The following is a 104,452-nucleotide window of genomic DNA, read 5'->3' as shown; positions in this document are numbered from 1 at the left end:
TCTCGGTAAAAGCAAATCATATAATCATGTCCAGGTTGTAACATTCAGTTCAATCAGCTGCTGTTTAAAAAGAAGCAACAACAAAATGGTCAAATAAATGAACCAACGAGGTTTTCTTTCTGTTTTGTGTTATTTTAAACACCATGAGAATCGCTCTTTTTCCTACCTTTGTCTCAAGCCTGACAAATGAAAGTCAGTCACTAAACACAGTTTTCCAACACGTTGTGTGAATTTATCATTTTTCATTGCTGATATAAGAAGATGGAAGTTGCTAACAGGACATGTAGACTAGACTTCCTGAAAAGATGAGAGTATTTCTGGAAAACCTCTTCTAATGTTAAAGATTACTGAATAAAATAAATTTATAGTTGCTAATTTTTAGTGGTTCAAACATATTATCACACGTTACAATCACTGAGAATTTGGAAACGGTTGTAATGAGGGAACCGATGGGATTATTCCAGCTACCTGAAATAATCTGTTCCCCTCCATAAAATGGGAATAAATTAATTTACCAACAAGTCTTTAACTGTGTTTATTCCTCTCATAATCAACAATAAATCCTGCAAGTTTGAAAACATTTGCTCAACTTTTGCCAGAATTATGAGGAGGGAACCAAATATTTTAGCCGTCTGAAATAAGCTGTTCTTTGTAGGGGAAGCAGATTATTTCAGGCGGCTAAAATATTTGGTTCCCCCTCATAACTCTGGGAAATAAACAGCAAATTTTACAAAAATAACAGGATTTATTGTTGATGAAGAGAGGAATGAACTCAGTTAAAGCTTAAAGGGAAATTAATTTTTTCCCATGTTATGGAGGATAAACAGATTTTTTCAGTCAGCTACAATAAAAAGTGGTAATAATATTTTCAAAATCAGCGACTCCTCTAATTTTATAAAATATAAGACAGAAGAGATTAAAAATTGTTTTGAAAATTATAAAAAGTTATATTCGCAAGCAGAAATTAATAATAATAATCAAATGCATGCATTACTGGAATCTTTGAGTTTACCAAGAATAACAGAAGATCAAAGTCGTAGATTAACAAAGGAGATTAGAGAAGAAATGGACTCAGAAATGTCAAGACTGAAAACCAACGAGGCTCCCGGCACAGATGGATACTGAATTTTATAAACTGCTAAGAAAACCATTGATCTGATCCCCTTGTTAAAAAATACTTTCAAATGGGTATTAAAAGAGGGAGAAACGCCAAAGTCCTGGAGGGAAGCGTTGGTTTCGCTTATTCCAAAGGAAGGAAAAGATATAGAGCAGTTAGTGCCCTAAATTTAGACCATAGACTATTTACAGCAGTTATTACTAGACGTCTAGAGGTAATTCTGCAGGACATAATCGATTTGGACCAAACAGGATTCCTAAAGAAATGACAGACAACAGATAATATCAGCTGCACATTGCTGGAAATGCAAAATATTAAAACAAGAACAGAAGCTGTAATATTGGGAATGGACGTGGAAAAAGCTTTTGACTGTCAGGTGGAATTTCTTTTATAAGGTCCCAGAACAATTAGTTTTTAACAAAACATTTATCAAAACTATTCAATCATTATATTACCAACCCACAGCTCGGATCGAATTTAATGGGAACCTTTGAAAAGCATTTACATCCCAACGAGGACGCTCCATTAGCCCAGCTGTTTGTGATACATCTGGAGCAGAAGGAAAATATAAAAGGTATATTTATATGGAAGGAGGGGAACAAACGATAGTATTACTGATGATGTTTTGATTTACTTATCTCAACCAGGCAGGTGGCTTCCAGCACTAACCAATACAATGGATGAGTTTGGTCTGATGTCAGGCTACAAATTAAACACAAAGAAAACCCAAGTTCTCTCTTTCAGCTATTCACCACATCAATTTATTTTAACAAATTAATTGGGACTGATAGGCATTCAAAATCTCTGAAATACCTCGGTGTACTTCTGTCTCATGACTGATCTGAACTAAAATCTTTAACTTTAGCTCCTTGGTGTCTAGAATAAAGTCAGATGTAGGAAGGTGGAGTTTAATCCCTTTTGCAAGCTTAGCATCAAGAGTAGAAATGATTCAAACAGATGTTTTACCAAGGTTCCTGTAGTTATTTACAACTGTCCCAGTCGAGGAGGCAGATAAAGACTTTGCAGAATGGGAATAAATCATATCGAGATTCATATGGCAAGGAAGAAGATCAGGAATTAGATTCAGAACTTTGCAGTTATGGAAGGACGAAGGACGGTTAGCCGTACCGTCTTCACAGTTACTATGTTGCAGCACAGCTTGGTACTCTAATGAACATAAGCAAAATGGAAAGATATAGAATGTGCCATGTCACCCAGGGTACCTCTACAAGCCATAGTACCTTAGAGAGGAGTCAAATCCATGGCTAGGATTATTTCTTGATTTATGGAACGACAATATTTTAAATATGGGTTGACAGAGCAGAGTAGAGTACCAAGGTGGATGATTCAGATTTTAAACCTAATGCAACAGACAAAACATTCAGTCAATGGGAAAAGGGTCCAAAGATATTTATTTCAGCAAATGAATCAAACTTGGGGAAGAAAATAATTTCTAAATTGTACACAGGATTGGAAAATTTGAAGAAAAGCAAAACAACATGCATAAAAGTAAGATGGGAAAAAGAAGCTAACTGGGGGCTAACTGGAGGCTAACTGGGGGCTAACTGGAGGCTAACTGGGGGCTAACTGGAGGCTAACTGGAGGCTAACTGGGGGGTTTCGCAGGAGAACTGGGAGGAGAAAACATCTGGTTCCTTTTCCTGGAGAAAGTTTGACTGGAAGAATATTGTAAGATATTTCATTACATCAGCACAAAGAAAATACCAAGATACAAGATGTTGGAGGCAATGTGGGTCAGACAGAACCGGTCACTGCGGGTCAGACAGAACCGGTCACTGCCAGATGTTCTGGGATTGTGCCTACATGGAGCCTTATGGAACCGTGTGGATCAGGTACTGGGGGTGAATATTCCACTAAGTTTTGACGTCCCGTACAGGAAGAAGGACGGAAAGGTTAAGAAGAGCAGCTGATAAATAAATGTACAGGATTCTGTTGGTAGGAAGCAAAACGAACATCATTAGGAAACGGCTGGAGCTGCTAAAAGGGAAGATCGGATCAAACTGATGAATAATATTCAGATTATGGAAAGGCTGACTTTCCATCAGCTTAGAATCTGGAAAATGTAAGAATTATTGGAAAAACTGTCGGGGTTTTATTTCAGCATGGAGATCAGACTTTGTTGATTAATATTCTGGCTTTGGGTATAGAGCTACAGACTGTAGATGGTTTGCTTGCAGTTCATTTCCGATGAGAAGAGATTTAAAATTGTGACGACTTGGAAGAAAAGAACGAACAAGAAAAGCTCATTTTGATTATTTTTTGTTCTTTGTTCTCTTTTTAGTTTTTAAGTGTAGATTGGGTAAAATGGAGATTAGCAGAGTTGTTGTGTCCAATGCAGGTACAGAATCTATGTGCAGCTTCTCTGGGACGATACGTATGGAACATTTAAAAAAGAAAAAACTGTAAAGTCTGTATGGAAAAAGAATTTTCAATAAAAAATATTGTTTAAATTTAAACAATATTTTTTATTGAAAATTCTTTTTTATTCTGGATTTTTCCAAGGCTGGGGGACCCGGACCCCCCGAGGCCCCCGGGATTTACACCCAGGCCTGCAGGCGGTTCTGCAGCAAAACTCTGGAAATTAAAATGTTTTCTGGAGGTTTATGACAACATTTGACTTTTAATAGTAAATATAAAACAATGATGAAAATGACAGAGATGTTTTACATGAATGATCATCCAAAGAACTGGAGATGTGGCCCAGTCAAAGTTTTCCAAGGTTCTGGGACCCAAACTCTCCAAGTCTGGGTCAGAACCAGAACAAAAGGTCAGAAAGGGTCAAACACTCCAGCCAATCAGATTCCATCTGCACGGCTCATGATGACATCACAATGACATCACGTTTTCTACAGTAGACGCTCATGATGTTTCTTCCTCCAGCTGGAGCCACAGGTTCTGGAGGTTCTGCTGTTCTGGTTCTATGGATCAGAACCAGACCTTTACTCATCAGGTTCTACTGCAGACCCGGAACCGGTCCGACGGGCCTGAGCTCTGAGCCAATCAAAGGTCAGCCATAAGGTTCTGCTGCTCACACAGACAGCCTGGTCGTCTAGAGCAGTGGTTCTCAAACTTTTTTCAGTGATGTACCCCCTTAAAAATATATTTTTAGTCAAGTACCCCCTGACACGGGCAAAACATTTTTGGAATAAAAGAGGTACGGAGATCGTGGACATAAATCCCATTAAAACATACTTTTCCATGTACATTATGTACTTCGTCGGCTCTGGTTTTGCCTTCTTTTTCACTTTATCTGTACTTTCAGCAGCATTGCTGCTACGCTTTAGCCACGTCTCCATAGTTACAGTGTAGTCATGATAACGACGAGTGCCCTGGGTCCGTGGGTCAAACTAACTTGGTGGGGGGTCCGTTTTATTTTAAAGGATATTGAAACTAAATACTGAATATAAAATTCAGTGCATGAACACACATTTATATTTTATCGAACTTTTTACAAAATAATTTTTCCCAAGACTTATTATGAGGAGCCTACTGATTTTTAAAGATATTTTGAAAAGCTTCACGTACCCCCTGCAGTACCTCCACGTACCCCCAGGGGTACACGTACCCCCATTTGAGAACCACTGGTCTAGAGCCGGACCGGACCGGACCGAGCCACAACCCCCCAGCAGAGGACAGTCTTAACAGAAACCCAGGAAAACTTTTATTTTATTGGCCCTCCAGGCTCCCGTAGCATCTGGTGTGGAAAAAGCTATTTTACCAAGCAGTCAGATAAAATCAGGTTTATTCATAAATTGAGCACAACACAGAGATGATGTAGGATAATCAATAATGGAGCAGGTCTGGATGAAAAGCTCTGCCAGGCAGAACCAACACTTGGGTTTTATACAAAGAGATAAAAGATCCAAAGCCTGGAAACAGTTTGGTTCCCATGCAGCTGGAAAACCAACGAGCAACATCGTAAACGTGACCAGAATAGTTTGACCTTGGTGGGAATATAAAGAACTTATAGCAATACAGCCAGAACGTCATGTCACATGACAGGAAACAGCTGGATGAGCAACAGCGCCCCCCGCTGACCGCAACTAGAACAGCACCAGAACCTGAACACAACGGTTCTGATTCATTCAGCCCCGAAATGAAGAAACACTCCGTCACACTGGCAACCGACCGACCGACCAAAGGTCCGAGTGTCCAGAGGTCCGACCGACCAAAGGTCCGAGTGTCCAGAAGTCCGAGTGTCCAGAGGTTCTTCTGTCTCCTCTGCAGCAGTTTCCTTCGTCTCCCGTTTGATGTTTGGCTAACAGCAGAACTTTGTGAAGCTAAAATAAGTAAAACTCTTTATGTTAAACCATTTTCTGATCAGTTCTGATCAATAGTGATCAATAGTGATCGGTTCAGCTGGCTCTGACGGAAGTAATGAGGAAAATATCCAATGAGCTTCCATCCCATTCCTCTGCTCCGACTGGCTGCAGGGGGAGTGGGCAGGAGCAGATGCCGATCAGCGTCCAATCAGGATCGTTCAGCCGGTTCCGGTCCGACTGACCCGGGCCCTGAGCAGAAGCGGTCGTGGTTCCGGTCCAGAGGCATCTTGACGAAGGCGATGGCCGCCAGCTCCTTGCAGAACTCCTCCAGGACGATGACGCCCTGGAGCAGAGCCGGGTGCTCCGGTCTGAGGACACGCCCACAAAACCAGAGAGGTGAGTGACATCATCAGTCAGCTGATCAGCTGGTACCAGGAGAACCTAATGTTTATAAAAATGTTGGTTCTGTTGGACCTCAGCAGCATTCAGCTTCTATGCTCCTCTAATCTGGAACAAACTTCCAGAAAAGTGAAAACCTGCTGAAACAGAGTTCCTTTAAATCCAGGCTGATGGATCAACATGTTTCATGAACATCTGCCTGAGTTGGATCATGGACAGTACATGTTCATAGTTGCTGTGTTTTTGTGACGTAAAGCACTTTGAACTGGCGAGTTGCTAATGAAACATGTTGCCTCTGACCAACAGCTGGTCCTCAGTCTGGCTGGCAAAGAGCGATCCAGTCAGTAGCCGCAGAGCAACATGGCTCCTGCAGCTTCCTGGGAACCAGAACTGCTGTAAGAACCCAGGCAGCTGCTGGACATTAATATTTCATGATGCTATAAGGTACTGAGGCTATTTGTTGGGACAGCTAGCGATTGCAGCTGGCGCCGACGTTTCCTTTGTTCGTTGGCTTAAGGAAGTTTCATCGTCTGGTTGTTATTAGCATGCTACACATTGCTAGCTTGCCACCTGTTAGCATATACAGAGAAATATTTTGGTTATAGATTGCTGTTTATTTGCTCTTAGTATGTTTTTTCCTTCGATACGATAAGTCATGTAACTTTAGTAAAAGTTTCCAGTTATCCGTCTGTTTCGGTTCCTAAGCAGGTCAGGTCAGCGTCTGTCCAGCAGGTGTCGCTGCTGCAATCATATCAGTACAAGGAGAATTAATATGGGCTTCTTTCTGTTGTACTTTGGAGCTCACCTCCGAAGCCCGACAGCGCTACGTCACCTTCTACGTCACCTTGTGTATCAACATCTACGTCACCTCTATCACCACTAGGTGACCGTCCAGGTGGGGTCAGGTGGCTGGTTCTGCAGACACAGTTACCTGGCGTCCAGGTGGAGTCCCAGCAGGCGTCTCCTGGTGTCCAGCAGGCGCTGCGGCAGGTCAACTACCTGCTGGATGCGCTCCATCAGCTCTCCCACCACCTGAGACAGACACAGGTGAGTCAGAGCGGCCAGTCGGGGCGGCTCTGGTTGCTCCAGCTCTACGGTCCACTCACCCTGACCAGGACGGCGAACAGCGAGCGGCTGCCGGCGGACAGGTGGACGAACGGGTCCAGCAGGTACTCGTCCAGCAGCGGGTGGCTGAAGGCGCACAGACGGGACAGGACAGCCGTCAGCTGCAGGTTCACCTCGTACGGCTGCTGACACACAACACCTGCACAGGTGAGTCGGGGCTCAGGTGAGGATCAGCACAGAGGAGATCTCAGGTGATCCCACCTGCTGCAGCATGCGTCCCAGACGTTCAAACAGAACTCTCAGTAGGTGGCCTTCGAAGAAGTGTGCCTCCTCACCTGAGGAGCAGGTGGGAGGCGGAGGAGGAGTCTGTGGCCACGCCCACTGGAGAGATAGAGCCTGGCACTGGCTCACCTGGCAGAGGGAGGAGCCACAGGTGAGCTGAGCCTCACAGGTAACCAGGTTTTTGATTTATGATCAAACTCTAGGTCGTCCAATCAGGGCGACACACCTGAAGGGGCGGAGCCTCCACCTGGACAGGTTTACCTGGTTCTGACTGCAGAGCAGAACCAGAACACCTGTGTTCAGTCAGAAGGTTCTGCTTGGTGTTTGTTACCTGATCTGGGTCAGAACCTCCCCGACCTCTACAGATCCCAGGTAAACAGGTAACCATGGCGACCCCACCTGGACGGCGCCCGGAGCAGCAGGCGAGTCTCTTACCAAGGAGCGCGCCTCGAGGACGTACGACTCGTAGCCTCCGTCCTGCAGCAGGTGGGCCGACCGCACCTGGACCGGAACCAGGCCCAGGAAACTGGGCACAGACAGAGAGTTCAGTCCGGTCCCGGTCGGTTCAGTCCGGTCGGTCTGAAGCCGGTCTGCTACCTGTTGATGATGTCAGCGGCAGAGCCCGGAGCAGCAGGCTGACGAAGACGAGGAGGGGGAAGGTGGTCGTCAGGGAAACCGTCTGAGAAGAACGGGTCATCCTCCAGGTCCCTGAGGGACAGGAGACAGTCGTCAGAGGGAGGACGGCCCTACGCCCGGGGCGCGTCCCGCGGCCGGACATACCGGCCGTCGTCGCTGCCGTCACTGTCGGGCTCCCGGTCCTCGGCGCCCCCCGCGGGTGAGGACAGGTAACGGCGGCTCTGCAGGAAGCCGAGCACCAGCGTGTCCAGGACGTCCCTGTGAGGCTTCTGCAGCAGTTCGTCCACCAGAGACAGAGACGCCACGCTGATCTGAGGACACAGACACTGGGTGGGCCGCCGTGGCCAGGTGAGGGGCTTGGTGGGCGCGTCCTGCGGCCTCACCTGGTCGGAGGCGTGGTCGCAGCGCTGCAGCAGCGGCCGCAGCACGGACGGCGTCCTCAGCAGGAAGTCCAGAAGCTGGTCCAGCAGAGACGGAGACCGGACCAGTCTGACGACGCAGCAGAGGACGGAGGTGGACGCCAAGACGCTCCAATTGCACCTGGACAACACGCACCTGGACATTAGGCTCCGCCCCCTCAGGTGAAAACAAGCAGAAAGAGGAGAAAAGCGTACGCATTCAGCAGCTGAGGACGAAGAGTCTCAATGAGCCACCGCTGGAGGACACACTGGGACAGCGCCTGGACGTCCAATAAGAGACGTGAGTGGTACTACTATAGTAGACTACAGTAGAACTACGTTAGACTATAGTAGTACTATAGTACCTGACTATCTTGTAGCACACAACGTTAGCATACCTGAGGAGCGTCGGCCGTCAGCTCATCCAGGAAGTCGAACCAGGTGAGAAAACGGGTCATGTGATCTGCTTGAGACTCTGACCTGAGGACACACAGGGGTCAGGAGACCATGTTTCCATGGCAACCAGGGAGCCAACCAGGTGGTGTCTACCTCCACGAGGGGCGGGGCCAGCTCCTGAGCTCAGCAGCCTGCAGCTCCTCCAGAGGCAGCAGGGAGTAGAGCTCCTGCAGCCGCCCAGCCAGCAGCTGCCCCAGCTGGGCTGCAGCGGCCTGCAGCTCCCCTGGAGGACCTGGAGAACCTGGAGGACACGGAGGACCTGGAGGACATGGAGGACCAACATCCAGGAGGGACGCCAGCTGCAGCAGACCCTCACAGGCCTTGAGACGCACCGCAGGCCTCTGGAGGACACAGAGGACAGACGGAGGACGTTAGCACAGCGTCTGCATGTCCCTGATTGGTAACCATGGTGATTAAAGACAGCAGGTCCATCAGAACCAGAGAAGCTCTGAGAGCATGAAGGGCATCATAAATAAAATCTGCTGTTATTACAGTTAATATTTTTATCCATCCATTTTCTTCCATCCCATCGGGGTCTGGAGGGGTTCTGGTGCTAGAGGCAGGGTCACCTGGATGGGTCACCTGGCCAGGTGACCCGTCCATCGCAGTGCAACACAGAAACAGACAGGACAAACAACCATGCACACACACCTAGGGAAAATTTATACAGACGAATCAACTTGACAGTCATGTTTCTGGACTGTGGGAGGAACCCAAAGAGAACCCAGAAAGAATCCATCATGCACAGGGAGAACATGCAGTGGACCTGGGCGGTTCTGCTGGGTCCAACAGAACCACTAACCCACCTGGCTGCTGCTGAGCTGCAGCAGAACCCACAGCAGCCCACGCTCTGATTGGACAGCGCTGGAGGCAGAGGCTTCTGATTGGCTGCTGGCTGCATCTGGGCTCTGATTGGACGCCACCAGTCTGTCTGGGGGCTGGAAACAGCAACAGCAGGATGTGATGTAATAACCCATTAACAGGAAGTGATGTAAAGAGCTGCTCACCTGCAGGATGTATCTGAGCATGTGCGGATCCTGTGACACTCTGGAGCAAACAGCCAATAAAAACTGAGCTTCCTCCTTCTCAGTGCAGGAACCAGGAAGAGCACAGAGGCCAATCAGCTTCTGTGGGCAGAGCACAAAACAGGAAGTCACGTGACACAACTCCTCCAGGTAGCTGGCCCCGCCCACCGGCTCCTGCCCCAGGAATGAGACTGTTCACAGGTAGATCACCTGCTCACCTGTACAGGTGTGCGGATGGGGACCAGCTGCAGCAGAGGCTTCTGCATCCGAGACAGCAGCCTGGAGAAGAAGAGCAGCACCTGCTGGCTCATCCCTGGAGGGTACTGAGGAAGAGGAGGAGGAGGAAGAGCGTGAGACCCGGCTGTAGGTTCTGGTTCTGGTCTGAACCCGGCAGCACCAGGTGAGCCTACCTGAGCCTTCCCCAAGGTGCAGAGCGTCTCCAGCAGCCGGTTCTGCAGCAGGAACTCCAGGCAGCGACCCGGTTCCTCCTGGACAAGCAGACAGGCAGTAAGACCGGACCGGGAGGGACCGGGCCTGGACCGCGGCGGCACCGGGCCTGGTCCCCTACTCTAACCCGAGACGTGACTGAAGGAAATCAAGGCGACGCCCAGTGAGGTTGGACAGCTTCGTTGTCATGGTTACAGGTGTGTGGGCGGAGCTAGTCACCTGCTGCTTCTCCTCATACACCAGGATGTCGGTCATCTGCCTGAGACGCCACGGGATGTCGGTCTGAGAGGCGGGGCGGCTGTCATCTGCGCACACACACAATGTCAGGAGACCAGGTGAGGCTGCAGGTGAGGCTGCAGGTGAGGCTGCAGGTGAGGCTGCTCACCTGTGGTCTGAATGTAGTAGTTGGTGATGGACCTCCAGTGGTCGATGAAGGAGTCCAGCAGGTCGGCGGTCGGCTCTCTCTGGAAAACATCAGCTCTAGATTCATGAAGTTAGAAGAAATATCAACTGATTTAATAATAATTACTGTCAACTTAAATGATCTCCCTTTCTGTTCTGACTGGTCATAATTCTAATTAAAGATATCTTAAGTGTATTTTAAGACAGGAGAACTGAGGCGAATTAAACTGCAGATAGCTTCAAAGTAAATAATGACTCAGCACAACTTTGTAGAACTGAAATTCTGATTTATCATGATTCATTTCAAGCTTCTCCAGATGATTTACAGACATCTTGAACATTTTTTAATCCAAACGCTTTTTAGCCTCAGATATCTCATTATCCACCTTATTCCAAGCCCCCATGAGGTTTTGTGTGATTTATTGCTGCGACTTCCGCCGCAAACCGGAACCGCCATTTGTTTACATGTTAGCAACTCCATAACCGGCTTTCGTCAGAGCTTTTAGGCTACAAAATATGTGGGAACTCCAGCTATCAAAGCTTAAATGTGACAATATTGTTTTACCGCTACCTACAGCTAATGGCGACTTGAAGAAATGGCCGCAAATAACCTGCACTAGCATAGTTAGCTACCCACACTAGCATAGTTAGCTACTAGCATAGTTAGCTACTAGCATAGTTAGCTACCCGCACTAGCATAGTTAGCTACTAGCATAGTTAGCTACTAGCATAGTTAGCTATCAGCACTAGCATAGTTAGCTCCTTCTCTGACTCAGTTGCTTCGGATGCAGACGCGGGTTTTCTTCCCTTGGTTTTCTGTCCACACAATGAAATGATCACATAAAGCATTTTGGGTTCTATGTTCAGGTTTAGAACTTTTAGCCAAGTTCTAACCCTACCCTTACCCCATCGGGGCCCCCCTTCCTTCCATCCAGGACATTTCATCCCAGCGCTGCGTGTCCCGAGGCCGAAACATCGTCAGTGACCCCTCACACCCCCACCATGGACTGTTCTCCCTGCTGCCCTCTGGAAAGAGGTTCTGCAGCATCCGGTGCAGGTCCATCAGGTTCTGAAACAGCTTTTTCCCACTTGCCATCAGACTGCTGAACTCTTAACTGGACTGCACTCAAAAACTGGTCTCCACTTTATACCTTGCACATGTACAGAGCTAAATAACTTCTATTTTACTGTCAGTCCTGCACTTTATATTTTATATTTAGATTTATATTCATATTTTATACTCTATTTTATTCTGGAGTAACCTCACAATTGAAAGCTCAAAACATTGTCCTGAGCCGTATGCAACGAAATCTCGTTCTGTATTCACCCTGTGCATGCAAAATGACAATAAAGTCAGTCTAAGTCTAAGTTTTTGTTTCCTTACCTGTCGGTGGGCGATGAAAACCACCGCTTTTGTTCTGGGAGCCTGTTAAAGACTCACCTGTTGCTGCCACTGATTAAACCTGGTCTGATTATTAAAGTACAGCCACGAACAGCACAACAGTTACTGAGCTCCACAAGGGCAGACACTTTCCAGTGGCAACTTGCTCTCTATAACAGGTTAATGTGTGGTTCGGTCCGGTTCGGTCCGGTTCTGGTCCAGTGGGGAGATTCTCTGTATTACGGTCTGGAGCGCAGCAGCTGCGGTCATTTCTCGGCTGATTTGCAGCGACACTCAGCAACAGAGAAGCTCGAGGTTCCGGTTCTGATGGACTAATCCCAGATATTTTATTTTGTTTTATGAATAAATTTTGCTGGCCCAAACATAATGATAAAGACTCAGATCATGAACTTTATTTTTTTAATTCAAATGAAAAATCTAATTCACCCCAAGCTAATATTATGTAGTTCTGGTGTTTTATTCTGTCGGCACAAACCTGCAGCTCAGATCTCTGAGCAGCTTCTCTGCTTTTCTCTTTATTACTGTCAGTCCTAACGAGCTGCTGATTAGACCCGAGCAGCAAAGCGCTGCGAAGGCCTACTTTTTGTGTACTTTCTTCTTATTCTTACGATTCTGCCCCCCTTTTTGGGGCTTTATCATATTCAAAACCTCACCAAACTTGGCTCAAGCCTGTTTAAAAATTTCGTATTTTAAGGTCGTCGCAAAAATCGCAAAAAAAAAAAAAAATGGCTCAACGGCGCCATCTAGCAATTTTCAAAAGCCCCTCTGCTATTCCCTTACTTCATCGTAGAGACATGAAATTCGGTACACATGTAGAGCTCACCAAGACGCTCAGAATTTACTATTAATATCATAGCGCAAGTATCACAGGAAGTCGGCCATTTTGGATTGAAGGTCCGATTTTGACCCCATTTTTGACGTTTACAGCCGTCGTATTTGATCGAACTCCTCCTAGGGATTTCGATTGATCGGCTTCAAACTCGGTCAGTCTGATCATAAGGCATGTCTGATTTAAAGTTATCTTAGCCCTTTGACCTAATCAAGCTTCTAGATTCCACGTTTTGACCTAGCTGCACCAAACTTGGCATGAGTAATCCTGGTGGGATGCCTGACGATCCTCTATCGTCATTGTCTAACGTCATCTAAGCCCCGCCCCCTCAGAACAGGAAGTGCTATTTTTTTCCTTGGAAAGTTCCATCTATGGCTCTCTTGACCTAATCAAGATGATTCGGATGATGAGCTCCGTCAATGCTCGCTGCTGGCTGAACCGTGTGGGCGTGGCCAAATGGCGAATATCAGTCCCTCGCCATAGTCATACGATTGAATAGGTCGGACAACAACAGCACCAGCAGCAGTGTGTTTGGGGCTGGTTACTGGTTAACTGGTTAATTGGGTCCCGAGTTAGTTTACTGGGAGTTTAACCGGAAGCTGCTCGGTCAGTTTGTGCTTTCCAGGCCGGAAACAGTTTGGAGCTAACAGGCTAATGTTAGCATGCAGGGAGCTAACTTGCTGAAAAGGAAGGGGGCGGAGCCTTGGATCTGCCAGCAGAAGCAGGTGTGTTTGGAGGCGGAGCTCCAGATAGAGTATCCAATGGAAATGTCCCATGGTGTGCCTGTGACCAATCAGCAGCAGGAGCAGCAGGTGGGATTGACCTGGACCGGATCGGATCTCAGTGCCGCTGCCCCCGCTGTCTGGGAGGAGAACCGGGTCACATCAGCCACATGCTGGGTCAGTGAGAGGAAGAGGAGGAGGAGCTCAGAAACCGTCCAATGACATGCCTGTCCATCCAGTGGAAGAACTAATCAGGTGCCTTTCTGTCGGTTTCCCAGGATGTTTTATCTGGAAACTCGACGTTCCCTCAAAGACTCAGTGAGCGATCACCCAGCGTCGCCATGGAGACGGGTCAGTCAGCACCATGTGACGGTGTGTTCAGGGACTCTGATCTAACGTGTCTTTGAACACACCTGATTCCTGATTCCACAGCCTGGAATCAGCTGCAGTCTGAACTTAAGATGTCGGAAATGATTTGACTGGACTTATTTCGATCAGTTCTTAAAGATAGGCAACAAGATTCTATGAAACAGTGTCATTGTTTTGGTTTTATTGTTTTATACTTGTGCATATGTATTCATTGTTTTTATCTTGTAACCAGGCTGTTATGTATCGCAAATTTTTGCTCAGGTCCCTCTTGAAAATGAGATCTAGATCTGAACAGGGTTTACCTGGTTAAATAAAGGAATATGATTGTCTTTAAATCACACAGGGATCATCCGACTGGCACCAAACTCGACATGTATGACCTTTGTTCACCTCTGAAGAGCCCAACAGGTTTGAAATGTAAATGGACTCCGTTCCGCCCCCTAAGTTGATACATCGGCTGCATCTCCTCGATGCATCAACCCAGCTGCACCAGATTTTTTGTGAGTCGTCGGGGAGCGCTGCCGAACGCATTCATGTGTATCGCCTGGTGGACGGGCGGGGAAAATGCGTGACGGCTTCTGCGGCGGTGCGGGAACCCCCGCGGTGCTCGCAGCTTTAATTCACGTTCATTCCGTAACAAAACATATTGATCGTGTTCCTGTCGTAACTGTGATTAAACTCACAATTACGATGCTCTGTACTGAGCAGCTCTGTAAACCGGTTTTATTAAATACTGTATTATAACCGAAAAGAGAAATGTAACTTCTATTATGAATATATATTAGCAAAAACCCTACAAATTACAATGAAATAGTGCTACTTCTACTATATACCCGGGATGACATCTGTTCATTAATCCCTTTAGAAATCAACGGATAAACTAATTTCAGATGTACTTATAAACTTTAAACAGCTTCAGCAACTGCGCATGCTCAGTTCCAGGTAAACAGTTAGCATTAGCAGCAGTTACCTTCCAGCTACATTCCTGACATTCCCAGAAGAAAATTGCAGCTGGTATCTTCTGCGAAGACCGGGGAGGACAGACAGAGACTGGGACAGGTTGTCTCCACGTCCTCCTGTCCCTGTCCTCCGTCTCTGTTCGAGAATTTTACTTTTTACTGACCACCGGAAGCACATAATGCCAACTTCCGCTGACTCACCGTCTCCAGCGCGTTCAGCAGCATGCCGCTCAGCTTGCTGAACATCTCCATCCTCCCAGAACCAGGTCAGGTCCGGTTCGGTGGGGTTTACTGCCTCACCAAGACCCGAACCCTGACCCGCAACCACGGCCACCTCACAACTTCCGGTCTGAGCATTCTTCTTCTTCTTCTTCTTCTTCTTCTTGTTTTTTTTATGGCGGTTGGCAAACAACTTTTAGGTGCATTACCGCCACCTTCTAGACTGGAGTATGGATCAGATGTAAAGTCACTATAATCTTCCCATAATACCTGTTCTCCTTAGAAAATTAAAAATACTATTAAAAACTACGTCCCCCGATGATCTTTGAAGCAAACTTCTAATATCTAATTTATTTTTATTCCTATTTAAATTTCTAATTAACTCCTCCCTTTCTCGAACATACTTACGACATTCTAAAAAAAAATGTTGTATTGTTTCTAATTTCCCACAATAACTACAGAAACCTGTATCATGTTTATTTATTATTTTAAGAGTACTGTTTAAACCTGTATGTCCAAACCTTAATCTAGATATAATATCTTCTTCTTTTTTATTCCTGCTACATTTCCTATATTCTCCAACTTTTCTTTGGATGCTATAATAAAATCTGGCATTGCTTCCTTTATCCCACTGTTCCTGCCATTTATCCTTAATATACATTTTACTAATATTTTTAACCTCATTTTTACTCATTTTAATTTTTAAATCAACAATACACTTTTTTGCTGCATTCTTAGCAAAACTATCTGCCAGCTCATTCCCTATTACTCCAATGTGAGCAGGAACCCAAACTAATTTGACCAGAGATCCATAACTTTTAATCCTAAACATTAACTGATTAATATCAACTATAATATCTTGCCTCGATTCTGAATTTTGTTCTACAATACTTACTAATGCACTACTTGAATCTGAACAGATTACAACCGCTCTCTCTCTCTTGTTTCCTCAACCCATTCTAGAGCCATTAAAATAGCCATTAGTTCACCTGTGTATACTGACAATTTGTCTGTTAGTCTTTTATTTCTCATAATATCTAAGTCCGGAATTATAAAAGCTATTCCTATATTATTATTTGACATTTTAGAGGCATCTGTATATATTTGTATATATTCCGCATATTCATTTCCAATATAATTTTCCACCTCTTTCTTTTCTAATTGTTTTCCTTTTTCCAGTAAACTTAAATCAACTTCCGCTATCTCAATTATCCATGGTGGGATAACAGGAAGAACAATCACAGGACTAATTAAACTATGATTTATTCCTATATCTCTTATTTCATTTTTTATAAACCATCCAAAACTATTAATTTGCTTTTTTTCTTTTTCTTGACAAGATTGTAACATAATATATGGAGGATGACTTTCTGTATGTCCTTTAATATTTGCCCAGTAAGTTATTGCTAATTGTTTCCTTCTGAGCTCCAACGGCATCTCACCCATCTCAACTTGTAGAGCTGAAATTGGGGTACTTTTCATCGCTCCACAACAAAGTCTTAATGCTTAATATTGTATTCTATCTATGGTTTTTAGTAAACTATTTGAAGCTGAATTATATAAAATACACCCATAATCAAAAACTGACCTGATTAGACCAATGTAAATTGTTTTTAAAGCTTTCCTATCAGCTCCCCATTCTTTTCCTCTTAAACACCTCATTATATTTAAGATTTTTTTACTTTTTCCAACTATTTTATTAACATGAGTCTTCCATGTAAGTTTTTTATCAAACCAGAATCCTAAATATTTTATTTGATCTATCCTTTCAATAACATTCTCATATAATTTCAGACTTGTAATAATATTTAACTTTCTATTTGTAAAAACAACAACTTTAGATTTAGATATTGAGATTCTAAATCCCCATTCTAAAGCCCAAGCTTCTACACTATGTAATGCCTCTTGTAGTTTCCTATTTACAAATTCAATATTTCTTCCCCTCTTCCAGATAAGGCCATCATCTGCAAATAATGAAACACCAAAAGATTTATCTATATTATTAAAAATATCATTAATCATTATAATAAATAACATAGGACTTATTATACTACCTTGGGGAGTGCCATTTTCGATTTGATGCCTTGAACTTAAAACGCCACCTACCTTTACTTTTATATTTCTTTCCGTTAAAATTTTTTTAATCCATCTATATATTCTGCCCCTTATCCCCATTTGTTTTATTTTAATTAACAATCCTTCTTTCCATAACATATCATAAGCTTTTTCTATATCTAAAAAAATTGCTATTAGACTCTCCTTATTAATCTGAGCCCGTCTAATTTCATATTCCAGACATAATGCAGAATCTATTGTACTTCTACCTTTTCTAAAACCAAATTGATAAGATTTAATCTTTTCTTTCAACTCTAAATAATAAATTAATCTATTATTTACCATTTTTTCCATAATCTTACCAATACATGATGTTAAAGCTATTGGCCTGTAACTCTCAGCTGAGTGAGGATCTTTACCAGGTTTACAAATAGGTATAACAATTGCTTCTTTCCACTTGTCAGGTAATATTCCTTCCTTCCATACCTTATTATATAATTCTAATAATATTTTTTTACTCATTTCACTAAGATTACTTATCATACTGTAACTAATTTGATCATTCCCAGGAGTTGATTTACTGGAATTCTTCAATGCTTTATTCAACTCTATTAAAGAAAAATTTATATTAATAAGGTCCTCATTATCTTCATCATTATACAGTAATTCATTTTGATTCTGCAATGTAATTTCACGTCCTTTTTTTTCTTTACTATTTAGATTTTCCGTGCTATGTATCTTTGTAAATACTCTTGCTAATAATTCTGCTTTACTTTTACTATCTACTATAATTTTATCATCCTCTTTTAATACTGGAAAGAAATATTCTCTTGATTTACCGGACATTTTTTTTATAGTATTCCAAACCTTATCTAATGCAGTATTTCTCCCTAAGGATTCACAATATTTCCTCCAATAATCCCTTTTAGCATTTCTTATAATTTTCCTGACTTCTGCCTGTCTCCTTTTGTAATTTATTAAATTTTGGAAACAAATAATTTTTTAAAGAATTTTAAAAGCCTTATTCCGCATTTTAATTGCTCCTGAACATTCTGACGTCCACCAAGGAACTATTCTCTTTTTTTTTGTACCATTACTTCTAGGAATGGCTATTTTTGCTGCGTTAATAATGCTTTTACTAATTTCTAAATTCAATTCATTTATTGGTTTACTTGTATCTATATTTACCATATTAATCTCATTTATTATTCTAAATTTTTCCCAATTTGCATCCCCAAATCTCCATTTTCCCTCACTTTTTATCTGGTTTTCCTCTATATCAATTTCTACCTCAACAAAAATTGGATAATGATCACTTCCTATTGTACTTTTTTTGCATATTCTCCAGCTGCAATTTTCCGCAAAAGATTGCGACACCAAAGTCAGATCAATAACTGATTCTTTCCCTCTGATCAAATCCACCCGAGTGCCTACACCATTATTTAACACTACCAATTCTTTTTCTTCAATCACTTCTTCTAAAACTCCTCCATTATAATCATCTTTCTCTCCCCATAAAGTACTGTGTGCATTAAAATCCCCACACCAAATTATCTTCCCTCTCCAATGTCTTAGGATTGTTTCAAGTTTTAATTTTTTACAAGGATTATAATAATTTATTATTTTTGATATTTCCATTATTTGTCCAAATTTCTACAGCAATAATTTCTAGGTCTGTTATTATTTGAAGCTGAATGAATTTAATATTTTCTTTTATAAATATGGCACATCCTCCTCCATTCCCATTTATTCTATCTTTACGTAAAACTGAGTAACCATGAATATTAAATTGCAGTGATGATTTAAGCCATGTTTCTTGAATACATATTATGTCTGGTTTTGTATTTAAATTGTTTATGAAACCTTTAAATTCCTGTCCATTAGCTATTAAACTTCGAGCGTTCCATTGTAGAATTTGAATTATGCAACAATTTGAGAAGCCTCATTTTCAGATGATCCTTCCCCATGTCTAAGTTCATCATGAATTTTTTCCCATGACAGATCTTTGACATTAAAAAACTTTGTAGCTGCCTTTACTATAATTTTTATTTTTTCAGTCTTAGTTCTTGCTTGTTCTGAGCAATTAATGATATACGCAAGAAAAGGAATTAATTTTTCTAACGTGACATTACCCTGATTTTTATTAATCCCTTCTTCCTTTCCATAATTTGTTTTTGGATCATTTCCAATATTTTTCACCTCTTTCACTGCTTCAGCATATGTAATTCTCCTATCAATTTTAACTTTTTGAATTTCGGCTGCTTCTTTTCTAACCATACATCCTGCATATGCTGCAGTATGATTTCCTCCACAATTACAACATTTAACTGGGTTACTTCCACACTCACCATACGAATGTTCACCTCCACATCTACCACATCTCTGTTTCCCTTTACAAACATTCGCAGTATGACCATATCTTTGACACTTATAGCATCTGAGAGGCGGTGGAACATAGGCTCTTACATTAAAACTCATGTAACCAACCATCACCTCATCAGGCAGAACTTTATCTTTGAAATCTAATAGAATAGATGTACTGTCCATTTTCTCCCCATTCCTAAAAGCTTGCAATCGTTTGATGCCTATAATCTCTCCTCCTTTCATTACTTTCTTAAGCTCTTCCAAATTTTCTCCAACAGGGATCCCTGATATTACCCCTTTCACCCCTCTTTCTTCCCCCACTACCTTTCTTTCTAACACTTCTTTTTTGCATACCATTTGTAGTTTTACTGCCTTATTCTTTTGTTCAGCATTCTTACAAATAATAAGCAGGCTCCCATCTCTTAAAACTTTAGCTAGTTCTACATCTCCGATGACTTTCTTTAATCCATTTGATAGATTGATAGGACTTACCCCAATCATATCTTGTCCAGCCTTAAACTTTAAAATAACTTTAAAGTCTTCCATCATTATTTTCTTTTTTATTTCCACTCTTTCTTCCTCATCTTCAAGAGACCTTTTACCGGCATTTATTCCCTTTTTACCTTTATCCTTTCCCCCTCCCCCTCTTCTATTTTCTACCATAGACCATCCTGTATCCATATTTTCATCTTCTGAACACCCTCCACTACAACTAGCCATCTAGATCCACTCACAGCCCAGATTATGCCAAAAACCACCTTAATACTCACCAAAATAACACCTAAACGCTTCCTGTCTCCAAGCTTCCTGCGATCCGTGTGCTCACGTGACCTCTCGGCCGGTCTGAGCATTCAAATTACAGCCTCAGGTTTTCACTTCCGGATGTGACGTTTAAGGGACCAGGTCCGGTTGGAAAAGAAATGACCCGAGACTGAGATTCAGTGAGAAAGGTCTGAACCTGGCCAGAACCGAGTCGAAACGGGTGTACTGGGTCAGAACTGGGTTGAAGGGTTTAGATGTTGATGCAGGTTCACTGCTTTTTCTGCTTTCCCTGACCCGGTTCCGGAGCCGGTGTTATGCCGAGAAATGCATGCCTGCCGGAAATTGCATGCCCTGTCGCGGGAGCGCGCATCGCTCTAAACTCTCCATATTGATGAGAAAACGGACTGAAATATGACCGAAGAGGAAATTTTTGAAGATATTTGTAACATTATCACGTTTCTTAACTATGTAAGACATAAAACGGTGGGTTTTATTTCGCAGATTAATTGAAATAAATACGGTTTTTATAGCTTTATTGAAACATATGAGTCGAACGTTTTTCAGTGTCTGATGAAAATGTTCTCCGCAGATGGTTTGAAATTCCCCGATTTTTCTTTTAACACCATAATGGCTTAAAGCATTACAAAACAGAATCCCGTTATGTAGAACATTTTATATCATCCTTTACTGTCTAGTCTATTAATGTAGGGGGGATGATTTTAATTTCTGAGCCTGCCAATATTTATATCCCCTGTTTATTGTCCTGTTGATATGAAACTTACAGAAGTAGCTCAGAGAACAAGAGTCATTACGTAGAAAAGGTAAAATCCCTCTTAACTCTTTATTTCTCCATTTTAGCAGGGGATGCATTTTTTGGCTATATGGATTTTGTTCCTGCCGATATCTGCATGCCCTCTCTATTTTCCTCAAATATTATCCTATGAAACTTATACCAGCAATTCATAGAACAAGTGTGATTATGTAAAAAAGTTATTCCACTTTTAACACTTTATTTCTCCATTTTAGCAGGGGATGCATTTTACGGCAAAGCCTATTATTAGCCTGCCAAAATATGCATGCCCCCTCTATTTTCCTCAAATATTATCCTATTGATATGAAACTTATACCAGTAGTTCATAGAACAAATGTGATTATGTAGTAAATGTTATTTCTTTATTATCTCTATTGCAAGGATACTGAAGGAAATAAATCTGACAATGCATCTTTGCTAAATGTAAAGCATGCACAAACCATTTTTTATTTTGGTTTAACATAAAAATTAAATCACTTTTTTTTCATTAATTTCAACAAAAGAATATTCATAACAAAAATCTTTGGAAAACCAATTAAGTCAACAAAAATTATGTCACATGTTTAAACTGAAAATCCACTGAACTGCAGTCATTAAAGATTTAGATTGGTACAAACATAAAATCTATAAACACATTGCACAGCAGTAGTCTGTGTCGGTTTGTGGGACCTTAATGCAGCCTTGGTGGTACCACCAGTTGCATCTGTCACATGTGATCTGTAAATAAATAATACAAAATGGTCAAATAACAACATAAAGAATGTTTTTTTTAGCTCCTTATCTGTTTACTGAAGGTGATTTTGGGTTTTGTCAACAGAAAGCTTCTTCTTAATGATCAACATATGATTGGTAGAACTTTATTTGAGGAGATGACAGCATGTTCCTGACATGTATGGAGGTAAAAAAATTCCAGGACCACAAGCAACTGTGTTTAATGTTTTACGACTGTACTTAAAAAAAAAAAAAACTTAAGCTACTTCCCACTTACCTGCCTTGGGTGTTTATTTATCTTATTAAGATTTATTTTTGTATATCTACATACTTTGCAACTATTTTAAGGATGGTATATGGTTTGCTTGAATTGATTTTTCACTGCATTACATTGTTGTCTTACCCACATGTGATCTTCTGTGTCCTCACTGTCACAGTGTCTGCAGAGTCTGTAGAGTCTCCACTGACTCTACAGAAAAACAAACCGCATCTTTAAATCAATGTTATAAAACAATCTTAATGGTATTTTTTGCGTTTTTTTTTTCTTTTAAATAATTCCATTTGTTAGTGTTCTTTTGAAAGTGGAACAACAATAATCCTCTGTGTATATCTCAGTTGTCTAATCATCCCTTTTTGATAATGTCTGGTCTCATAAACAAATACAAGTAATAGAAACTGTACATCATATTGGCATATTAGGCAGGCGCACATGGTGTCTGTCTATTCATGAATTGAAACACACATGTATTTAAGGTATTTCTGGGATTTATGGTAAAAGAAAGCATCATTTAGTGTTTACTTTTTTATAATTTTCTCCAACTTAAGCCACTGAAGGTATAAAAATGGCATTCAGAAAATTTTAATATGTCTACATATATATGTGTGTACATCTTGTGAAATTTGTCATTTTGTAAATGTTAATTTTATGAAAACACAGTAATGAATATAATGGTTCACATAATACATCTCATTCCAGTTTTGTACTTTCACAAACTGCAAGTCCTTTTTGCTTATTAAGTTACATTAAAGCTACTCAAGAAAAGTGTACGTAATTGTATCCTAGAACAATTTTAAGTTTGTTGATTATGTTTTTTGCCTCAACAGTTATTGGGCTGTGTTATGTGTAATTTATTTATTAGAGATCAAGGCCAGGTGTATTGAAATGTTCTTCACTAATTGAATTTGACATAAACACTGACATGATTGTACTTCACACATCTGCAAAGTTCAATATTTTAATATTTCTAATTAGATAAAATAGCTGACCTAACACAATTTTTTTGTGCGTGCATGATTTTACACACAACATAGTATCCCACCCACATAGGAACTGAATAAAAAATATGTCAAAAGATACCTGATTCTGAGAGAAGTGTGGAAGAAATGTTGAGTCGCATGGTATTAACAGCTTCTGCTGTTGATGGAAAGTTCTGGTCCTTGTTTTCCAGTATGCACTCTGCAAACCGTAAAGGCAAATATATTTTTTTGAAAAAAGAAAGAAGAGTAACAGCGGACTCATTACAAAGACAAAATATTTGTCAAAGTATTAGATTGTCATATAGAGGTCATGACATTGATGAATAATTTAACATTTTTGCTATACTTATTTCAGACTCTTTCCATTGTCATTAAAATAAATCAACCATGTAATAAAGCAATATAATTCATAAACTACATTATATTTCAGGCAGAAATGCACAGTTTAAGTTGTTAAGCCAAAGCTGTTCATCATCTTAAAAGTTCTACTCCTACAAAATAGCATTAGATTAATGGCAATGTGATTATTAGAAAACCACTTTCATATTAATCTTTTTTTCACAACATCAAAAACGTAAACAAGCATGTATACCAATATATTGATATATAATTCTATCTATCTTCAGACATAGATAGATATACATGTATGTGGAAAGAGACAGAACAGTACACATAAAGGTTATATAAATTGATTTGTAAACAGGCAATGTTCTACATTACATAAGAAATATAAGTAATCATAGTCAAGTATATACAGTACAGACCAAAAGTTTGGACACACAGTTGTGTCCAAACTTTTGGTCTGTACTGTATATATATATATATATATATATATATATATATATATATATATATATATATACATATACTGTATATAAAAACATAAAACCACGGCTGCCCAAATCACGGCAGAATTAAATGTGCACCTCAACTCCCCTGTTTCCACCAAAACTGTCCGTCGGGAGCACCACAGGGTCAATATACACGGCCGGGCTGCTATAGCCAAACCTTTGGTCACTCGTGCCAATGCCAAACGTCGGTTTCAATGGTGCGAGAAACGCAAATCTTGGGCTGTGGACAATATGAAACATGTATTGTTCTCTGATGAGTCCACCTTTACTGTTTTCCCCACATCCGGGAGAGTTACAGTGTGGAGAAGCCCCAAAGAAGCGTACCACCCAGACTGTTGCACGCCCAGAGTGAAGCATGGGGGTGGATCAGTGATGGTTTGGGCTGCCATATCATGGCATTCCCTTGGCTCCATACTTGTGCTAGATGGGCGCGTCACTGCCAAGGACTACCGAACCATTCTGGAGGACCATGTGCATCCATATATATATATATATATATATATATATATATATATATATATATATATATATATATATATATATATATATACACTGTATATATATATTTAAACAGCACTTACTTTAAGGGCAAACGTACCACATGAAACCACATCTTGCTGGATGGCATGTTATACTGTTTCACATTTCCACATTGACACTTTCATCCCTTTGCTTCTCATAAATGTCCTTGTTGAGAGGATAAAATGTTAAATTAACATTCTAGTTATCCAATTATGACATTTTTTATTATAATAAACAATAATTGTTCTTGTTTTTCTCACCTTGTTACTTCCAAGCACCTCTTCACATCTTTTTGGGACTCTCCAAGTGAGTTAAGGAAACCTATTGTTATGAATATTCTTTTGTTGAAATTAATGAAAACAAAGTAATTTAATTTTTATGTTAAACCAAAATAAAAATGGTTTGTGCATGCTTTACATTCAGCAAGGTTGTTTTGTCAGATTTATTTCCTTCAGTATCCTTGCAATAGAGATAATAAAGAAATAACATTTTCTACATAATCACATTTGTTCCCTTAACTCAGGGGTGGGCAGTCCTGGTCCTCGAGGGCCGGTGTCCTGCAACTCTTAGATGTCTCCCTGGTCCAACACACCTGAATCCAACAGCTGAATCTCCTCCTAAGTGCAGTCAAGTTCTCCAGAGTCCTGTTAACGACCTCATTATTTGACTCAGGTGTGTTGAAGTAGAGATGCATCTAAAAGTTGCAGGACACCGGCCCTCGAGGACCAGGAGTGCCCACCCCTGCCTTAACTGCTGGTATGAGTTTTATATCAATAGGATGATATTTGGGGAAAATAGGTATGGCATGCAAATATCGGCAGGCTCAAATTCCATATTGCCAAAAAATGCATCCCCCTCCTAGCTTGAAAAAATAAAGAGTCAAGAGGAATTTTACCTTTTCTACATAATTACACTTATCCTCTTAGCTACTGGTATAAGTTTCATATCAATAGGATAATATTTGAGGAAAATAGAGGGGGCATGCATATTTTGGCAGGCTAATAATAGGCTTTGCCGTAAAATGCATCCCCTGCTAAAATGGAGAAATAAAGTGTTAAAAGTGGAATAACTTTTTTACATAATCACACTTGTTCTATGAATTGCTGGTATAAGTTTCATAGGATAATATTTGAGGAAAATAGAGAGGGCATGCAGATATCGGCAGGAACAAAATCCATATAGCCAAAAAATGCATCCCCTGCTAAAATGGAGAAATAAAGAGTTAAGAGGGATTTTACCTTTTCTACGTAATGACTCTTGTTCTCTGAGCTACTTCTGTAAGTTTCATATCAACAGGACAATAAACAGGGGATATAAATATTGGCAGGCTCAGAAATTAAAATCATCCCCCCTACATTAATAGACTAGACAGTAAAGGATGATATAAAATGTTCTACATAACGGGATTCTGTTTTGTAATGCTTTAAGCCATTATGGTGTTAAAAGAAAAATCGGGGAATTTCAAACCATCTGCGGAGAACATTTTCATCAGACACTGAAAAACGTTCGACTCATATGTTTCAATAAAGCTATAAAAACCGTATTTATTTCAATTAATCTGCGAAATAAAACCCACCGTTTTATGTCTTACATAGTTAAGAAACGTGATAATGTTACAAATATCTTCAAAAATTTCCTCTTCGGTCATATTTCAGTCCGTTTTCTCATCAATATGGAGAGTTTAGAGCGATGCGCGCTCCCGCGACAGGGCATGCAATTTCCGGCAGGCATGCATTTCTCGGCATAACACCTGTTCTATTCTGCATGAAGGGAACCTTGGATCGGGTTCGGACCTGTTCTGAATGAAACGAACCTGCTGCTGCGTTCAGAGCGCAGCGCCCCCTGCAGGCCGGGTGTGTCTGTTGCTGCTGGGGGAGGGGCGCACAGGTAATGTTACCTGCAGCCACACCTGCGTGTCAAAGCTTCTCTAGTCCGGCTGAGGAAGACTTCCTGACACACACTGAAGGTGAGTGTCTACCTGTTTGGGTTTAAACCAGGGCTGTCCTCCAGGTGTTTTCCAGGTGTTCTCCAGGTGTTTTCCAGGTGTCTCCTGTTTCACTTGACTCCAATATCAGCAGCTCTCTGAGGGGAAAGAGAGGCGCTTAAATCCCAGAGTGGAGGACGACGACACACCTGGCAGCGGCAGGACACCTTGAGAAACACCTGGACCAGGAAGACCAGCTTCTCTTCATCAGTCTGTTAATTTTTCAGAGGTTCCACCTCCGGTAGAGGAAAAGTTATTGGGTCAGAACCGAGCAGAACCTGCAGTCGGAGCATTTACCTGCCCAGGTGTGTCTCCTCTCTGTGGTTTTGCTGCTGAGCCCAGAGACTTCTCGGTTCTTCTGTGTGAGATGAAGGAACCGGGCCGGGCCTCAGCCTGAACTTGGATCGGTCTGGAGTTCATCTGGAACCAGCAGGTTGAAATTGGACCCGCGGCAGAGAACAGAGAACTTCATGTTATCGTTACCTGTCTGCTCTGAGCCAATCAGGTTTGACCTCCTTCCTCTTTCTGAACGGATCCAAACTGCAGGTTCCACCCAGAGGTTCAGAACCGATTCCGCTGGGCCCGGTTCTGTGACACATTGGTTCTGATGATGAATCCAGACCAATCTGTGATTTACTCACATGAGAGTTCTGATTCTGGTCCGAATCGGCCGCAACACAAACCACCCCTGGCAACAGTTGCCATGGTTACGGTCACATGATCTCAGGTGTGTTTGCTGCGGCAATTGAGGAGCAAAGTGGTGGGTGCGCTCCATCTTACAGCCGGCGAGGCGGTGGGTGGGGTTAGTTCAGCTTCCTCTGAGGGTCAGAGCAGTGGGTCAGGGGGTCAGGGGTCAGGGGTTAGTGTTCCCCAGGCCTAACAAGTGATGTTTTCTGCCTCGCCCACTGCAGGTGACATCATGGTGTTCCACCCTGAGTTTGAACGAGCAGGTAAAGAGGCGGGGCTTCAGGTGTGGCGAGTGGAGAACTTGGACCTGGCTCCTGTCCCTGAGAGTCTCTACGGACGGTTCTACACCGGAGACGCCTACCTGGTTCTGAGCAGCACCAGCAACCGCCGAGGAGACCTGCAGTACGACCTGCACTACTGGCAAGGTGAGACCACGCGGGTCCAGAACCGAGGCCCTGGTCGCCTGGCGTCCAGGCTCGGACGTTACGCTTTGTCTGTAACCGTGGCGACAGACCGAGCTCTGGTCAGGCTGCAACGGTTCCTCAGGAGGCTCTGGAAGCGGTCATGGTGCCAAGATCTGCTGTAGTTCTACAGGGTTCGGGTTCTGCGGACCCGGTCAGGTCATTGCAGGTGACCTTCCTTCTGCTCTCTGATTGGCTGCTGGGCTGCAGGTTCCGAGTGCTCTCAGGATGAAAGCAGCGCTGCTGCCATTCTTGCTGTCCAGATGGACGACTTCCTGCAGGGGGCTCCGGTCCAGTACCGAGAGGTCCAAGGCCATGAGTCCGGGACCTTCAGCGGATACTTCAAAACGGGCCTGACCTACATGGTAACCGCACCACACCCACTTCCTGTCTGACGGCCCCTCACTGCCACCCTGATGACGTCACTTCCTGTTGGTCGAACAGAAAGGAGGCGTGGCCTCTGGGTTCAATCATGTGACCAATGAGGTGGAAGTTCAGCGGTTGCTCCAGGTCAAAGGTCGCCGTGTTGTCAGGGCAACAGAGGTACCTGTCAGCTGGGGCAGTTTCAACCAGGGAGACAGCTTCATCCTGGACCTGGGACAGGTGAGGACACCTGGGGGACAGGTGAGGACACCTGGGGGACGGGTGAGGACACCTGGGGGACGGGTGAGGACACCTGGGGGACGGGTGAGGACACCTGGGGGACGGGTGAGGACACCTGGGGGACGGGTGAGGACACCTGGGGGATGATTACACCTTCTTTTGACCCAACAGGAAATCATCCAGTGGTCTGGTTCCCATAGCAACAGATTTGAGAAACTGAAGGCCACTTTGGTGAGTGGTGACATCACACAGTGACATCATTCTGATATCATAACATACCTGCTGACAAACTGACTAATTGACAGGTCTCTAAGAGTATCCGTGACAACGAGAGGTGTGGGCGGGCCAACCTCCAGGTTGTCGATGAGGGGGCGGAGCCAGACGGGATGATAGAGGTGATCACATGACCAGAACTTACCGCACTTCTAATTCCAGAGCAGCAGGGGTCAAAGGTCACCAAAACACTGGTGAATCATGACAGTTTTCAACAACTAGAGGTCGGTTCTGATGTAGATGGCGGGCCCTGAGGCGTCCACCAGGCGTCCACCATGTGGACCTCAGACCAGCGTTTTAAAATCTGACTAACGTAACGGCATGGTGTCGTTTGCGTGCGCCGTATTCGGAGCTGGAGATAATTCGAGGCTCTCGGATCAATTCTCCGCCTGCTACTCATTTTGCCGCCACAGTGGAGCCGGACTTTCACCTGCTGCTGCTGTCGTCTCCCCGTCCAGGTTCTGGGAGACAAACCGGACCTCCCCGAGTCCCACAGCGAAGACACCCAGACCGACGCGTCCAACAGGAAGGTGGCGAAGCTCTACAAGGTGATAACCTGTGGCGGTTCCCTGCCAGCTCACTAAGCTTGTGATGTCACTTCCTTTTTGCCACTGGTTTGTCTACCTGTGTCCGCCGTCCCTCAGGTGTCCAACGCCGGCGGGGACATGGAGGTCACTCTGGTGTCGGAGCAGAACCCGTTCCCCCAACACGCCCTGGAGTCCAGCGAGTGCTTCATCCTCGACAACGGAACCAACGGACGCATCTTTGTCTGGAAAGGTCAGAGGTCATGAACAGACTGGGAACAGACTCACCTGAGGCCACCTGCTGACAGGTGACTTGTCTGTGTGCAGGTAAGGACGCTAACGGCGCCGAGCGGCAGGCCGTCCTGCAGAACTCCGAGAAATTCATTCAGCAGATGGAGTACCCACCCTACACCCAGGTGAGCACCAGAACCTCACCTGGACCCAGACCGGACCTGGAGCTGACCCCTGTCCCCCTCAGGTCCAGGTCCTTCCTCAGTCCGGGGAGACTCCTCTCTTCAAGCAGTTCTTTAGGAACTGGAGGGACGCTGAAGACACCGTCGGCATGGGAACGGCCTACATCGCCAACAAGGTGGCAAAGATTGAGAAGGTAGGCTGATGGGGTTCTGGATCTCATCTAAACGGGTCTGAAACCCGACTCCTCTGATTGGGCAGGTGCCGTTCGACGTGTCCAAGCTGCACCAATCGGACTCCATGTCAGCGCAGTATGGGATGGTGGACCGAGGAGACGGAGACAAAAAGGTGAGGACTGCCTCTGCTTCCTTTGGTTTTTTTTTTTTTTACCCCTCCAGGGGGTATTTTTGTGGGCTCTAGTGCCCCTTATGTGACAGCAGGCTGACAGGAAACAGGGAAGACATGCGGCAAATGTCGTCGGGTCCGGGAGTCGAACCCGCGACGGCCGCGTCGAGGACTCAAGGCCTCCAAATACGGGTCACGCTAACCGCTACGCCACCACACCACGCCCTGCTTCCTTTGGTTGTTCTGGTTCTGGTCCACTGGATCGTTGGACGGGAGAAATACGACTGGACCGAGGTCCACCAGCTGACCAATCAGGATCCGTTTCATTCAGAACCACCTCGAGTTAAAAAGAACTGGACTTGGGTCAGAACCGACTTCCTCGTAATGTGATCAAATGTAGAGAGAACTTCCTGTGTCGGCTTGGAGACTTCCTGTTTCGGACGCGGGAGCAGCCGACCGTCTGTCTGTCTGCAGATCTGGAGGGTCGAAGGGTCCGGTAAGGTTCTGGTGGACCCGGCTTACTTTGGTCAGTTCTACGGCGGCGACAGCTACCTGATCCTGTACCAGTACCAACATGGCGGCAGGCGGCGCCACATGGTCTACATCTGGTGAGACTCTGCTCCCTCTGCTGGCGAGTCTAGGTACTGCAGGACATCACCTGTTCTCCACTGCTTCCTTCGCAGGCAGGGGGCGGAGTCGAGTCAGGACGAAACCGTGGCGTCGGCCGTTCTGGCCGTCGAGCTGGACGACGAACTGGGAGGCGGAGCAGTTCAGGTACACAACTGGGAACGCTGGTTTCCAGTTGGTGATCAGAACCAACAGGAAACCAGCATTCCCAGCACCTCACTGTCACCTGTCTGTCCAGGTGAGGGTGGTCCAAGGCAAAGAGCCCGCCCACCTGATGAGCCTGTTTGGAGGCCAGCCCATGGTGGTGTACCAGGGCGGCACCTCCAGGGAGGGCGGCCAGTCCACCACCGCCGACACCCGCCTGTTCCAGGTGCGGTCCAACCCGGCTGGAGACACTCGGGCCGTGGAGGTGAGACCAGCGGAACCCGGACGGGTCAGAACCTTTTAGCTTCTTGCAGCTCCATTCAGCAGAAAATCATCCAGAACCAGAACCTCAGGTGTCTCCAGCAGGGTTGATGGGGTTCAGGTGAGTCAGGTCTGCCGACCAATCAGGCGTTACCGTTCGGCCACTGGGTCCAGTTCTTGGTCCAGTGGCTTGATCCAGATCGGTCCAGTTCCCTTTTCTAACCCATCCAGTCCACTCCAGAACTTTCTGGTCCAGTCCAGGTGTGTTGTCCTCCTGAGACATGAAGGTCCAGGTACTTCCGGATCCAGAGTTCTGCAGGTCCACTTCAGTTTACGGTTCTGTCAGAATCTGTCAGGGTTTCATGGAATCCATTCAAGCTGCCCAGAACCAGCCTGTCATGTGAACCGGACCGGTCCAAACTGAACCACTCTGCTGTGCTGCAGGTGGGCCCGTCCTCATCCCGCCTAAACTCCAACGATGCGTTCCTGCTAACGGCGGCCGGGGGGGCGTGGCTGTGGAAGGGGCGGGGCAGCAGCGCGGCGGAGGCGAAAGGGGCCGAACACCTGGCCCAGGTGTTGCAGGTGAACCCCGCCCCGCTGGAGGAGGGGGAGGAGCCAGGTGAGCAGCAGGTAGTTAGAGTGTCGGGCAGCCTGTAGGCGGCGCTAACGGCTGGCTGTGGTTCCAGACGGGTTCTGGGCGGTTCTGGGCGGGAAGGACGACTACTGCCGCGCCCCTCGGCTCAGCAACAAGATGGACGCCCATCCGCCACGACTCTTCGCCTCCTCCAACAAGACAGGCACCTTCCAGGTACGCTCGGTGGTCACCTGGTGTGTTCGGCCAACCCGAACGGCTGATGGTTGCCATGGTTACCAGCGGGTTAGCAGCGGTGTGTTCCGGTTGACCCAGTTCCTTGTGTCCAGATGGAGGAGGTTCCGGGAGAACTGACCCAGGACGACTTGGCTCCTGATGACGTCATGATCCTGGACACCTGGGACCAGGTGAGTCTTCCTCACCACCGTCACCATGGAAACCAGGTTCTGGCTCCGCCTGTGGCTCACCGTTTCCCCCGGCAGGTGTTCGTTTGGATCGGGAACGAGGCAAACGAGGAGGAGAAGATGGAGGCCGCCGCGACAGGTGAGACGGTTCTGGTCCAGGAGGACCTTTTTGGCTGGTCCGGCGCCTAACAGGTCTCTCCGTGTCCAGCTGAGCGCTACATCAGAACAGACCCGACCAGCAGAAACCCGCTGACCCCCATCGTAACCCTGAAGCAGGGATTTGAACCAACGACCTTCACTGGTTGGTTCCTGGGCTGGAACCACGACTACTGGAGCCAGGACCCACTGGAGCGCTTCCTGCAGGCCCTGTGACATCACGTCCTGTTTACAGCGCTTCCTGCTGGCCCTGTGACATCACGTCCTGTTTACAGCGCTTCCTGCTGGCCCTGTGACATCACTTCCTGTTTACAGCGCTTCCTGCAGGCCCTGTGACATCACGTCCTGTTTACAGCGCTTCCTGCTGGCCCTGTGACATCACTTCCTGTTTACAGTGCACCAGGGTGAATAAAGCCCAGAGTGACCCAGTTATCACTGTGTGTGTGTGTGTGTGTACAGCAGCACTCCGACAGGCTGGTTTCTGGTTTTATTGTAGCTCCTTATAAACACTGTAGATAAATAACAAACAGAGGCTCATAGATACAGAACAGACAGAAGCCACAGTTGGGGGGTGGGGGTAGGGGGGGGTGCACAAATCATCATCATCATCACAAGTTAAAGTTTTTACTGTTTACAATAAAATCTGTGGTTTACATTAAAATTCTCTGAAACAACACAAACTAGCGTCTAAATCTGGACCGGGTCGACGGGAATTAAATACTCAAAGCTATGGAAGCCCAAAGAGGCCAAAACAATCACTGCAGGGTTTGGAGCTAGGCTAGGCTAACACTTTCCACCCACTGCTGCTCTTTGTGCTAAGCTAGGCTAAGCTAACGAAGCGGCTCTGACTCCAGGTTAAAGGTCAGCTGTGCCTTTAAGTACGTCTGCAGAATCAGGAGGACCGACAGGTTTGGGCCAACCAGAACCAGGGGGTCCAGTTTGACCAGTAAAGCTGGGTATATTTGAGGTTCTGGTTCTGTTGGGAAGATCTAAACTTAAACAGGAAATGAAGTCAGACTTCATCAAAGAGGAACATGCAAAACGAAAAGAAGTGAGGGTAACCTAGCAACAAGGGTAGGATCAGGTCAGAGGTCATTTCCATGGTGCAGAAGCTGACATTCGATGGGCGTCTCTGTTCCATCCCATTGGTTAATTTTAATGAGTCTATTTTTAAGCCCCCCCTTCCCTGCAGTGTCAGCCAATCACAGCTCAGTTTCTCAGCAGTTGCCAGAGTTACGGAACTCGCCGTTCTCCGTGATCTGCAGAGACGACGTGTTGCTAGGAGACAGGCCGTTCCTCTGTGAGGTCACGCCGTAGCGTTCCTTTAGCTGGGTCAGCGCCGCCATCAGGCGGGTGTTGGCAGCGTCCAGGCTGGCGATCCGCTTCTCCTGGGAGACAGAGACAGGTGGGACAGATAAGACAGGTGTATGGCAGCTGCTTCCTGGTCAGCCTCTCCCTGCAGCTTCAACAGGTAAAAGGTATGAAGCTAACAGCGTCTCATTGGGCGGCGGCCGCCCAGGTGGAGTGACCCAGGTAGGCCTCCGTCCTCCATTTGAGTCCAGGACGTTGACCTCTCTTCAGTCATACAGAGAAAACGCTGCCCCTGGTGGCCATGCTGGGAACTGGGCTGGAAGAATTACAGGAACAAACAGGAAGTGACATCAGGAGCTCCTTAATCTGACAGGATGCAGAAAACAAATGTTCCAGGCCCCATTCAGCCCCGCATGCCAGAGGGCAAAGGTCGAAGAGGAGACGCTGACTGTTGGAGGATGACATCACAGCTCCAGTAACAGAAATCCTTCTGGCTGCATTTAAACCATGAAACCTGGGTTCCAACATCCAGAGAGGCTGCAGGAAGACTGACCGAGTTGGTCTTCAGGTCGGTTCCTCAGAACTGGCAGGCCAACCTGAGGATGTGCTGCGAGCTCGCCGTCTGCAAGATCCTGGACCCCACACAGGTAGGTGCGGTGTTCAGTGTGTTTCACTGTTGCTCCGCCCACTCAGGGTCTTCCCACGGGAGCTGAAGGAGGTGTTTGCCTCATGGCGGCAGGAGTGACCGGGGCGACCCGGTTGCTCCGAGTTCTTTATCGTCTGACAGACTTTGTGTTATCAGTGACGTTTGGTCGGGGGAGCCAGGTAAGGCCTCACCTGTAATCGTTACAGGTTGATAGAATGAGAGAACCAGGTGAAAGGTCAGGTGGGTTTACCTGAGCCTCGATGACCTTCTGCTTCTGGTCCACCACAGCCTGCATGTCAGAGTGATCCTTCTTCAGCTCCTCTTCTACTGCCATCAACCTGCGCAGGTGAGACAGGTGAGACAGGTGAGATAGGTGAGACAGGTGAGCAGCCAGGTGAGCAGCCAGGTGAGCGTACCTGCTGATGATGCTGTTCATCTGGAGGTCCTTGTCGTCCTGCAGCCTCCTCAGTCGGCTCTCTGTGTCCTCCAGCCGGGCCTGGAACACAATCACATTGGTCCAGTCGAGTCATGTGACACAGCTGTGACCCGCTCACATGGCTCACCTGGACCTGGACCTGACCAGGTGAGCCCCTTACCTGGTACTCCTGCAGCATCCGCTGGTTCTGCTGGTCCTGGACCACCAGACGGGCCTCGCACTCCTCCTGGCGCAGCGCCGCCACCCGCAGCTTCTCCTGCAGCAGTGCGATCTCCTGCTGGTACTGAACACAAACCGGGTCAGAACCGGCAGAACCTACTCACGCGAGCAACAGCGGAACCGGCTTTACCTTCTCCACCGTAGCGTCGTCATGACGATCGTCCTCCGCCTCGCCGTAGGACGACGCAGAGTTCATGTTGAGCAGCCAGGCGGCGGTCCGGTCCAACGCGCAGGGAGACGGAGCCTGGACACACGGACAGACCCGGTTCTGGTTCTGAACGGTCAGGCTGGTTGCCATGGCATCACAACCTGCTCACATTTTACCATAGCAACCTCATTGAATGATGTGGTTACCATGGCAATCTGCCTGCCAGTGGAAACTGAATCATTTCCAGAACTTCTGAACAACCCGGATGTTTCCCAGCATGAAGTTCTGGTGACCGGGTCGACCCAACGAGGAGAGCCGGGTCAGGGGTCAACAGGTCATTCACGCCTCAAAGGCCATGAGATGAAGACAGTAGAGTGGACATTTTCAGATTTCATCTTTCTAACACCTGCCCAGTTTGAGGCCCAAACCGATTGGTTCTGATCGGTTTGGGCCCTCCTCGTGCCTCCTGGAGGTTCTACTCAGTCGGACCTCTGGGAGGAGCCAGGACCGAAGCAAACTCCTTTCAGGAAGTGTAGAAATGACGAAACCAAAGACCCAGAAGGTTCTGATTGACCCAAACCGGCCCGGCTCCATCCTGTTCTACACGACCCGGTTCTGTTATACCGGGTGACGCTGGACTGAGGATCTCTGCTTCTCCTGGTTCTGGCTGGATCCAACAGAACCACCAACAGAACCAGCAGCAGACCCAACAGACCCACATTCCCAGGTGCGTTACCTTGGCAGCGGGCCGCTGCTTCTCCGGGCTGTCTCCTTTGGACGATGACGACATCTGTCTGAGACGTGACTGGCCGCTGTTGGGCCAATCGGGGCTCGATGACATCATACTGCCGGAGGCGGGGCGTGGAGGGTAGGCGGAGCCTCCCCCGCTGAGCATGCTGGGAGGCGTGCGGCCTCGCGGCGGTCCTGGCGGTGCCGAGGACGGCGGCGGAGGCTGATCGATGCGTCTCTGAGGGCCTGAGTTCTGCCGAGGGGGGGCCGAGCTACCTGTGGGTGGGGCAAAGGTCACAAGACGACCCCTGAACTTTGCGGTGGCCTGTGTGACGGCGTGGACTCGTACCTGAGAGTGTGTCGGTGAGAGACAGCGCGCGGCGGGAGTATTCCTCGCCGCTGCTGCTGCTCGACATGGCCGACATCCTCTCCCCCCTCTCCCCTCCCACGCCCACCGACATCTGGGTGAGGAAGGCCGGCTTGGTCGCCATGGCGCCACGCTCCTCGCAGTTTCCCTGGGAGCCCGCCGAGCCATCAGAGGGTGTCGCGTCTGTCTGCTGCGGTTGCCGGGGCGACGGGGTTGTCATGTGATAGACGGGGTTCTGGAAAGAAAGGGGGAGGAGCCCCGTCCGCCGTTGCCACTGGGTGTCGTCCGGGGCGTCGCTGGGGGAGGAGTCCTGCAGGTCCACCAGAGACAGGCTGCGGCTCTCATTGGTCAGCTCCGGCCCCTCCCTTCGGCCGCCATTGGCCAGGTCGTAGCACGCCTCGTTCTCGTTGGGCTCTGAGTAGGACGAGCTCGGAGCCGGAGAGCCTCGCATACCTGCAGGAAGTGACATCATGAGGACGGTCAGACAACGCCGTTCTGGATCAAAGAGGAGGAAAGGTCAAAGGTCACCTGATGCAGGCTGTAGGCTAGATCCTTTGGTGACGAAAAACAAATCTTTGTTCTCAGGAGTTGGAGACGGAAGTCTGGTGAAGTCCACGCAGCTGGACATGGAGACAGGAAGTGGACGTTACTGAGGTTGGACTTCAGAGCAAAATCCAGAGTTAAAGATTAAACTCAGTCATGTCTCATGTTGCTCTTGCATGCAGAGAACAGACTAACCCTCCCTCTAATCCCACGCCGCCCTGCAGGCCAACAGAAGGATTGCAGGCTGCCAGAGGAGGAGACAGTGGAGGGGACAGGGGCGGTGGGGACATAGGGGGCGGGGACACCACCCGCTGAGGGTCTGGAGATGACACAGACACGCCCCCAGGTCCAACCACGCCTCCAGGGTGGACCAGAGCCGCCGACACGTCTCTGAGGATCCGAGGGAGCGGGCCGAGCTTGGACAGACTCGACTGGGGGGGAGCAGAGACAGCACAAGTTCAGAACCCGGCTACCTGCTGCGCTACCAGGGGCTACATCTAGCTAGCTGCCTGATGAGCCATCTTTCTTACCTGGCAGGCAGGTGTTACCTGGTCGAGCTCGGTCAGCAGAGTGTGTAAGCTGCTCAGCTCTCGGCCGAGGTCGATGTAGCCGTCAAAGCCGGCGGTGTGGTTCAGCCCGTCGGGGTTGGAGATCTCCTGCAGGAAGCGTTGCATGCTGCTCCACTGGCGCTCCACAAAGTCGTTCATGAACAGCATGTACTCCTCCTTGGTGCCGAACCTGCAGCAACAGGTGAGACCGGCACATCGGCAGGTGGAAACACCGCAACATTAAACAGCAGGAGCCTCCTTGGAGGGGCGGGACCTGGAGACCTCCATGTGACCGCTCACTGGCTGCCCAGAGAGAAACATGCTAACTCTTCCCAGATCTGAACCCAGGAAAGCAGTTCCTTCAAAATAAGAGCCCGGACGTACTTGCTGAAGTTGGCCAGGTTCTGGATGACCTTGGCGATCAGGGTCAGGGTTCTGGCGGTGCGCTCGTCGGGGTACTCCTGCGTGAGGTCAAACAGCGAGGGCGACATCACGGCGGGGCACAGGAAGCGGAGGAACAGCGAGGCGCTGATGAGGCGCTCGCTGATATCCGGTCGCCCCCGGTTACTGCACTCCTGACGCCATGAGGCAAACACCTCCTTCAGCTCCCGTGGGAAGACCCTGAGTGGGCGGAGCAACAGTGAAACACACTGAACACTGAACACCGCACTTACCTGTGTGGTGCTCACCTGTAGGAGTCCAGGATCTTGCAGAAGGCGAGCTCGCAGCACATCCTCAGGTTGGCCTGATGCTCGGCGAGGTCAGAGGTCGCGCAGCGCGACGGGTCCACCTCGCAGTTCTCGTCAGACTCATAGAGAGCTTTGATGAACTCACCTGGACACACAAACAGAGCCGGCGTTTAGACGAGCTCACCTGAGGAAGCTCGGCGGCTCTCTGGGAGCGCGTACCGAGGGCGTCCTGCAGGTACTTCTGGCCAATCAGCTTCAGGTATTCCTCGATGCTTTTAGTGGCCAGCGTGTTCTCTCTGAAGATCAGCTGATCGTTGTCACGGCAACGGTCGACCTCCGACATCATCAGGTCTGTCAGGAAGTCCTGAAGGCAAGAAGGAAAGGTGGAGGTGGGCGGGGTCTGGTGAATAGGGGTGGGGCTACGCGGAGTGGGCGGAGCTACCTTGGCCTTGCCCGTGCTGTGCAGGATGTGGACCAGAGCAGCAGCCAGCTCCTCCTTGGCCCTCAGGCTGATGGAGGCCTCCAGGGTGGAGCAGAGCAGCAGGTAGTTGGCGCTGATGTACTCCGCAAACTCCTTGTACTGCTCCATCGGCAGGATGACGATGCTCTGATACCGGGCCTTGACCCGGACCGTCGGAACCGACGACTTGGCTGAGGTTGGGGAGGAAGGAGGTTACTGAACATCTGGAATCAGCAGATCTGACCATCATCCAGATGTTCCAGCTGGAGATCAGGACAATGTCACATGAGGATAGAAGGAGGAAACATCATTTACTGATTCTCACTAAAACTATAAAAACAGAGCGAGTCCTCCCATCAGCTGAGCCCAGAACCGGGTCAGTTCACACAAGCCCAGTTCAGTCCGCTTTAACCCGACTCCGATCCGCGCTAACAAAACTCCGGTCCGCTTCAACATAACTCCAGTAAACGCTAACCCTACTCTGGTCCGTGTTAACCCGACTCCAGTCTGCATTAACCCGACTAACCTGACTAACTAACCCTAACCCTAACCCACTTATCCATCTGTTTCCTTCAGACAGGTGAATCAAGAGTCTTTATTCCTTTTTGTCCAGATGAAGCTGATTCCAGATGTTGACCAGAACTACAGTCCAGAACTGGCGGCGGTCTACGTACCTCGGAGCGTACTGGGCGTGCTCACAGAGTACCACTTCTCCACCAGCTGCCGGCCGGTCACCATGGCGGCAGGGATGTTGACCAGGCCCACGTAGCTGCTCTTGTCCTTCTTCCTCTTGCGGTCCGTGTCTTTGTAGAGGTGCAGCGTGATGGACGAGACGGACGGCAGGCTGCTGAAGTCGAAGCGCTCCCCCCAGAAGATGTTGTCCGTCTTCAGCTTGCAGGAGGTCCGAGCGTACAGGTTGTCGTCCAGACAGAGTTCGCAGAAGTACCTGCAGGACGACACCGTGCTGTAGAGCCGGCCGGACTGAGAGCATCCTGCTGGACCAGAACCTTACCGTTTCTTGGCGGGCAGGTCTTTGGCCTCGATCACCCACACCGTCAGGACGTTCTCCACCCGCCGGCTGTTGTCCTTGTTGGGGTGGACGGCCCGCCGCAGGTTCTCCATCCACTTGTCTCGCTCTGCCGCTGAGCGGCACGAGAAGCACTTGGTGCCGGTAGAGGTCGTTACCTAGGAGACAGAGAGAGGGTCACCAGGGTGGGCCAGCAGGACTGGCAGTAGTAGTAAATATGCAGTAGTGCCCTGTGTGGGTACGGCAGCAGTACCACAGTGCTAGCGGCGGGCATCACCTCAAAGCAATAGTCTTGTCCCAGCAGGGACGAGTGGACGGGTTTGATGATCACCGATTGGTCCATTCTGAGCTCCAGCGATGACACGCAGCCGGTGCTTAGCAACGACTCCTGGCTACCACAACGCAGCCTCTGCATCACACACCTGAAAATCACACAGCAGGTTAGAGGGCAGCTCTCTGCTGTGGCGCCCCCTGCTGGCAGCGTGGACCCTGTAGTGGTAGACTGCTGCGCATCTTCCAACGGCTACATCCTGGTCACAAGAGGCTACGTCTAATCTGAAGCTACTGATCTAATTAAGAGGCCGGCGCCAGCAACTGAGAAATCAGCACTAGTGCTAGCTGGTACTAGCTGGCACTGTTAGGCTAACAACTAGCATGCCTAGGCTGGTCACACGTGACTCGTACGTTCTTCTCTAAAGAAACTTTATGAAGAAAAATGGTTGTCATGCAACATCTGTAAGCTACATGCATCAGATGCATCAACGTGTTCTTTTGACAGATTTTACTGTAATCCAACGTGACGCCAAACTGAAATATCCTGGATTACAGGGAGCTGAAGTTGGTCTCTGATGGAGGTTCCTGATTCAGCAGCTAGCTAAAGGGCGATTTCAGTTATTTTAAATGAATATAAATGTTACAGTCAGCAACAAAATATTCACCATAGAGTATGTTCAGCCCTGCGACACACTGGCGACCCGTCCAGGTGACCCCGCCTCTCGCCCAAAACGTTTGCTGGAGAGGCAGCAGCTCCTCCCGACCCCACGAGGGACAAGGCGTTAGGAAACTGAAGTATGTTCAAACTACAGACTTAGTAAAAACGTGACTCTAAAACTGAAATGGTTCTGTTGGTTCTGATGGTTCTGTTGGTTCTCAGAATCAATCCAGAGTTCCTGCAGTGTTTTCAGTAAAACCTGAGACGGATTGGTTCTGGTGCACAGAACCACGAAACATTTCACTCTCTGTCAGTTGGGGGTTCTGTTGCTCTGGTTCTGTTGGACCGGGCTGAAGAAAGAGCAGAACCTTCCTCTGCTGAGGTTCTGGGTGATGCTGACATCACTCGCACCTTATTGTCACAGGTTACAGGTGTGTGTTGCCTAGCAACAACTCAGCCCTGTTCCCAGCATCACATAGACACCAGAAAAGACGGGTCGACTCCAAAGTGGACCCAACGGTTGTAGTTGTTAAGTCAGAGCTGATCCAGATCTGTCATGAACCAGAACCAGAACCAGGTGCTGTCCTGCCAGCTGGCTGCAGCAGCCACAGAGCCTGCATGGGTGTGTTTGTGTGTGTGATGTTTAGCTAAGCCAGCTAACAGTGGGTTAGCCGCATGCTAACAGAGCAGCCTGAATAACAGTCAGAGCAGAAGCACCGTCCCTGAAGACGCAGCGTCTCCCAGCAGCTTCATCTGTCAGAGGACAAAGACGGCGGACGAGACTCACCGAGCATCCTGAGGAAGAGGAGGAGGGCGAAGAGGAGGGGGGGTTATGCAGCCATGATCTCCTTCAGCAGCAAACAGCAGCAGGAGGAAGAGGAGGAAGGAGGAGGAAGATGGAGGAGCCGCCGATCCGTCCGTCCGTCTGCTGATGAAGCTTCACAGCATCACCGCTCCCTCTCTCTCTCCCTATGTCTCCCTGTCTCTGACTCGCCCCCTCCCCCAGCAGCAGTTGCCCCTCCCCTGCAGTGAAGCTGCCCTACTTCCCCCTCCCCCCACCAGCCCCCCTTAACAGCCCCTCTTCTACCCCCCCCGAAGACAGGAAGCAGAGGAGGAAGATCTGTTCGGTTCCTGAACCATCAGAACCATCAGAACCATCAGAACCGACAAAACCAACAGAACCAACAGAACTAACAGAACCGACAGAACCATCAGAACCATCAGAACCGAGAGAACCAACAGAACCAACAAAACCAACAGAACCAACAGAACTAACAGAACCGACAGAACCATCAGAACCATCAGAACCAACAAAACCATCAAAAACCAACAGAACCATCAGAACCGACAGAACCGACAAAACCAACAGAACTAACAGAACCGACAGAACCATCATGACCGACAGAACCATCATGACCGACAGAACCGACAAAACCAACAGAACCATCAAAAACCAACAGAACCATCAAAACCAACAGAACCATCAAAACCGACAGAACCATCAGAACCAACAAAACCATCATGACCGACAGAACCGACAGAACCATCAGAACCAACAAAACCATCAAAAACCAACAGAACCATCAAAAACCAACAGAACCATCAAAACCAACAGAACCATCAGAACCGACAGAACCATCATGACCGACAGAACCGACAAAACCAACAGAACTAACAGAACCGACAGAACCATCATGACCGACAGAACCATCATGACCGACAGAACCGACAAAACCAACAGAACTAACAGAACCGACAGAACCATCATGACCGACAGAACCATCATGACCGACAGAACCGACAAAACCAACAGAACCATCAAAAACCAACAGAACCATCAAAACCAACAGAACCATGAAAACCGACAGAACCATCAGAACCAACAAAACCATCATGACCGACAGAACCGACAGAACCATCAGAACCAACAAAACCATCAAAAACCAACAGAACCATCAAAAACCAACAGAACCATCAAAACCAACAGAACCATCAGAACCGACAGAACCATCAGAACCGACAGAACCATCAGAACCGACAAAACCATCAAAAACCAACAGAACCGACAAAACCAACAGAACTAACAGAACCGACAGAACCATCAGAACCGACAGAACCATCATGACCGACAGAACCATCAGAACCAACAAAACCATCAAAAACCAACAGAACCATCAAAAACCAACAGAACTAACAGAACCATCAGAACCGACAGAACCATCAGAACCGACAGAACCATCAGAACCAACAAAACCAACAGAACCAACAAAACCAACAGAACCGACAAAACCATCAAAACCGACAGAACCATCAGAACCGACAGAACCATCAGAACCAACAAAACCATCAGAACCAACAAAACCATCAAAAACCAACAGAACCATCAAAACCAACAGAACCATCAGAACCGACAGAACCATCAGAACCGACAGAACCATCAGAACCGACAGAACCATCATGACCGACAGAACCATCATGACCGACAGAACCATCATGACCGACAGAACCGACAAAACCAACAGAACCATCAAAAACCAACAGAACCATCAAAACCAACAGAACCATGAAAACCGACAGAACCATCAGAACCAACAAAACCATCATGACCGACAGAACCGACAGAACCATCAGAACCAACAAAACCATCAAAAACCAACAGAACCATCAAAAACCAACAGAACCATCAAAACCAACAGAACCATCAGAACCGACAGAACCATCAGAACCGACAGAACCATCAGAACCGACAAAACCATCAAAAACCAACAGAACCGACAAAACCAACAGAACTAACAGAACCGACAGAACCATCAGAACCGACAGAACCATCATGACCGACAGAACCATCAGAACCAACAAAACCATCAAAAACCAACAGAACCATCAAAAACCAACAGAACTAACAGAACCATCAGAACCGACAGAACCATCAGAACCGACAGAACCATCAGAACCAACAAAACCAACAGAACCAACAAAACCAACAGAACCGACAAAACCATCAAAACCGACAGAACCATCAGAACCGACAGAACCATCAGAACCAACAAAACCATCAGAACCAACAAAACCATCAAAAACCAACAGAACCATCAAAACCAACAGAACCATCAGAACCGACAGAACCATCAGAACCGACAGAACCATCAGAACCGACAGAACCATCATGACCGACAGAACCATCATGACCGACAGAACCATCATGACCGACAGAACCATCAGAACCATCAGAACCGACAAAACCAACAGAACCAACAGAACTAACAGAACCGACAGAACCATCAGAACCATCAGAACCGAGAGAACCAACAGAACCAACAAAACCAACAGAACCAACAGAACTAACAGAACCGACAGAACCATCAGAACCATCAGAACCAACAAAACCATCAAAAACCAACAGAACCATCAGAACCGACAGAACCGACAAAACCAACAGAACTAACAGAACCGACAGAACCATCATGACCGACAGAACCATCATGACCGACAGAACCGACAAAACCAACAGAACCATCAAAAACCAACAGAACCATCAAAACCAACAGAACCATCAAAACCGACAGAACCATCAGAACCAACAAAACCATCATGACCGACAGAACCGACAGAACCATCAGAACCAACAAAACCATCAAAAACCAACAGAACCATCAAAAACCAACAGAACCATCAAAACCAACAGAACCATCAGAACCGACAGAACCATCATGACCGACAGAACCGACAAAACCAACAGAACTAACAGAACCGACAGAACCATCATGACCGACAGAACCATCATGACCGACAGAACCGACAAAACCAACAGAACCATCAAAAACCAACAGAACCATCAAAACCAACAGAACCATGAAAACCGACAGAACCATCAGAACCAACAAAACCATCATGACCGACAGAACCGACAGAACCATCAGAACCAACAAAACCATCAAAAACCAACAGAACCATCAAAAACCAACAGAACCATCAAAACCAACAGAACCATCAGAACCGACAGAACCATCAGAACCGACAGAACCATCAGAACCGACAAAACCATCAAAAACCAACAGAACCGACAAAACCAACAGAACTAACAGAACCGACAGAACCATCAGAACCGACAGAACCATCATGACCGACAGAACCATCAGAACCAACAAAACCATCAAAAACCAACAGAACCATCAAAAACCAACAGAACTAACAGAACCATCAGAACCGACAGAACCATCAGAACCGACAGAACCATCAGAACCAACAAAACCAACAGAACCAACAAAACCAACAGAACCGACAAAACCATCAAAACCGACAGAACCATCAGAACCGACAGAACCATCAGAACCAACAAAACCATCAGAACCAACAAAACCATCAAAAACCAACAGAACCATCAAAACCAACAGAACCATCAGAACCGACAGAACCATCAGAACCGACAGAACCATCAGAACCGACAGAACCATCATGACCGACAGAACCATCATGACCGACAGAACCATCATGACCGACAGAACCGATTAAACCAACAGAACCATCAAAACCGACACAACCATCAGAACCGACAGAACCGACAAAACCAACAGAACTAACAGAACCGACAGAACCATCAGAACCAACAAAACCATCAAAAACCAACAGAACCGACAAAACCAACAGAACTAACAGAACCATCAGAACCGACAGAACCATCAGAACCGACAGAACCATCAGAACCAACAAAACCAACAGAACCAACAAAACCAACAGAACCGACAAAACCATCAAAACCGACAGAACCATCAGAACCGACAGAACCATCAGAACCGACAGAACCGACAAAACCAACAGAACCATCAAAAACCAACAGAACCATCAGAACCAACAGAACCATCAGAACCATCAGAACCGACAGAACCGACAAAACCAACAGAACCAACAGAACCATCAGAACCGACAGAACCATCATGACCGACAAAACCATCAAAACCGACAAAACCATCAAAAACCAACAGAACCATCAAAAACCAACAGAACCATCAAAACCAACAGAACCATCAGAACCGACAGAACCATCATGACCGACAGAACCGACAAAACCAACAGAACCATCAAAAACCAACAGAACCATCAAAAACCAACAGAACCATCAGAACCAACAGAACCATCAGAACCATCAGAACCGACAGAACCGACAAAACCAACAGAACCAACAGAACCATCAGAACCGACAGAACCATCATGACCGACAAAACCATCAAAAACCAACAGAACCATCAAAACCAACAGAACCATCAAAACATCATGTTGCTCTCATCAACAGCTCGGCTGTGGAGGTGGTCAGCAGCACCAAATTCCTGGGGGTGCACATCACAAACGACCTCACCTGGACTATGAACACCACGTCTCTGGTCAAGAGGGCACAGAAACGCTTGTATTTCCTGCGGAGGATGAGAAGAGCACACCTGCCCCCGCCCATCCTCAAGACGTTCTACAGAAGCACCATAGAGAGCATTCTGACCAGCTGCCTCTCTGTGTGGTGTGGAGGCTGCAGCGCCTCCTACTGGAAGAACGTGAGGAGAGTGGTGCGGACAGCAGAGAGGATCATCCGGGCCCCCCTTCCTTCCATCCAGGACATTTCATCCCAGCGCTGCGTGTCCCAAGGCCGAAACATCGTCAGTGACCCCTCACACCCTCACCATGGACTGTTCTCCCTGCTGCCCTCTGGAAAGAGGTTCTGCAGCATCCGGTGCAGGTCCACCAGGTTCTGAAACAACTTTTTCCCACTTGCCATCAGACTGCTGAACTCTTAACTGGACTGCACTCAAAAACTGGTCTCCACTTTATACCTTGCACATGTACAGAGCTAAATAACTTCTATTTTACTGTCAGTCCTGCACTTTATATTTTATATTTATATTCATATTTTATACTGTATTTTATTTTATTTTGGAGTAACCTCACAACATTGGAACCTCAAACATTGTCCTGAGCCGTATGCAACGAAATCTCGTTCTGTATTCACCCTGTGCATGCAAGATGACAATAAAGTCAGTCTAAGTCTAAAACCAACAGAACCATCAAAACCAACAGAACCATCAGAACAATCGGAACCAACATAACAAACAGAACCAACAGAACAATTGGTCCAAGCAGAACCCTGTGGCCCAGATGGACTCATTCTGCTGGAACAACATGGATTCCTGGTCAAGTGACAGACTGTGTCCATGCTGCTGCTTCAGGATGTTGATAATATGAACATGACTGGATTTGATCCGGGTCAGAGTTCACTGACTGAATCACCCCTCACACTGCACAGCTATAACCACCCTAAGTTGCCCCCTGAATGGCAGGCTGCCCCTGCCCCCAGGCTGCCCCCATACAGGGGGCAACCCCTGCTGATGTGATACGCCAGGTTGCTATTATGGTCACTAGCAGCTCTCTTGTACTGGCTCAGTGGGGGTGGGGCAGTAGAAAGTACCCCTGGCTCAGTGGGGGTGGGGCAGTAGAAAGTACCCCTGGCTCAGTGATGTCGAGGTTTCCACCTCCAGTCAGTGTAGTTCCAGTAACCCAGAGGTTACCTGGTGTCAGTGGTACTCATCGGGTCGGTCCCGGTGCTGCAGTGACGTGACAGTTTGGGTTGGGATCGAGTGCGGCGCAGAGACTGCTTCAGTCTGCGTGACAGAAACCCCTGAAGAAGAACAATAACAACAAGAAGGAAAAGAAGAAGAGTGTCGGTTCAGAGATGTTCTGGATCAACAACCGGACCTGATCATGATCATATTATGGTTCTGATCAGGGTCACCTGCAGGGGGAGACAGTCTGCTCACCTGGAGCCAACAGCTCACCTCCTGTTACCATGGAAACCGCAGCCTGCCCCTGAGCGTGCTCACCGTGACTCTGGTGGTGGGCGTGTCCATTATGGAGCCACTGGACGTGCTCGGTCTGCGCGCTCTCCTGTCCACAGCATCTGCAACAGAGAGCATCATGGGAGGGTTTGTAGTCCTCAGCTGTCCCACAGCTGTTGTCATGGCAACTGGCATCTCCCTGACAACAGCAGAGCACAGGACGAGTTTGCTTTAAATCATTAAACTATTGATCTGATGTCTCAGTGACTTCGTACAGAGAACCAGAACCAGAACCAGGATGAATGTCAGAATGGCACTCACTGCCACCTGGTGGCAGAGAGCAGATGCTGCAGGACGGCCTTTAAGATCTCTCACTCTGGTTCCTAGCAGACAGTTCCTGACACAAAGCCAGAACACGGATCAAAACCGCTGCTGAAGTTACACTGTAAAAAATTAACAACATTAACGGTAATTTAGCCTGTCATAGAAACTAATGGGAGTTCAATGATTTAAGTCGCATTTTCACCCTAATTGCCCCAGTAGTCCGTTAGTCAGTCTTAGAAAAGTGGTTCTGACCGCCTTCTTCTGATTGGTTTTGCTTACCTTTGTGGGCGGGGCCAGGAGCCACTGAGGCCACGTGCAGAGTGTATCTTAGCAACCAGATGGTGCAGGTCTCCGCCCTCTCTGCCAGCAGCAGCGGATGCACCTGAACAACAGAAATAGTCATGTGACCCGATTGATGCCCCGCCTCCAGCCGTGGAAACGGCCACTAAAATCCATCCTGGCATGTTTGAACAGACCAATCAGACGTCAAGCTGGTCCGGTTCTGTCTGGTTCCGGTTTCAGTTGGACTTTAAGATCAGAGCAAAGCTGCCCTTCAGGACCACCTGATCCTGAAACACCTGTGTAGGTGTGTGTGTAGATGTGTGTGTAGGTGTGTGTGTGTGACCTCCAGGTCGTCCAGCATCAGCAGCTGAGAGTCCGACAGGATGCAGAACATCCTGGTCCAAACATCAGGCTCCGCCTTCTGCCCACAGGACAGCCAATGAATGGAGGCGCTCTTCAGCTCTGAAACATTATGACATCATCATCCTTGGACAATGTTAACACACACACACACACACACACTCTAATGAGGAAACCGTCCCAACACTCCACCAGAATCTGAACTGGAACGTTTCCAGCTGCGCCTTGAGGAACTAAGCATGAAGTCTCCTCATCTCTGTGGCAACACTACGGCAGCACCGAAGGGCCAAACCAACCCGCCTCAAAGATCTGGAAGGTCCAGACTCACCAATCACCTTCATCCAGCCCAGGTGCTGACACCTGGACAGGTGCTGGACCAGCTGCTCCATCCGTCCGCTCAGGTGGACGAGCTGCAGGACACACACATAAAGACAAAGAAGCAGGGAGACCTAGACAGGATGTCCAGAGGGCAGACCGGACGTTCTGAAACGTCCTCCTGTCTGTCCGTCCACTGCTGAGTTTCAGATATCAACACCACGGACTGGTGACCAGACTGTTTACACTGAGGCAGGAAAATGGACCAGTCAGTCACCAGACAACCAGTCAGTAACCAGTTACTAACCAGTCAGTAACCATGGAAAGTCGCCTGTGGGGTTAATAAAGTATTCATTCATTAAACATACCGGCAGGTTGAAGCTCCAGTTTGTCTTCTTAGTGAGAAATTAGTCCAACAGGTAGACAGAACCCGTCCCTCAGTAGAACCCGTCCTTCAGTAGAACCCGTCCCTCAGTAGAACCCGTCCTTCAGAACCCGTCCTTCAGTAGAACCCGTCCCTCAGTAGAACCCGTCCTTCAGTAGAACCCGTCCCTCAGTAGAACCCGTCCTTCAGTAGAACCCACGTCGTTGACAGTGAGCTGCTGCTTTTCTTCACGTGATTTTTAACACCTTAATTGGATTCAGATAATCACCTGCTACACTCTCACTGCCTGACCCAAAACCAGAACCAGAACCAGAACTCTTCACATAAACCCACACAGACACAGCAACAGGTCAAAGGTCAGATAACTTTATTGTGAATGGTTGAACCGTCACATGATCAAAACAGCCGTCCACCAGGCCAATAGGAGCGGGGCGTGGTTACCATGGCAGCATTAAAGTGACAGAGTGACAGTTTAACATCTCAGATTTTGCTAGCATTCCTCATTCACATCAATGGGCATCGTTAGCTTGGAGCTAACTGTTGCTGATGATCAGCTGGGTGTTTGCATAGATTCTGATTGGCCCACAGTGCAACACAGAGAGACTCGGACCAATCAGACTTCAGTAACAGCAAAGGGGCGGGGCTTGTAAACATGCAACCCAGGTGCTTCTGTTTAACAGCTAGGGGGCGTTGTAGATACAACTCTGTTTAACAGATAAGAAGCTGTGGAGGAGAGCTCCACCTAGAGTCAGAAGGAGGAACTAGAGTCTTTGGTTGACTAGAACACCTGGTGGGCTAAATACTGCCTGTAAAGGTCACAGGTCGGCTCTGACTCGTCCCCTGGACAGGAGAGGACCAATCAGGTCAGAGCTCCTCCCACACCTGGGCCTCCTAATAAGGTGTTGACCCCTCCCACTCCAGCAGGTACTGGACCGTCCCTTGACGTGTGACCCGGCGGGCCAGAACCTGGTACCGCTCACCGTTGGTCAGCCGGCCTGCTGCGCCAAAGTACGAGGAGATGGAGGAGTGAAGGATGGAGGAGTCGGAGGTGATGTGGGCGGAGTCAGACAGGAAGCAGGAAGGCTCAGAGGCCAAGTGGGCGGGGTCATCAGACGGCTCATCCCACACCTCGCTGCGATTGGCCCACTGGCTGTAGCTGTTGCTAGGCAACTTCCTCTTCCTGCTGCCCACTCTGCTCCTGCAGAGAGATGTCAGGTCAGCCCAGGTGTTAGCCCGGCTGTTCCCCGGTAACCGGCCGCAGGCGAGAGGGTTACCTGCAGCGGGAGGAGCCGGATCCGGATCCAGATCCGGAGTCCCGGTCGACACTGAAGCTCCGGGAGCTGCTGAGGAGGAAGAGGGTGAGCGCCACAGAGGAAGATCTGACCTTTGACCTGCCGCAGCTCACCTCTGGCGACTCCGCAGCTCATCCAGTGAGAAGTCAAAGATGGTGGCCATCTTGGAGGTCCAGCTGCAGCTCAGCTCGCTCTGCAATGACATACAGGTGAGGTTGGACCGGACCGGAGCGGACCAGGTTGACCCGACCTAAAAACCACAGAAGAAGAAGAGGCTTACGGTGGGAATGGCGTCCTCAAGCAACCACTTGGACTTCTTCTTCTTCCTCTCAGCCAGAACACTGGAGCCAACACAGAACCCATCAGAACCCTGCTGGTTCCGTCCAGCAGACAGGCTGCTTTCAGAACCAACAACAAGAAACCAGCCGGGTTTTGGTCCTCAGGACCCGACCCAGATGCATCCGGGCATCCTCGGATTCCTGCAGAACCGTCTGGACCTGGGAGAAACCTGGGGACAGCAGAACTCACCTGGCAGCGGGCTTCTTGGAGCCCCGCCCAGCGTCGCTCTGAGCGCGCTCAGGAAACAGCTTGGAGGAGGGGCTGGGGGGGACGCGGGTCCTCAGGCAGAAGATGCATTTCCTCTTCTTCATCTCCTTCCCACACAGAAACCTGGAGACAAACGTCCACACGTCTCAGAGTCCAACCCACCAGAGGACACGTGCCCAGAACCAGGCCCAAAACTGGAGGTGACCCGGTTCTGGACACGGGTGCACTCGGACTCGGCTGCTTACTTGCTCTTGTATTTGTTGAGGGCGTCCAGCAGGTGCTGCCCCCTTTCTGCTGGAGGACTGTTGGACAGCTGAGGACACAGAGACAGGAGGAGTCAGGGACGGTCCGTCTGGGTCGGAACCAGGTGGAGCGGTTCCGTTACCTTTCCCAGCTGCAGATGGTCCCAGTTAGCAGAGACGAAGGCCAGAATCTCGTCCAGCTCAAAGTATTTCTTCTTGCTGCTGATGGACAGGTTGTAGAGCGCCAAGTGGACGACGTCCACCCAGCGCAGAGACAGGCGGCGCACGTACTCACTTCCTCTGTTACACACGGCGCACAGGAACAGATAGAACCTGGAGAACAAGCAGAACCATCAGAACCAATGGAACCACTGGACGCAGAGGTGTAGGTAGAACCTGGATTAGAACCGCTCTGGGTGAAGGTGGCCATGTTGGATTCATGTTAATGTGTTTTTTATCCATGCAACTTCTTCCTCTTATCCGGGGTCGGGTCGCAGGGTCAGCAGCCTCAGTAGAGGCCCAGACTTTCCTTTCTCAGCCCCTCCAGGGGAATCCCAAGGCGTTCCCAGCAGAGGAACATCGTACCTCCAGGGTGTCCTGGAGGTAGAGGTGGCAGATGCCCGAGCCACCTCTACTGGCTCCTCTCGACATGAAGGAGCAGCAGCTCTACTCCGAGTCCCTCCCAGATGACTGAGCTTCTCTCTCTAAGGGAGAGCCCAACGGAGAAAACTCATTTTGTATCCGTGACCTCGTTCTTTTGGTCATGACCCAGAGCTCGTGATCATGAGCTTTGGGTAGGAACATAGATCAACCGGTAAATTGAGAGCTTTGCTTTTTGACTCAGCTCTCTCCTCACCATGATAGACTGGTGCAGCTACCGCTTCCCTGCAGACACGGCACCAATCTGCCTGTCCATCTCCCGCTCCATTTTTGCCCTCATTTGTGACCAAAATCCCAAAACACTTAAACTCCTCCACTTAGGATAGGACGTTTTCCCCAACCTGGAGAATTCACTCTATCATTTTCTGGCTCTAGACCATGGCCTTGGTTTCGGAGGCACTGATCCTCATCCCGGCTGCTTCACATCACCTCGGTCTGCCAATCCAAGTGAACTGCCCTGGATGTCCATTGCAGAATCCCCCTGTGAAGGCCATGGACTACATCAGGAAGACCATCCCGCTGCAACAACTGGAACTGAAATGTAAGCGAAGCTGTAAATGCTAATATGGCGCAACTAGGATCAGTAGATCTGAACTCTGAAATATTGTGTCTTAAGTTGCTCAAATGCTAACTGTGATTATGTTCGGCAATGTCCCTTTTCTAAAGTGGTGCGTTTCGTTGATAGGTGCCTAACACTGTCACTTCTAACCTTGTTACATTACGAAGTCATAATTAGATCTTCTTCACGCAGTATTGCATTAATGTTACTAGGCCTGTCGCGATAAACGATAAATCGATTAATCGTAAGATAAATTAAAACTATCGGCGTCATTTCAATTATCGGCATTATCGTCTCTTCTGACCTTTTTCTCTTTCTGTTGATGACACCGAATGAAAAAAGGCTCAACTCCGGTGCTCTCCACTGACCTCTGACCTCATTTCCTCAGTGTAAAGCCCAGCGCAGAGACACGATCTTAGAGCTGTCGGCCGATTGTCGGTCCATTTTTAAAACCTGACAGGCCACACATTAGCCGACAGAAATCCTAGGTATAACGGTTCGATCGGGTTTGTTCCTGCCGTGTGGTGTCCAACAATGGGCACAAAATAATGGCTACAAGTCCAGTTAACTAATTTTAAAACCAGGCATTAATCAGTGCTTTACTACAATCTACCTGCAATGCATGTGGCTAGTGTCAGAGTAAAGTCCTGACTGAATGAAAATCATTAGAACCTATTTACGTCACGTTAACGAAGAACAGCTGAAAAGTTACCGGGTTTATCAACTGTAGCAGCAATTTCGCTCCAACTCCTCCTCTTGTCATTTCTATATTCTTTGCATGTTGAATAAACATTAATGTTGTTTGGACTTCGGGTTGCGCCGTGTCAGCTGTTTGGGATTCCCCTCCGTAATTTCCCCTCAGAAAACACTGAGGAGAATCCGCGCTTTCTGATTGGCTACCTGTCACATTCAACAGGCTGCGTTAAGCTCCCAGTCGGGGAAAAACCTCTGATTTAGATCGGAGCGGCAACGATGATCTACCATAACACACCACACAATCTTAGAAAGACCAACGATCTAAGATTGTTGTTAGTGTGAACTATTGCATCAGGTAGTCGATGTGCCCGTCTTCTCTATTTAAATCTAATTATTACTGAAGGGCAACATAATATACAGACTTCATAATCTGCACTCTTTTGGTTGAATGCAGTATTTATTTCCACTTTGGCTTTATGTTGTTTAGTTTTTATCAAGTACATTTTTTGTTAATGGAGACTGAGAATCCATTTTGTTTTTGGTTGTTTTGTTTATTTTGTTTATCAGCTCCAGTGTTAAATATTCTTTTGAAAATAAAGTGCATCTATCTTTAGCAGGAAATCACATCATTATTATGTCATTTCCATTAAATCAGTGTAAAAAGGTCTTCAGACAATATTATCGTTTATCGCAATAATTTTTTGAGACAATTAATCGCTCAGCATAATTTGCTATCGTGACAGGCCTAAATGTTACTAATAGATGTTACGTTGTGGTTACAGTAGCCATACTTATTGTCACCTGCAGGAGCCTGAACTTCCACACCGTTCTCCTTTTTGTAGTTTTTCTACACATCCAATTCTCTTTGGGTTGTAGTTGCTGCTGCTTTTTAAGTGGCTAGGGCCTAAAAGCCACTACCTTGCATTATGTTAGCAATGCACACTTGTTGTGTTTTCTGCGTTCTGATCCTTTTGTTCCCCAAGGATCTTATTACATCTAAAAAATGGCGCATTTGAATCGTAGTTTTGACAATATTGTACAGCACAGCATTACTATTTTTATTTTATTTCATCATCTTAGTGTTCAGCTTCCATTTTACTCAGCTAGCCGTCTCTGCCTCCAACACAACTTAACATTACCACATATATTTTTTAAATTAGTTCTGAGTACACAAACCTTAACAAGTAGGAAAAGGGGCATTGCTATATTAATAGGCAAATTAACTTCACTGAAACGTTAGTACATAAGGACAGGGAGGGCAGATTTTTATGGAAGGGATAAATGATGGAACAGCAGTGTCCTTTAGAAATGTATATGGCCCTAATGAAGATGTACCAGGGTTTATTAAGTCAGTTTTCAATATGATTGCAGAATACAGCTCTGGTCTACTGATTATGGGGGGGGGGGGGATTTTAATTGTGTAATGTCAAATATAGATAGGCACCCAGCTTCTCGAACCGCTATATCTAAGATGGGTAAAATGCTTAAAAATATGTCTGTGGAAGCTGGATTAGTGGATGTATGGCGATCCAAATTCCCAAAGGAGACATTTTACTCCAACCGACATGCATCTTACTCACGAATAGATTATGGTTTTACTGCCAAGGCCGAGCTACACAGAGTTGAGGATATCACAATATTGCCCATCACAGTCTCTGACCATGCACCTGTTACTCTCCAGTGGAATATGGGATTGACACCATCATTTAAGCAATGGAGACTTAATGCCTGCCTTCTTAATGACAAGGAATTTGTTGCTTTTGTTAAATCAGACCTAAAAAATTATTTGGACATAAACAATACCCCTGAAACATCTCCTATCATGTTATGGGACTGTGCAAAGGCCTATTTAAGAGGTAGCATCATCTCCTACACGACAGCAAAGAAAAGACAAAAGGCAGCCAAACAGAAATATTTAGAAGATAGAATTCGGGAACTGGATCTCCAACATAAAAAGACTAGAGCGTCCAGGATTCTGAATGATTTGAATACATCACGCAGAGAGCTCCAAGATTTACTTTCAGAAAAGATAGAAGGTAACCTTCGTTTTGCCAAGCAACAGTATTATGAAAATGGAAATAGAGTGAGCAGACTTTTGGCCTTCCGACTTAAAAAACAACAGTCCTCAAACGTAGTTCAAAAGCTGAAATCGGGCAATAAATCCATCTTAAAACCGAAAGATATTGGTTAAACATTTGCAGAATTTTACAAGGTTTTATACCGAGACACTGACACTTGCAGTGATGAGAGTAAGATAGCTGACTACTTACAAAATATAAATATTTCTGAATTATCCGATATTGTAGCTAAACAATTAGATAAGCCAATTCAAGAAGAAGAAATTAAAAACGTTATCTCATCCCTTAAAAATAATAAGAGTCCTGGTCCCGACGGTTTCATAAATGAATTCTATAAATGTTTCATAGACATCGTTACTCCACTTTTATTGGAAGCATACCACTTTTCTTTAGAAACAAAAACAATGGCGCCATCCTGGTCTGATGCCACAATAGTTGTTTTGCATAAAGAAGGTAAGGATCCCACTGACTGTGGGTCATATAGACCATTATCGATGCTTAATGGGGACGTACGCATTCTAACTGGTATTCTGGCGAGACGATTAAATGTCATAATAAATCAAATCATACATCCAGATCAAACCGAATTCATTGTCGGGAGGCACTATGGAAATAATCTGCATCGTTTATTGAATATTATGTCTCACCAAAAAGAAAAGAAAGCTATGACAGCTGTAATATCTTTAGATGCCCAAAAGGCTTTTGATCGCGTGTCATGGAAATACCTTACTGAAACATTAAAGAGATTTAAATTTGGGCCCAAGTTTATAGATTGGATACATACATTATATTCATCCCCACAAGCGGCTGTAAGAGTTAATGGTTTCAGGTCAGCAAGTTTCAAACTGGAGCGCGGATGCAGACAGGGCTGTCCTTTGTCACCTCTTTTGTTTGCAATTAGTATGGAGCCATTAGCCCAGCTTATTAGGGACAATAATGAAATTAAAGGGATTTTGATTGGCACAGAGGAACATAAAATATCTCTTTACGCAGATGATGTACTTCTGTATCTGTCTGATCCTACATCATCAATACCACGTCTGAGGGAAATGATTTCTGTTTATGGACATTTTTCTGGTTATAAAATAAATGTTGATAAGACTGAGGCAATGGATGTCAATAGCAATATTCCACTGGGGGTTAAACAACAGAGCGGCTTCAGGTGGCCAAGGGAGGGCATTAAATACCTAGGCATCAATATTCCTCTCTCATTAAATGATTTGTATCATGCCAATTACAGCAAAACACTGGATATAATTAAAAATGACCTAGAGCGATGGTCAGCATTGCCTTTGTCCCTCCTCGGTCGCATTGAAACTATTTGTATGAATCTGTTACCCAGATTATTGTATTTATTCCAGATGTTACCAGTTATCAAACCAAAGTCCACGTTTGTTGAATTGGATAAAATTATATCAAAATTCATATGGCAAAGCAAGCGCCTTCGCATAAAATATAAAACACTACAAAGAAGTAAGACGGCCTCAATCTTCCTGTTTTGAAATCCTATTTCTGGGCAGCTCAGTTAAAGCCTCTAATTTCATGGATCCAACAGATTCTCAAACAAGATGGCTGAGCATTGAGCAAGCAACGTGCTCAGTACCATTAAAGGTATTAAAGCCATTTTTAGATATTCCAGTAAAGGAACTGCCATTGTGGACTAAAACCACACTTAACATTTGGAACAAAGTGCGAATTTCTTTCAAGCTACTACGAGGTTTATCAATATTAACAAGCATTGGACATATTAAATCTTTCACACCCAATTTCTTAGACAAAAAGTTTTCTAAATGGGCTGAACAGGGGCTTACATTTCTTCATCAGTTGATCGACAGGAACAGCCTTTATGTCATTGGAAGAGTTATGTAGGAAATTTTCATCTCCAGAAAAGTGATTTCTTTTTTGTCTGCATACAAGGAAAGAGTACTAAATCACACACCAATAAGGAACTTGCTAAATCATTTACAAAAAGATAAAAATTTGATAGCAAAGTTATACTGAGTGTTCCTGTCAATTACTCTTAACGAACCACTTGGACAAAACAAAGATGGGAGGCAGAGAGGCCAGAATAATTTCTGACGAAACATGGGAGGAAGTTTGGACTGAGGCACATCGAGTCACAAACTCAAATATGTGGCAGAAATAAAAATGGAAAATTATTAGCAGACATTTCAGGACCCCAGATGTAGTTTCCAAGATGGATCCTAAAGTACCAAGCTTGTGTTGGAGAAACTGTGGCTCAGCGGTCCCCAATCATACACACATTTTTTGGTCATGCCCCAAACTTCAAAACTTTTGGGATGAGGTGTACAGGGCTATAAACCAAATCTTCCCGGAAGTTATACCAAAGGATGTTACAGTTGCGTTACTTGGTATTATACCAGATGGTTTGCAAGGACGGGCCAAAGTATATTTGTTAAATGCCCTTTTTACAGCAGCCCTGAAATGCATTACAATCAGGTGGATGCAGTTGGAGCCACCTGCCTATGACTTATGGGTTCAAAAAGTAATGGACTTATATCAAATGGAAAAGATAACCTACTCCATATAACATCCATAGCCTTAAGGAACTCCGGGCGAATTTCATCCACTCCCTTTGGGCCGCCAGGTCTGACCGGCTTCCTCCCCCACCACCGGAGCCAACTCACCACCAGGTAGTGGTCAGTGGACAGCTCCGCACCTCTCTTCACCCGAGTGTCCAAGACATACGGCCGCAGATCCGATGAAACGACGACAAAGTCGATCATCGAACTGCGGCCTAGGGTGTCCTGGTGCCAAGTGCACATATGGACACCCTTATGCCTGAACATGGTGTTCGATATGGACAATCCATGACGAGCACAGAAGTCCAACAACAGAACACCGCTCGAGTTCAGATCGGGGGGCCGTTCCTCCCAACCACGCCCCTCCAGGTCTCACTGTCATTGCCCACGTGAGCGTTGAAGTCCCCCAGCAGAACAAGGGAGTCCCCAGGAGGGGGTCTCTCCAGTACCCCCTCTAAGGACTCCAAGAAGGGTGGGTAATCTGAACTGCCGTTCGGCCCGTAAGCACAAACAACAGTCAGAACCCGTCCCCTCATCTGTTGGCGAAGGGAGACTACCCTCTCGTTCACTGGAGTAAACACCAACAATAGGCACCAAGATGGGGGCAACAAGTATGCCCACTCCTGCTTGGCGCCTCTCACTGTGGGCAACTCCAGAGTGGAAGTATGTCCAGCCCCTCTCAAGGAGACTGGTTCCAGAACCAGAGCCATGCGTCGAGGTGAGACCGACTATTTCTAGCTGGAACCTCTCAACCTCACACACTAGCTCCGGCTCCTTCCCCACCAGAGAGGTGACATTCCACGTCCCAAGAGCCAGTTTCTGCAACCGAGGATCGGACCGCCAGGGCCCCCGGCCTTGGCCACCACCCATTCCACACTGCACCCCTTTTGCCCCTCCCACAGGGGGTGAGCCCAAGGGAAGCAGGACACATGTCTCCTCTTCGGGCTCCATGGGATAAAGCCCGGCCACCAGGCGCTCACCAACGTGCCCCACTTCCAGACCTGGCTCCAGAGTGGGGCCCCGGTGACCCGCGTCTGGGCGAGGGAACACTGTTTCCATTGATTGTATTCATCACAAGGGGTCTTTGTGCCTCTTATGATGTGTTTTTATATATTTTTTCCTCTTCCTGCTCTGGGTGAAGGCGGCCATGTTTTCCATCTCTCCTCCCTCCCTCTCTGCCCTGCTCTGCTCTCTGTCCTGTCTGGTTAATCTTCTGGACTGTAAATCAAGGATCTGGTCAGCTGATTTCTGAATGTAATGGATGAAATTTTCTCTGAGCAACTGATCAAAGCAGAGCCCTCTGGCCCTGATAGGGCCCATTCTGACCTCAACGGAGCCAATGCAGCTGGAAAGACCATGGATTCCTGGGGAAGTAGCAGACTGTGTGTCTGTCCGTACTGTTGTTTCCGGATGTTGAAGATGTGAACATGACTGGATTTCTGGCAGTTAGCTGCTTACTGGTAAATGATCAAAAGCTGATAGGGTTAGAGGTTGCCTGGCTGTGAGGAAATGAGCCGCTCTATCCAGGTGCCCTCAGGGCCACACTAGGACCCACCTGTCCCCGAACATCATGGCGTCCTGCAGGCTCTGGGTGCAGGCCTCATGGAACCACTGCTGACACCTGAAGCACTGCAGCATCTTCAGGTACCACCTGCAGACACAGCATCATCAGTATCCAGGTAACAGCCAGAACCTGCAGAGAGCTCTCTGATTGGTCGCCTTACTCTCCAGGTCCGCCGCAGTAGCAGTAACAATGCTGCTGATTGGTCCGATGCTGAGAGTCCCAGTTCAGCGCTGCCAGATCGTACGGCAGGACCTGCTTCATCGCCCACAGTGCCTTGGCTATCGGACCCTTCCTCAGGGCGCCCCCCTTCTGAGAGAGAGGGAGAGGGTGGCATTAGAGAGAGGGGAGAGAGACAGTGCCACAGTGGACAGAGGACAGCTGGTACCCGGACAGCCAGAGCGAAGACACAGCGCCTGCAGAACCAGGGACTGAGCTCGGTGGCGCTGCCCTCTACTGGAGGAACGTGGCACAGCTGGTGGAAACCTGAAACAGAGCAGCTGATGTCATAAGGCTGCTGCCCTCTATAGGCCCACATGCTCACTGCAGCCTCACCTAGCTACCAGGACAACTACAGCAGACTCACCAATGCCACACTTTCCACAGATCAGGATGCCATTGTTCGGCTCCGATTGGCTGCCCGAGTTAGGCTCCGCCCCCTGGCACACCGAGCAGCGAGGCTCCTCCCCTGGGATTCCAGCTGCAATGTGACTGGACAGATTTTAGTAGCTGAATGAGACAAACAGCGCCCCCTCTGACCAAAACATGGAACAACATGAGGCACAGCTTTCAGTCAGAACGGTTCCAGACCGGTTCTGGACCCGACTGATGAATGAAGACATGACCTTTGACCCTAGGATCCCCTCACCGTGTTGTATGTCCTTCCAAAGGACCCAGAACTTGGAGTTGTCCTCAAATGTGACGAAGCAGCTCTGCCTTTGAGGGTTCACCTGTCCACCAATCAGAGCATCACACTTAGAGCTCCAGGCCAATCAGAGCAGAGCGCTGACGGTTTGCAGATTAACTCACCCTCTGGATCTTCCCCACGTAGTAGAGACCATCCGACCAACGGCAGAGAACAAACTGACCCTCGCTCAGGTGAGGCTCCGCCCCCTCATCGTCCTCCAGGACCCCGGTGCTGTGGCAAGCCCCGCCCCCTGGACACACCTGAGGCTCCAGACTGCAGAAGGATTCGGTCAGATCCTCAAACATCCTGCAGACAGACAGGTGAGACATCTGAGTCTCCAGGCTGCTGAAGGATTCAGTCAGCTCCCTAAGCGACCGACAGACAGATGAAGAAACAGACAGTTGCTCAGTCTGCGGCTGTGATTCATTCCTGGACTCTCAGGGGGTTTCTGACAGGTCGGAGCATGCGCAGTACATCCTCTGATGATAAACCGTTAACTAACTTGTTAACCACAGAAAGCAGCACACCCTGAGCTGCTATTCGAGTTATGTCTAATAACTCCGGTAATAACTCTATTAATAACTGCGGTAGTAACCCCGGTAACCTAACCCCCAAACCCCGGTAACCCCGGTAACCTATCTCTAACCCGTTACTGCCAGTAGCTGCCGTCTTCCTCTCTGGTTCAGCTCCGGACCCAGTTCTTATCATGGTTCCTACATTCAGACATCTGACACTGAGCTGTTCTGACAAACAAACTGGGTCGGACCGAGCCGGACCGGTGTCAGCCAGCAGAACCCGGCCCGGTCTCACCTCTACTGAAGCGGTCACGGTCTGTCCTCCTCCCGGTCCTCTGCGAGCCGCTCAGGGTCCGGTGGCCGTGAGACAGTCAGGGGTTCGGTACCGGCTCAGAGAGTCTCTGGGTCCGCTCTGTCCTCAGTCTCCGTCTGGTTCTCCTGTCTCTGTTTCGCGGCACTGAACTTCAAACTCTCTCAGCCGCCATTTTTTTCTTTTTCCCGCGAATCACAGCCTGTTCTTTTTATGCTGTCGGCTTGGTCACGTGACCGCATGACCGCGCAGTGGAGTGCTGCGGTAAACGGTCCGGGCTGTGTTTATTTAAATATAATATATTTATTATTACATTTTATATAATAATAAATATATTATTTATTAGGATAAATAATATATTTATAATAACAGTTCTGGATACTGCAAAAAACAGCAAAATCATGATTGTCAAGAGCAAAGAAGACACTAAACTATCTTTCCCTAATTCACCCTGTCTGGCAGCATCCTCCAAGTTACTGGTGAGGTCAAATATTTGGGACATTACATCACCGCTGACCTGTCTGATGATAGACATTTACAGGCAGCGCTGGATGCAATATGTACAAGCTAATATGCTCCTTCAGACATTCTCTATGTGCTCAGCATCTGTCAAGACTGCACACTTTAAAGCATACTGTACTCCGATGTACACTGCCCACCTGGTGGCGCTACAGAAAAAGCAGTATGCATAAATTTCAGGTCGCTTACAATGATGGCATGAGGATGCTGCTTTGGGTGCCCGATGGAGTAGTGCCAGTCAGATGTTGGTAAGTGCCAGTGTACCAACTTGTGCTGCTGTGCTTCCAAACATTAAGATCAGATGTATGTGTAGATTAACAGGCTCTGTAAACAGCATCACTTTGACCAATCCTGTTCAAAGGTTCTTCTCTCTCAGTGGAATCACTGGCACCTTAGTTTATATGGCAGCGGATTATTTTATTTTTATTGTTCTTGTTTTAGACACAAAACAATCATAAATAGGACTGATATATATAATTTATAATGATGTATTATGTTATGTTTACTATGTTTATCATGTTCATCGTTTGAATGGTGCAAACTGAAAACAGGGCTGAATAACTGAACCTACTCTGCGTTGAGGTCCAATGGCTCTCAGGTGGTTTGGTGGATCTGAGGTGAAAATCTGACAGAACTTATAGGACTCAAATGGATCAGAGCTAAAATGAAGCTAAATACGATGAAATATTAACGTTTTCTGACCATTGGTCTGCATATTAAAGTTCTGGAGATGTTTGGTGGTTCTTATTTTCATTTCAGAACTTCTCTTCTATATTTGTTATCTCAGTCAGACCGGTTCAGTCCAGGACGGTTTAATAAATCCCATAGTCACTCATCAATATGACACAGAGTTGATCATCAAATAGCACACAGAGGCTCAGGAATGGATCAGAACAATTTATTAAAGAAGGAAGGTTCTCTGGTCCAGGTTCTGGGCCCGGTTCAGGACTCTGGTCTTCTGGGTCGTATCTTCATCTCAGTGAACCGCAGCGAGTACTGCCAGCCGGTCCAGCTGGACCATTCCACACCGTCAGCGTAGGAGGCGTGGCCTCCTCTCAGGTACTGTCCATTCAGGTTGGAGGTATGGCAGTTCCGGTACCACCACGCCCCCTGGTAGTACGCCGCACAGTTGTTCTCAGATTGGTCCTGGTCCCGGTCTTTAGTGGTGAACCGCATCCCCGAGTGTTTCAGGAGAGAGTCTCCTGTAGGAGGCAGAAGGTCAGGACTGTTTGGTACGCTGTGGTACTGGGTTGTACTGTGTGGTCCAGTACCTGCCGTTCCAGAGTAGCCGTCTACGGTCAGTGGGTACCCGTCCTCCTCCGGGTTCACCGAGTCTCGACCGACAGAGAAATCCGAGTAGCAAGCGAACGCTGTGGCGTTATCAAAGTCAGCCATGTCGATACGCAACTCGTAGCCTCCTGACCTGGTGAGGGTGTAGATCCTGTGTAGGCCTGAAACGGGCAGAGTGAGAGTTAGCGTGTTAAGTGGGAAAGTTAGCATGCTAAGAGTGAGAGTTAGCGTGTTAAGTGGGAAAGTTAGCATGCTAAGAGTGAGAGTTAGCGTGTTAAGTGGGAAAGTTAGCATGCTAAGAGTGAGAGTTAGCGTGTTAAGTGGGAAAGTTAGCATGCTAAGAGTGAGAGTTAGAGTGCTAAGTGGGAAAGTTAGCATGCTAAGTGGGAAAGTTAGCATGCTAAGAGTGAGAGTTAGCGTGCTAAGTGGGAAAGTTAGCATGCTAAGAGTGAGAGTTAGCATGCTAAAGTGTCTCATTCAGACGTCCATGTTCATGTTTCTGCAGCTAGCTGACGGTTCTATCTTAACATTAGAGCCATCTTTAATGATGACTCTAATGTTAATAAACCAAAAGTAAATTATAAAGGACTCAAAATGTAATTTTTGATAGAGACTTTTTTTAAGATTACATTTTTGAACTGCCTTTTTTTCAAATTTCTAGTTTTGCAAATATCCATTTTTTCCATAAATCTATCAGCTGAGGTGTTGGAGAGGTGAAGCTCCAGGAGACAAATCAGAACCGTTAGGCTGTTAATCTGGAGATGAGCATCAATACAGGGCCCTTCGGCTGAAAAATGTAGTCTTAAAAAAGTCTCTTAAAAGACGCTCTGACGGCTCCGATTGGTCCGTCAGAGCGTCTCCGTGCTCTGATTGGTCCAGGTGAAGCCGGGCCCACCCAGCCAGTGCTCCCCGGTGGTCGTTCCGAAGCCGTCCCTGTAGGCCTCCCAGCCTCTGAAGAAGTTCATGGAACCGTCCTCCCTCCTCTGGATCACCTGCGAGACGCACAGGGACATTAGAGGACAGCAGCGTCCCGCCATGTGGAGACAGGTGGACCTGTCCCCCCTATGGCCAGCGGGGGGCACCGCTGTGTTTGTACCGTCCAGCCTCCGCCGTCCGTGCTCAGGTCGCAGTAGACCATGAAACCCTCAGGGTCGTGGGTTGGGAACACAGAATAGACTCCGTCCACGGAGACGCCGGACGCCAGGACGTCGCTGCAGTCTCTGGGCTGGACGGCTGCGGAGACAGGTTGCCATGGAAACAATCAGAGCCCCGTTAACAGCCGCTGTTGCTCGAGTTACCCTAGTCTCACCTGTCTGGGCGATGTTGCGACTTAGCTCGCTCTTCAGCCTCCCCAGGCTCTCCGTCTCCCTCTTCAGGCCGAGCAGAGAATCGCTGCAGCTCTCAGCTAGCTTCAGGATGCCGGAGTGGCTGTCAGACAGCACCTGGACAGGTGGACAGACCCGATTGGTTAACGCCCCACTGGTCCGGCCTGATGAGCCGAAGCTGTGCTGGCTGATGATGTCACAGCCAGGTGTGACTCTACCTGGATGATGCGGCTCTGCTCGTTCTGCAGGCGGTCCATGCGCTGGTCCAGAGCACCTTGGCCCCTCTTCAGCGACTCGGCCTCCAGCCTCAGGTTGTGGGTGTGGCCTGCAAGCGCCTTCAGGTCGTCCCCCAGCTTCTGGACGGCCCCCCCGTTCCTGTGGTCGTCTGCGTTGCGATTGGTCAGCGCGTGCAGCAGCGAGCCGTGCAGCGCCTCCAGCCGCAGGAAGTCCTGGCTCAGATCCGGACAGGCGGGGTCCAGGAAGACACTGACCGGCTCGCCATCCGCCACGCGGGAGATGGTCACCAGGGCGCCTGACTCTGAAGAGCCGGCAGAGATGGCTGGCGTGGAGGCCCCTCCCCTGTTGCCATGACAACGGCAGGTGAAGGTGCAGCCGGAGACACAGATGTTCGAGCAGAGAAGACAGGTGCATTACCTGCTGAAGATGGGCAGAGGAAGCTGGTGGAGATGGAGAGCCGTCACTGTTGCCGTGACGACGGCCGCCATGGCGAACAGCACGGTGACCGACCATAAGAGGAAGGTGCAGCACCTCTGAACACACACACACACACAGAACCGGGACTCGGGTTCATGGAACCTCAGAGTCCAGTGGACTCTAAAAGTATCCCCCCCCCTGCTGGAAGGTCTGGACCGGAGCGGACCGGACCGGACTGGAGCCGGACTGGTTGGCTCTGGCCAACCGGCTGGTCGGGTCCGGTCAGGTCCGGGCGTTTCCTCCCATATTGATGTAATTGTATTTTTGAAATCGTGTTCCGTCTCTTTAAGCTGGTTTGAGCTGAAACTGGGTCAAAGCTTCAGCCAGCAGGGGTGTGAATACTTTCCCCAGGGTGTTGCTCAGAGGCTCGCCAGCAGATCAGCGACTCTGACAGCTGCTGCAGATTAGCCACACCCTGATCTGACGGATTAAGTGCAGATTAACACGACCTACTGACCTTTGACCTGCGGGGCCTCCTGCCGTCCAGCTCTGAGCTGCTGTTGTTCATCACGGTCCAGTCGTCGCTCAGCATCATCCTGGCAAACACGCCTGGATTATTTAAAGGGCCAGTATGTGTTTTCCAGGCATATTGCTGCCCCTTTAATGCACGGGGTGAGAGGTCAGAGGTCACATGTCTTCATCTCTTCTGGTTCTCCACATGCCAACAAATCAGTAATAGATACTGTTGCCATGGAGGCTGTTGCTGTGTTGCTCAGTGTCGTCAAGATGAATTGAAAAGCAAACATCACAGAAATGAAGGATATGACCTTTGACCTCTGTAAGCTCCAGTATTCAGGAATTGATTTTGTTGCGAGCTGCAGACACGTTGGAACGATAATTGATGAGAAGCTAATCGCTAATATGAAAGCGGGTTTGGAATCACTGTTCTAGTTTTTTATTGAATCTGCTTTAACTTTTCTACGATTTGGAAACTTGAAACATTTTCAAAATAAAAGCCTCCAGAACAAAACAATGGCTTTTCCTGAGGTTGCTCCTTTAAACTCTGGGCCTGGAGCTCCCCCTGCTGGCCGGAGGCTCCCTGACTTCTAATTCTGTTTCCTGTGTTTATATAAATTTGTTTGTTTTTAACTATGTTTATTTATTTTATGATGCTTTGAATGTTTGAAATGCCTGAGCTGACCTCTGACCTCTGACTTGCTGCCGGTGCTCCAGCAGGACGTTCAGAACCAGAGACTAGACCAAACCAACACGGAGCAGCAGAACTGATGCATGCTGGGTAATGCGCTCCATGTGGAAAGTAGAACTTCAGAAATACGATCACCAGGTCTATAAACGCCCCCAGCGCCGGCCGCCCCGGGCGTCCGCCGATGCGCCTCCGGTTCTGGTCACATGGAGGTTCTGAGCCTCTGCTGCTGGACCAGAACCAGCTGAAGGCCCGCATCTAGGCCAGTAGAACCTGGGGAAGTCCAGCTGTCTCTGAGACCAACAGAACCTCCATCTGCGGTTCTAATCCGGTTCTGGCTCGGTTAGCCTCTTGGGAGGTTCTGCTACGTTCTAATCTAATCAAATTTGAGCCTTCGACCCGATTCAGGCCGAGTCTAGGTGAGGAGCTGCCAGAACCTCCCGCTCCGAGGTCCGGCCCGGTTCAAGGTCCGAACTGCAGAACCAAACCAAAGTTTGGATCGGTTGTTCTCCAGGTCGCTCTACTAGAACCGGTCTGCACCCGCAGCAGAACTTCTGACACAAACCCGTCAAGGTCGGTCTGGGAGTGGATCAGAACCGGACCCAGCCTCCTGCCAGCTACACCCCCTACCCCCAACCAATCACTGACCTGCCAGGCTTCAGGGTCCAGTAGAACCAGTAGAACTCCTCAGAACTTGATGCTGGTTCTGTTCAGCTCAGAGAATCTGCTCTGCTAATCCCATCAGCACCGAGGATTTATCCTCCAGCTGGACGGCACTGAGCATGCTCAGTAGGGTGGCACCTGGGAGGGCCTAGTTCTTGTTCCAGGTCCGGCTCCAGGTCCAGATCCAGGTTTATGGTTCTGCTGGTTTTACTCTTTGGTTCGTTTCTTAAGTTTTAACTCCTGGACTAAAGGACTCTATGGCAAGCTGTTTAACATAAAATCAGGTGAACCATAATGATGTTCCAAAACTTGCAACTGATTTCTGAATAGACGCGTTAGTTAATTGACCAGCTGAGATATAGATTTCATTTAAAAGAAAATATAAAGAAAATTGGAGATATCTCAGTTTTTATTTCGACTGGTCATAATTCTAATTAAAGCTATCTTAATGTACTTTTAGATGGGAGATATTTCAGACTGAACAGATTGTGCCTCCAGCAGCACTTTGAGCTTTTTCTAATTCGGTTTAAATGTTTGTCTCTTGGCAGAGCAGAAAAAGGAAACAGTTTGCAGATTTCTGCAGTAAGTTCTTCCTTAATGCCTCTTTCTACGAACATTCAGCTATCTTCTGAATATTTAATGCAGGCAGCTGTTTGGGCAGCCCCAGTCAGAGGCCCTTATGCACAGTTTATTTATCCAGATATCTGAAACTGTAGTTTTGATCAGTCATAATTAAGCTCCAGATATCTTGAATTATAATTACTGATGTGTGACTCTTTAGGTGACGAATCATTTCAGAAATATTCAATCGTGTTTTGAAGATTTCTGGATTTATTTTTCTCTCTAGACAGAATTAAACACCACAAATCTGAAATTATCTTTCAGGACAGATAGAAAGTGTTTGTGTCAAAACTGACACTGAGGCTGATTTTATTTTAAACCGCCCTGCCGTAGCCGCCTGTGCGGTTCGCCTCGCTGCCAGCAGGGGGAGCGGAGGAGCCGCTGACAGACGGGGGACCGCAGAGGGAGAGCAACTGCATTCACCGTCAGTTTGAGACTTTTTCACCCAGTTAACAGAAAACACCTGGTCTCCATGGCAACGGGACGCTTGGTGGAGGTTTACCTGGACCTGCTGTCGCAGCCTTGCAGAGCCGTCCACATCCTGCTGACCCGCACCAAGATCCCGCACCGGGTCCACAGCGTGGCTCTGCGGAAAGGTGTGCAGTTACCAGTCTAACCAGTTAACAGGTTAACGAGTTACCAGTCCAATTAAGTAGTCAGCAGGTTAACTGACCAGTTCATTCAGCCGCTTATCCGGTCCACTTATTGAAGAACTGAACCGTTCCTGCTCTGGACTTTGATCCTTTGAACTCTGACCTAGTTTCTCCAAACTCCGTGTAAATTCTGATCGTTTAAAGGTTTATTTATGATCCTGAGGACTGGAAGAAATATAGGCAAAGTTTAACACCTGGACCCGGTTCGGAGGAGTCGGCTCCTGGGTTCGGCTCATGAAACGTTCCGGTGATGGTTAGACTGTCAGAGTTTTGGACAGTAAGGTAGTTTCATCTGAATGCTTGATGCTTGCAGGGGAACACAGAACCTCGGAGTTCTCCAAGCTGAACCCCATGCAGAAGGTACCGGTGCTGGTGGACGGCGGCTTCGTCCTCACGGAGAGGTGCACTTTCACCTGCATGACCTTTGACCTCTAACATGCTAACAGGCTTGCAGAGTCTGAGGTGGAGCTCTGGGGTTTCTGTTCATCTCTCACCTGTCGGCCTGCTGCAGTGACGCCATCCTGAAGTACCTGGCCACCACGTTCGACATCCCTGAACACTGGTATCCATGGCAACCGGAGCGACGCGCACGCGTGGACGAGTACATGGCTTGGCACCATAGCAACACCAGACCGCACGCTGCCAAGGTGTTCATACTGGAGGTAAACCTGAAGGTATCTCTGGAATAAAGAGGAACAATCTAGAGTTATAGAGCTACAGTTATAGATCTGGAGTTATAGATCTAGAATTATAGACCTAATGTTATAGGTCTAGAGTCATAGGTCTAGAGTTATAGATCTGGAGTTATAGATCTATAGTTATAGATCTAGAATTATAGATCTAATGTTATAGAGCTAGAGTCATAGGTCTAGAGTTATAGATCTGGAGTTATAGATCTAGAATTATAGAGCTAGAGTTATAGATCTGGAGTTATAGATCTAGAATTATAGAGCTAGAGTTATCGGTCTGGAGTTTGTTAAAAAAAGAGGATCATTTAATGCTAACTTTGGACAAAAAGTTTTGGCTCCTTCTTCCTCTTTAATTTTTCCCGGGATCCTCGACGAGCGGCGGCGTGCTGCTAAAACGAAACAACAACAAAGCGTGTTGACGTCACAGATCAGAGTTTAATCTCATACAAAGCAATCGACAACAAAGCTGCAGAGGAACAGAGATATGCATTTTTCTCATAAAAATAAAGACACACAAGGGGAAGACAAACAAACATAAAACAAAGACAAAAAAGGCAAAAATAGCGGCCGCTCTCTCTCTCTCTCTCTCTGGATTTTTTCCTAACACGGAATCTTAAACTAAAGAGGTGTTTCCCTATTTAATATATGCAGTCAAGGCGTTCCGTTCTTTGACCTATTAGAAACTCCTTCAGCACTCAGAGAAACTTGGAAACTCCCCTCATTTACGGCAAAGGTGTCTGGTTTTTTGTCTAAGTAAAAGGGCGGACCACTTCGTGCTCATCTCTGTCTGATACGGGCAGATCCCTGGCGCCAAAAAGTCTCTTCCCCCCTCGGACTGTAAATTTTATTGCCTTGTGTGTCAGCGGGGGAGGAAAAGGGCCCTGCTTTGTTTGAATGCCTGCTATTCAGCTCCCACATGCTCAGAAGAAACCTGTTCCAAATAAGAGTATTGAATATACCTTTACACATGTCGTAAGATTAACTGTATTAAACACTAAAATTAATCATTTTTCCTTAACAAGTTATAGATCTAGAATTATAGAGCTAATGTTATAGAGCTAGAGTTATAGGTCTAGAGTTATAGATCTGGAGTTACAGATCTAGAGTTATAGAGTTAATGTTGTAGATTTAGAGTTATAGATCTGGAGTTATATATCTAGAGTTATAGAGCTAATGTTATAGATTTAGAGTTATAAGTCTAGAGTTATAGATCTAGAGTCATAGATCTGGAGTTATAGAGCTAGAGTTATAGAGCTAGAGTCATAGGTCTAGAGTTATAGAGCTAGAGTTATACGTCTAGATCAGTGGTTCTTAACCTTTTTTAGGTACCGAACCCATCAGCTTCATATGCGCAGTCACCGAACCCTTCTTTAGTGATAAATCAAATAATTTTTCTTTCCAAATTCAAGACATAGGTACAGTATATGTTTTTATGCTGGTGCACAAAATGAGCCGTGCATGAACGTCACTTTGCTCAAAGAACAAAACCATGAACTCACAGCAAGTTACAGTGTTACTTTATTCTGGCCTCCAAAAATATTTTGGCCCCATGAAAGAATTTCAGCCCCCAAAATATTTTTTTACTAATTAAAAATAAATTTGGAATTTTTTCAAAGAATTAAATTTTTTTAATAACTTAATTTTTTTTTTTTTTTTAATACTTATTTTTTATTGAACATTTCTGAACACATACAGTGGAGAGGCATCAATACATTCAACTTCATACACAATGTTGGACAACCGTGTCCATATTTAGCTGGATACAAGAGTGGCATTCGGCCTGCGTCTGTAGTCGCTCCATTTTTCCCATTTAACATCAAACTTGTCCTCCTGCAGTCTTAGTCTATATGTGATTTTCTCCATTACGAAAATCTCTTCCACAATGCTCAGCCACTGCTCCACTGCAGGAGGGTCTTGTCTATACCATAATTTTGTGATGGTTTTCCTTGATGCTGAAAGTAATATTTTTAACAGATATTCATCGTCCTTTTGAATTACATCGTGTGTGAGGCATCCCAGGTAGAGTGTTTTACATGATCTGGGTATTCCATATCCCAATATGTTTTTCAAGATAAGGCTAACATCATGCCAGTATGTGGTTAGCTTTTGACAAGACCAGAATATGTGTGTGTGGCCTACATCAGTCTGGCCACAGAGTCTCCAGCATGGCTGTGAACTGGATACCATCCCAGACTTGATCTTTGGTGTTATAAAAAATCTAATCATGTTTTTCCAATTAAATTCCCTCCACACACGGGAGCAGGTGGCCGTGCACTGCATCTTACAAATATTAAACCATCCCTCCTCGCTTATATGCTCCTTCAATTCGTCCTCCCATTTTTCTTTGATGTACATAGTAGATGTCTTCCTGCCTGCCATCAGTCCCTGGTATAGTGCTGAAATAACCCGCAATTTATTCCCCTCATAGGCCTTATGAAATATCTCTATTATTTCACTTACGTTGGTTTTTATCTCTTTCTCATAATAATCTTTTATTTGCAGGTATCTATACTGGTCTTGATCCTCCAGCTCATATTTTCCCTTTAAGCTATTAAAGCTCAGCAGATTGCCTTTTTCAGTCAATTTACACATTGCTGTGGCTCCTTTATCTGCCCATTGTTTAAAACCTGTATCATAAATACCTGGTTTAAACCTCGGGTCCCAAGCAAACCAGCTCAAACTCTTTGTTTCTTTCTCTAAATTGTATTTATCAATCACTGTGTTCCATATTTCAATCGTAGTTTTAGTTATTGAATCTAGCTTATTGCTTAGTTTTCCTAAGAGTATTTTATGTGCTATTAAATTTTTAACTTCTATGTCTTTTCTACTTATTTCCATATTTTTCCATTTTGAAACATAGTCATCATTGCACCAACATACCAGAGGTCTAATTTGTGCGGCCCAGAAATATTCTTTTAGGGCTGGTAAACCCAGGCCTCCTTTATCTTTTGGGAGCTGAAGTGTTTTATATCTAACCCTAGGTTTCTTCCCGTTCCATATAAACCTTGAAATCCATCTGTCCCATTCTACAAATTGTTTTTGGGGGATAATCAGTGGCAGGGACTGAAACAGGTATAACAGTCGTGGTAAAATATTTATTTTAATTATCTCCACTCTAGAGCTGAGATCCAAGCCAATGTCCATCCATCGCCCCAGGTCTTTCTTAATATTGTGGTTTATTTCTAAATAATTTGCATCATAGAGTTTGTCAATTGTTTTGGTTATGTTCACCCCCAAGTATTTTATAGACTTTTCATTCCACTTACGTTTATAAGTATCCCTTATTTTCTGCTGCGGGGAGTAATTTATTGTTAGGATCTGTGTTTTTTCCACATTAATTTTGTATCCAGAGAATTTCCCAAACTCCTCAAGCAAACTTACTGTTTTTAAAAACATTTCATTTGGGTTTTTTAGATAAATCAAAATGTCATCTGCAAACAGCCCTATTTTATGTTCTTCGCCTCCTATTTCCACTCCTTTCATTTCCTCTTCCTGCCTAATCAACTGAGCTAGTGGCTCTATAAACAGTGCAAAAAGACTCGGTGAGAGGCAGCATCCCTGCCTTGTTCCTCTCTCCAGAGTAAGACTTCCTGACAGGTTGCCATTTATTTTAATCCTTGCAGTTGGGTCTTGATAAATTGATTTAATACAATATACAAATGTTTCATTAAATCCAAATTTTTCTAAGACCTTATACAAAAAGTTCCAATTAACACTGTCGAAGGCTTTTTCTGCATCTATACTTATCAGAACTGCCCCCTCCCCTCTTCTTTGCAGGTGGTCTATGATATGAAGAGTTCTCCTTATATTGTCTCGTGTTTGTCTTTCCTTTATAAAACCAGTTTGATCCTCATCAATTAAATCCTGCATTAAATTTTCCATTCTTTTAGCTATGATAGAGGAAAACAGTTTATAGTCTACATTTAGTACTGATATCGGTCTGTAGTTGTGGCAGTATTCTTGATCTTTACCTTCCTTTGGGATTACAGAAATAATGGCTTCTTTCCAAGAAGGAGGCATCTTGCCAGTCCTGAGACTATAATTAAACGAGTCATATAACAGTGGTGTTAATTCTTCTTTGAAGGTTTTATAAAAAGAAGCCCCTAAACCATCTGACCCTGGGAACTTTCCTATTTTGGTCCTGCCAATTGCCTTTGTAATCTCTTCCTCTGTAATTTGAGAAGTCAATGTCACATTTTGTTTTGTGCCTATTGCTGGTAAATCCAATTTTTCCAGAAAATTACTCACCTCCTCTTCCCTTGCCGATGGTGGCCGTGCATATAGAGTTTTGTAATATCGCTCAAATGTTCCTTGTATTTCTTCTTGTTCATATAAGATTGTATTGGATAGTGGATCTCTTATTTTATGTATGCTACCTAATGTTTGTTGTTTCTTAACACGCCTAGCCAAAGTTTTTGTAGCTTTCGGTCCCCCCTCATAGTACATTTGTTTAGTAAATCTAGCCTTCTTTTCTACCTCCTGCCATAAACTCTCATCCATTTCTTTCCTGGTTTCTTTAATCAGCTTAAATACACCTGGGTCATTTGTTTGTTTATGTTGTTGTTCAAAATCTCTTAGCTTCCTTATTTGTTTATTGTATGTTTCTAGTCTTGCTTTTTTCATAAATGCTGTGTAAGAAATCATTTTCCCCCGTATTACTGCCTTCAGAGCATCCCAAAGAATTACTGGGTCCACTTCACCGTTATCATTTTCCTCTTTATAACGGATTATCTCCTCTCTTACTTCACCAACTAGACCCTTGTTATTTAATATGCCTTCATTTAATCTCCATAGAGTATTGTTCATTTTGCTGTCCAGATGGATCTTAAGATAGATTGCGTTATGATCAGAAACGTCTGAAACTCCAATCCTACACACTTTCACTCTGTGTAGTTCTCTCTTGTTCATTAGTATATAGTCAGTTCTGGAATAAATACCATGTGGTATTGAATAATGAGTATAATCTTGATCTAAGGGGTGAAATTCTCTCCACACATCTACAATTGCCATTTCTGACATCATGGTGTTCATGTACCTACTGATTTGTTTTTTACTATTTTTCTTGCTTGTAGTATCCATCCTATAATTTAACACCGCATTAAAGTCCCCGCTACATATCAATATTCCCTCTGCTTCCAAGTTAATGAGATCAAATATTTTCTTAAAAAGTACTTTGTCACTTTCTGGAGGGGCATATACATTGAGTAGTGTGGTTAACTGGTTTTCCAATTTGCCCTTTATCATTAAGTATCTTCCTTCTTTATCCCCAATTTCCTCCAACAATTCAAACTTTACACTATTTGAAATCAGTGTCATAACTCCTCGCTTATGCTTTTCTCCAAATGAGGAGGAAAATGAGTTTCTATACCCTAATTTTTTGTACTTTCCATGCCCTTTTTTGTTAGGTGTGTCTCCTGTAAGAGAATAACTTGTACTTTTTCTTTTCTAAATTTATTTAGGACCTTGTCTCTCTTTTTGATATTATTTAATCCATTGACATTCAGTGATACCACAGTTATAACCTTAGACATTGTTCGTATATCTTGGTTTGAATCTCAGCCTCTCCACTTGAACTATGAACAAGAACTAAACCAACAAAAAATCTGAACTCCCGACTAAATATGGGCCATATTCCCAAGAGGCCCTGTCCCCCTGCTGGAAAGGGAGGGGGGTATCCTTTTATGAAGAGGGCCCCCCCCCTAGTGGTTTTGGGCAAACCTGTGTTGGGTTCCCCCGACCTGCTAGGCGAGTCCAACAGTCCCTTGCTTGGTGGATCTCCCTTTCGTTATTTAGTCAAACTTCAGAGAAGACTATAGTCTCTTCCATCCCCCTTCTTCAATGAGCAGTTTATGCCCCCTTTACCTCCGCGTCTTCAGTGTCCTCCTCTTTGAAACTCCTGCAGCCGTTCCCTCGCTCGGCTACTCGCATTCTGGCCAGAGCCCGTAGCGGAGGACCCGTCGTCCGACCCATGCTTCTTCCCGGAGCGCTGCCAGGATGCCGCCGTCTGGCTCCTCTCCTCGGGCGAAGGTCCGGTGTCATTCTGGTTCTCCATCTCCAGCCCTCGTCTCCTCATGTCTATTGCAACTTCTTCTGCGTTGTTGTAAATCTTGATCCCGTCTGACCAGTGAATCCGTATTTTAGTCATTGGCGTCTGGAAGCGGATCTTTCGGTCTTTCAGAGCCTTTTTAATCTCGGAGTAGGATTTGCGTTTTTCTATTACCTCAGTGGGGTAATCATGGTCGAAAAATATCCGCTTCCCCTCGAGTTGGATTTTCTTTTTCCATGCTTTTGTCAGGATTTCTTCTTTGGTTTTGTATTTAAGAAAGTTAACCACTCTGGACCTGGGTTAGCTTCGGGTGGAGGTCTCTTTCCGAAGCTTCTATGAGCCCGCTGGATCTGTAACTCGGTTCCGGCCGGTAGGGCTAGCTCACGGTGTAGCAGCTTCTCCACCCTTTCTTGGACTAATTCACCTTCTTGTTCAGCCACGTTGTAAATTCTCATGTTGCAGCGTCTGCCGTGTCCTTCCAACTCCGTTAGCTTCTCTTGTAGTTTTCTCTGCTGTTTTAAGAGGTTCAGAATGGCGTCCTTCGCTTCCGTGTTGCTCTCTTCCAGCTCTGCTATGCGGCCCTGCGCCTCGGTCATGTCCTCTTGTTGTTTCTGTATTTCCGCATCATTCTGTGCCACGTTTTTCTTAATTTCTTCTTTAAAGCCCATAAATTCTCGCTTCACCTCCTCTTTGAATTCGTCTTTGAATTGTGTGAGGTTCTCCTTCACCTCCTTTTTAAAGTCTCGGATTTCCGCCGTGATGTTATGTAGCCCCTCCAACACGGCCTGTAGCTGACTCGAGTCGCCGCTTTCTTCTTCCATTTCCTCAGCGTCGGGGTTGTATACTTCTGCCATTTTCTTCCTTATACTTCTCTGCTTGCGTCCTCCACTCATTTCGTGTCTGGTTAGAATTGTATTTTGACTGATTTCCTTGGATTAGGGAGGTTTCTTTTTTCCTTCGACAAGGAAGCTCGAACTTATGCTGCCATCTTGCTCCGCGTCCACCGGAAGTTCCAATATTCAACTTAATTTTTTTTTTATTTTAAATTTAATTTGTTTTTTGTCGTTTTGAATCCACAAAATACTTTTTTGGGGCCAGAATAAAGTTTTGCACAAATGAAATACCTGCAAATCAGTGAGACTCCTGCTGCTGTTTTTGGGAGACCAGTTCAGAGAGGCGTGGCTTCAGAGAGGCGTGGCTTCACCTTGGCAGGTGCATCTTCAGAGGAAAGTCTGTTCATTTTCTGCTTTTTTTGCTCGACATATTTAGTATGGATTAAAATATTAAGAACGAAACCACGCGACGTACAACTACGACAGCCGCTGATACTTTGAAAAGCCTTGCTGCTGAAATGTTAAATTGATTGATTGATTACAAACACACACACACACTGACACTTCCTGGAAACACACCCCACCCCTGTGTCTCCACCCCTCCCTTGTGGCTCCACCCCCAGGTTCTGCTCCCTGCTCAGGTAGGCGGCCCGGTGGACCAGCGCCGCTTGGACCAGGCCCTGTCGGACCTGGACGTCACGCTGGAGCGGCTGGAGTCCATGTTCCTGCGGCGCCAGCCGTTCCTGTGCGGCGATGACATCACCGTGGCCGACCTGCTCGCCGTCTGCGAGCTCATGCAGGTGAGCTGGTGAATGGTGAGAAGGGGCGGGGCTCAGCCGGTTCTGAGCGCGCTCACTGTGTGTCTGCAGCCTCTGGGAAGTGGGCGGGACATCCTGAAGGACCGCCCCCAGCTACGGCGCTGGAGGAGCCGCGTCCAATCAGCCGTCGGCGAGTCGTTCGATGACGCTCACGCCGTGCTGTTTGCCGTCAGAGACCGCCGCCGCGCCAGGCTGTGACATCACCAAGGGGGCGGAGCCTCTTCATTAGGACCGGAGCACAGTGGACACTGATTGGCCGACCTAATGACGTCATGTGACAGACCGTGCCTGCCTGGCCCGGTTCTGACCCGGTTCTGATGAACAAAGATTATTGTTTCTGACTGGACCTGGTTCTGACCGGACCCGATTCCAATAACTAGTTTCTTTGATAATTTTAAGGTTTGAATAGAAATAATTTAGATTAAATTATAAATAAACTGGATTAAATGTTTTAGTCTCTGGTTCCGAGGACCGGACCGGAACAGACCGATCCTCAGAACCAGATCCAATCAGTTCAGACCCGTCCTGGTTCTGATCTTGGTTTTCTTCAATGATTTTATGTTTTAAATAAAAACACTGCAGATGGTTTTTTATGGTTCCGTTTATTGCTCTGGAACCGGAACCGGACCGGTTCTACAGCACTAGAACTTCCTCTTTGCAGGATGAAGATGCTCCTCTTCCTCCTCTCCTCTTCCTCGTTTCCGATTTAAACTTCCTGCTGAGGATGAATCCGCTTCCTGCGGGGGGAGGAGCCGGGCTGCCGTAAGGGGCGGGGCTTCGCATGGCATTAAGGTGTGTGATCATGTGTGGTTACCGTGGAAACAGCAGCAGATAGGGCATCATCTTCTTCAGCAGCAGCATCTCCTCTTCCTCCTGCCGGCTTCATGAGCCTGTGAGCCGTCTGCTGCATCGGCTGGTCCTGAAGCACAGGAGAGCCGCTGACTACACCTCCCATCATGCCCTGCTCCAGACTACACCTCCCATCATGAAAGGAGGAATTAGGAGCTTTTGGTTTTGACTAGAAGTGACTCGCGGTTCTACAGACATTCACTACAGGAAGAAGTTTCTATGTTTCTACTTTATTTAACTTAGATTTAATCAGCATAAAACAAAATATTTAAACATTACATACAAATAACATCCACAAAAATGACCAACAAACGTTTTAACACATCAATACATTAAAAAAAAACATATCCTCTCCCATCACAGTATGTGTGGTGATAAAGTGGCTGCAGTTCTCCTACCTGCAGCCAGGGGTGCTGCAGAGCCTCATCCACAGTCATCCTCAGCGTGGGGTCGACCTCCAGCAGCTTCCTCACCATGTCTTTGGCTGAAACACCAGTGACCGTCTCAGCGTCAGCTCCCGGGCAGCCTCGCCCTGACGGGAAACTGCACCCTCCCCCGGTTACCGTGGTTACCTTGATTGGAGACGTGCCTCCACTTGGACGGGATCATGGTGAATTCCCCGCGGATGATCTGCTCCGTCACTGAACGCTCGCCGAACCTCTCGTGGAACGGCGTGTAGCCGCTGAGGCTGCCAGACACACAGAGTTAGACCGGGGACACGGCCGGCACGGCGGTGAGGGGGGCGGAGCCTACCAGACAAACAGAAGCACGCCCAGGCTCCAGGCATCCACCGCCAGCCCGTAACCGGTGCTGGAGGCGTGAGTGAAGACCTCAGGGGCCAGGTAGGACGGAGTCCCACACAGCGTCCGCATCAGGGCCGCCTCCTCCAGGATCCTGGATTGGTTGAAATCCGTCACCTTCACAAGGGGGCGGAGCCACCGGAGGGCTGGGTCACAGGAGGGCAAAGAGGACGCCCTCTAGCAGGACGAGGAAGGTGGACTCACCTTGATGAGACATTCGTCCTCACTTGAGGACAGGAGGATGTTCTCTGGCTTCAGATCTCTGTGGATGATCCCGTTCCTGTGGAGATACTACACACACACAAACACACAGAGTTATCTGGCAGTGTTGGTTACCATGGCAACAGCAGCAGGCCTCACCTGCACGGCACAGAGCATTTGATAGAAGTAAAGCTTGGCCACGCCTTCATCGAGCTGCTGCTGAGACTTCACTCTGTGGAAGAGCTCACCGCCCTCCATGCTGGGGGCGGAGCCAGACATAAGGGGCGGAGTTACAGATAATGGGGCAGGACCAGATATAAGAGGGCGGAGCACAGTAACCAAGGCTCTGGTGGGACTCACAGCTCCAGGACGATGTAGTAGCTGTCCTCCGTCTGGTAGAAGTCCTCCGTCTTTATGAGACACGGCTGCAGGAGACAGACGTCTGTCAGGACAGATGAGACATGACTCTTCTTCTTCGTTGGTTTTACTCACATGATCTACCCTCTGCAGGATCTCAATCTCTGTCTCTGCGTTCCGTTTCGCTGTCTGTGATTGGACAATAAAGCAAATGGGTAACACGTTCACCACAATCTTCGTGCCGCCATGTTTGTAGTCCTGAGGCGAGCAGAGACAGGAAGGAGACCTGAGAGCAAATCAGATCGCAGACCCACCCCCTCAGACTGGAAGTTCTTCTTGTTGATGATCTTAACGGCAAACTTCCTGCAGGTGGAGCGTTCGAAGGCCAGCCGCACCTCGCCGCAGACGCCCCTGGAACACAGCGGGGGGTTAACGGACCCGGCTAATGCTGCAGAACCGGTTAGGGCCTCCAGAACCTTCAGCTTCTCATGAACCCGGATTCACACTGGAGTTTTCAACCCATCTTCCAAAACCAGACAGAATGTGAAACAGCAAGAAGTTGAGCAGAGATCGGGTCAGAAACAGGAAGTGGAGCTCTAGCAGACTCACGTTCCGATCTGGCGGGTCAGCACGTATTTGTCCTGCAGAGCTCTGGGCAAACTGGACTGATAGTCGGACATCAGGTCAATGAAGACGAACACTGCAGTGTACAGAGGACACGCGGTCAGTCAGACTGAGGCAGGAAGACCAGGTGAATGGTCATATGACTCAGGTGCATCACCTCTGTTGCGCTGCTCAGCCAGAGAAAGGACGGCGTTATTCGTTAGAGGCAGCTTCTTGTTCTGGCCGACCTTCACCCCGTCCACAAACGTCCCGTTGTTACTGTAGTCCTCTACGAAGACCTCGGAGCCTTCCTGGGGACAGAGGGAGGACAAGTGAGACTAAACCAGTCGCAGGAAAGACATGTTTCTTGCTGAAGCACCGGAACCAGCGGCCCGGTTCTCACCCTGTAGATCCTGAAGTGCTTCTTGCTGTAGATCCTGAACCTCTTGGACTTCCTGTCCTGCGGGTCGTCCAGGACGTAGTCGCAGGCGGCGTCCCGTCCGAACAGGTACCGGTCCTCCACGCAGTCTGGAAGCACAGAGAGGCGGGTGAGTTCTGGCTCCGGCCCAGTTCCGGCCCAGCGGAGGAGAGGACAGTGGGTCACCGTGGCTCCGGAAACCTGGGGCCATGGGGAGCAGCCGGCCCCAGGGCTGAAGCTCCGCCTCCTCCGGGACAGACGGCAGCGTGACGGGAAGCGTGTCCACGCTGCTCAGTGTCCCAGAGCCGCTGGACGACTGGCTGGCCGAGGTGGGACCGCTGGACGAACCGGACCCCTGCTGGGACGGGGGTCGGTTTTGGGACGGCTCCCCCTCAGCTGAGCTCTCTGCAGACATTCTGACGCCTGCAGAACAAAACAGTTCTTTAAAGACTTCCTGAAATAAACATTGAAGGATTGAAGTCTTTGTCTAAACAGGATGGACAGCAGATGGACACTCCATGGTGGATTCTGGTCAGGAAGGTGATTTCTGGATCAACCATCAAACAATCCTCCATTTCTAGCTAATTAACTAATGTTCAATGATTCATTGAATGAATGTTGCTTTGTGGTCAAATTCTCCATCCATCCATCTTCTTCCTCTTATCCGAGGTCGGGTCGCGGGGGTAGCAGCTTCAGAAGGGAGGCCCAGACTTCCCTCTCCCCAGCCTCTTGTTCCAGCTCCTCCGGGGAAATCCCGAGGCGTTCCCAGGCCAGTCGAGAGACATAGTCCCTCCAGCGTGTCCTGGGTTTTCCCTGGGGCCTCCTCCCGGTGGGACGTGCCCCGAACACCTCACCAGGGAGGCGTCCAGGAGGCATCCTGACCAGATTCACCTCAACTGGCTCCTCTTGATGTGAAGGAGCAGCGGCTCTACTCTGAGTCCCTCCCGGATGACTGAGCTTCTCTCTCTAAGGGAGAGTCCAGACACCCTACAAAGAAAACCCATTTCGGCCGCTTGTATCCGCGATCTCGTTCTTTCGGTCATGACCCAAAGCTCATGACCATAGATGAGGGTGGGAACGTAGATCGACCGGTAAATCGAGAGCTTCGCTTTTTGGCTCAGCTCTCTCTTCACCACGACGGACCGGTACAGCGCCCGCTTGACAGCAGACGCTGCGCCAATCCGCCTGTCGATCTCCTGCTCCCTTCTTCCCTCATTCGTGAACAAGATCCCGAGATACTTGAACTCCTCCACCTGGGGCAGGACACCCCCCCTGACCCAGAGAAGGCACTCTACCCTTTTCCGGCTCAAGACCATGGCCTCGGATTTGGAGGCACTGATCCCCATCCCGGCCGCTTCACACTCGGCTGCGAACCGCTCCAGCGAGAGCTGTAGATCACGATCTGATGAAGCCAAAAGGACCACATCGTCTGCAAAAAGCAGAGATGAGATCCTAAGGCCACCAAATCGGATCCCCTCAACACCTTGGCTGGTCTAGAGATTCTGTCCATGAAAGTGATGAACAGAATCGGTGACAAAGGGCAGGCAGAGTCCAACTCTCACCGGAAACGAGCCCGACTTACTGCCGGCAATGTGGACCAGACTCTGACACCGGTCATACAGGGACCTGACAGCCCGTATCAAAGGGCCCGGTACCCCATACTCCCGGAGAACCCCCCACAGGGCTCCCCGAGGGACACGGTCGAACGCCTTCTCCAAGTCCACAAAACACATGTAGACCGGTTGGGTGAACTCCCAGAATCCTCCAGGACTTTGCCGAGGGTGTAGAGCTGGTCCAGTGTTCCACGACCAGAACCAGAACCACACTGCTCTTCCTGAATCCGAGGTTGGACTATCCGACGGACCCTCCTCTCCAGGACCCTTGAATAGACCTGGCCAGGGAGGCTTTAGAGTGTGACCCCTCTATAACTGGAGCACACCCTCCGGTCCCCCTTTTTGAACAGGGGGACCACCACCCCAGTCTGCCAATCCAGGGGAACTGCCCCCGATGTCCATGCAATATTGCAGAGCCAACACAACCCTACAACATCCAGAACTCTGGGCAGATCTCATTCACCCCCGGGGCCCTTTTTAACCACCTCGGCGACCTCGTCCCCAGAGATTGGAGAGCCCAACCTAGAGTCCCCAGGCTCAGCTTCTTCAATGGAAGGCATGTTGTTGGGATTGAGGAGGTCTTCGAAGTACTCTGCCCACCGGCCCACAATGTCCCGAGTAGAGGTCAGCAGCACACCATCCCCACTATAAACACTGTTGGTGCCGTACTGGTTCCCCCCCTGAGACGCCGGATGGTGGACCAGAATTATAATTTGGACCAGAATGTACTGTAGGCCTATCAGAGGAAAAATGTACATGAATCAACATTGATTTCTTAGCTTTCAATCAATGTAAAGTCAACCCAAATGTGCATGTAGATCCACATTCAGATGGTTGAATCAACATTAATATGGTGTCAGTTATGGTTGAAACGTTCATTCAACATGTAAGTAATTTCAATGTCAGGTTTCAACGTGGATTCAGTGTTTCTGCCTAACATTACCAAAGTAACAGTTGCTTAGGGTTAGCAACTGGAATAATAGTATACATTCAGAAAGTATAGTATAGTTTTATTAATTATCATATTTTAGAAAATCTATCTATCCATGACGTTCCCACCAGAAGGATGGAAGGATCCAGCATCCTGCTGAAGATACTCTCAGCACCGAGTCCCATTTAGAAACTGTTTGATTTTACTGTGGTTCGGTTGTCAGTTACCAGAACCGCCACATATATCAGGTCTATATGCATGATGCGTCTGTCTTGGGTTCGGCGACAGGTGTACCTTACTCGGTCCACGAGGGACCAGAACCTTTCAGAATATCGGTCCCAGCAACCGCAGCAGCACATCAATAAGACCACCTTATTTTAGAGGATTTTCTAAGGGAGTTCGGAATGGGTGAAACTCTGAAGCTAGCCGTCTGACCGGTATCGGAACCAGAAATAACAGGAGCAAAATACAGGAGCCGCACTCACCTCTTGAGTTGGGCTCTAGTTCGGGTCCAGTTCTCCAGGGAATATCTGCAGCTCCACAACTACCAACGCATGTGCAGGAGGCTCACCGGAACAACCTGCTTCCTTGGTTTCCCCCCTCTTCACGTCACGTGACTGTTACAGCCAATAGGAAGCTGAAACTGCGGTCACGTGGAAACTACGGTTGACGCGGACGTGTTTTCCCGATTCTGGTCGGGTTCTTTTGAGACCATCTGATCGTTAAAATGATCCATAAGAGATCGATAAGCGAGAGGTGACAGCCGAGCCGAGCCGAGCCGAGCCGGTTCGTCATGTCCGGACAGAGGGGCGGGAAATCCCTGATCATCACTGACGGTGAGTCCTGCGGTTCGGTCCGGAACAGTCCAACTGCCTGGTTCTGGTTCTGATCAAAACCAGAGCTGATCTATGTTTGGATCAGAACCGATTCCGTTTCAGCTTCTCCTCTCTGCAGATGAGGAAGAGGAGGTCCAGGATGGGCTGAACCCGTTCTCCTTCAAAGAGTTTCTGCGCTGGAAGAACCAGGACCAGGACCAGAACCAGGACCAGGACCAGGACCAGAACCAGGACCAGAACCAGAACCAGAACCAGGACCAGAACCAGAACCAGGACCAGGACCAGGACCAGGACCAGAACCAGAACCAGGACCAGAACCAGAACCAGGACCAGGACCAGGACCAGGACCAGAGAGACAGAAAGGTATGGACCAGCAGAACCTGGACCTGATGATGGAAATGTTCTATCAGCTTTACTATTATTATTATTATTATTATTATTATGCATTTTGATTCATTGTTGAAATTAAAAGCAAGGTTTGTGATGTTTGATGTTTTTAAACTGATAAAATGAGTTTGATGATAGAATCGGTTTGTTTTATTAGAATCCAACAGTTTTATATCAATGAGGGAAAAGTTATGGAAAACGTTTTGGGAAATAAATGTAGGAAAATTCCTGAAAAAGGAGCAGAAGTGAGTCTGTGGTTCAGTGAGACGAGTCCTGATATGATCAGATATCATTTGTTTATGAATCATTTTATAAATATTTTGTGTGGCTGAATAATTTTCTGTAACTCTGAACCTTCAGTTTTTATGGCGGATTCATTGATTAATGCCTCAGGGTCAGGTAGGGCGACCTTTGACCCAGATTTGGGTTGGGGTCAGCTTTAGCTCACACCTGGAGGAAACACCTGCATGACGCTGACTGAGCAGATCCAGTGAAGCTCTGTGTGTCTGCTGCCACCTGCTGGCCATCGCAGCCACTGCAGCTGTTATATTCTCTGTCCAATCAGGAGGAGGCTTTGGGGCGGAGCTTCCTCTGCGCTAGCGAGGAGGAAGAGGATGCAGATGAAGACGATGGAGGAGAGGAGACAAGGTGGGTTTTTCCCTCTCAGGGTCAAAGGTCGGTTCTTTTTTTTTTACCCCTCCAGGGGCCTTTTGTGGCTCTAGTATCCCTTATATAACAGCAGGCTGACAGGAAACGAGGGAAGACATGCGGCAAATATTGCCGGGTCCGGGAATCGAACCCGTGACGGCCGTGTCGAGGACTCAAGGCCTCCAAACGTGGGTCGCACTAACCGCTACGCCACCACGACACGCCCAAAGGTCGGTTCTGACTCCTGGACCAGGTGTTCTGTTTATCTGTGCTACCCGTAAATCCGTCCTACCTTGTGGTGATGCGCACATGGATGCTTCGTCACATAGGGTCACCCTACCCTAACCCACTGTGGAACCTGTGGAGGTTTGGTTTCATGTGTTTTATTTCAGCGCAGATTACGGTAAGTTTTATTTCATTTATTTTATTCCTGGTTTTCACTAAGCTGCTGAACTAACCCCTAACCCTTCATGGTTTTACTTTACATGACAGCAGCTTGTAAATATATTTAGAAATGGTTTTAGTTTGCTGTCTGCAAACTCGTTGTCATGAAACGGTGCGGTGAGGGGTGGTGAGGCAGACGCAGCGGACCCAGGTAAGATGAATAATGAAATTTAATGAAGAAAAGCACAGTCCAAACAACTGGCAGCACGCATATTAGACGACGAATTGACACTAAATTGACAAGACATTGATAAGGACCCGACGAGGAACAAGGAACACAGGTGGAGTTAAATACAGCGGGTAATTACAGAACGAGACACACCTGGGAACAATCAAGGGGAGGACAGGACAACGAAGAAACTCAAGGACACAGAAAACTCGAAATTAACACACAGAAAACACGACAGTACCCCCCACTCAAGGGCGGCTACCAGACGCCCAAAAAACAACAACAACAACAAAAAACACAACAAGGGTGGGCGGAGGGGCGGTGGACGGGGGGCCAGAGTCCAGAAACAACAAAAAACAACCCAATGGAGTTGGCGGAGGCAAAGGAGGCGGGAACCACGGAGGTGGTCCGGCAGCCGTCCGCGGCGCTGGAGGCAACGACGAGGAGTCTCTGGGGCTGCCCAGAGGCGGCGGCGACGACGAGGTGTCCCGAGGGCCGCCCAGCGGTGGCGGCGAGCACAGAGAGTCGGGGTCTCGGGAGGAACGCCGAGAGTCGGGGTCTCAGGAGGAACGCAGAGGGTCTTGGTCTCGGGAGGAACACAGAGGGTCTCGGTCTCTGGTGCGCCGGTTGGTGCACCGGCTGGAGGAATGCCGGAGCAAAGCCTCGGAGCCGGCTGCGGAGGAATGCCAGAGCGAAGCCTCGGAACCGGCTGCGGAGGAATGCCGGAGCGAAGCCTCGGGGCCGGCTGTGGAGGAATGCCGGAGCGAAGCCTCGGGGCCGGCTGCAGAGGAATGCCGGAGCGAAGCCTCGGAACCGGCGGCGGAGGTGGTGTTTCCAGAAAGCGACAAGGGGCCGGGTCCACCGGCGGCTCACGTTGCTGTCTCCGGGCAGGCAGCGGAGGAGGTGTTCCCGTGGGGCGACCAGGGGCCGGGTCCACCGGCGGCTCAGGTTGCTGATTACCCGGACGGAGGAATCGATGGGGGCCGAATCCGGGGGGTGCCAACACCAGACTTGTCCCCCGGAAAAGCTCCTGCTGCAGGTCGGCGAGGGCTTCAGCCAACGCCCTCTCCTCCCTGCCGGATCTCCGCCTCGGTCCGCTCTGCCTTTTAGGAGGGAAACTCACTCCAGCTGGGTCCATTTTTGAGCAGCCTCACCGATCGGTTTGGTCGGGTCCTTCTGTCATGAAACGGTGCGGTGAGGGGTGGTGAGGCAGACGCAGCGGACCCAGGTAAGATGAATAATGAAATTTAATGAAGAAAAGCACAGTCCAAACAACTGGCAGCTCGCACATGGACTCGTTGACAACGAATTGACAAGACATTGACAAGACATTGACAAGACATTGACAAGGACCCGACGAGGAACAAGGAACACAGGTGGAGTTAAATACACAGCGGGTAATTACAGAACGAGACACACCTGGGAACAATCAAGGGGAGGACAGGACAACGAAGAAACTCAAGGACACAGAAAACTCGAAATTAACACACAGAAAACACAGAACACGACAGTACCCCCCCCCTCAAGGGCGGCTACCAGACGCCCAAAAAACAACAACAACAAAAAACACAACAAGGGTGGGCGGAGGGGCGGTGGACGGGGGGCCAGAGTCCAGAAACAACAAAAAACAACCCAATGGAGTGGGCGGAGGCAAAGGAGGCGGGAACCACGGAGGTGGTCCGGCAGCCGTCCGCGGTGCTGGAGGCAACGACGAGGAGTCTCTGGGGCTGCCCAGAGGCGGCGGCGACGACGAGGTGTCCCGAGGGCCGCCCAGCGGTGGCGGCGAGCACAGAGAGTCGGGGTCTCGGGAGGAACGCCGAGAGTCGGGGTCTCAGGAGGGACGCAGAGGGTCTTGGTCTCGGGAGGAACACAGAGGGTCTCGGTCTCTGGTGCGCCGGTTGGTGCACCGGCTGGAGGAATGCCGGAGCGAAGCCTCGGGGCCGGCTGTGGAGGAATGCCGGAGCGAAGCCTCGGAGCCGGCTGTGGAGGAATGCCGGAGCGAAGCCTCGGGGCCGGCTGCGGAGGAATGCCAGAGCGAAGCCTCGGAACCGGCGGCGGAGGTGGTGTTTCCAGAAAGCGACAAGGGGCCGGGTCCACCGGCGGCTCACGTTGCTGTCTCCGGGCAGGCAGCGGAGGTGGTGTTCCCGTGGGGCGACCAGGGGCCGGGTCCACCGGCGACTCAGGTTGCTGATTACCCGGACGGAGGAATCGACGGGGGCCGAATCCGGGGGGTGCCAACACCAGACTTGTCCCCCGGAAAAGCTCCTGCTGCAGGTCGGCGAGGGCTTCAGCCAACGCCCTCTCCTCCCTGCCGGATCTCCGCCTCGGTCCGCTCTGCCTTTTAGGAGGGAAACTCACTCCAGCTGGGTCCATTTTTGAGCAGCCTCACCGATCGGTTTGGTCGGGTCCTTCTGTCATGAAACGGTGCGGTGAGGGGTGGTGAGGCAGACGCAGCGGACCCAGGTAAGATGAATAATGAAATTTAATGAAGAAAAGCACAGTCCAAACAACTGGCAGCTCGCACATGGACTCGTTGACAACGAATTGACAAGACATTGACAAGACATTGACAAGGACCCGACGAGGAACAAGGAACACAGGTGGAGTTAAATACACAGCGGGTAATTACAGAACGAGACACACCTGGGAACAATCAAGGGGAGGACAGGACAACGAAGAAACTCAAGGACACAGAAAACTCGAAATTAACACACAGAAAACACAGAACACGACAGTCGTAAGGAAGTTATTGTTCATCAGGACAAAGTACGTTGTTTTTTGGGCTATTTTGTCCTTATGCTTTAAAATATTTTAGTTTAATTACACTCTTTTTTATGATTAAACTTTGCTAAACAGAAGTTAGCGATAATAAGTGGGACTGAAGCTGTAATAGCCGTGTAATATTAGTGTATATGAATCATATCCTATCATTTCAGTGACACATTGTGGCTGCATTTAATAAAGTCTGTCATACAGCAGATTAATGTGCATAAAAGAGTCACACTGATCTGTATTAGTCTTTCATTTAATTCCAATAAAAACCTGTTTACGGTTTTATTCTTACTAACCTCTGTATTTAAAATATTTGAACAGGTAGGATATTCTAGTAAAGGATTAGTGCAAACATCTACAGCTTTTCATTTTAAACAGGTAGATGTTCAGATGAAGGAAGTGATCTTCTTGTGGTTTCGTCATGGATAGAAATTGTTCCGATGCTAAGCTAACCATAACTGCTAAGCTTCCACTTCAGTCACTCAAATAATGTTATCCAATATATTTAACATTAACAACCTGCTATAGTTTCTGATTGTAAACATGACGGTAGCAGCTTTGGACGGGTAGCACGGACAGATAGACTTAGCCATCTATCCGTGCTACTGTAGGAGAATCTGATGAGGTAGCACAGATTGTCAGAACACCGTCAGTCTGGGGTAACGAACCCGGCTGTACCAAGGAGAACCCATTTCCGGTACCAGTCTCTCTCCTCCAGAACCTCCAGAACCTCTCAGGCTTTTCCTGGTTTCTTCTGGACTCCGCTCACCTGAGGCGGGCCGAGTTCTGGAGCTTCTGGTTTCAGAATGGACCCAGTAGAACCTGAGATGGTTCTGAAGGCTCTGGCCTGGTGCAGCTGCTGGGGAGAGATGACCTGGCTCACTTGTGGGTTTCCATGGTAACAGCTGACTCCTGTCCTCCAGGTTCTCCTCCAACCCTGAAGGAGGAGACGAGATGTCCCTCAGCCAATCGGACGCCAGCAGGGGGCGGAGCCTGATCCAACAGGTAGGAAGCACAGGTAGACACCTGGAGCCACTTCGGGAACCAGAATCAAAATCAGAACTGGCTCCATCTCTACAGAAACAACAAAATACTTAAGTGTTTTTAGTAACTACACTAAAAGATTTGAGTTCTGGTTCTGGTTCTGGTCCAGATGAGGGAGGAGAACTCGGCGTTGAGGCGGAGCGTCAGGGAGCTGCAGAGGAGAGCCGACCTCCACCAGTCCAGGTGAGCGTCGACCGACCAATCACAGCGTGGCATGGCGGCCTGTTTACCCAGCATGCCTTGCTGCAGGGCAAGGCGGCTCTCTGAGGAGCTGCAGCAGAGGAAGCGCCAGGAGGAGCAGGAGGCGCAGGACCTGGAGAGCATGGTGCAGTCAGTGGAGCAGAACCTGCAGCTGATGAAGGTGAGGAGGAGGAGGAGGAGGAGGAGGAGGAGGAGGAGGAGGAGGAAGATTGGTTCACACCTGGACTGACAGGTGTGTGTGTGTGTGTGTGTGTGTGTGTGTGTGTGTGTGTGTGTGTGTGTGTGTGTGTGTGTGTGTGTGTTTCAGAGGCGAGCAGCGAAGGCTGAGAGCAGCGTTTCCAGACTGAAGGCGGAGCTTCAGCAGCTGCAGGTAAACCTGGATCCAGGTGTGTGTTGGTTCTTACCAACACACACAAGCTCTAGACAGGAAGCCCAAATGGAGCCTCTAGACCAGTGGAGCCCAAAGTGGGTCCTTTGGCCCGGCATCCTGCATGTTTTATTCCCTCCCTGGTACCAACAACCTTCTCAGCAGGTCCATGTTCTTCTTAGGCCTCTAATGATCCATCATTGGATCCAGGTGTGTTAAACCAGGGAGAGACCAGAACATGCAGGATGGCGGCCCTCAGGGGCCACTTTGGGTCCCTCTGATCAAGAGGGTTGAGGAACAACTGGGGGTCATCCAGGATCTTTCTGTTATACCGGGAACGGTTCCTCCAGAGGAACTGCTGAAGAATTCCTCACTGATCTAACTGGACCAAAGGTGCTGACCCGTTCAGGTTCAACCAGTAGAACTTGGACAGAACCGCCTGATCCAGCCTGACAGCAGTGTGTGTGTGTGTGTAGGTGGAGGCAGATGCTCTGCGATCAGAAAACAACCGTCTGAAGGCTGCTGAATCTGAGGTCGTCATGACGATGAGACAAAACGCTCAGGTGGCGGCCGAGTACCTGAGCAAGTCAGCAAGCCACGCCCACTCCTCCGTCAGGTCAGTATCTGCAGGACACTGAGCGGGCGGAGCCAGCGGGGCTCAATTTGAGTCGTGTTTAATCAAAACAATCGTCTGCCACACTTAAAGTGCACTGAGCATGTGCACCATGTTGGGGCTAGGGGCCACTAGCAATAATCATTCTAATTGATCATAACACTTCCTGGTCCCAGATGACCTGAAGGGACGTTCTTCCTCTGCCACTCTGAGCTGCTCTCTAGCTCCCCCTCTGGAAGCTTCTGGAGTGACAAGTCCAAGTTCCAGATGCTCTCAGCCTGTCCAGATGTTCAGGTCCCAGAGGCCGGAGCTGAGCCGCCATTGGCTGCTTCAGATCATGTGACCACAGCACCTCAGTGGTTTTCTGGAGCTCACTCTCTAATGCAGTTTCTCCACTTTCCACCAGTTGGAGCCGAGCTCTTCACTGACCTTTCACCTTTCTGTGTGTGTCTGCAGGCAGCTGATGGAGGAAGCAGAGACTCTCCGTTTGGTCTCTCAGCTCCTGCAGTCCATCGATAAGATCTCCAGTGTTCAGCCTGAACACCTGCAGGACACCTGAGGGTGCAGTTGCCATGGAAACGGTGGAGTCGGCACCCTGAGGTTTTACTTTAAGAAGAGAGGAAAGATGGAGGAGGTTCATCTTCAGATCTGTCCTCCTGGACTCCAAGTTTTTACTGTTATTGTTTTGATTTTTGTGAGATGATGATGAAGATGAAGATTTGGAGGTTTCAGCGCTGAGCTCTCCTCCTCCTCCTCCTCAAGGTTTGACCTCGACTTTGATGTAAACCTGCAGGATCAATAACTGTTCCTCCTCTAATAAATTCTCCTTTAATAAATACAAACCTGAAGAATCTCAGTAAAGTGGAGAGACGCTGATTTGTTCCAGAAAGTAAAATCTAGACCCGACCAACCAGGAACTGATCCTTAGCCAATCAGGACGCTCCATGTTCTCAGCACAAAAATATTTGAAAATAAAAGCCTGTGCTGTCCATGTTGGTGAAACTCGGCGCCGGCCTCGACAAGAACAAAGACGATCTGGACCAGGCTGGAGAACTGGTTCAGGAGATCAGCCAAAAACCACACACACAAAAAATCTGGATATTTTTCTATAAAAACTCTGGTGCTTTGAGCGTTAAGTTGAAGTTCTGATTCTTCCCAGATCCTCATTATTTCTACCTACTTATAGATTCTCAGCCATCCAGGACGGAAAAACCACAAAAGATTTAAACATAAAGCAACTTAGCAAGTTAGAACTTAAATAATACAAAACTTGTATTGAGAGCCACTGCAATAAATCAATATTTATTAGGAATTTTATCAAGTGGAGTAACTCATTAACACTTTTTATTTATAGCCTTACATTTTCAGAAAGGTGTAGCAGAGATGATATCAGTGCCACTGAACCAAACTCATCTAAACATTTCAATCTTCATTTGACTTTTATGGATCTCAATAGTTTGTTTACTGAGAAAAACACGTCTGAGTTTCTTCACTCAGTCAGTTTTGGTCCTGCAGCTTCAACACATTCAAAACTTTTTAAACACATTTTACATTTCTGACCCCAAAATGAGTCTTAAAAGACTCCCAGTTTATGGCCCCAGTAAGGAGGCGGGGCTTAGTGCCTGGCTGACATCACGGTTTCTATGGAAACCAGAGAGAGGCTGGAAAAGGGCTGTGCGCACACACACACACACACACACACACACACTGCTCTACTGTCCATTGAACCGCTGCTGGCCGGGTCTCATACTCAGAACCAAAACTGAGCCTGTAGAACCAGGCAGGTTAATAGACCAGAACCAGAACCAGAACCAGGGGTTCAGACAGAACTTCAAGCTTTCATTCTCTGCAGTGTCTTTTGTTTCAGAGACACAGAGGACAGACAGAGGCCCGGTCCTCAGCTGCAGGTCCTGCTCAGCTCCTTATCTCTGCTGGAATGTTGATCGACTCTGAGGGACGAAGATAAAGAGACACAAATAGATCCTGGAGGACGGACAGAGACTGAAGGACAGAGACTGAAAGACAGAGACTGAAGAACAGCTGGACAGAGACTGAAGGACAGAGACTGAAGGACAGAGACTGAAAGACAGAGACTGAAGGACAGAGACTGAAGGACAGAGACTGAAGGACAGAGACTGAAGGACAGCTGGACAGAGACTGAAGGACAGAGACTGAAGGACAGAGACTGAAGGACAGCTGGACAGAGACTGAAGGACAGAGACTGAAGGACAGAGATTGAAGGACAGCTGGACAGAGACTGAAGGACAGAGACTGAAGGACAGAGATTGAAGGACAGCTGGACAGAGACTGAAGGACAGAGACTGAAGGACAGAGACTGAAGGACAGAGACTGAAGGACAGAGACTGAAGGACAGAGACTGAAAGACAGAGACTGAAAGACAGAGACTGAAGGACAGAGACTGAAGGACAGCTGGACAGAGACGTGTCCACACCCTGACATCAACGCTTCAGTCCATCAAACTGGTTCCAGTTCCTTGTCATCCCCAGTTCTGTTTCCACAGAACCAGAACCATCGATCTGGATCAGGCTCAACGGACCCGATCGGAAAATTGCAGCACTAGGTCGGGTAAAGATCTCCAGTGGAACCGGTGGAACGGATCCTGATGGACGTCTGGGTGTCAGATGGTGGAGAAGAACCAAAGCTCCGCTGTGATTGGTTGGGACGGGGCTGGGGGCGGGGCCTGGGTTCTGGTTCTGATCCAGTCAATCACATTAGTAGGTCAGAGTGGCAGCAGACTGGTTTCATCCCAGTTTGTTCCTGGACCAGAACTCTCCAAGTCTGCTGGTGGAGTCCAGCAGGGTTCTGGGCCCGGCCCGATCCGCTTTACTGAGGTTCTGCTGATGATACTCAGGTTTATCTATAATCCAGGTTAATCCAGCCTGTTAGTAGATTACAGACATTAAAACCTGGATGGCTCCAAACTTCCTGCTGTAAATTCTGACCCGACTGTTTCTGGACCAGAACCTCTGAACAGAACCTGATCAGTGGATCACTGATCTGATCAGGTAAAGAAACTCTGAGTTATTTTAACCAGGATGTAATTTAAATCTCAGATTAAACCGATTTCCTTCCTTCAGAAATGATCAACATCCTGTCCAGCAGTGGAGCTGATAATCTATAATCTATAATCTGTAATCTAATCCATGATGATGATCCTTCATAATAAAGTTAAAATCCTTCATCTGATCCAAAAGCTGCAGCAGAAACTAAAAGCAGAGATCAGATTCCCTGATAATCCAGATTAGAATCTCACAGAGAAACCCTCAATAATCAGATCCTGATCGGTTCTGGTCGGTCCAGAGGTTCCAGCAGAACCGTCTGGTACCACAGTGCAGGTTCTGCCTCTTACAGCTGTCTGGGGTCGTGCTGAGCTGTTTCTGTAGTCACGATGCTACAGGAGGGACCGGACCCTTACTTTAACTTGGTCTGCGTTCTGATTGGCTGATTCTTTCCTGGAGGCGGGGCATCACTGGCATGATGCTGCCATCACCTGATCCTTCTCTCTTTGTGTTTTCTCCAACCTCCAGTCCGCCAAACAAGAGGGCGGCTGGTACGGAGCCTGGTTCTGGTTCTGGTTCCTTCCTTTTAAAGGGGAGTTTTCCCTGGGCACTGTCGCCCCCTGCTGGTCCGCAGTGACTTTGCTGCTTTTCCTTAGAAATAAGGAAGCACCGGACTGGACTGTACCGGACCGGACCGGTAAAGAGAGCTGAGCGGAGTGTTGCTGCAGCCTGAATCTGTTTATCTGACCCAGTGAGTCCTGCTGGCGGTTCTGGTTTATCTGGTTCTGGTTTATCTCCTGCTGCTATTTCAGTTTTCTTCCATGTTTGGTCCTCGGCTCTCTCTCTCTCTCTCTCTCGCTCGCCCATCTGCAGCGGCTATAAGCCGCCCGCGGCGCCTCGCCTCCATCTGCGGCGAAGCATGGCTCCAAAGAAGGTGGAGGCCAAGAAAGCGGAGGTGAAGAAGGTGGAGGCGGCGCCCCCGGCCAAGGCCCCGGAGCCGGAGCCGGAGCCCCGGGCCCCGGAGGTGGACCTGCGCAGCGTGGTGGTGGAGTTCAGCCCGGACCAGGTGGAGGAGTTCCGGGACGCCTTCTCCCTGTTCGACGAGACGCCGGGCGGCGAGATGAAGATCAGCTACGCCCAGTGCGGCGACGTGCTGCGGGCGCTGGGGCACAACCCGACCAACGACGAGGTTCTGAAGCTGCTGGGCCGGCCCAAAGCCGAGGAGATGCACGCCTCGCTGCTGGACTTCCAGGCCTTCCTGCCCATGCTGCAGCACGTGGCGCGCGCCAAGGAGCAGGGCAACATGGAGGACTTCGTGGAGGGGCTGCGCGTCTTCGACAAGGAGGGCAACGGCACCGTGATGGGGGCGGAGCTCCGCCACGTCCTGGCCACGCTGGGGGAGCGCATGACGGAGGACGAGGTGGACCGGCTCATGGCGGGCCAGGAGGACGCCAACGGACACGTCAACTACACCGAGTTCGTCAAGCACATCCTGGCCGGGTAGCAACCAGTGGGGGAGGGGAGGGGGCAGCGCTCCGCCTTAATAAAACACCTACAGCTCTGGCTCTGTGTGCTTTCTGTCTCCAGAGTTCTGGTTCCGGTCCATTTATGGTTGTTTTGTCCCTCAGACTTCCGGTCTCTGTTGCTCCATTAGTGGCTGGCTGGTTCCATCAGAACCGGTCCGGTCCAGTTCAGTTGGTCGGTACAAAGTCCAGGTATGCAGAATAATCTAACCTCATGGAGTTGGGAGCCGCAGCTACAGGGGCCCCGGCTGGGAGCCACAGCTACAGGGGCCCCGGCTGGGAGCCACAGCTACAGGGGCCCCGGCTGGGAGCCACAGCTACAGGGGCCCCGGCTGGGAGCCGCAGCTTTAGCAGCGGCGTGGAGTTTCTGCCACCCATGGACCCCAGGAGACCCAGTGGGTCTGACATGAGAAACTTCACCATCTAACTCAGTTCATTAAAATAACTTGTATCAGATTTTCTTCAGTCATTAATCTCAAGATGTCAGTTTTAAATTGTTTTCTGTTTTAGTTTAACACCAAACTGACAAAGACTCGGAGACACGAGCAGCTGCAGTGAACGGCCCTCAGGGGCCTCCTATCTAAACTACACAAGTCGGCAAGTCTGAAAATCAACGTGGCGTCAAAGTTTGTGTAAATATATGAAACTTTAGTGAATAATATCAAACTAGAGTCAAAACTCACAGAAATCCATTGAAATCTGACGACATTCAGTTATTAAGACCAGGAAGCTTCAAACTCGACGTTTTTATGATTTTAATATTTTAGTGTTTAAACCATGAAACTGAACCACATTTATCTTCAGACAATAACCTGACACAAAATAAAGAAAATAAAAATAAAGGATGTGAAAACTCACTCCAATCATGTTGCTCAGTTTGTGAAACTCGTCGTCTGAATTCATCTATTTATTCTCAGTAAACAGAAACCAGGGCTGGTCAGCAGCTTCAGCTTTACTGTGGAAACCAGACACAGAAACAACAGAAGCTCCTCCTGACTGTTGTTGCTGACGAGATTCAGGGCGGCCATCTTGGAGAGGTCAACTGAGTGTTTTATGTTTGACGGGAGCAATGAAGTATCCGCGCATTTAATCAATCATAACTCGCTAAATACTAAACAGATTTTCACGATGTTTTGCTGTAAACTTTATTCAAACAGCTTTCATAGATACATTTACAAGGACATTATTTTGAAAGTGTTTTTGAATTGACTGCCTCATGGTTCAGCACATTTAAATATTCTTAGTGGGGAAAACAGAATAGATTCAGAATAGAATATTTTCATATTGATGTATGATGAGCATTTTACAAAGAACACAACCAGTCATAATTTTTTAATATATTATTTAGTAATATCAATACATATTTATATAAATAAACAAAATAATACAATCACAGAGAAACAAATATGATTAAATAATAATTAATACTGAATAATATGTGTTAAAGTACAAATGGTTATATACATAATATCTCTATATGTTTTATTCATGTTTTCCAGCTGAGCAGTTGCAGCTTCAGATTCATCAGCAGTGAATCCGTCTCTCCTTTAACACGTTTCTCTTCTTCCTCACATCGTCTTTATGAAACATTAAAACTAAAACAGGAACTATTTTACTTTAGACAGAGTGAAAGAATTAAACATCAATAACAGTCTTTCCCACTTTGTGTCGCATAATATAAGGGAATACTTCAAACTTTAGATTTTCTAAATCTCATTAGCCTTCATAGCTGAACCCGGTGCTACACCGTTAGCACTGTAGCTAATATTAGCTGGTATTTGGCCGGTGGACATAAATACAGTTTAGTAATATTCTATTCACAAAATATAAACACTAATATGTCCATCTTACTTGTGAAACGTTATCCCCCGAGATCTCACAATAGTTCGTCGATATGAACAAAAATATCCGGCGGTGCTGAGACTCCTGCTGCCGTTTTGGTTTGGAGGGACGACCGCTCCAAGATGGCCGCCGGATTTCCAAGATGGCAGCCAGTGCTGCTCTATTATTACATAAACCGGTAAGATGTTTCCCCATCTTAAAAAGAGTGCCATCAACTTTAAAGTTGCCACTTTGTAGCTGATGATTCTAATATGAATTTAAATCGCATGAATTTAAGCAGCGACAGATTTTTGGCTCTGACTTCCACCAGTCAGTATTTCATTGTAGCTTGTTGGTGTTTTTGCTAGTTTATATTCATGATACAAGTTACATCTGTGTTTTGGGTTATTGTACAATATTTAGTCAAACTTGTTGGACGCGCCTCTGCTGTCAGGTCGGACTAGTGATGGGACCTGAAGCCGCTTCCATGCCGACTTGCATCCACGAAAACCACGTGACTGGCAACAAACTGTTACATGGGTGACGTGACTGCTTCATTTTGCGTGTCGGTTTTCAAAATAAAAGCATGATGAGCCGTGCCGCTTCATGGGTTGTTGTATTTGATCGCACCAGAGTATTGGTTTCCAGCAGTAGCCGAAATAAAAGGAACCTTGACCAACATAGTTCACGTGTATTGATCGTTTTGATGATGGTTGTAGGTCCAACTCTGGCACGGCTTCCTTAAGACGGGCTCTTTAGTAACGCCTGAAAACTACAGAAATAAAAGCCAAAGCTTTAGACGTGGATACATTTACAGACAGACAGACAGACAGACAGACAGACAGACAGACAGGTGACACCTGCTTTGACAAAAGTTGCCTCGTGGCCGCTGCCACTTCGGAGGTTTTTAACCGATTAATTCATCGTTCTTCACTCTAAACCACAATATTAAGTAATTAAACACCATAACCAATAAATTCACAAAACATAACAAACATAAGTACAAAATACCTGGACAGCTACAGGACACGCAGCTCTGCTGCTTCTCTGTTTATTCAAGTCTCGCAGCCTCACGCGTGTACACAAATCTCGCGATAACTTCCAACAAAATAGTTCGAGACGAAATAAAATACAATCATTTAACACAAATCTTAAAACGTGAACCAAACAACTTAAAATACATTATTCTAACTTTTAGAAATAAACATACATTTTCTCATGACATAAATCATTTTAGTGACACTTCCATTGGTACTCCTCAAAATGTAATGTTTGTTATTGGTTTTCTCAATTGTTGATTATGGTACATTTTATGACTTTATATTTGTGTGTTATTTATTATGTAAATCACTTTGAAACTGCAATGTTGCTGAAATGTGCTACACAAATAAAGCTGATTGAAATGGAGCCAGTAAGAAGAAAAAATCTGACATGTGGGAAAACTTTGAAATGATCGCTCACAATAATCTTGAATAAAAATAATGAACCACTTCACCTCCAAAATTCTCACCTTCCTGAAATGTCCACTATTTCTTTGTTCTGCAAAGATACATCACAGCAGAAACAGACTAAAGCCGCTGGAAGATAAAATTCTGGCCTGATGAGTAAAAATAAGGGATCAGATCAGAGAGCCAATAGGAATCCAAGAAAAAGAGAATTTTTGAAGAATTGTAGTTTTTTTAGGAGGCAAATCAAAACTCAAAGAATAAAGAATAGTGTCTGCCCCAACAAGCTGCACTCTGAATACACTAAAAAAGTCTTTATTGTCAAATCAGTCGGTGACAAAAGAAAACAGCTGGCAGTCAGCATAGACTGGCTACAAATCATTTTAATAACTAAAAAAGATGAGTTACATAGGATTTAACTGACTCTCCTGTTACTAAACATGAGTTTGACAAAAACTTTGTGATAATATTGCATTTACTAATTTTTGAAGTATGTCTATCTGAGTGACAGGATGCCACAGTTTCAGCAGCAGGTGTCACTAGTGAGATGCTGAGTGATGAACCTTTGGTGAAGCAAAGAGCCGGGAAGCTTCACTGCTTCATGAAGCTTCATGTGGCCGTCGCTACAGAGGATCGTAACTGAGTTTAATCACAGGAGCGACAGAAACACCATCTTACGTTTTGTAATGTGAATCAGCAGCTCGTCTCTCTGAAGAACCGCCCTGAGAGAAAAGCAGAGAAGCTGCTCAGGTTTGTGCCGACAGTGTAAAACAGCAAAACTACATAATATTAGCTTGGTATGATGTGAATGTGATTTTTCATTCAAATTTAAAAAAATCATTATGCTTCGGTCAGTGTTACGGCCAACAAGGGCACAACATATTTGAGGACATAGACAAAACTGAGGGTTAAAAAACAAAGATTTTATTTTGAAACGTTCTTGAACTTTTCTTTTGGTTCAGCTGCTTTGATTTTCTGTCAGGATTTGAGTTTCTGTGTCTCTGTTGTCCTGTCTCCCCTTGATTATTCCCAGGTGTGTCTTGTTTCCATGACTACCCTCAGTGTATTTAACCCCACCTGTGTTTGTTGGTCCTGGTCTTGTCTGTTGTTTGTGTTCCCTGTTGCTACCTGTGTTGAGCCCTGGTTCTCCGCTCAGCAGTGCTGCCTGGGATTTGGACTTTTGCATTATTTTTGTGCTGTGTCATTTTGGATCTTTTACATTACAAAAACCATCAATCATCTCATCTGGATCTGCTGCGTTTGCCTCACCGCTTTCCATGACACTGTGGAGGAAAAAAGACAGAGTTAAACACCCTCAGTTCCCTACAAAAAAAAAGACAGGAAAGAAAAAACAAAAATCCCTAAACTATTAACAGAAAGTTGGACCTGGTGAGCCGATCCAAAAGAACCAAACGTTAGAGCAGGGACCCGACCCTACTAGTACCGGACTGAAGCAAAAAAGAACCTACTGCAAAGAAGAAGAATTACTTTATTCATCCCAGCAGGGAAATTATTTCGCAGTTACAGCAAGAATTTTTTATACACAGATTAACACACGACGGAGCTGCGTCTGCAGGCAGCCAGCTGAGCCGGCGCCATTTTTGAAGGAGGACATGCTGCAAGGGTCGTCGGGACCGGGAGTCGAACCCGCGACATCCGTGGGTCTAAGGCCTCCAAATGTGGGGCGTGCTAACTATGCTAGTGCTGGTAGCTAACTATGCTAATGTGGGTAGCTAACTATGCTAGTGCGGGCAGCTAACTATGCTAGTGCGGGTAGCTAACTATGCTAGTGCGGGCAGCTAACTATGCTAGTGCGGGTAGCTAACTATGCTAGTGCGGGTTATTTGCGGCCATTTCTTCAAGTCGCCATTAGCTGTAGGTAGCGGTAAAACAATATTGTTACATTTAAGCTTTGATAGCTGGAGTTCCCACATATTTTGTAGCCTAAAAGCTCTGACGAAAGCCGGTTATGGAGTTGCTAACATGTTAACAAATGGCGGTTCCGGTTTGCGGCGGAAGTCGCAGCAATAAATCCCACAAAGCCTCATGGGGGCTTGGAATAAGGTGGATAATGAGGCCCCTGATGTCTGATTTCTGTACCAGTTTGGGTCTTATTGACTTATGGAGAGACAAACATATTAATGGAAAACATTTCTCTTGGTTTAAATCAGATGCTTCAAGCAGATCTAGAATAGATTTTTGGTTAGGAACAGATGATATTCTCACACTAACATCAGACTGTAATATGTCTCCAACTCCTCTCACTGATCACTGCAGCATTAATTTATTAATTACTCCTCTTCCTGACAGTTTGAGACATGGAGGGTACTGGAAATTCAATGCAAGTCTCTTAAAATATGAATTATATTGCAGGGAAATCAAGAAACTAGTGAAAAAGATTCTGTAAGAGCCAAAAATGTTAGTTTTAACATTGTTTCTTTTTTGTATGCTTTTTGCATATTTAGATATTGTCTTTACAGTAAGGTTTTATTTTACTATGTTTTTTATAAAACAGCGCCACCTAAAGGACACAATTGTATATATAAAAAGGGCGGTGTCACTTAAGAGTAAAAAAAAAGAAAAGAATGTTGGATGAAGTGTGGTCGCTTAACCTCTACACAGTTTTTGACCGTTAATTTTAAGGATGCTGTGCAAGACAAAATAATTTTCATGTTATGCCAAAGAAAGTAAAGTTCATACTTTGTGTGGAACCGTAAGTATTGTTTATTATTTAATGCACAAGACATATCAATGAACAGAAACGCGTCAACTAAGAAGAGATAAGCTAACCGATACTAACAAAGAAAACTGAAGCTAATTTATCAATATAGTGGCTTTATAGAAAAGAACAAGTAGCCACTACATAAGTCAAAAACTGTTTACATCGTTTGAAAAGAAGGATGACTTCGTGTGTCTATTGAAGACGAAGGACAACGTAATAACGATTTTTAAAGCATAAGAAGGTCATAATGGCGGACAACTCAGACTCAAACGCTGTAGTAAACGAAGATGACCAAAAGAGGGCGCCAAAGCTCACAGAAAAGGCTCTGGATTCTAAACTCCATAAACTGATCAATGTAAGAAGGTACAAACTTGGACAGTTGACAGCTAAATCTAAGGAGATTGATAGCTTAATGCAAAATAATGGAAGTTTGATCCAGATTGAAGAAGAGCATTTACCATTATTTCAGACACTTCTTGAAGAGTTTAGTAAATCCAATGAAGCAGTTTTGGAAATTCTTCATGAAGATGAACAACATGTTGACCAAGAATATTGGTTTCAGCCAAAATATGATTTTTTCAAGTCTATTTTGGAAAAAACAGAAACATGGATTAAAGAACAAAAAAGGAAAACCATAGATGACCATCAGTTAGATGTAGAAGTGAGTCCTATGGATAGTGTATCCATTGCTTCTGTGTCAAAGAAAAGATCAAAAGGGACTGGATCTAAAGCAAAGTCAGTTAGTAGCAGTTCATGTGCTTCTTCATCCACATCATCTGCATCCTCAGCTCGCTTGAAGGAGGAAGCGAAAAGAGCTGCACTTCTTGCAAAGGCTGCTACTCTTAAAAAGAAGCAGTTGTTGGAATTAGAAGAAGCTCAACTAAAAGCTAAGAAAGAACAGTTGGATGTTGAAACTGCTATAGCAGAAGCAACTGCCAAGATAAAGGTTTATGAAGACTATGAAGCTCCAGTTATCAGAGATGGAACGTTTGAAAGCAAAACCTTTACACAAAAAGAGGAAAGTGAAAATGTGCATCATCCCCTCATGCCAAGAGATTTGCAGCAACAACCAACTTTTAATGATGCTGTTGTTCAGTCCACTCAACACGTCACTGATGTTCACTCATCTGAATTGTTACATGGAAACACACAGCAGAGTAATAATATGGAGGAACTTTGCAAAGTAATGCAAAAACAGAATGACATCACAGAACTTCTTGTTAAACAACAACAACTTTCTAAAATGCCACCAGTTGATGTTCCTATTTTTTACGGTGATCCATTGCATTTCCGTTCCTTCATGAGAGCCTTCAATCACACTATTGAAACAAAGACTGAGAACCCTGCTGATAAACTGTACTATTTAGAACAGTATACAAGAGGTGAAGTCAGAGATCTTGTTAGGAGCTGTCAACACATGCAACCACACAGAGGTTTTCAGGAAGCAATGAAACTGTTACAAATCCAATATGGAAATGAGATTCAGATTGCTTCCGCTTATATGGACAAGGCATTACAGTGGCCTCAAATTAAGCCTGAAGATGGAAAGTCATTGAGTTCTTTTTCTCTTTTCCTTACAAGTTGTTGTAATGCAATGGACGACATTGACTACTTGGATGAGATGGACAATCCTGTCAACATAAGGATTTTGACATCCAAACTACCATATAAGATGAGAGAAAAATGGAGAGCACATGCATTTGAACTACAAGAAAAATCCAAAACTAGAGCCAAATTCACAGACTTGGTGAGTTTTATTGACAAACAAGCTCGGCTGATGACAGATCCATTGTTTGGAAATATAAACCCCTCTCAACCAGCAGAAAAGGGAGAAAAAAGAAAGACACAGATCAAAAGTGTAAAAGGAGATGGCTTCAAGAAAAGTAGCTTTGCAACAGACATTACCTGTAAAGAAGAAACCACAATTAAAGCTACTAAAACTCAATCAGAAAGAGCTACAAACAGTACTGCTTTTTCAACGCCATGTCTATTTTGCAAAATGAATCACACATTTGAAATGTGTGACACTTTCAGAGATAAACCTCATAATGATAAGGTTGAATTTTTGAAGAAATCAGGACTTTGTTTCAGCTGTTTGGTCAGAGGACATCTTAGCAAAGATTGCAAACAAAAGATGTCATGTCAGTTTTGTGCTAAAAAACATCCAAGTCTGCTTCATGTTTTAAGACTTGAAAAAAATAAACTTGAATCAACCAGTGATAAAAATGAACCACAGGTCTCATCAAGTGCACTTGCATCAGTGCTTAAGGAAAATGATTTGACTGGGGATAAAGATAGTATTCTTGCAATAGTGCCTGTAAGAATCAAATCAAAGAAAAGTCCAAAAATGGTTGAAACTTATGCCTTTATTGACCCAGGAAGTTCTGGTACTTTTTGTACTGAAGATTTAGCAAGACAGCTCAATCTCACAGGCAGAAAAACAAAGATTTTTCTTACTACTATGAATAAACAGTCCAGCACTGATAGCTACATGTTGACTGACCTGGAAGTGAGTGGTATGGAAGGATGTATGTTTATTGACCTGCCAAAAGTATTCACACAAAAGGAGATACCAGTGAGCAAAGCAAACATCCCTCTGCAGGGAGAACTGGATCAGTGGCCATATCTGAAGGATGTCAAATTGCCATGCATAGATGCTGATGTGAGTCTTTTGATTGGAAACAATGCATACAAGGCCATGGAACCCTGGAAAGTGATAAACAGCCAGGACAGTGGACCATATGCAGTGAGAACACCACTCGGTTGGATAATAAATGGACCCCTCAGAGAACCCAATGGAGCCTGTTCAGAAATGGAAAAGCAACAACAGGTTACTGTTAACAGAGTTAGTTTGGAAACAATAGAAGAACTCACAAGGCAACAATACAACCATGACTTCCCTGAGAGAAACTGTGATGACAAGTTGGAGATGTCTCATGAAGACAACCTTTTCATGGAAAAAGTAACTAGCTCACTGAGTTCTATCAATGGTCATTACAGTATGAAGCTTCCTGTCAAACATGAGTCTGTCACAATGCCATGCAACAAAAAATTGGCTGAACAACGTGCAGTTAATCTGAAAAGGAAATTTCAAAGAAACCCATTGTTCCATGATGAATACAAAACATTTATTTCAAACATGTTGGAGATGGGCTACGCAGTACAAGTACCGGATCAACAACTCAACAGACCAGATGGAAGGATTTGGTACATACCACATCATGGTGTGTACCATCCTCGTAAAAAGAAGCTGCGTGTGGTTTTTGATTGTGCTGCTTCATTTCAAGGAACATCCCTAAATGACATACTGCTACAGGGACCTGACCTTGCTAACTCCCTCATTGGAGTCCTCACCCGGTTCAGGCAGGGTCCTATTGCAATGACAGCAGACATTCAAGCAATGTATCATCAAGTAAAGGTTGCAAATGAAGACACAGACCTTTTGAGGTTCTTGTGGTGGCCTGAAGGTGACTTCACAAGAACTCTAGAAGAGTTTAAGATGATTGTCCATCCATTTGGTGCCACATCTTCACCTAGTTGTGCTATGTTTGCACTAAGGAGAACAGCTGAGGATAATCAAAGCAAATCATCATCAGAAACAGTGGAAACTGTACTAAATAACTTTTATGTTGATGACTGCCTTAAGGCTGTGGATACCACTGCTAAAGCCATTGTTATGGTTGAAGAATTAACTGCATTGTGTGCCACAGGAGGGTTTCATCTAACTAAATGGGCAAGCAACAGCCGTGAACTGTTGGCTACCATCCCCGAAGAAGAGAGAGCAAAGGAGTTCAAAGATCTGGACCTAAGTAATGACACATTACCTAAGGAAAGAACGCTAGGAGTTCAATGGTGCACTGAAAGTGATGCTTTCACATTTACTATCAATGTGAAAACCAGACCGATGACAAGAAGAGGACTTCTCTCGGTGGTGAGTTCTATTTATGATCCACTGGGTTTTCTAGCACCCGTCACCCTTCTCCCAAAAACTCTTCTCCAACAGATGTGCAAGAACAAACTTGGATGGGATGAAGAAATACCTGAAGAATTTGCAAGAAAATGGAAAAAGTGGCTAGATGAGCTTGACTTGCTTTCAAGCTTCAACATTAACAGATGCATAAAACCACCTGAGTTCAAGTCTGCCATTACAGCTAAACTGCATCATTTCTCTGATGCAAGTGAGTTGGGATACGGAACTGTCACATATCTCAGCTTAAAGAATGAAGAAGGAAAATTCCATTCTGCTTTCATCATAGGAAAGGCCCGTGTTGCACCGATAAAGCAGACTACAATACCAAGAATGGAACTTGCAGCTGCTGTCGTTGCTGTAAAAATGGACAAAATGTTGAGGAAAGAAATGCAACTCGACTTACAAGACTCCCAGTTTTGGACTGACAGCACTACAGTGTTATCTTACATCTCATCTGAAACACACAGATTCAAAACTTTTGTTGCAAATAGAGTTGCAATTATAAGGGAAAACACAAAACCATCTCAGTGGAGATATGTTAATACTTCCCTCAATCCAGCAGACTGTGCATCACGTGGGTTGACAGCAGAAGACTTTATGAAAAATGAGAAATGGATAAACGGCCCAACATTTCTTCAAAGTCTGGAAGAGTCATGGCCAGAAGGTCATGAAAGTAAACTTGTGGACCAAGATGATGTTGAGTTGAAGAAGAAACTAAAAGTAAACTTAACATTGACAACAAGTGCTCCATGCCCTATTAACCAACTGATTGAGTACTATTCCAGCTGGTACAAGTTAAAAAAGGCTATAGCATGGATGCTAAGGCTCAAAGAAATCTTATTACAACTTAGCCAGCAAAGACAACTCATCCAAAAGACAACCAGTAACGCAGATATGGTCAAGAGGATGAATGAGTACAAGACTAAAATGAAAATGAATCCACTATCAGTACAAAATCTACAAGATGCAGAAAGGGCAGTTGTTCAGTATAGTCAATGCCAACGGTTTCCAGAAGAAATCTCATCTTTGCAAAAAGGCGTTTGCGTGAAAAGAAACAGTGAGATCTATAAATTAGATCCTCTCCTTATTGATAACATGCTGAGAGTTGGTGGCAGACTTTGTAAT

The 104,452-nt window shown here is 46.8% G+C and overlaps 8 protein-coding genes and 1 pseudogene across 22 annotated transcripts; 4 read left to right on the top strand and 5 right to left on the bottom strand.

The window, feature by feature from the left end:
- Positions 1-4,862: 4,862 nt before the first annotated feature.
- LOC102230693 (protein FAM160B2-like) lies at positions 4,863-20,295 on the bottom strand. 4 transcript variants are annotated; one of them, XM_023343859.1, is made up of 18 exons: positions 20,199-20,295; positions 10,493-10,571; positions 10,327-10,412; positions 10,071-10,148; positions 9,879-9,983; positions 9,643-9,762; positions 9,442-9,573; positions 8,729-8,976; positions 8,578-8,659; positions 8,396-8,460; positions 8,165-8,321; positions 7,926-8,092; positions 7,743-7,853; positions 7,581-7,671; positions 7,125-7,274; positions 6,905-7,048; positions 6,730-6,830; positions 4,863-5,767 (listed from the first exon to the last, which is right to left on the bottom strand). In XM_023343859.1, the coding sequence occupies exons 1-18, from the start codon at positions 20,277-20,279 to the stop codon at positions 5,608-5,610; spliced, it is 2,157 nt and encodes a 718-aa protein (XP_023199627.1). In that variant the 5' UTR covers positions 20,280-20,295; the 3' UTR covers positions 4,863-5,607. The 4 variants fall into 4 exon arrangements, with proteins under 4 accessions (XP_023199627.1, XP_023199628.1, XP_023199629.1 ...); XM_023343860.1 differs by having other exon boundaries at positions 6,905-7,045; XM_023343861.1 differs by lacking the exon at positions 20,199-20,295 and adding an exon at positions 14,992-15,150.
- A 5,843-nt stretch (positions 20,296-26,138) lies between these two features.
- Positions 26,139-32,246, top strand: LOC102237060 (gelsolin-like). Of its 6 annotated transcripts, none has more exons than XM_023343856.1 (19): positions 26,140-26,308; positions 27,238-27,438; positions 27,685-27,839; positions 27,919-28,077; positions 28,249-28,308; positions 28,383-28,472; positions 28,809-28,898; positions 28,995-29,127; positions 29,202-29,290; positions 29,353-29,481; positions 29,547-29,633; positions 30,105-30,238; positions 30,314-30,404; positions 30,496-30,666; positions 31,107-31,281; positions 31,349-31,470; positions 31,584-31,797; positions 31,867-32,031; positions 32,072-32,246. In XM_023343856.1, the coding sequence occupies exons 1-18, from the start codon at positions 26,233-26,235 to the stop codon at positions 32,028-32,030; spliced, it is 2,340 nt and encodes a 779-aa protein (XP_023199624.1). In that variant the 5' UTR covers positions 26,140-26,232; the 3' UTR covers position 32,031; positions 32,072-32,246. The 6 variants fall into 6 exon arrangements, with proteins under 6 accessions (XP_023199625.1, XP_023199624.1, XP_023199623.1 ...); XM_023343855.1 differs by having other exon boundaries at positions 31,867-32,071; positions 32,192-32,239; XM_005815395.2 differs by having other exon boundaries at positions 26,147-26,308; positions 31,584-31,661; positions 31,737-31,797; positions 31,867-32,246.
- A 42-nt stretch (positions 32,247-32,288) lies between these two features.
- Positions 32,289-48,524, bottom strand: LOC102238090 (disabled homolog 2-interacting protein-like). Of its 3 annotated transcripts, none has more exons than XM_023343850.1 (23): positions 48,333-48,524; positions 47,978-48,059; positions 47,633-47,751; positions 47,287-47,389; positions 46,729-46,805; positions 46,417-46,526; positions 39,215-39,359; positions 38,923-39,095; positions 38,585-38,856; positions 37,893-38,101; positions 37,670-37,814; positions 37,451-37,595; positions 37,146-37,382; positions 36,744-36,951; positions 36,409-36,644; positions 36,199-36,290; positions 35,653-36,123; positions 35,311-35,579; positions 34,557-34,670; positions 34,368-34,490; positions 34,188-34,267; positions 34,022-34,109; positions 32,289-33,202 (listed from the first exon to the last, which is right to left on the bottom strand). In XM_023343850.1, the coding sequence occupies exons 2-23, from the start codon at positions 48,036-48,038 to the stop codon at positions 33,032-33,034; spliced, it is 3,648 nt and encodes a 1,215-aa protein (XP_023199618.1). In that variant the 5' UTR covers positions 48,039-48,059; positions 48,333-48,524; the 3' UTR covers positions 32,289-33,031. The 3 variants fall into 3 exon arrangements, with proteins under 3 accessions (XP_023199618.1, XP_023199619.1, XP_023199620.1); XM_023343851.1 differs by having other exon boundaries at positions 36,762-36,951; positions 48,333-48,523; XM_023343852.1 differs by lacking the exons at positions 46,417-46,526; positions 46,729-46,805; positions 47,287-47,389; ... (1 more) ...; positions 47,978-48,059; positions 48,333-48,524 and adding an exon at positions 40,656-40,856.
- A 175-nt stretch (positions 48,525-48,699) lies between these two features.
- phf19 (PHD finger protein 19) lies at positions 48,700-60,472 on the bottom strand. 2 transcript variants are annotated; one of them, XM_014475073.2, is made up of 14 exons: positions 60,244-60,472; positions 59,556-59,739; positions 59,395-59,476; positions 59,113-59,226; positions 58,915-59,012; positions 58,690-58,838; positions 58,521-58,616; positions 50,573-50,762; positions 50,433-50,500; positions 50,170-50,310; positions 49,922-49,982; positions 49,755-49,834; positions 49,624-49,692; positions 48,700-49,547 (listed from the first exon to the last, which is right to left on the bottom strand). In XM_014475073.2, the coding sequence occupies exons 2-14, from the start codon at positions 59,736-59,738 to the stop codon at positions 49,241-49,243; spliced, it is 1,638 nt and encodes a 545-aa protein (XP_014330559.1). In that variant the 5' UTR covers position 59,739; positions 60,244-60,472; the 3' UTR covers positions 48,700-49,240. The 2 variants fall into 2 exon arrangements, with proteins under 2 accessions (XP_014330559.1, XP_023198908.1); XM_023343140.1 differs by having other exon boundaries at positions 49,624-49,689.
- A 1,187-nt stretch (positions 60,473-61,659) lies between these two features.
- Positions 61,660-67,114, bottom strand: LOC102237577 (fibrinogen C domain-containing protein 1-like). 2 transcript variants are annotated; one of them, XM_023343643.1, is made up of 9 exons: positions 67,037-67,114; positions 64,564-64,642; positions 64,047-64,162; positions 63,611-63,971; positions 63,377-63,509; positions 63,164-63,300; positions 62,963-63,059; positions 62,049-62,228; positions 61,660-61,979 (listed from the first exon to the last, which is right to left on the bottom strand). In XM_023343643.1, the coding sequence occupies exons 1-9, from the start codon at positions 67,072-67,074 to the stop codon at positions 61,720-61,722; spliced, it is 1,401 nt and encodes a 466-aa protein (XP_023199411.1). In that variant the 5' UTR covers positions 67,075-67,114; the 3' UTR covers positions 61,660-61,719. The 2 variants fall into 2 exon arrangements, with proteins under 2 accessions (XP_023199411.1, XP_005815454.1); XM_005815397.2 differs by lacking the exon at positions 67,037-67,114 and adding an exon at positions 65,899-66,763.
- Positions 66,904-76,161, top strand: LOC102237314 (glutathione S-transferase theta-1-like). Of its 2 annotated transcripts, none has more exons than XM_023343646.1 (5): positions 66,904-67,130; positions 67,501-67,588; positions 67,699-67,849; positions 75,379-75,555; positions 75,625-76,161. In XM_023343646.1, exons 1-5 carry the CDS (start codon positions 67,007-67,009, stop codon positions 75,769-75,771), a joined length of 687 nt encoding a protein of 228 aa, XP_023199414.1. In that variant the 5' UTR covers positions 66,904-67,006; the 3' UTR covers positions 75,772-76,161. The 2 variants fall into 2 exon arrangements, with proteins under 2 accessions (XP_023199414.1, XP_023199413.1); XM_023343645.1 differs by having other exon boundaries at positions 67,699-67,861.
- LOC102224037 (serine/threonine-protein kinase Chk2) lies at positions 76,157-81,964 on the bottom strand. Of its 2 annotated transcripts, XM_005816440.2 has the most exons (15): positions 81,831-81,961; positions 78,988-79,224; positions 78,787-78,911; positions 78,562-78,694; positions 78,390-78,480; positions 78,095-78,191; positions 77,916-77,969; positions 77,784-77,848; positions 77,583-77,682; positions 77,427-77,513; positions 77,176-77,339; positions 76,995-77,110; positions 76,821-76,906; positions 76,388-76,492; positions 76,157-76,310 (listed from the first exon to the last, which is right to left on the bottom strand). In XM_005816440.2, exons 2-15 carry the CDS (start codon positions 79,214-79,216, stop codon positions 76,215-76,217), a joined length of 1,548 nt encoding a protein of 515 aa, XP_005816497.1. In that variant the 5' UTR covers positions 79,217-79,224; positions 81,831-81,961; the 3' UTR covers positions 76,157-76,214. The 2 variants fall into 2 exon arrangements, with proteins under 2 accessions (XP_005816497.1, XP_023199410.1); XM_023343642.1 differs by lacking the exon at positions 77,916-77,969 and having other exon boundaries at positions 81,831-81,964.
- Positions 81,965-82,508: 544 nt separating this feature from the next.
- Positions 82,509-89,682, top strand: sdccag3 (serologically defined colon cancer antigen 3). Its single transcript, XM_023343919.1, has 8 exons — positions 82,509-82,544; positions 83,134-83,216; positions 87,525-87,606; positions 87,755-87,828; positions 87,895-88,006; positions 88,154-88,216; positions 88,690-88,829; positions 89,283-89,682. Exons 3-8 carry the CDS (start codon positions 87,556-87,558, stop codon positions 89,383-89,385), a joined length of 543 nt encoding a protein of 180 aa, XP_023199687.1. The 5' UTR covers positions 82,509-82,544; positions 83,134-83,216; positions 87,525-87,555; the 3' UTR covers positions 89,386-89,682.
- Positions 89,683-92,727: 3,045 nt separating this feature from the next.
- On the top strand, positions 92,728-93,409 carry LOC102238277 (annotated as a pseudogene).
- Positions 93,410-104,452: the final 11,043 nt, after the last annotated feature.

The sequence above is a fragment of the Xiphophorus maculatus genome, chromosome 12 (genome assembly GCF_002775205.1).
Source record: "Xiphophorus maculatus strain JP 163 A chromosome 12, X_maculatus-5.0-male, whole genome shotgun sequence".
Classification (NCBI taxonomy): domain Eukaryota; kingdom Metazoa; phylum Chordata; class Actinopteri; order Cyprinodontiformes; family Poeciliidae; genus Xiphophorus; species Xiphophorus maculatus.
The sequence above is the reverse complement of the archived record's forward strand: the minus strand, read 5'-3'. Positions and strand labels throughout refer to the sequence as shown.

Excerpts from the sequence above, each read along its gene's own strand:
- LOC102237577 (XM_023343643.1), bottom strand. The coding sequence starts at position 67,074 with ATGTGGACGGCTCTGCAAGGCTGCGACAGCAGGTCCAG. Across the intron at positions 63,510-63,610 it reads AGCAGAGCCGCATCATCCAG|GTGCTGTCTGACAGCCACTC; the intron begins GTAGAGTCACAC and ends CCACCTGTCCAG. Across the intron at positions 63,301-63,376 it reads TCGCAACATCGCCCAGACAG|CCGTCCAGCCCAGAGACTGC; the intron begins GTGAGACTAGGG and ends CTGTCTCCGCAG.
- LOC102230693 (XM_023343859.1), bottom strand. The coding sequence starts at position 20,279 with ATGCTCAGACCGGCCGAGAGGTCACGTGAGCACACGGATCGCAGGAAG. Across the intron at positions 8,977-9,441 it reads TGCAGCTCAGCAGCAGCCAG|AGGCCTGCGGTGCGTCTCAA; the intron begins GTGGGTTAGTGG and ends TGTGTCCTCCAG. Across the intron at positions 7,275-7,580 it reads TCCTCGAGGCGCGCTCCTTG|GTGAGCCAGTGCCAGGCTCT; the intron begins GTAAGAGACTCG and ends TCCCTCTGCCAG.
- sdccag3 (XM_023343919.1), top strand. The coding sequence starts at position 87,556 with ATGTCCCTCAGCCAATCGGACGCCAGCAGGGGGCGGAGCCTGATCCAA. Across the intron at positions 87,829-87,894 it reads GCCGACCTCCACCAGTCCAG|GGCAAGGCGGCTCTCTGAGG; the intron begins GTGAGCGTCGAC and ends GCCTTGCTGCAG. Across the intron at positions 88,217-88,689 it reads CGGAGCTTCAGCAGCTGCAG|GTGGAGGCAGATGCTCTGCG; the intron begins GTAAACCTGGAT and ends GTGTGTGTGTAG.
- LOC102238090 (XM_023343850.1), bottom strand. The coding sequence starts at position 48,038 with ATGGAGCAGCTGGTCCAGCACCTGTCCAGGTGTCAGCACCTGGGCTGG. Across the intron at positions 37,596-37,669 it reads GTACCTGCAGGACGCCCTCG|GTGAGTTCATCAAAGCTCTC; the intron begins GTACGCGCTCCC and ends TTGTGTGTCCAG. Across the intron at positions 36,291-36,408 it reads GGCGTGGGATTAGAGGGAGG|CTGCGTGGACTTCACCAGAC; the intron begins GTTAGTCTGTTC and ends CTCCATGTCCAG.
- LOC102237060 (XM_023343856.1), top strand. The coding sequence starts at position 26,233 with ATGTTACCTGCAGCCACACCTGCGTGTCAAAGCTTCTCTAGTCCGGCT. Across the intron at positions 29,634-30,104 it reads GAGGAGACGGAGACAAAAAG|ATCTGGAGGGTCGAAGGGTC; the intron begins GTGAGGACTGCC and ends GTCTGTCTGCAG. Across the intron at positions 30,405-30,495 it reads TGGGAGGCGGAGCAGTTCAG|GTGAGGGTGGTCCAAGGCAA; the intron begins GTACACAACTGG and ends CTGTCTGTCCAG.
- phf19 (XM_014475073.2), bottom strand. The coding sequence starts at position 59,738 with ATGTTTGAGGATCTGACCGAATCCTTCTGCAGTCTGGAGCCTCAGGTG. Across the intron at positions 59,013-59,112 it reads CTGTGGAAAGTGTGGCATTG|GTTTCCACCAGCTGTGCCAC; the intron begins GTGAGTCTGCTG and ends GCTCTGTTTCAG. Across the intron at positions 58,617-58,689 it reads TACTGCGGCGGACCTGGAGA|GTGGTACCTGAAGATGCTGC; the intron begins GTAAGGCGACCA and ends CTGTGTCTGCAG.
- LOC102224037 (XM_005816440.2), bottom strand. The coding sequence starts at position 79,216 with ATGTCTGCAGAGAGCTCAGCTGAGGGGGAGCCGTCCCAAAACCGACCC. Across the intron at positions 78,481-78,561 it reads GGCTGAGCAGCGCAACAGAG|TGTTCGTCTTCATTGACCTG; the intron begins GTGATGCACCTG and ends TGTACACTGCAG. Across the intron at positions 76,493-76,820 it reads TGCAGCACCCCTGGCTGCAG|GACCAGCCGATGCAGCAGAC; the intron begins GTAGGAGAACTG and ends CCTGTGCTTCAG.
- LOC102237314 (XM_023343645.1), top strand. The coding sequence starts at position 67,007 with ATGGCAACGGGACGCTTGGTGGAGGTTTACCTGGACCTGCTGTCGCAG. Across the intron at positions 67,131-67,500 it reads CAGCGTGGCTCTGCGGAAAG|GGGAACACAGAACCTCGGAG; the intron begins GTGTGCAGTTAC and ends TGATGCTTGCAG. Across the intron at positions 67,862-75,378 it reads TACTGGAGGTAAACCTGAAG|GTTCTGCTCCCTGCTCAGGT; the intron begins GTATCTCTGGAA and ends CTCCACCCCCAG.